The 144,179-nt window shown below is 42.1% G+C and overlaps 3 protein-coding genes, 1 long non-coding RNA gene, 1 other non-coding gene and 2 pseudogenes across 12 annotated transcripts in view; 2 read left to right on the top strand and 5 right to left on the bottom strand.

Moving 5' to 3' along the window:
* The window catches only part of Atp1b4 (ATPase, (Na+)/K+ transporting, beta 4 polypeptide), a 20,663-nt gene extending 4,564 nt beyond the window's left edge, over nucleotides 1–16,099 (bottom strand). The window contains exons 1-6 of one of the 3 annotated variants that reach the window (NM_133690.3): nucleotides 15,892–16,099; nucleotides 11,449–11,710; nucleotides 7,448–7,576; nucleotides 7,106–7,210; nucleotides 2,761–2,957; nucleotides 1,611–1,667 (exon numbers count right to left, since the gene is read on the bottom strand). In NM_133690.3, the coding sequence (NP_598451.1) occupies nucleotides 1,611–1,667; nucleotides 2,761–2,957; nucleotides 7,106–7,210; nucleotides 7,448–7,576; nucleotides 11,449–11,710; nucleotides 15,892–15,954 (813 nt within the window). In that variant the 5' untranslated portion in view covers nucleotides 15,955–16,099. Of the gene's footprint in view, nucleotides 1–1,610; nucleotides 1,668–2,760; nucleotides 2,958–7,105; nucleotides 7,211–7,447; nucleotides 7,577–11,448; nucleotides 11,711–15,891 lie in introns of those variants that run through there. The other 2 variants (NM_001290389.1, XM_006541533.1) reach the window with 2 other exon arrangements.
* Rhox7-ps1 (reproductive homeobox 7, pseudogene 1) lies at nucleotides 26,193–35,355 on the bottom strand (annotated as a pseudogene).
* Nucleotides 46,107–46,633, top strand: Gm17901 (predicted gene, 17901; annotated as a pseudogene).
* On the top strand, nucleotides 79,725–135,648 carry Tmem255a (transmembrane protein 255A). Of its 5 annotated transcripts, none has more exons than NM_001289727.1 (10): nucleotides 79,740–79,977; nucleotides 86,363–86,505; nucleotides 96,318–96,380; nucleotides 99,029–99,118; nucleotides 105,265–105,333; nucleotides 107,096–107,167; nucleotides 107,552–107,640; nucleotides 116,881–117,043; nucleotides 124,068–124,211; nucleotides 134,923–135,648. In NM_001289727.1, exons 1-10 carry the CDS (start codon nucleotides 79,920–79,922, stop codon nucleotides 135,025–135,027), a joined length of 996 nt encoding a protein of 331 aa, NP_001276656.1. In that variant the 5' UTR covers nucleotides 79,740–79,919; the 3' UTR covers nucleotides 135,028–135,648. The 5 variants fall into 5 exon arrangements, with proteins under 5 accessions (XP_006541557.1, XP_006541558.1, NP_001276656.1 ...); NM_172930.4 differs by having other exon boundaries at nucleotides 132,565–134,924; XM_006541494.4 differs by lacking the exons at nucleotides 107,096–107,167; nucleotides 134,923–135,648 and adding an exon at nucleotides 132,565–134,919 and having other exon boundaries at nucleotides 79,725–79,977.
* On the bottom strand, nucleotides 98,567–103,729 carry Gm39507. Its single transcript, XR_882295.2, has 2 exons — nucleotides 101,455–103,729; nucleotides 98,567–98,809 (listed from the first exon to the last, which is right to left on the bottom strand). It is a non-coding gene; the product is annotated as a predicted gene, 39507 (long non-coding RNA).
* On the bottom strand, nucleotides 121,701–121,780 carry Mir3110 (microRNA 3110). The gene has a single exon (NR_037297.1). It is a non-coding gene; the product is annotated as a microRNA 3110 (primary transcript).
* Nucleotides 135,175–142,428, bottom strand: Zbtb33 (zinc finger and BTB domain containing 33). Of its 2 annotated transcripts, none has more exons than NM_020256.2 (2): nucleotides 142,139–142,428; nucleotides 135,175–140,006 (listed from the first exon to the last, which is right to left on the bottom strand). In NM_020256.2, the coding sequence occupies exon 2, from the start codon at nucleotides 140,002–140,004 to the stop codon at nucleotides 137,989–137,991; it is 2,016 nt and encodes a 671-aa protein (NP_064652.2). In that variant the 5' UTR covers nucleotides 140,005–140,006; nucleotides 142,139–142,428; the 3' UTR covers nucleotides 135,175–137,988. The 2 variants fall into 2 exon arrangements, with proteins under 2 accessions (NP_064652.2, NP_001072981.1); NM_001079513.1 differs by having other exon boundaries at nucleotides 142,313–142,428.
* Nucleotides 142,429–144,179: the final 1,751 nt, after the last annotated feature.

Here is a 144,179-nt window from a genome sequence, read left to right as displayed (position 1 = left end):
ATGAACTATGGCTGTTATAAACAGGAGAGGTTTGGGGTCTCAAATGGACAAAGAATGCATCTGTATTAGCCAATTACTCCTTAGGGCCATAGGATCACTTCTGTCAGTATACTATATCCAATATAGTATAATTCTTTTTGGTATAAATTGAGCATCCTATAGTTCATTCTGATTATTAACCTATCCTACTTGATTGCTACTCTGATTATTAATCTATCCTACTTGATTGCTACAAATGGGTGTGGATTTGACCAGTATTGATTATTTTAAAAAAAGTATAGAGGCTGTTAATGTTTCTACTTTTTTAAACAACCATTCTCAGTAAGTATATAATAACTTGGAAAATGAACAGTTTACATTAGGGAAATGCAAATAGAAGCTGGCCCAATTAATATGTTAGATTAAGAGCTAGGGATGTGGCTCAGTGGCATAGCACTTGCTGCTACTTTAGACTTCATTGGTCTTTATGATTTATTCATATATTCAAAAACGAATGAATTTATCTTTAATGATGGCCTGTGGGATCAAGTCCATTAGTTTGTAGTCATATCCCACATGTGACTTTATGCACACACACGTACATCTGAACAGAATGGATGTTCTTCCTACCTTGTTCAGCTGGCAAATATTGCCTGACCTTATGAAGCTCATCTTCCTTATTACCACTTCTCACATGGAACTGACCTTTTTCTCTTCTGTGTCCCCATGGTACCTTTCATTGTGCCTGTTAATATTTCTTGACCTGGATTTCACAGTTATGTTTACCCTGATATATCCAGCAGCTAGTCAAATACATAGTATATGATAAGTGGTTAGTAAACACTTGCTGAGTATGTGAAAGTGGCTGAAAGAGTACTGTCTTTTTCTGTTTTCTGGTCTGAAGTCTAGAATTGTCTGCCTTATTCCTGGTCCTGACAAAGACTGCTTTTGCAATGTTTGCAAGACAACTGTCCAAGGCTAGAGGGTGGAGATGATGTCACTGAACAGAAGGAAGCTACTGCATGCTTAAGAAGCAATGCCAAGACCAAGGGCTTTTTTTGCCTACAAAGGAGCTAATTGGTGCAGATGAGATAGGAGTTAATGGCCCCTTGAAGGACAGTTAATTAGCATATTAATGGACTTCTGTTTACACTTCCCTTGTAGTCATTTGTTATTGCAACACCCAATGCCACTGGTCATTGCTGTAAAATGTGAAATTCAGTTTTAAAATCAGGGACTAATGACTCTAATGAAAGCTGCTTGCTTAGTTCAAAGAAACAAGCCATTACAGCTAAAAGCAAAAGTGTAAACAGAATCCCAATTAATGTCTTGGCACAGTGTTGTTCCTGGCTGTGGCCCCTAGCTGAGGTTCAGTCTCTGGCTTTCACAGGTATAAATAGCGCGCATGCGAACTCTCTCTCTCTCTCTCTCTCTCTCTCTCTCTCTCTCTCTCTCTCTCTCTCACGCATGCATGCAATGCTTTCTGGAAATAGGAAGTCCTTAATGTATTAAAAGGAGGTATAATTATGAAAAACACAAAAGCTTCCCCTATTCAGACCCTTGTAGAAGTTCTTGAAACAGATGAACTCTCTGTTTACCTGAGACAATACCTACTCAAAAGGATAGTTTACCTGAACTTTGCAGGACACCTTCACAGGATCTCCAAACTCAGGACGGAAGCCTACAATCTAATGAAAAACAAGAAAAGAAAAGGAAAGGAAAGGAAAGGAAAGGAAAGGAAAGGAAAGGAAAGGAAAGGAAAGGAAAGGAAAGGAAAGGAAAAGAAAAGAAAAGAAAAGAAAAGAAAAGAAAAGAAAAGGAAAAGAAAGGAAAGGAAAACAGTGCTTTATTTATTTATATAATTTAAGAAATCGGTTTCATAGCAAAAATGAATTTTTTTTCTCCCAGCTTTTGGTCACCACTCCTCACATATAAATTTCAACTATGCTCCTTTTCAGAAATGTTACAAACAACTTCAAAGTTGCATAGTTCAGTTTACTCACTGACACATTTGTATTTAGGGCCATACCCAGAAAAAAGAAAAAAGCCGCAAAATAGGCAAAAGGATATAAAGAACTTTCCACTTTCAGTAAGAGTATATCTGGCAAAAGGTTCTGACACTCCCTAAGGAAGGCATGATCAAAGACAGATGCATTAAAAATAAATTATTAATTTATGTGTATGGATGTTTGGCCTGCATGTATGCGTGTATATCATGGACATGCCTGGTGGTTGCAGAGGCCAGCAGAGGGCATTAGATCTTTTGACACTGGAATTACAGACAGTTGGGAGATGCCACGTGGATGTTGAGAATTAAACTCAAGTCTTCTGAAAGAGCAGCCAGTGCTCTTAACCACTGAGCCATCTCCAGGCTAGAGAGATGATATAAGAACATAGAATTGTTCTCCACTATGTTTCCATATCAGCTCCCTGTTCCAAACATCTCAAGACTCTCATTTTTATTTTTGAGATAGGGTCTGGCCTGGATCTTGCGATCCTCCTGCCTTTGCGTCCTAAGTGCTGAGATTAGAGACATACTCCATTACATTCAACTAGTGGCCATCAAGGGGCAGGTTTGGGTATGGGAAAGAAATATGATGCTAGAAAATGTTCAGGAAAAATGAATTGATCAATTTGTCTGGTTGTTTGCAGTTTTTGATGCTATAGATAAAAATGGCCAAACCTGCAGTGTGTTAATACCAAAGTCCAACAGAAATGTGTTTTACACACCCTCCAACCCTACTCATCACTATCACCAACAGATCCCAAGGGCTAAGATACCCGGTTCATCTTGAGGAGGATGCAAGGCTGTCCAGTAGAGTATCCAAAAGTGGGATCCTCCAACCCAGAGCAATTCTTCAGGAAGGAGCGCTTAAATTGGCAGGCCTTCTTGTCCTCATCTTCATCTCCATCTTGGATGAAGTACCGACCCGGAGGACAATCTATATTCATTTCCTCTTGAAGACTGTCATTATAGCCTGCAGCATGGCAAAGGGGTTATGTTAGAGAGGAGCTAAGGGAAGCCCATGCTTTTAGTGGTTTTCTATAATTTCTTTTCCTCATATATGCTTGTACTACTTCAAACGTTCACTTGTTCTACCTTAATCCCTGTGAACTGTTATTGTCTACCCAAGGGATATTCCTAGTATCATCCCCCTAGGACAGAGGTTCTTAATGAACTATAGAAATGATCCCTGAAATATAGTCTTGGTTCTCAACCTTCCTAATGCCATGACACTGATACAATTTCTCATGTGTTGGTGCTCCTCAACCATAAATTTATTTTTGTTGCTACTTCATAATTGTAATTTTGCTACTCTTATGAATCATAATGTAAACATCTGTGTTTTCCAATAGTCTTATGTGGCTCATGTTAAAGGGTCCTTTGACCTCCAACGGAGCCGTGGCCCCCATGTTGAGAACCACTCCTCTATGAAGCCTTCTTGTGTAATCACCTCAGCCCACCTGATGCTATAATCCTTTGCTTCTCATTCCCTCAGAACTTTCAGTGTCCATTTCAGGGTCATAGGTTGATAATTTTATAACTTTTCTCTATTTCCCATTATTTCTTTTTGGATATGGCAAACAACAAAGTTGGGTATCCATCCCTTCTGTTGTGAGAAAGGAATGGATACGAACCACTAGATTTTGGAAGAAGGGCTGTATCATATCAAGGCATACATAGTATATGCTAGGAGTCTGAATTTGTAGGTTACAAATCCTTAAGTTCATCTTAGGAAATGTCTCCTTTTGAGGTCAAGGCAGGCTGTGTTGGAGAGCATAAAGAATATGAAAGAAAGGGAGAAGAGAAGGGAGCAAGGAGGAGAAAAACCCAATAACTCTTCAAACTCTAATATAAAAGAACATAAACCCAAAGTATCTCAGAAAAAGAGAAGTGTGCATTGGAAATAGAGGCTTATGACAACTATAGTCTCCACTGATGGAGTCCGAGGGGGTGAAGTCTTCTCTAGTTCTGAGCTATTTTGAGTTCACATCCTTTTATATTGTTAGATGGAGTATAACATTTGTCCCAAGCACATATCTCAGAGAGAGAAATGGGGCTTTTTGTTTCACCTACACATCTCAGACAGAGAACTGGGACTATTTGCGTGTTCACTCTTCAAGTCATTGGATTCCATAAAACTGGGCTTTGCTGATTTTCTGCATCAGTCTAAATGGTGGAGCTCTTGGACTCAGACATGCAGTCATGTCCAAAGTCACTCACTTTTTCATAAAAGATTGTATATCTATGATCCACTGGAGGGAAAACTGAAAAAGTACTGAGAGATCCACATCTAGACAGGTTGTGACTTGGATACAATGTCATTGTTATATAATTGGTAGTTTTATTTCTTAAAACTCTTGTCTTTTGAATATAGAATTATAGTTAAGTTAGTATACAAAAATAGGTTTCACTGTAGTATTTTCACACATAGATACCATTTTGTCTTTATCTCCTTCTTCCAATGAGAATTTTGCTTGCAGTGCTGTGGATGAAACTACATAATAGGAAAATGCTGTACCACCATGCTGCTCCCAGCCCAGAAAAGTTTAGATGTACACCAAGCATGACAACATTTTTATTTTTTATTTTGACAAGGCTACATTTAATTCAAGGATTTATTTTAATCGTTTTCTTAGGGACTAAGAAGTATACTCAAGTAATAACTTTTAAAATAGAAACTGCACTCAAACACTCAGCATTTTTCTTGAGGTAGTTCCATTAAGAATGTGACATGGGCATGGCATTTACTGCAACATCCCCATCCTCCTGGGAATGAAACTGATGCTCTGTGATATATAGTTCAAATACTGTTACTTTTGGGAAGGAAATATTATCTGCTATTCTTTCTTACTTTCATGTGTATGTGTTATGAATATGTCATGTGTGTTTCCATGTTTGTGGGCACACCCATGTGCATTGTCTCGTGGAGAGGCCCAGGATTGATGCTAGATTACTCTTCCACCTTATCTTAAGCTAGGACATCTCAATCTAACACAAGGTTCAATGATATGGCTAGTCTCACTAGTCAGTCTTTCAAGTCTGCCTTCTGAGGTTGGGTTTACGGGTTGTTTACCATATTTATACAGCATTTATGTGGATTCTGGAGATCCTAACTCTGGTCTTCTTGCCTGCATGGCAAGTGGCAAGTGTTTTAACTGCCGAGCCACCTCCCCAGTCACATATTACCTACTCTTTAGAAGTAACCCAATGCCTTCCTGCTGTTCCCTGCCTTCACCATCAGGTCAAAATTGGTATTTCCCCATCCACTATCTTATTGCAGGGATTTCCTCAGCAGAGATTCTGACAATATGCATACTTGAAATAACTCATAAGCATTTTTATAGAAAGACGCTATGCTGACTAAGATGCCCAAAATACTTCTGTGGCCCAAAATAGAATGACACGGATCAGAAAGAACTCAGCTCCGTCATTCTACAGGTGCAGACTCTGAAGCTCAGTCTCACCCCAAATAGCAGTGAACCTTACCAGCACAAAGCTGGATTTGTAACATTAGCTTAAATGGCAACAGCACAGTTAGGAAACATAACATGTCTCAAGCTTAGAAGTTCATACAACATCTGAAAAAGAATGTAAATGAAGACTGATTCTATAGCTATGGGGTATGGTCTGAGGTTTTACCAACACCAGCATGTGACCTGTGCTGCAGCCCCTGGGCTAACACTTCTGAGTAACAAACAGCACTAAAACATGTGAGCTCCCAAACTGACTCTGCTACCAGGAGATGGGCATCAAGCTGCCCCCTCTTTCTGAGCCCCAATTCTCTCATTTCAAAACTGAGGACAAATAATTCTATTATGCTTGGTGAAAGTTGAATGACAAAATGTACATGTTATTTTTAATAATACTTCCTGGCTCATGCTAAGAGACTGTTCCCCTAAATCAGTGTATATTCTACTAGTTATTTTCATCCCACCATCCAACCCCCGCCCCCCCTTCAGCCTGGCCAGGCCAGGCCACCCAAAGCATTCTAGCTAAGTTTCTCTATTCATAAAATGTAGCTGCAGTAATATAAACTTTAACAGGGTATTTACTTAAATATCTATCTATCTATCTATCTATCTATCTATCTATCTATCTATCTATCTATCTCTATCTATCTACTTATCTATTTTGTGATGGCTGTCTCCCTAAATAGCTTGGGATAGTCTTGAACTCCTGAGAGTCCAAGTTATTTACCTCAAACTCATAAATGTTGGTTTAACAGTCATGTGCTATCATTTACAAGTTGGAGTTCTTAGTTACTTTTCTGTAGCTGTAATAAAAATACCCTGGGAGAAGCAAATTAAGGGGAGAAGGGTTTATTTTGGCTAACAGTTCTGAAAGGAGACATTCCATCATGCTTGAGACTATGCGGCAAAAAGAAAGGCGCAGCGGGAGAAGAAAGCTGGGAGGCCAGACTGCGTCCATACCCCGGAAGCAGAGATTGAATGGGAGTGAGGTCTGTCTATCACACCTCAAGATTTACTCCCAATGACTCTCTTTACAGCTGCTCTCTCTCCTAAAGGTTCCACAGCCTTCCCAAACTACTACTGCCTTAGCTCTCCCAGAGTGAAGCACACGCCATTCATTTGTCCCTGAAAGTGTACCTGATAACACTACAGATAAAGGAATTCTCGAAATATTTGAGCTCAACACGCTAGTCAGAGACCTAGTCCTCTGACTATTTTCTAAGTTGCTGTTACAAACAGACATTTTCTCTCAAGATAGCTAATACTCAGGATTCTCTTTTTGGGAACGTATGGGAGGCGGGACTCCTGCTGCTCGTGGAGAACATTCTCCTTTCCCCACTATTATCTTCCCCCAGAGTGATCTTTTATAAGAGATCACTTATAAAGATGATCATTTGGATGTGATCAGGGTTAACTAGGTGCTGTAAGGTGTTCATGAGGAGAAAACAAGTTCTGTGCCTTAAAGAGCTCACAGTGGGCAATACACCATCAGAACATTTTAAAAATATAATTTTATAAAGGGTGCTGGTAGGTATGCAAAACAACACAGGTAGGGGTGACTTAATCAGATTTCCGGGCCCCGTGGATTTTGACTTTTGGATTCCCACCCACTACTTTTCTAAAGAGCTTTCCACTCCTTAGGGGAACTTACCCTGGAGAAAGCCATTTAGGCTAATCACGTAACGCTGCCAAGTTTCAGGTTCAGAAACGTTGAAGTTGAAGTTAAGGCTATGAGCGAAGGGTCTGATCATAACTCCTGGCAAGGAAAACAGGTCTTGGATATATTAACCCATTCTTGGATATTTTTTTTTAAATATAGATTCCCATGGCACCATCTCCTCCCAGGCAATGAAGAACCATTTCACTTTTCCTCTTAATAATTGAATCTCTAAGTCATTACCGGGAAGAGCCAAAGTTAATTGAGGCTGAACATGCTGTACAAACGGATTTCTGCCCAGAGATCTGACAATGCAGGGCATTTGGGCACACTCACCAGGAGGTTTCACCTGCTCGGTGAAGGTCGGCATGTAAGGACTGATGGCTAGGAACAGCATGTATATGAACAGGGTGATCACGGCAGCCAGGGAGGCATAGAAGAAGAAGTAAATGACTAAAATAAGACCTGTAGAGCAATTGAAGATGACAGTGGTCAGTGCTCACCAAGAAGCCCCATTTCCCCACTAAACTCACGAACCAGAATCAACTCAGGCAGATTCAGAATCTCCTTGCTTATTCAGACTTTGTCAGTCTGGAATTGGTGAAGATTGACTGAGTCAGGGAACCTAAGTGCAGTTTTCCTTTCTAGTATCTCTGATGGAAAGTCTCGCTGAACACATGATGACTATGAACAAAGATGATAGGGCTTCAACTCAGAGCAGAGGGGAAATTGCTTGGGAGTCTTCTGCGCAGGCCATGGCTGATGTCCTGAATGCAGATCACTAATCGTTATGACAGATGTCTTGAAGAGACTTAGCCACTTTGGTTGGAGTGATTAGAGATATCTGCACGAGGTGAAAGCAGCATTTTTCTTGTCGTGATCTAGAATTCAAACCTTTGACTCATTTCCACTGTACATCCTTCTAATCAAGGCTTATCCTTGCCTACTCATTTCAAATCTTATTCTTCCTCAGCAAAGTTTAAGTGGCTCTTTCCAAAGGGAACAGTAATGAAGGATGGGAAAGACAGTTAGGGGAAATGATCATCACTGACACTTGCTGTACGTGAACTTGGGAAAGCTGTAGAATCTACAACATATATCTATCTGTATCCCTGACAATATATGAAATTCACTCTTTTTATACTCTTATTCTGATTCTACCACTTCTAGTTGTTTAACCTTGGACATGATGTTTGCCACTCTAGGCCTCGATGTCCTCATCTGGTAAAGAAGGACAGTAGCATAGTACTTGCTATATTAAATAAGCATTAAATAATGCATATCAACACTATGGCACAGAGCCTGGCAGATCCTAAGTGCTCTATAAATGGCATCCATCATTATTGCTATTATTAAAATTGTTATTATTGCTTTAGGCTCAGATGCACAGTTGTATGAATTGCCCTTCTGTGGGTTGTATTGGGATTATGTTTACCCCAGGACTATGGAACACAAGATGAGGCAAGTGAGCATGAGACAGCTGCCCAGGAGTTCTCTTCCAGTCTTCTGTGGAGACCTCTCAGGCAAACATACTTGGCTTCACTCATAGGGGTGACATAATGCTGGAACTACGGATTTGAACTGAATCACGAACCAGAAGCTAGGATAAACCACACAACTTTTCTGTACTCCCAAATGAGTTCAAATGTTAATTTTTAAATTGAACCATGAACCAAATAAAATTGGTGGGGACAGGGAGAGAGATTGACTGTAGTAATCTAGCTGAAAATGGAACTGGTCCTGTATGTTTGTATAAGATGAACTAAGGTGGAAGTGGGGCATTAGACTCATTGATTTAGTTAGCATCCCTAGAGAAGAAGCAACCATGACTGTGGCCTGTGGTTCTTGCCTGTTGCTCTCTAACTATCCTAAGGGGAATGTCCTGTGTTTCTGCCTCCTTTTCTCCACTCCCATTCCCATCCCGGAAATGGATGGACAGTCTAGAGCCATCCTAGGGGGCAAAGAGATCCAGTTTCATGCATGAAGGGGAATCAGTGGAACACAGGTTAATTTCCTTGGCAATATCTTCTTTCCTCCTTAAGCTATGTGGGCCATAAAAATGTAGATAAGATAATGGCACTAGTACTGAGTCCCCTAGGTTCCACACAGGGAAAGGTAGCCTTAAGACTGATAGCTTAGTATCTCACCTCTCCCCAGGCACCAGACCATTTAAACTAGCCAATCTCTCAAGTCCTTCCTGCCCCAGATAGATAGTTTTACCTTGGGCCCTTCTCTAGGCTTCTGTCCTGAATAACCCCCACCCAGGCTCATGCTCCCAGCTCTTCATCCAACAAATCAGCCAATCTCTTGAGGCCTAACAAATCAGGGATGGCCTTGTTCATTGTTCAAATTCATGAAACTAGTGAGGCATTCTAACAAGAGAATGAACTCTGGTCTTTGAATCCCAGCACTGTCACTTAGTTACTCTGTGACTTTAGGCAAGTCACTTACCCATTCTCAGCCTCAGTTTCTGCATTTGTAAAATGGGGTAATAATATCATGACCTCATATGATTCTTTTTGGTTGAATAAAATAGCATATATTTCCTAAAAATTGGTATTGCCCAGTTACCGAGGGAAAAAAGACGACTATATTAACAGTCTGGGTGAAGAGATTGGACATGCTGATGTCCAGATCGGAGCAGTATTAGTGCTCAAGTGGTCACTTAGGTGTCAGATAAGAGGGCAGCAATTTCTGTGTCTTACAAGGTAGGCATCATATGAATATTTGCCCTTTACCTTGGGGACAATCTAACAGGTTTGTGAATTGCTGGGCTAGCCCAAGACCTATGAACCGTTGGTCTGGCTGCAGCCTACAAGGAAGCATCGCTATGGCTGTGTCTTCCCCAAGTCCTTGTACCTGCCTACCTCATCCCTCTTTGCTGCCTCATGGCTTGTCATTCACCAGAGCAATTTAGATGGACGATATCTGGTGAAGTTCCAATGTCTGTTTAAGGGTTAAAAAGTATGGCTCCTCCCCTCCCAGAATTGTGCTTGCATTTCACAAGGCCTGGTTTTCCAGTCCCCTTTAGGCAAAGAAGAAACAGCTGTGACCCCTCTGGAGCTCCAGTGAGTGTCTAGCATTTGTCTGCAGCTTCCAGAACATTGGAATGTCCCTTAAATGGTATATTAGTTCCAGTTCCAGGGATGGGCATGGGTGGGGCTGGGAACTGAGGAGGAGCAATGGGAGATGGGTGTTGTTTAGATCCTCACACCTGCTATTCCTAATTCCAGGAAATAGAGCTGGCTACTTCATGCAAACTGAGCTGAATTAGCAATTAGCAGCATCGACTACAAAACCTGACGATTCTTAGCCAAAAGGGCCTTTGGAAGGAATGGCCATCAACTTCAACAACCTAGACCCTTGGCAGCAGGGGACTAGCCCTTTATTCATGGTATCTACTGTTTTTGTTTGTTTGTTTGTTTAAACATTCTCTCCTGTGGATTAACTGTGTTAGTAATCAGCAGCTGCTTTCCTTTTTTTTTTTTTTTTTTCTTTCCCCGGGCTGTATAGAACGTGGCAAGGATGGATATTACTATCCACAAAGTCTTCTGAGGAGGCTCGTCAGTAATAGTTGAAGAAGTGAGTAGAACCCTGGGAAGGGAGTTCTGGACAATTTGTAAAGTAGGAATGGGGGCAACGTGTGATACAAAGAGAAAGAGCTAAGCTATGCCATTCTATCATTGATCAGGCAACAAGGCAACTCAACCTTAGCCCCTAGCCATGAACTCTTTAAAGCAATTCTTCTGTGTCTACCATGGAAAGAAGTCAGAAGCTGGGGTCAGGATAGGTTTCTGGGCTCTTCTCTAACACAGGTAAGTGAACTAATAAGGCTTTATAAACCCTTGGTCATGTTAGCAGGGCTTTGGTGTTGTATCCTAAAAATAGTCTACACATTCCTTTCAACCTTATGGTTTCCAGCCTGTTTTAGAGTCTTATGATGATTTCTGTTAGAGAGGCAGAGAAGAGTCCCTCCATCATCCCATTTGGCATGTGGGGAGACCGAGGCTATGAGAGCACATAGTGACATGCATAAATGTGACAGGACTTGGGCATGAAAATCAAACCCTGTGCTCTTTCAACTCATTGTCACTGTTATTTTACACTGCATATGGAGACTAGTAGATTGCAGTCACACATTTGCTCTTGTACATTTATTGAGTGGCTTTTCTGATGAATCTGATCTGTCCAAGGATGGCATTAGCCATTGGTGTCTTTCTGTGAAATGTTAAGAGGAGTCTGTAACAAACCCATCCAGTGTATGTCCAAGGAGTTCTGGATACCATACCAAAAAACCAAGGATACCAGACTGAGGCATTGGGATGAATGGGACTTACTCCGACTCTGACCTGTTCGGGCCAGAGACATCCTTTTCTCCGGGTCCCACAGGTATTCATTCACGATCTGCAATTTCCGCCACCAGGCACTGCCTGTTGACTGACCCTGACCTTCTTCTTCCTCCCTTTCTTCCTCCTCCTCTTTTCCTTCCTCCTCTTCTTCCTCTTCCTCTAGACCAGGCACCATCATCACCTGAGCCTCCTCTTCAGCTTCCTCCTCTTCATCTGCTAAGTAGTTGTGATTCGCTTCATCCTGATCATCCTAGAGTGGTGACAAAACACAGACCTCTCTGTGAAAAAAAAAAAAAAAAAAAAAAAAGGATCCCAGTGGCATATCCCAGCAACCCAAATAATGGCAACAACTCAGCATTTGGAGGTGTTTCAAATTTTCACATCCCCAGGAAAATGCCCATTGTTGCAAGAGGCAGATTTTCTTTCTCTGTTCCCTCTATTGAAGGGTACATTCTTTCTAAGGCTCATCTTGAATCATGATTATTTCCACAGTGGTGCTAAAGTTTAGTTCAACATCAGGTATTTAGGTTCTTTCTCTAGGGTATGTCATGTCACTGCTTGGTCCAGGGCCTTGGCCTCCCATCTAATTTTGACCTATCAGGAGTGAGCTGAGCTCACACTGAAGGACTGAGTAGTCTTTGGCATTTATGTCTATGATGGTAACTTCTCAGGCAGAGCCAGCTTTGTCCTAATGCTCTGTACACTTCCAGCTGCTGGACCACACCATCTTAAGTTGTGCCTAAAAATAGGCTCAGGCAGATAATCAGGAGGAAAGGTCAACTGCTGTACCCCTCCTCAAAACTTCCACTGGCTTCCCAACACAAACAAGGACTCATTTCCTGCTTCCTGCCTTAGGCTATATGGACAGAACCCCCTGAGAGATGAGATCCCAACAGATACTTCCTTTGTTTCCCCCCTCTAGTTTAGTTTTAAAAGTTGGACACACCTTAATTGGTTATCCAAAGCCAAGTGGACAGCCCTGAAATCATACATATCTAAGTAACACCAAACAGACTGAGCAGATTGGATTTATATTTAGGCATATATATATATATATATATATATATTCAATTAAAGGAAGAGAGGTCATGAATTTGTCAGGGTGTAAAAAGGGGGTAAATAGGGTTTGAGGAAGGAAAAGGAAGCAGAGAAAGGATGTAGTTACGTTTTAATTTTTAAAATTAACGAAAAATATAAAAACAAAAGTTGGGCACAGTAAGTACTCAGCATATATTTGTTGATTTATTACAACTAGCACTTGAGATTTGAGACCATAATCTTTGATTGTTTTAAGAATGTTAAACAATGCAGAAAGAGAGGAAAAAAGAAAGAAAACAAAAAAACCCAGACGTCACCAGTGGTATTTCAAACGCCTCAGAGGTAAAGGCTGGAGGGCTGCAGCATTGTTCTTTGGGAGTTTGCCAAGGCTCAGTGCAACAGCAGAAAATCAGGCCACCCTCCCTTCCCTGTGCTGTCCAAGTTTGAAGAGTGGCAAGGCTGGTGCACCTGTTGGGGTTGGATGTGTCAAATGCTAGAGGCCATGGACTCTGTACTGCCCCCTTCCTGCCTGATTCCTCAAAGGCCACTTAGAGGGCACCCAGCTACCCATGCTGCCTCTAGCAGAGAGTTAAGGAAATTGGATTGTTCAGAGTCAGTAAAAATATTCCAGACAAGTCTCTGCTCTTTGCATTTAATCTTCCCAGAACTCCCTAGTTCTTGATAATGAGCACCCTTGAGTTCTCCAATTTGTTCAAACGTACAGCTCCATATCACATACCATATCAGAACTTACGGGGGCTTCCAAAATATGATTGTCCAACTGAGCTCCAGAGAGGGGAGAGGATCTGGCCAAAGCCACACAGCAAATCCATGACAGAGTTGACAGTCTCGGAACTTGTGTCTCTTGATACTCTGCACAGTTTCTCCTCCATCACACTGAACACAAGTGGCTAGAAGTGGCTTAGCAGATTTATGAACATGATCATGTCTTAGAGTCTGTGTTCCCAAATGGTAGGTGCTTATAATCAAGGAGTTCTGACTTTGACATGGATTCACAGTATAAGACTTAGGAAAATCAACCTTGCCTATCCTTCAATGCTAAATGAATTAATGCACATTCTTAAAACTTTTACTCGCGTGAGACCTTACATATATATTTTTCTCCCAAACCAGGTTTTGAACATATAGGTGCAAGGTCCGTCTTTCCTAATGTTTTGTGGTCTATTCATAGTGTGAAGCCCACCGAGAGGTAGTTAGTGGGTACTATCAGTGCTACTGCCTGGATGCTGGAGGAATATTTCCACAAATTTTGCCATCCTTAACCGCAGAAGTCATGTATACTAGATTGGCTAGTCCACATGAGCCCCAGAAAAGCCACGCGCCAGATTCTCATGGAATATGAAATGGGACATTTCATCAGGAAGGGCTTCAAATCTCTTTAGATTTCTGGAATGACTTTCTTTTGTTGCCCATGTCTGCCCTCCACATCTGCTTTACAGAGGAAGCAGCTGGACACGGCCTCAGCCTTATCTTATTTGTAGATATGTGCTCTCAAAATAATCTTATTAAGATGGCTGCCATTAAAGTCTTAGCCTCCCAGGAAGAATTAATCTTCTTGGAGCTTATTTTCCAGTCACAGATTCCTACCACCTGAGCCTTATTTCAGGAACCTCAAATAGCTTCTTTTCCCTTGCCTGCATCCAGGGACAGGGTAATGTCACACTGTGCCACACAGGCTTTTCCCAAAGGCTCCTTGTTAAGGAAATACTGTGTAAAATGCACTTCCATGCAATCATTTCAGTCTAGTAGGAAATGCTTTGGCAATGAGGGCGTTCATCTCCAAGGTTCTGTTTCTGTCAGTTTCCTAAAGTGGCACCACACTCATGTGATGGTGTATGTGAGCATGCTCAGATATGGTAGTGGGTGTGTGCTGGGGCCCTCATGTTTCCCTAAAAGGGAAGCCTGAAGGACAGACGGTAGCTCCGTTGCGAGCAATCTAAATATATAAACATATAAACAAACATACAAACAGTATGACCCAAAGGATAAATTTGTATCTTGTGCTGAGTAACATCGTGCAAACATCTAAATGGCATGTTAATTTAAAAGGAAAAAAATAACACATACAATTGCATCAAATGATTTATTTTTAACTTGATCAGATATTATAAAAAGCAAGATCCCCTGTGGCACTTAAAATTCAAACTCCTAAAATTCAAATTCCTGGACAAATTGTTGAAATTATACACAACAATTTTAGCAATTCAACATAGAAAAGAAGCCAAATAAGGTACAGTTATCTATACTCCATAGACTGTGACCGGTCTTAAGAGAAGAACCTGCAGGTATCAGAGTGCTAAGAAATTCCCCTAGTGGTTGACACGAGGATAGAAGAATTGTGGGTTTTATTTTCCAGCTTACTTTTGACAGTTTTCCCTTAATTGCCTAGGCGCATAAGTGGTCATATGCAAAGATAATTGGTTTATGCTTTGCTTCCTTGGGATTCATATTATAATCATTCTGAGAATGTTGTAGATGCCCACATTTATGGTTTAGAGCAAAGTAAATGTGAAGACACGTTTGAAATAAAAGGATTTTGTAAAGGAACCTGGAAGTAAACAGTGAGTGATACAGAAGATGTGTTCATTGTATATGCATGTGTGCGTGCGTGCGTGCGTGCGTGCGTGCGTGTGTGTGCGTGTGTGTGTGTGTGTGTGTGTGTGTGTGTGTGTGTTTGCTGAGGTGTCAGACAAGGTGGTGAAAGGTGTGACAGGGGATCGGAGCTTCGAGGGGTTGCATGCCGCAAACACAGTGGAAAGACCCCCAGTCAGAGACAAGATGCACAGTCTCATGTTGGGGTCCCCACTAACTTGCAAGTCAGTCTGGCATTCTGTCACCCAGCAGCCTCCTCCAACATGACGAGGGGTTCTGGAGAGGTGACGTCTAGGCTTCCTTCTAGTTCTTATCAAGGGCTCTGTGATTTTTAGCTATAGTTTGAAATTTATGCCTTAGAAAAAGAGCAGCTGGCTCCTAAAAGCCACCAGCCATAGGGACTGAGACAGCTGGGAGGACAGCGCCTTTCATTACCTCTTCTCTTTCCTTTTTCTCCTGGCCAAATTTCTCCCGTACTCCAAAGGTCTGTTCATATTTTAGACTCCTACAATAAAGCTTCAAAGGGCTCCTAATTCCCTGATAGCTTCCCATCCCTTTATCTTCGTTCCCCTGCAAAGAAAGAATCCCTACTTCCATCCAGTAATTTAGGGTACCCTGGAGTGCTGGAAGAAACTGCTCTTCTTCTGAAGTCTGGGATTGTTTTAAACTTCGTTTATTCCTGTTTATTCCAAGGCAAGGCAGCCATAATTCCAGGTCTACACAGTACCCAACCCAATCAATTAAAAAGGGCAGCAAAATATTCTGCTCCCCGAGACTCACAAGTCTGTAGCGATAACCGTAAGGAAAGGCGGGAGCCCTTCTGGAGCGGAGTTGCCGTCTCATGGCTGCTCAGTTGGCCAAGACGATGCAGAGGCAGGCGAGTAGGGCAGGCTTCTGGAGCTTCTGCTGGTACAGGAGACACTGGTTGCTGGGGACACTTGGCGCCTACTAAAAGTGAACCTTGCTGGCACGAGCCCTTCCCCAAAATAATCTAGCATGCTCTTCTCTCATTGGTTGGCTCCTTCCTGGAATCAAAGGAAAGCCCTTTTGGAAAAGCAAGCTCATCATTACAGGGAGGGGGAGATATTCTGGGTCACGAGGATGAGCAATTCACTGTCCCCTTCATGTGCCTTCCCACCCCTTGCCCTTCTCCAGGACCCGAGAGGTGATGGGCTCAATGGAAATCTTAAGTCATATTCTTCTCAATTGAGAATTGGTTATCAGTGTGTGTGGGTGCGCGTGCACACGCGTGCACGCACAAAGGGTGGGGCATGGGTGGGAGTTAGGGTGAGGGGAGATGGCCAAGAATAACTTGCTTTTTTCGTAAGGCTGATCTCATGCAAAAGGATCTAGGGTGTCAGGGAAGATTCCCTTTGCTCTCCCTACCCTCTTCTCCCTACACCCTCTAAGCCACCTATAAAATATTCCTTACTGGATCCTGAACTCCTGAAAATGTGTATTATGCCTTTTTAATTTTAGATGCAAAGCTTCTGCTTTAACCCTCCTTATCCCAAAGAGGGTCTTGGATAAAAAGACGCCTTTTTTCTAGGCCACATGTCACAGTGTCCCCATCCGTCACTGCCCCTCATACACACACCCTTGGAATCCTGGCCAAATTTCTGTAGTGGCCGAGATCTATATTTATCCCTTAGCATCAGGGCAGGGAACAAGGCAGAACTTTGCAGTGTCAGTTTCCCAGACATATATAACTCCTGAAGCCAAAATGGGATCCAGCAAAAGACAATGAAGAGAAACTGCTAGAAACATTGTATAGCACTTTGGGTTTGGTTTACCACTGTGGGGTCTGGGTAGAGTTTGTGGTTCTCCCTTGAAGCCACTCCCTACTTTCTGTTCTATCCAGGTGGCTGAGAAAATTGCAGAAACTAAGGTTCTTGGAAGAACCAAGGCAAACGATGCAATCACCTAGGCAAAATTAACCACAATTTGAAGTCTATGCTGTTCGGATGACAACTGTTTTAAAGACTTCATTTATTTTAATGTCAGGACTCTTCCTTAACAGAGCCTCTCCAAGATGCTGCTGCCCCATGTTTTAAGAGAAAGGAGCCACTTACAGGAAAGAGAAATCCATTCTTCTCTTTGAATTTCAATGAAATTAGGATATAGTTCAGGGAATGATCAGCACTGGACAGATGTCTCTCTGTGTGTCTTATACTTTCTCTACCCCATTGCTTTGTGTTATCCCTGGCATTGAATATGAGAAATCTTAGGCCTATGGACGCCTCAAAACTAAATGCAGGATCTATTCACTGGTCCTCTCTTCCTGGAGGTTAGAAGGATGACCCAGCAGTAAGAACATGTGCTGCCCTTGCTGAGAACCCGAGTTCTGTTCCCAACATCTATGCCAGGTTGCTCACAAGTGTCTGTAACCCCAGCTCCTGGGAAAGCAATGCCCTCTTCTGGGCTCCATGGACACCCACACTCGCTTTGCCCGAGTGCACATGCAAAATAAAATACATCTTAATAAAAGAGAATATGATAATTATAGTTACTTTTCAAGAATCAACAGTCGAGAGACAAGAGATTCATGTAACAAAACATTGAATTCTCCTGAATCTTTTCTCCCATAGCATTCTGGGTGATTAATACATACCTAATATATTTGCAATGTGTTTTGACTACAGTTCAGACTGTCTTCTGTAGTGCCAACTGCTGGTGGGGGTAAACAAACCCAGATCCCGTAGGATGTCAAAAACAAAACAAAACAAAAAAAAAGTGTATGTCCACGTTCAAGTCTAATTAAAAGACAAGCTGTCAGAGTTAGAGAGATGGCTTAGTGGTTGATAACATTGGCTCCTCTTCCAGAGGTAAGTCATTCAAGCTGAGAAGTGATAAGCCAAATTAGGGCTTGAGACTGCCTATAAACACTTCCTAACAAAGGCTGTCCTCCCTGAAGTGAATAGAAGAGGGAGAACTCTCTTGCGGCCATGAATATCAAGGGAGGGTTTCCAGAATAGGCAGGCCTCAGGCCAGCCCTTGAAGGGCAGTTCTTCAGACTAGAATAGTTACTGCCTGACTTTTATGGTGTCATCCTGGTTCCCGGTGTCCAATGTTCCCCCTCCTGAACAGCTAGCCTCTGAGTAATGGCCAGGAGCCATCGCCAGCAGGCTCACTGGCTAAGATCAGAGGGTTTCCTTGACCTAAATGGTCCAGATTATGGCCCCAGATCCCTATTTCACTGGGTTCCAGGAAAATCCCTTAGCACATCACATTCCAAAGCAGTTTCCATCTGTCGAGTACAGTTGTAAAGTAAGAGACGCTTTCATTTCGAGGGACTGAAGGCCATTGGTTTGCCACTATATAAGACTAGACCCCAGGGGAAATAAATGGAGACTTGGGAAATTGTGAAGTCCTTGTGGAAATTCAGTCCTATTTCTTCTGGTTAAAAGGCACTGATGAGCATAATGCAAGCAAGGGATGTTGGTTCAAACAAACAACTAATTGGAATTAAGAGAAGAAGTGTGCAGAGGCCTGTAATGGATGGATATGCTAATTGGTCTTCTTTGCTAGCCCCTTGGGCTTTGGCTGTGACATAGACTAGCCTATTAGATGCCTGCTCTGTAATAGCTGCTGAACGCTGGGGCCCTTTATTGCCATGGTAACATTGATGTCTAGAGTCTAGCTGAGCCCTGAATCTCTTAATTTACTACTCAGGCGGCTACAATTCTTTGGGTTTTATTATTCTTCGTGCCCCGGGTGACAGAATGGCAGTGAATCATGCTTATTCATCCTCTGCACCACCCACAGTGCCTTTGAATAAGTCAGGGTGTCTCTTACTGTGTATGAGGAGCAGATTATTAAGTTAGAGCCTATTTCTGCCTTTGCTAGGTTGGTACCTCTCAGCAACCCAATGTGCCTCTGTAAATGCTTACTTACCTGCTGCCTCAAATGGCTTTTGGCAAGCAGACTGATGGCACCGCAGTGGACCCACAGTGGCTCAGCCTCCAAGCAACCTTTGTTTGCTCGGTGAGCAAGGTGGAGTGGTGCAATCTAGGCGGGGGCAGCACTGATTGTGAAAATGAACTTCAGAAATACACAGGGAAGAAGGCATTTCAGAGTCTCCGCTGGGAGTCAATGCCAGAACTTTTACTATCTATGTGGGAAAGCACAGTCCTTGTACTGAATGTCTTCAAAGGAAGGCAGTGGCCTCTAAAAGCAAAATGCTACAGGGCTAACCGATTTTATTTTTGGAAGAGTTTTGTTAAACAAATCAGAGAGATCAGGCACCTCTGTATATTAGTAAGCAGCTTGTCACTGGGTCTGCTAAAACTTTGGTGTCATAGGACAGAGGTGTCCTGGGCATTCACTGTCCCACGGGTAAGAAGGAAGGCTTTGCTGCGTGACCTCTTAGTATTCGCCTAACCTTGAAATGTGCTGTGTCTACATCTGATGCTGGCTGCTTTCTTGGGACACATGCTAAACTTGGACGACACTTTATATGTACATGCATTTTATTCAACAGTACACAGATGCTAAAATTGGGGTGATATTCTATATGTGTGTGTCTGTGTCCAGCTGTAAGTGAGACTTTGCAACAGGTGCAGACATGCTTTCCTGACACCTCTACCACTAAAAAACGAGTGGTCCGGAATTAAATGTTCAATGAAATCCCACATCACAGACGGCCCTTTTGAGCAGAAGAGTCTTTGGATGGTTGGTGTGTTTGTGTGCACGTGTGTGGGTGCTGAGTATAATGTGTGTTGCTGTATATTTGTGTATGCATGTGTGTATTTGTGTGTATGCATGTGTGTTTGTGTTTTCATACATTTGTGCATGTGTGTTGGTGCACATTTGTGTGTATGTGTGTGCGTTGGTATGTATGTGTATCTGTGTGCATTTGTGTGTGTTTGGTGCTTATTTCTGCATATGTGTGTGCGTTTGTATCTGAGTTAATATATATTTGCATTTATGTGTGCGCTAGTGTCTATGTGTGTACATATGTATGCATGTGTGCATGTATGTATATGTCATGTGGGTCCCATTGCTGCATTTTCTGTGCATCCTCAAGCAGGGAGCCAACCATCAGACTGAGCCCAGGGAATCTGGGGGAGGGGGAGCCGGCAGAAGGACTGGAGGAGCGGAGGGGATGGCAGCCCCATTGGAAGAACAACATAAGCTGGCCTGGCTACCCAATTCTCCCAGAGACTAGACCACCAGCCAAGGGATCCATGGCTCCAGATACATATGTAGTTGAGAATGGCCTTGCCTGACAGTAATGGGAGGGGAGGCCCTTGGTCCTGGGGAGGTTTGATGCCCCAATGTAGGGGAATGCTGGAGCAGTGGGGCCAGAGAGGGTGGGTGGGAGCACTCTCATAGAGTCAGGGGAAGGGTGCGGGGTGAATGTTAGATGGGGGGTTGGTGGAGGGGGTAACCAGGAAGTGGGATATCATTTGAGATGTAAATGAATGGAATGATTAATAAAAAAAGAGAGAGAGAAGAGAAAAAAGAAGGAAACTGTGGACGACAATCACCTGGCAGAGGATGGAAGGTGTGGGTGAGTGTGAAAAATCTCCTGGAAACAGTTATATGTTAAGACGAGATTTTTCTATGTAACAGGCAGAAGAGAGAGCTGTAAGCCTTAGGGGAGCCAGAAGGGGCACTTAGGCAACACTGGGATTTCCTATGAAATCCTGTAAACCTGTTTATGACCAAGCACCTGCATTTCAGCAAGCTGAGGGCAGTGACATTCATCCAACATGAGCTCACTCTAGATTCAGCAAAGCACTAGTCAGAAATTGCAGAGGCTCTCAGCTGCCTCATTAATCAAAGCAAACTCATAAGCAAGATCGAAAGGTCTCTCCACCAACAGTCATGGTCGGTTATTCATTTGCTGTAAGACCACAGGCATGCCAGTTGATTTCTCAAAGGCATCACCTGCCAAAGCCCTCCTTGAAAGTCCAGTGGCCCTGCTTCCCCACTCTCAGGAATGTTGTCAACCTGGAACTCTTGAAAAGAAACTGGGAGGAGTTTTCTGAAGTCAGGTGGAATTATTTATTAAGGAGTATACTCTACTGTATAAACATGGATTCTAAAATTAAAACTGATCTTTAGTCTAGTATCCTTACTTATTTATCTATTTATTTATTTGGCAGTGCTGGGCATCAAATCCAGGCCACTGTATATGCTATAAAGTGCTCTACCTCTAAGCTCCATTCCTTTGAAGATGTGCTGGCTATGTAGCTGAGGATAGCCTGCAACTCATGATCTTCCTGTCTCTGTTTCATGAGTTCTAAGATTATTGGCAAGTGCCATTATGCCTGAACAGTTTCCTCTATCTCTCTCTCTCTCTCCATTCCCTCTGTGTTCTCATTCTCTGACTCTCTGTTGAGAGAGAGGTGTTATATTCACACATGAATGTGAGTGTGCATAGCTGTGCACACCTGTGCACAAGCACACGGATGCCTTCTCTATTGATGTCTTGAGGTACAGTTTCTCACTGACTTGGAGGGATCCACCTGCCTTTGCTCCTCAATGATGCGTTTACAGGCATGGACAGCCATGCATTCCTTTTTAAGAGGGCACTGGAGATTTGAATTTACATAGGTCCTATGCTTGCAGAGCAAACACACTTAACCAATGTTCCATTTCCCAAGCCTCATTCCTGCTCTTAATAAGTGAGTGAATATAATACATCTCTGATCCTCCCCGCCCCAGGCATGCAATCTTCAGATTGGTATAAAGATAAATGGTTTACCTACCTGTTTCTACCTTTCAAGTGCAAGAACTAAAAGTCAGTGCCATGGTATCAGTGCATGACTTCTTAGGGCTCTTTCTTGTTTTTATCAATATAGCAATCGAATTCACGGATTCTAAAACTATTGGTGAAAAATTTCAGGGCAAACCTGATTTCAGTTTTCAGGTTTTTTTTTTTTCTTTCAGGGCAAACTTACTCACATTTACTGCCTCTTTTTCTTCAATTATTGTTCTTAGCTGCATATGTAGCAGAGGATGGCCTAGTTGGCCATCATTGGGAAGAGAGGCCCCTTGGTATTGCAAACTTTATATGCCCCAGTACAGGGGAACAGGAGGGCCAAGAAGTGGGAGTGCGTGGGTAGGGTAGCAGGGCAGGGGGAGGGTATAGGGAACTTTCGCATTTGAAATCTAAATAAAGAAAATATCTAATAAAAAAAATCAAACTTAAAAAACAAAAAAAGAAAGTAACCTTGATACATACCAACATACCCTTCATCTGTAAATTATTAACATTTGATATTTGCATACATGTTTGCTTATAAACACATATAGATGATTCATACATACATATATTTGGTTACAGCATTAGAAATAAAATTACTGTCATACCAGTTCACAATTAAATGCTCCTAATATCTCTTAAGAATAAGACAATCAACTATCTCCTCTTGCACAGTCAGATATCATTATCATATCCAAGAAAGTTAACATTTTAATAGATGAAAAGAACAGATTCAATATTCTAAAATTCCCTTCAAATTATCCTCGTTGTTTGTACTGACAGGATTCAACCAAGAACTACGGATTTCATTTCCTTGTCTTCCCTAATCCAGATTCTGAAAAAAGGTTGTTTCCCTCTATTAGTGCTAATATTTTTGGAGAGCCCAGAAAAGTGTCTCATAAACCATCTGGATGGTTCTGATGTTTTCCTTACGATCACATTCAGTTAGGTATTTGGGGCAAGGATCCTAAGGAATTAATGTTATTTGATACCCTGCTTCTGCTGGCTCATTTTATGTCAAGTTGACACGGGCTAAAGTTATCTGAAAGGAGGAAAGCACAAAGGAGAAAATGCCTCCATAAGAGATCACAGTCAGCTATTGAATGGATCACAGGGCTACCATTGGAGGAGCTAGAGAAAGTATCCAAGGAGCTAAAGAGATCTGCAACCCCATAGGAGGAACAACATTATGAACTAACCAGTACCCCGGAGCTCGTGTCTCTAGCTGCACATATATCAGAAGATGGCCTAGTCGGCCATCACTGGAAAGAGAGGCCCATTGGACTTGCAAACTTTATATGCCCCAGTACAGGGGAACGCCAGGGCCAAAAAGGGGGAGTGGGGGGGGTAGGGGATTGGGGGGGTGGGTATGGGGGACCTTTGGGAAAGCATTGAAAATGTAAACGAGGAAAATACCTAATTAAAAAAAAGAAAAGAAAAGAAAACAAACAAACAAAAAAAGATCCAGCTCTAGGGCATTTTTTTCATTAGTGATTCATGGGGAACGGCCAACCCATTGTGGGCGGGGCCACCCCTGACCTAGTGGTCCTGGAAGTAAGCCATGGGGAATAAGCCAGTAAGTAGCATACCTCAGTAGTCTCTGTATCAGCTTGTACCTCCAGGTTCCTGGCCTGATTGAGCTCCTGTTCTGACTACAGATGTGGAAATGTAAGCCAAATAAACACTTTCCTCGCCAGCTTGCTTTTGGCCATGTGGTTTCTTCATAGCAATAGTAACCCTCACTAAGACACTACTACATCAGTTGAGTGTTCATTGTTATTAACAATGACCCTGTTTTTAATTGTGGTAAATTTGATGGCTTAGCTAAGATGTATGTTTTCTGAAATTCTTCATTAGAAAGGTACATTTTTCTTTGAAAATGAGAAGTGATCTTTGGAGTAATACTTAGTGAATATATATAATATTTATAAGCGCAGTGCTTGGAAGGTAGAGGCAGGCAGACCAGAAACCCAAGGCCATACTCAGCCTGTCTCCAAGAGACTCTATGTGCTAGGAATTTAGGCCTAGGTTATATTTTATTTCCAGTAGTTGATGCAGGATCTGACTCTTTAGCTGAGGCTCATGGAGCTGGCAGTGAGCTGCATGCCTCAGCCTATGTTCTCAGGCTAGGAATTCAGGACTCTGCAGCCAGCATTATGAGTTGAGATGTGTGTGTGTGTGTGTGTCCCTGTATTCTGTGCCCCAATTCGTTTTAGTATTTTATTTTCTGGTGTGGAGAGATGTTCTGTGGACAATGGCACTTGCCTGCAAGACAGATGACCCATATTCGAATCACAGGATTCATACAGGAAGGACAGAACCAAGTAACTATACAAGTTATCCCCTGACCTGCCCATGTGTGCACTCTAAAATGATTCACACAAAGAGAAAATAAATAAATACATAAATACACAAATACAAAATGAATAAATTTGTATTTGACCTCATAATGAAGAGTTTGGATGGCCTCACAGCGAACTGAATATTAGAAATATTTGGAGGGTTCTATCAGCCCATCTTCCATTGTGTGCATTAGTTATACCTTGCTTTCTGGTCTTGTGACAAAACATAATGATCAGAAGCAATCTGGGGATGAAAGGGTCTCTTCCCTTTTGGAGTTCACAGTCTATCACTTAGCAAGGGGAGGCAGGAACAGGAGGCAGGAGCCAAGGCAGAGGCCATGAATAGATGCTGCTCACCAGCTTGCCCCTCGTGGCTTATTCAGCCTGCATTTTTCATGCTCCGGAATGTCCTGCACATGGTTGGTCCTTCCCACAGTCGGAGAGACTTTCCCATATCAATCAGTAATCAAGAAAATGCCCACAGGATTGCTTACACAATTACACGGACATTGTTCAATGGAGAGTCCCTCTTTCCAGATGTCTCTAGCTTCTATGTAGTTAACAACAAAAGTCCTCATCAGCAACACTGACAGTTTGTCCAGTTCTAACATGCTAGGAAAACAAAACGCGCACACGAGCACACACACACAAAACAAGCAAACATACAAACATTCAAACAAACACCTCCCAAAAAGTTTCTCTCAGAGTCAGTGGTGGGCATGGAATCCTACCAGTGGCTGGAACCGACTCTGTCTGGATGGAGGCTGTCTTTGCTTGGGGATTTTCCATGTCACTTTTGCACATCTGGGGTACAATCTGACCAGGATGAGGAGGGAGAGGTCACAATAGAGGACAGAACAATGTATGGGGAATTGCAAGCTCACTGTGACATCTGACAACCTTCTGTGATATTAAATGGCTACTGACTGTCACTCAGTAACATCACCCCACAGAAGGAGACCTTGTTGTGAGGGATAGCCTCTGAGGGCCCCAAACACCAGAGAAACTTGAGGCTCCTGGGACCAATGGGACTGATTTTAGCCATAATGCACAGAGAAGGGGGGGTAGAACCTGTCTAGACCACTTCCAGTAGATAGGAACTGCCCCTGGTCGAGGGATGGGGCCACCCACACATCTCAAAGTTTTTAACCCAGAAATGTTCCTGTCCAAAGGAAGTGCAGGGACAAAAATGAAACAGAGACTGAAGGAAGGGCCAACAGGGAACGCACCACCTGGCGATACATCCATCATGTCTGCAGACACCAAACCCAACTCTGTTGCTGTGGTCAAGAGACACTTACTGACAGGAACCGGATATGACAGTTCCTGGGGATGTCCAGCCAGCAACTGACCAATGCAAATGAGGATGCATGGAGCCAAACATCAGGCTGAACTCAGGAAACCTGGTGAGGGAACTGGCAGAAAGAATGGAGGAACTGAAGGGAATTGCAACCCCATTGGAAGAACAACATAGGCTTGCCTGACTATCCCAGAAACTAGACCACCAACCAAGGACTGGACTGGGAGGGATCCACGGCTACAGATACATATGTGTCAGAGGATAGCCTTGCCTGGCAGCAATGGGAGGGTCCTGGGGAGGTTTAATGCTACAGAGTAAGGGGATGCTGGAGTGGTAGGGCAGGAGACTTGGGAGGGTGGGGGTGCACTCTCATACAGGCAAAGAGGGGGGGTTGGCAGATGTGAGATGGGGGATTGGTGGAGGGGTAAGTGGGAAGTGGGATATCCTGGTATGGGGGGAAAGGTTGGTGGAGGGGGTAACCGGGAATTAGGATAGCATCTGAGATGTAAACGAATGGAACAATTAATAAAAACAAATTAATTAGTTAATTATTAAATACACAAATACAGCTCCTTGACCAGGGCCACCCCTACCATACCAATCCAGAAGACACATGGGGCAAATAAACCTGAGAATCTATTTATTTCACATTCAAGTGCTTAGGGAATAAAGATGCAATAACACTTTGGTGGAAGAAAGCAAGTGGCTCCTGGTCAAGGGTGGTACACTAGGGCTCCTGCGCCATCTTCAGAGAGGTGGAGTGGGTCCTGGGTGGGGCATCATCATTCATCCTTGACTGACTGTGTTCTCTCCTGAACTGCACTCTCCTCTTCTTAAACCATCTCTACAATGAGAGGGAACAGGGATTAGTTCTGTATCATAATCAGGATTATACATCAGAAACCACATCATGTAATATTAGTTGCCCTCTATACTTTACATCAATAGAATTTATATTATTAATATTATCTTGCTCAGAAGACCCTGGTGTCACACTGCTGTAATTCTGTGAGGGGCTGAAGGCCTGGTACTGAGTGCAGGGCTTGCCTAGAATGTGGGAGCCCCAGGCTTCTTGCCCCAGCATTGCAAAATAGTTCCGGAACAATCAGCCAAGCACTGCACACCTGGTTTCTATCTCTACTCTGGAGCCCTCTGAAGTTTCTTATCAGCACTTTCGGGCAGATGCACCTGTGTGGTCACGAGAGTTATCTTGATGGGTGTCCTTATCTGCATGGTTTCAGTAGGCACTAGCCTGAGGACTAGCCTTTTAGAATGTGTCCTTCCTACATTCCCACACCCCAGGTCCCTGTTCAACTTCAGTTTTCTGGGTGCTGAGCTCTGCCTGGGAACTTCCATACATTAAAATTGTCCCTGCAAGGTACATTCCATGTGAATTGTGCCCAGTCTGCATAGTGAGCCTTCTGAACTTATTTTCTACCCACAAAGACCACAGGTCTGAAAAATTATTTTGAGGAACCTGCTGAAATGGCCCAAAATTTAAGAGCACTCATAGATTGGCAGGATTAATATAGTAAAAATGGCTATCCTGCCAAAAGCAATCTACACATTCAATGCAATCCCCATCAAAATCCCAACTCAATTCTTCACTGAGATAGAAAGGGCAATTTGCAAATTCATCTGGAAAAATAAAAAACCTAGGATAGCAAAAACTATTCTCAACAATAAAAGAACCTCTGGTGGAATCACCATGCCTGACATTAAGCTGTACTACAGAGCAATTGTGATAAAAACTGCGTGGTAGTGGTACAGTGACAGACAGGTAGATCAATGGAATAGAATTGAAGACCCAGAAATGAATCCACACACCTATGGTCACTTGATCTTTGACAAGGGAGCTAAAACCATCCAGTGGAAAAAAGACAGCATTTTCAACAAATGGTGCTGGCACAACTGGCGGTTATCATGTAGAAGAATGCGAATTGATCCATTCTTATCTCCTTGTACTAAGGTCAAATCTAAGTGGATTAAGGAACTCCACATAAAACCAGAGTCACTGAAACGTATAGAGGAGAAAGTGGGGGGAAGCCTCGAAGATATGGGTACAGGGGAAAAATTCCTGAACAGAACAGCAATGGCTTGTGCTGTAGGATCAAGAATCGACAAATGGGACCTCATAAAATTGCAAAGCTTCTGTAAGGCGAAAGGCACTGTCAACAAGACAAAAAGGCTACCAACAGATTGGGAAAGGATTTTTACCATTGCTAAATATGATAAGGGACTAATATCCAATATATACAAAGAACTCAAGAAGCTGGACTCCAGAAATTCAAATAACCCCATTAAAAATGGGGTTCAGAGCTAAACAAAGAGTTCTCAACTGAGGAATACTGAATGGCTGAGAAGCACCTGAAAAAATGTTCAACATCCTTAATCATCAGGGAAATGCAAATCAAAACAACCTTGAGATTCCACTTCACTCCAGTCAGAATGGCTAAGATCAAAAACTCAGGTGACAGCAGATGCTGGCGAGGATGTGGAGAAAGAGGAACACTCCTCCACTGCTGGTAGGATTGCAAGCTCGTACAACCACTCTGGAAGTCAGTCTGAAGGTTCCTCAGAAAATTGGACATAATACTCCTGGAAGATCCAGCAATACTTCTCCTGGGCATATACCCAGAAGCAGTTCTAACTGGTAATAAGGACACATGGTCCACTATGTTCATAGCAGCCTTATTTTTAATAGCCAGAAACTGGAAAGAACCCAGATGTCCCTCAACAGAGGAATGGATACAGAAAATGTGGTAATTTACACAATTTAGTACTACTCAGCTATTAAAAACAATGGATTTATGAAATTCTTGGACAAATGGATGTATCTGGAGGATATCATCCTTAGTGAGGTAACCCAATCACAAAGGAAGTCATTAAATATTTACTCACTGATAAGGGGATATTAGCCCAGAAACATAGAACACTCAAGATACAATTTGCAAAACACAAGAAAAGGGAAGACCAATGGGTGGATACTTCATTCCTCCTTAGAATAGGGAACAAAACACCCATGAAAGGAGTTAGAGAGACAAAGTTTGGAGCTAAGATGAAAGGATGAACTATCCAGAGAATACTCCACCTGGGGATCCATCCCATAATCAGTCACCAAACCCAGACACTATTGCATATGCCAGAAAGATTTTGCTGAAGGGACCCTGTTACAGCTGTCTCGTATGAGGCTATGCCAGTGCTTGGCAAATACAGAAGTGGATGCTCACAGTTATCTATAAGATGGAACACAGGGCCCCCAATGGAGAAGCTAGAGAAAGCACCCAAGGAGCTGAAGGGGTCTGCAACTCTGTAGGTGGAACAATATGAACTAACCAGTACCCCCAGAGCTCATATCTCTAGCTGCATATGTAACAGAAGATGGCCTAGTTGGCCATCACTGGGAAGAGAGGCCCCTTGGTATTGCAAACTTTATATGTCCCAGTACAGGGGAAAGCCAGGGCCAAGAAGTGCGAGTGGGTGGGTAGGGGAGCAGGGCGGAGAGAGGGTATAGGGAACTTTCGGGATAGCATTTGAAATGTATATAAAGAAAATGTCTATTAATAATAAAAAGGAAAAGAAAAAAATTTAAGAGCAGCCGGGGCTCCACAGAACCTGAATTCCATTCCCAGAAAGCATGGCTCCAGGCTCACAATGACTTGCAACTCCAATTATGGGCATCCAGAATCTTCTCATGACATCCATAGCTACACAAACATATGGCTGGCAAACACACACTCACACACACACACACACACACACACAGAGAGAGAGAGAGAGAGAGAGAGAGAGAGAGAGAAACAGAGACAGAGACAGTGAGAGAGACAGAAACAGAGACAGAGAGAGAGAGAGACTTTAAAAGAACTGTTTAAAACTAGTCATTGTGACATACAGTGACACAAAATGAACAGTGTAACTTCAGGAACAGAACAACCATATCTGAGCTCTGAAGGAAGTTCTCCAATGGCTGGGATGTCAAATGGCTTTTTGTTTCTTACTCACCTGCAACTTGGCCTCAGTCACACCCATTCCCCTTGCCAGCTGTTTTCTGAGACAAAAAATGACAGATATTCAATATTTGGCACCACAGATGAAGTGAAGCATAAAGGACAGTTTATATTTAAGAAAATATTTGTCTCAATCTCCTACCCTCTAGGACACTCAATTTGTACAAGTGAGTGTGATTCATTAGCAAGGTACTATCAAGAGACATAAAAACCTAAGTCCATATCTAATAACACACTTGAAAACCACTAATGTAGACAGAGAAAATGCTCTTAATACTGGCTGTGTTGGAGCTTAAAGCTGTCTCAAATTAACACAATACAAAGAAGGTCTACAGAAACAGGTACACCTGAGAAAAGCCTGTGTGAAGACCTCTGCAATGGTGAAAGGAGAATTGCAAAGAAAAGAGGATTATTTCATGGAGATCATATGAGGATTCCTAACATCCACTGAGCACATGATGATGTCCAGCATGCTGCTCATCAGGAAAACTACATGCTACATTGCTTCATTTACTGTGTGAGTGCATGAGTGCCTGTGCATTTGTGCAGCTTTGTGTGTGTGTGTGTTATAGAAGGCAATGTGGAGACAGGCAAGATTACTCAGCTGATAATCCTGCTTGCAGCAGAGCCTGATTTTGAGCCCAGGGCCCACACAGTGGAAGAAGAGGAGCAAGTCAGTTAACGCTGGCCCCTGACATCCAAACATGGGGCACATATCTTGCCTCCACCCCGGATTGAAAAAAAAAATAAACCTAGGCAATAAAAAACACTTAAAATGTAATTTAAAGTTTCTAATAAATGAAGACAAGAAGGACAGCTGCCAGAGGGTCAGAGGCCTCTGTACCAGCTTGCTCCCTCCTTAAAGCACTGACGTCTCACTATGCTTACCCTTCTTCAGCACGGAGACAGTGGTTTCTCTGGAAAACCTGTTCCAGCTCCTGCAGCTGTGGCTCTGTAAATCTGTCCCGGAGGGGGCGGTGGGGCACCAGCACTGGCACAGGCTGTACAGTGGACACCAAAACCGGCCGTATGCGGGGTACTGCAATTGGTATGGGCGGGACACAGGCCATCGGGACTGATGTAGGTAGTTCACCAGGCACTGGCATACGTGGTATGCTAGGCTCGTTAACTGCTCTATGTTGTGCACTGGACACAGGAGCTGGCATAGGCTGTGTTTGAGGTACGTCGATTTGCATAGGCTGCATGTGGGGCACAGTAACAGGCATAGACTGTGCCTGTGGCACAGTAACAGGCATAGACTGAGCCTGTGGCACAGGAACAGGCATAGGCTGTGTGAGAGGCACAGTGACTGGCACAGTTTGTATGTAGGGCACCCTAACTGGCACAGACTGGACCTGTGGCACAGGAAAAGGCAAAGGTTGTACATGGGGCACAGGAAGAGGTATAGGATGTGCGTGAGGCACAGTGATTGGCCCAGGCTGTACGTGGGGCACAGGAACAGGCATAGGAAGTGCCTGGGACACATGAGTTGGCAAAGACTGTACATGGTGCAAAGGAATGTGCACAGGTTGTACATGGGAAAGAGAATAGGCCACAGGCTGGACATGGGGCATCGAGATTGGCATAGGCTGTGATGGGGGCACAGTAACTGGCACACTCTGCACACGAGGCACAGGAATGGGCATGGGCTGCGCCCGGGGCACACTGATTGGTATAGGTTGCACATGGGGCCCAGGAATAGACTGGGGCTGCGGAACACTGATTGGCATACGCCGCTTATGGGACACAGTAATGGGCACAGGCTGTACACTGGGCACCTTTAGAGACACAGACTGTCCCCGGGATCGGGATACCACACGCTGCCTCCGCTGGGCACGAGGCACCAGCACTGGCACAGGGTGCACGTCCTCGGTGCCCCACCTACACAAAGGGACCCGCTTCTGAGGCCGACGCTCATTTTTCTGGCTACTGCTGCTGGCACCCTTTTGGGTCCAGTCACCCCTGACGCCAGAGGTGTCTACAGCAGAAGGACTGGCTCCATTCTTCTCCTTTCTCCCCAGTTCCCCTGGTCCTTCTACTCCGCCCCATTCTGCTGCCCAGGCTCCCAGCCCAGGGGACCACCAGTCATGCGAATCTTCCCCATTTCTTTCCTCACCAGCAGGGAAGACCAGGGGGGCTTTTGCACCTGAAAGTGAGGACACAGAAAGATCAGGTGACAGGAACTAGGGTGGGGCAAAGTCGCCATGAGGTCAAGTCAGGTGTACAGAGCCTCTCGAGGCAGCCCCGAGGGACACTCCTTCCCTCGGGGATGTGGCCAACCCACCACCCCTAACCTGCACTGACCCTTCTGCTTCTCCTCCTTAGGCGCCACATGGGGTGGGTAGGTGGGGTTTCCACGCTCCATGACGTGGAGTCTATCAAAGTCGCTGGACGTCCGCGGCCCCTCGAGCTTCCTCAGTCTCTGAGCTGGAGCCCCCTAGAGTTCCGGGAGGAGGGAGCTCCCATCTAGCCCAGGGGAAAGGACCCCGCTTGTCTCAGCCAATCAGGGCGCCCCTTGCTGACTTCCGGAACAGTTGCTATGGGTTGAGCCTCTGAAGAGGAAAACTGAGAGCTCTTTGGAGCTGCACTGAATATGATGTGATTGTAGGCCGGGGCGAGTGAGGTGTTGATGGAGCCTTCCAGGTTGCAACTTGGTGGGGTCTTTTGCCCTGCTGAGGTAACTTCCTCAGGAAGTGGACCGTTTAACCGGAAGTAATCATCGATCCCTCGGTTGCTTTTGAAGCCTGTGCAGAAAATATCTCTTGGTCTGGGAAGAGTGATTGAGTCCCTGGGACATGGCCCAGACCTGCTTTTCTGGGAGGTTCTTCCTTAGGGCTTTCACAGAAAGTGAAGCGCACATAGTGTATCGTGCTTCCATGTTGGCCTTTATGGGTGGCTTGGTAGAATTGCAGGCCCTGCTGGCTCAGCAGACAGAGCAGAGGACTCACCTTTGGAAGGGCTACTGGGCGCGGGATGGAGATGGGGTGTAGCAGAGAGGGGACTCCGGGATTTGAGTAATACTGTCAGGCTTTGATAAGTTCTGGTAAAAACTGTGAGAATTTTCATATGTGCGCTGAACTTCCTCACGGTTGTTTTGAGCACACACACACACACACACCACGCACACGCACACACACACAAGCATGCACATGCACACATACACACTGAAAGGTCAAAGTGTCAAGAGCTGGCTTTTGTGCCTTGGTCTCCATCCCAGAACTGTCAGTCATGTAGCCCCTTCACTGACCTGTGGCTAGTCTGATCCCGTGGCAGCCACCTTTTCCCAACATGCTCTGGTCACTATAAGACTAGAAAGGCATAAATATGTAGCATATGCACATCCAGTTCATTATTTGGTTTGGGAATATTTGGTAGCCCTAGTGCCGGAATAAGAGTTTGTCTCTCATCCATAGGCTAACCTCAGAGTTTTGGTAAACTCACTCAGGGGCAAATCTGCACACGTATGTTTCCTGTCCTTTCCTGTCTTTCTGTGGATAACGTGCAACTAATCTCGATAAGGTGTTCAAGAGCTGAAGATGTTTGTCTTTCTCATTGTGCCCAAGTTTGGGAAGACCCCCCATTTAGGGCTCAAGACTGTACCGCATAGGCAGCATGCTTGTCTAGCATGCATAAAGCCCTGCCTTAGATTCTTCTGACTGCGGAAAGACATTGGCTTTCCGTCTCAGTGATGCTGGTTACATGATGACCCAAGAATCAGAAGCAACTGTCGAGAGATGGGCTTAAGTTCCATGTCACTCACAACACACTTTCTCAAAGCAACTATAGCAACACCACATTCGTTTCTATCAATTGGCCCTGATGTCTCCATTTTTTTCTGTAACACAGTAAGTTACAGAGTTTATTCAATTCCTAAATTTCAGAGATAACTGATGAAAAATATATACAAATATATTGTGTCTGTTCAGGGTTAAGAGAATAGGAAAGGAAGCCTGCTCCCCTTTAGCCAACACAGGATAGAGTCTCCTGTTACTTTTGAGTTGACCATTTACCTGCCCGCTCTCCTGAATCCTGAGACTGGCCTTGAGGAAGTTGAGACCAACAGTCTTACTGAACGCATGAGCTAGGGAAGGGGCCGTACTGAATGGAAACTCACCATCAGCCTATGGGGACAACTGGGACTCCCATGAACTTGTATCTGCTCCCACATGGTCAGAACAGAACAGGGGTGTGGTCTGCAGTAGTGAGAGGTGCAACGATCCTTCCCTGCTAATAATGTGAGCCACAGAAACAGCTGTGATGTGCAGTGGCCACTGAAGGTGACACAGGCATGCTGCCTCCAGCAGGAAGACCTCTTTGTCAATCTGTTTGCATCGCATTTATGGATTGGTTTGCATCTACATGCCACAGTCAGAAGGAAATATACAGAAATTTTCCTCTTTATTGTTGCTGTGGTGGGAATGGAGACAGAGAAAGGTGGCTTTCCCTCATGAGTGGTTAAACTGTGACTGCACACAGCCCATCTCCTTGTGGCTCCTGGAGGTTTGGTCCCCTAGGGCTCCTCTGGGTCCATCATGCAAATGTGGTCCTGATTCCCACCTGCTGTGCTCCTGAGCATTGCTTTCTTCTCCCTGGCCCTCTGTTTGGCTCTCCTGTTGTTAAACCACATCTGAAAGCAGAGGAGAACAGGGAATGTCTCAGCATGCTGAGAGCTTTGCTGACAAGGACACATGCTACATCAGTCAGTGGCATTCAAACCTATGTAGCAGAAGCTATGTGGAGAAGCACAGACTCCTTGGACTGCCACAGGCAGGGTGGGTTCAGTGTTGGAGACCATGGCTTCAATCTATGTAACCCAGCCTTCTACACACAAACCTGAAAAACCTACAGCACCTATCACTAGTTTACACAGAGTCACAGCAAGCCTGCTCCTGCAGAACACACATGGACAGCAGCCGTTATGGGCTCAGTTCTGGAACAGACTGAGCAAGACATTAAATGGATTTCCAAGGTGTCCTTTTGCTGGTACCATATTCACCCATGTTGTTTGGCCTCTCATAAATTCAATATTGCTGGTTCTGTTTGTTTGGTTCATTAGACAATTTTTCCAGGGCATTTATTCTTGCCCTCTCCCCATGCCGTTGGGACAGACAACATCTGAACTTAAGTTGGTCCTCTAAGTTACACTGGAGTGCTGCCCTATGCAAACTCACAACGGAGGAGGAGCCACCACCACAAGAGCTGCTAAGCTCTATTCCAGGTCAGTCTGGCCTTACCAAACATCAGTCGCTCTTGGCCAGGGCTCTATGGCAGATTATTCACTTGCCCCAATAGTTAGCAATTATTCTTTATTTAGTTACGTGTGTGGGATGGATTGATTCTTAGGAACTTAATGCGGCTGAAGGCTTTCATGGCCCTGTTCCATCCTCCATCAACTTGATAATCTGCAAGAGCATCCTTGGTTTCAGCATGACTCTACTGAAGTTCACTGTAAAGGACCATGGTGCAGAAGCAATTTAACAGGAAGTACTGGGTAAACATACAGGCATGCACAGGCATGGATTCTGCATGTGCACAATTACAGAGTCTATGCTGTGTAAATACCTTGGTTCACAGAAAGAATGTAAGCAGCATATGATGGCTTTGCCTTTCTGTTTCCTCCAGGAAATCAGGTACCCTCGAGAACTGGTGAAGAGCACTAGCTGGGGAGGAGTAAGTCTGCCTTCTGATCATGAAGCCAGTGACTTCCATCAAAGGAAGAGAGAAAGCACACACCTACTGGAGAACACCCAAGACAACTCAGCCTAATACCCCAAGCAAGATCTAGATGGCCTGACTGTCCCCACCATGCTTTCTCAGATCTACTGACCTGCACCTTGGCTTCAGACCCATCCATGCTTCTGGCAAGCACCCCTCGGTGTAGAGAAAGCCACAAATCTTCTGCTATCAAGGTTACTTTCAATTGTAACATACTTTTCAAGTAAGAATTTGGGACTAAGTATTAATACCTCCCATACTTCATCTAATCCTTCCCATATCCCAAGAGATACCTATATCCCACTTTATATACCCATCGTATTGTTCACTTCTCTCATTTGAAGAGTATTGGAGTTAAGGAAACAGGAAATCAAGAAAAGCTTTATGAAGGCAGGTGTATCGGAGTTTAGCCTCTAAGGATGAAGTAAGCTTTTAACTCCTGAGCAGAAAATTGGGGAAAATTTTTCTAGAGATGGGCAATAACTCAGAGGAAGAATATAGCTGAGTCTCCACTTGAGCGAGCACAGAAATAAGTGGAGAGCATACTAACAAGGTTGTTTTCCCAACCCCAGTCCCCAAATTCTGATTCTGTAGCTCGGAAGTATAGGTACAAAAATCTGAAGGGTTAATGCACCCTAGGATGAAAGTGATTCAGGGGTCACGTGTCATGCTTTGGGAAACACTGGTATGCAGAGCTACTTATTCCACATGAAGAACTTGTTTTGTTTTTCTCCTGTTCAGTCGACTTTCTACCTGGTCAGTTTTCCCTAATGCTGGACTTCCAGAGGGGAGTGTTCGACTGTGCTGGGCCTGTCAGCTATGATGTCTAACATGTCCAGTACTTTACTCATTCTCACCTGGTCAGGAAGGCAGACTCAGCCAGTTATGGACATTAGTCCCAATTTTTTTTTTTTTGGAAAAATGCTACACATTGAAAGCAAATGGTGATAAACACCAGCATGCCCTTTATCTATAAATTGTTAACATTTGACATTTACTTATATGCTTTCTGTTATAGATATATACAGGTAACATACACACATATGTATTTAGCTGTAGAATTTGATTATGTCAGAAATGAGCCACACAATTTGATAATGGGCAAAGATACATGGAGGACCCCACCCAAATAGACAGATAGCAAGCTAAGAGAATCAGAGTAACACCCTGTGGAACTATTTCTATCTATTATGAATTTTTCCAGTCAATAGCGAGAAAAATATAAGAGGGGGTTAGCAGGCCAGAAATAAACTATTTTCTTTTCTCTTGCATCTTCAGGCAGACACACAAGTCAAGAAAAGGAACCTGGAGTCAACTTGCTCAGGACCCTCCTTACCATGTAGATCAGTAGTTCTTAAATTGTGGGTTGTGATCTTTTTAGGGTTGAATGACCCTTTCACAGGCCTAAGATCATTGGAAAACACAGATATTATGATTCATAGAGTAGCAAAATTATAGTTATGAAGTATCAATAAAAATAATTTTATGGTTGGAGGTCACCACAATATGGGGCACTGTATTAAAGCGTCACAGCATTAAAGAAGGCTGAGAGCCACTGGTTATAGATGCTTGTGACCCCCCAGAGCCCACCTTTTCTATCTCTAGTCCTCCTTGACTAGTTTGGTGTGGAGGAAACCCTATTCCCTTTCTGAACTTATTTTTTTCCCACCATCTCTGGCTTCAACTGAAGTAGACCCCAGCCTAGAGAATCTATTCTCCAATGACCCAAGTATCCTCTTTGCATGCAGTGTCAATAGCTGCTGAAGGAGCTCAAGGAGAAGATAGCAAAGGCTAGGGGAACTTCCGTAATCCCCACAATTTTGCAATACACCAGTCCTTAAACATCCCAAATGTTTCCTTGAGCCCCACCTTTCTGGATGGAAACATTACACAGAAGAGGACTGATTTATCTTGCTGTTTGCCCTTGACTTTCTGACTTCTTGGATATCCTGGGCAGACTCTGCCATAATCAAAGAGTCTTTGTGCTAAGGCTCTTATCAGCCACCTCCTTGGAACTCCCCTCCGAATTTGCCAGCATCCAGGGTATGGAAAGGAATTCTAGCACAGGACTGCTATAACTACAGTGTAATGTTGGCCCCGTCACTTAATCTCCTCAGGCCTCAGTGTCCTCAGAGGGCTATTTCGAGGGTGGCATGCAATCATTTTGATGAAAATCCTAAACAAATCATCAGGCCTTCTGGTGGAACAGTCCTTTGGGAACATGATAAATGAAAATGGCCTCATTTCTCCACGGTCTCCTGTTTCCTCTCTCTCCAGCCCCAGGATGGCAGCTGTTTCTCTAGCTCTAGTGAACAAAGAGATAAAAAGGATGTGTAAACAATGAGAGGAAGAGACCTAAATAAACAATGGGGAGGCTTGGAACACCTGAGATTAGAAATAGCAACTGAAACGTCTTACACAGCTAATTGAAGGATTAGAAATCGGTGGAAAATGTCATCTTGAGATCCTAACACTCAAGTGGCCCAGAACAGATGAATAAAGGCAAGTGTTTTTAATGTAGGATTTGGTCAGCATTCCTCAAATTGCTAAAAACTAGCTCTTTATTTATGAAGAAGTGTCTAAGGTGTTCCAGTCGTACCATCATATAACTCTACCTGGCACAATCCTGACTCTCACGAGAAACAGAGTTACAGAAAAGAGCATGATTAAACAGGAAAAGTGTTCCTGCTAACCTAGAATAAATAAAGTTGTTCTGTTTGTTCCGAATAGGTCACCCATTCCCCAAACTTGAAAACTGAGGTCAGGTCTAGTGGCCCATAGGTATGAAGGAAAGCCCAGGGTAGAATGTCATCAAATGTTAACCCCAGCAACTCCTGAAACAACACCACCCTGGGTAAAGGATGTGCATACCAGAGCTAAAGAGCTCTGGGTACGATTCTTAAACATTTCACCTTGTGACAGAGGGGAGGTGTGAAGATGTTGAGATTTAATATGACCTGCATGCTAACAAGGTAGTTTGTTACATCTTCCCAGATGCTAGCAGAAGACATGAAACTCCCGACTTAATATCCTGAGAGATAAGCAACTGTCTCATAGCAATAGTACTGGCCAGAATATAGATTAATATCTCTTGCCCTCAAGTCCTACCAAAGTTACTGAAAAAGGAAATATCTGAACACACTGATTTTTCACATCTCTCTCTCTCCCTCCCTCCTTCCCTCTCTCTTTTCTTTTCTCTTCTTTTTTCTCTTCTCTTCTTTTCTTTTCTCTTCTCTTCTCTTCTCTTCTCTTCTTTTCTTATCATTTCTTTGCTTTTTGACACTTTTTTTTTTCTGTGTAACAGCCCTGGCTGTCCTGGAGCTCAAGCTATAGACCAGGCTGGCCTCAAACTCACAGAGATCCATCTACCTCTGTCTCCTGAGTGCCAGGATTAAAGAAGTGTGGCCACCACTGCCCTGCCAGACAGAACATATTGGATGTTGTGTTACAGGATAGCAACACTGACCTTTAATAAATCTGAGTCTTTCACGAGGGACAGGAAGAATGTCTGACTTTTACTTGCTCCAGAGGGAAGGTATCTTCTAAAGCTATCCACATAGACCTGACAAGGTGGGCAGGAACAGTGTCAACTACTATGAGTTTTCCTAAGATGTCCAGAAACACAGGAAACCAGTAGAAGATGGACACAGGAGAATCATTGTGAGCTAACGCTCATCTATTGGCTCTCAGTTCTTCCTCATCTCTATAGCATGTATCATAATAGTACTTATCCATGGAATAATGAAGATGAAATGAATTTCTACATGTTAAAGGAAGTACTAGGCACTAAGAAGATGGTTGTTATAATTGTTTCATATTCCCATCCTCACACACTCTCTCTCCATAATTAGTAAAAGGTTGCACTTTTCCCTTTCTGGTCTTGCAGTCATGCCGACAGCCTTTCTTGGCTCCCAACAAAGACTTCAGCTTATTTTTCACCACCCTTTCTCATTTATTTGCTGCTTTTCATCTACACCCTGTCAGGACCAAAGTCTGGTTTAATTGGTTTCTTAAGTAACGAAGCTGTCCATTTGTAAACTAAACAGTCAATAGAGTACACGCGATCATCTCTCCTGAGATATTTACTCTTTAGTTTGGGGGGCAAACAAATGAACCACATGAAATTATTGTTCATCGAGAAAGTAGGCCGTTTAGAATAGAAGACAATCCTCATTTTGCTAATTTATATGTAGTGTTCCACCGAGAGAACATGGTCCGTATAGGGCCATGTCTCTCAGCACTTTTCCTTGAGGGAGTCAAACTTCACTCCTGGGCCTTAACTAGATGAAAGGTCAGTCTAAACTTGTAGGGCCTCTGAGATGTGGCACAGTGTCCAAGGAGCGGAGTCCTATTTCTTCTTAACACAGGCAGCAACACTGGTGAGCGAAATGAAGGTCAAGGAAATAAGGCTCGTGGAATCTGCTAACGTCTTTACAGAACAGATCCCTGTAGGCTTTAGCCAGCCATCCTTCCCCTTTCTCTTATTACCTTTTCTTTCTCTTCATTTCTTTCTCCTATCCTTTCTTTGACAAGATCTCACTATGTATCTCAGGGTGGCCTAAAATGTGTAATTTTCATGCCCTGCCTTAGTTGTTCAAGTGCTGGAATTTCAGGCCTGTGCTACCACACCTGGTTTAGCAGAGCCGTCTTTAAAACACCTATCGGAGGGATGTTTGAAAACAAATATTTTGTCTTTCATTCTTAAGGAACATATACAGTACCCCACTTTTTTTTAAAAGATAGATTTTCATGTAACCCAGGTTGGCCTTGAACTCGCAATCCTTCATCCTCATTCTATCAAGTGCTGGTTTTATAGGTGTGCTGCCATGCCTGGCTACTGTCCTCATTTCTCCAGTTTATTAGTCACACAATACTTCCTCTCATAAAAACTCAGCCTCACTCCTGATGAAAAGGACTATATACTGTCTGTTTCTATCCTTCCTTCTCTTCAGCGAACGTTTTCTCTCTCAAGTAAGAGTATACGGACTTGGAAGGCAAGAAGTACACCTTATAAATCTTTTATAACTTTTGCTCCTCCCATTTTCAGCCAAGCCTGTATTTATTGAATGATAAAAAAAATCTGTTTATATATATATATATATATATATATATATATATATATGGCTAAAAAAGGAAATGATGCCATGGAATGGCATGGTGTTTACAAGCAGAATCATGGTTATTTTATTTATAAAAATTCCCAGACTTCTTTAGTCAGTCACCCTTATGGTATCAACAAAAACACTTTCTCCCAAGTAATTTCTGAGCCCAGACAGATTGGTTTACCTGTTTTCACAGATATAAAGTCAAGTGTTAAATTGGGCCAATCACATGCTAGTACAGTACTGCTAGGAATAGTAGCAAAGAAACCGTATCCCTCACTCTCACTTTAATCATTAGCTTGTCTCCTTTCTTGGGCTAATCCCCTTGATCCCAAGTCAGGAAACTTTCCAAGCATGATGTCAAAATTCCTTCTGTGCTTCATCCTGGGAGATGGGTAGGAAGCAGGTGCGGATTGACTTCTAGCAAGGGGTTGCAGAGGGGCAGAGGGACCCCCCACACCTATTATGACTTTGAGGTATCAACGGGAGAACTTGACTCTTTAGCAAGATCAGAATCTGAAAGAGCCTTCAAATATAGTGAGAAAAGGACCTTTACAAGTAGAGAAAAGGAAGAAAGTTACGATAATTATAAAAATTTGCCTGCTTACTAAATCTTATTATTCAGTTGTAGGCATTAGAACTAAGAGTTTTGGGGAAGTCAGTACTTCCTAACTTGATTCTACATAAGGATGACATAATGGAGAAAGACATAGACTTGGAAAAGACATTGAACTTGGATGGAAACATCTCAGTATACATAACTACGTCCAAAATTAACCTTCTAACTCCTACTGAAAATAAAAGAACCTGGCCAGGAATGATGACACAGGCCTTTAATCTCAGCACTTGGAAGGCAGAGGCAGTCTGATCTTTATGATATTCAAGGCCAATCTGGTCTAAATCTGGTGCAAGTTCCAGGAAGTTAACGCTACAAAGAGAGACACTGTCTCAAAAATGAATGAATGTATCCATTCCTCTGTTGAGGGACATCTGGGTTCTTTCCAGCTTCTGGCTTTTATAAATAAGGCTGCTATGAACATAGTGGAGCATGTGTCCTTATTACCAGTTGGAACTTCTTCTGGGTATATGCCCAGGAGAGGTATTGCTGGATCTTCTGGTAGTACTATGTCCAATTTTCTGAGGAACCGCCAGAGTGATTTCCAGAGTGGTTGTACAAGCTTGCAATCACACCAGCAATGGAGGAGTGTTCCTCTTTCTCCACATCCTCACCAGCATCTGCTGTCACCTGAATTTTTTTTTCAAACATTTACTGAACACAACACTATTTTTCCTTTTACACAGCAAAGTTGTTAGTTTCAAATTAGCTGAGCCATTAGGACTGTCAATTGCCATGAAATCAAAGTGATTCTACATGTCAAACTCAAGTTGAAGACATCATGCAATATATAAGTCACTGATAGGCCCCGGTGCAGTCAGCAAAGTTACTAAGCTTATTAAAGTCACATAAATGGCTTGACAAGAGCGCACGATAGAATGACATCACTGGCTCACAGTAAACCACGGTCACCTGAATTTTTGATCTGAACCATTCTGACTGGAGTAAGGTGGAATCTCAAGGTTGTTTTGATTTGCATTTGCATTTACACAATGGAGTACTACTCAGCTATTAAAACAATGAATTTATGAAATTATTGGGCAAATGGATGTATCTGGAGGATATCATCCTTACTGAAGTAACCCAATCACAAAAGAAGTCATTAGATATGCACTCACTGATAAGTGGATATTAGCCCAGAAACTTAGAATATCCAAGATACAATTTGCAAAACACAAGAAAATCAAGAAGAACGAAGACCAAAGTGTAGATACTTCATTCCTCCTTAGAATAGTGAACAAAACACCCATGGAAGGAGTTACAGAGGCAAAGTTTGGAGCTAAGACAAAAGGATGGACCATCCAGAGACTACCCCACCTGGCGATCCATCCCATAATCAGCCACCAAACCCAGACATTATTGCATGTGCCAGCAAGACTTTGCTGAAAGCACCCTGATATAGCTATCTCGAGTGAGGCTATGCCAGTGCCTGGCAAATACATAAGTGGATGCTCACAGTCATTTATAGGATGGAACACAGGGCCCCCAATGGAGAAGCTAGAGAAAGTACCCAAGGAGCTAAAGGGGTCTGCAACCCTATAGGTGGAACAACAATATGAACTAACCAGTACCCCCAGAGCTCATTTCTCTAGCTGAAAATGTAGCAGAAGATGGCCTAGTCGGCCATCATTGGAAAGAGAGGCCCCTTGGTCTTGCAAACTTTAAATGCCCCAGTACAGGGGAATGCCAGGGCCAAGAAGTGGGAGTGAGTGGGTAGGGGAGCAAGGGGGGGGAGGGTATAGGGAATTTTCAGGACAGCATTTGAAATGTAAATAAAGAAAATATCTAATAAAAAAGAAAGAAAGAAAGAAAGAATGAATGAATGAATAAATAAATAAATAAATAAATAAAGGCCATGAAGCACTATAGCTACAATAACTTCTCAGACATTTATCCATTTCAAAAGTGTGAAAGAAACACATATAACCATTTTGTTTAGAGTGTTAGGGATGCCATGCAGGGTCACACACATACGATGCCAAAGTTCTGCTACTGAGCGGCACCTGCAGCCCTGATAACAATACATTTTAATTGGCTTTATTCAGAGCCTTTTTTTGGGTCACAGAAAAATGGGGCACCAAGTAAAGATAACTCTCAAATATTCCCCGCTCTCTTCCATATCTTCCCTCACTACAAATATCCTCCACTAGAGTGGTACACTTAGGACAGTTGATGGGTCCCCACTGACACATAGCTATCACCCAAAGCCTGTAGTTTACATTAGGATTTACTCTTTGACAAATGTATAATGACACATGTCCATTTTCCATATAGTCTCATTCAAAATAGTTTTATAGATGTCAAATCCTCTGTATTCTATAGTTCATTCATCTTTCTTTCCTAACACTTAGCAACCACTGACATTTTTATGGTATCTAGTTTAACCTTTTTTAAAAATGTTATATAATTAGAACCATACAGTATGTGACCTTTTCATATTATCCAAAAGATAGATATTTGTTAGTATACCTATATTGTTATGTCCATAGTTATAGGAGATATTGGTCAATATAGGACTATCGTTTATATTTCACTGTAAACAAATTGATACCCAAAAGTGATTTTGATAGTATGAATATACTAAACCTATGCTAGCATTTAGAAAATAAAAGTGCAAAGAAGTTTTAAAAATTAAAATGTTACAATTAAAATATACTTGATGCAAAAATACCAGCAAATGGATAATACAGAGACAAAGGTGAAAGATGTGGTACATACAAAAAAACAGACAGATAGACATGAATCCAAGTATACCAGTAATGCTATTGAAGCTGGGTGGGGTGGCACATGCCTGGAATCACAGCACTTGGGAGGCTGAAGCAGGACAGCTTGGGCTTCAAGCAGAGGCCTTATCCCCAAAACAGTGACATCTATGCTATTAAGCTATCCAACAGGCAGAGGTTTCAAGACGATTAAAAGACATAGCCAATAAATGCTTCTTCAAAAACAGTTTAGATTCAGAAATTAAAAAAAAAAACAAATTACAACTAAAAGAAAGGGAGAAGTATGCAAGAAGCAACCACTTCTTGCATAGAGGCAAAATATGGAAATAGGAGGGGGACATGCTGGAAAGAAGAAGGAGTAGGAACAGGAGGAGGAAGAGGAGGAGGAAGAAGAAGAGGAGGAGAAGAAAAGGAGGAGGAAGAGGACCACAGAGAGTGGGAGTGGGATAAAAGAGGGAACTAGGGATTCTTATTAGAAGAATATATTATATATGTGTATATAATTATTAAGGAATTAATATTTTTAAATAAAGTAGAACAAGGTAGATTTCAAGAAAAATACTAGAACATAAAAGACATTTATTTATTTTTTAATATTTATTTTTATTAGATATTTTCTTCATTTACATTTCAAATGCTATCCTGAAAGTCCACTGTACCCTCCCCCTCCCCTGCTCCCCAACCCACCCACTCCCACTTCCTGGCCTTGGCATTCCCCTGTACTGGGGCATATGATCTTTGCAAGACCAAGGGCCTCTCCTCCCATTGATGACCTACTAGGCCATCCTCTGCTCCATATGCAACTAGAGACATAGTTCTGGGGGGTACTGGTTAGTTCATATTGTTGTTCCACCTATAGGGTTGCAAACCGCTTTAGCTTCTTGGGTACTTTCTCTAGCTCCTTCATTGGGGGCCCTGTGTTCCATCCAATAGATGACTGTGAGCATCCACTTCTGTATACCTTTCCTGGGCATATACCCAGAAGATGTTCCAACTGGTAAGAAGGACACATGCTCCACTGTGTTCATAGCAGCCTTATTTATAATAACCAGAAGCTGGAAAGAACCTAGATGTCCCTCAACAGAGGAAAGGATACAGAAAATGTGGTACGTTTACACAATGGAGTACTACTCAGCAATTAAAAAGAATGAATTTATGAAATTCCTAGGCAAATGGATGGATCTGGAGGGCATCATCCTGAGTGAGGTAACCCAATCACAAAAGAACTCACATGATATGCACTCACTGATAAGTAGATATTAACCCAGGAACTTAGAATACCCAAGATACAATTTGCAAAACACATGAAACTCAAGAAGAAGGAAGACCAAAGTATGGATACTTCATTCCTTCTTAGAAGGGAGAATAAAATACCCATGGAAGGAGTTACAGAGACAAAGTTTGGAGCTGAGATGGAAAGAAGGACATTTATTTATTTATTTTACATCCCAATCACAGCAGTCCCCACTCCTCTCCCCCCTGCTCAACCCTCACATACCCCTCCCTTCATTATCCCCTCCCCTTCTCTGAGGAGAAGGACATGGGCACATCCTCTCCCACTGACACCAGACAAGGCAGCCCAGCTAGGGGAAAAGGATCCAAAGGCAGGTAACAGAGTCAGAGTCAGCCTCTGCTTCAATTGTTATGAGACCCACATGAAGACTAAGTTGCATATTTGCTACAAATGTGTAGGGGGGCTAGGTCCAGCCACTGCATGCTCTTTGGTTGGTGGTTTAATTTCTGTAAGCCCCCCATGGTCCCACATTAGTTGACTCTGTAGGTCTTCTTGTGGTGTTCATGACCCCTCTGGCTTGTTCAATTCTATCCCCCCACTTTTTCATAAGACTTCTGGGGCTTTGCTTTATGTTTGGCTGTTGGGCCAGTCACTGTTTGGCTGTTCCTTTAGTCTCTGCTCCATCTTTATCCCTGTATTTCTTGTAGGCAAGAGAAATTTTGGTGGCTACCTCAGTATCCATATCCATAGCTACTAGGAGTCTCAATTAGGCTCACCCCCCCATAGACTCCCTGGAGCCTCCAGCTCATCCCTGAGATGCCCCCCAACTGATTTCCATTCCCTCTGCCAGCACTCTCCTGCCCTCCACTCTCCCACACCTGATCCCTGCCCCTCATTCCCCTCCCCATCACTGTCTCTCCCAGTTCCCTCCTTCCTTCCACCTCCGATGTCTATTTTATACCCACTTCTGAATGAGATTCAAGCATTCACCCTATTACTTAGTTTCTTTGTGTCTGTGGATTATAGTATGGTTATCCCATACTTTATGGCTAATATCCACTCATAAGTGACTACATATCATGCATGAAAGACACATTTTTGTAATGTGAGAAGTTCAATTACTGTAGTATATGGAAACCAAACTAAATGTTCAAGGTTCTAGCCCTTCTCACCCTTGAAGACATCTCTGGACCACCTCTGTCTTCTATGAAGTTGTTATAAGTGTCAGTGCTTACAGCAATGGTCCAAAGGCACAAGGACAGAGAATGAGAGTGGTCAAGGCACCTGATGTGGTGCTGGTTGCCAATAACTTCTTTGATGGAAAATTAACATTTCATCCAAGAAGTTAGATAGTAAAACTTCCCTTCATCAATTTCATGAAAGTACACAGCACCTCCTTTCTGAATAACTATGTCAATTCCCATCTGTTGCCCATCACAGAAGCATGGAGTGGCTTCTTCAGGGTCTTGATCCAAATTATACAACATGGATGGATGTCATGGAGAAGCATAACCATCACACGCACACATTTAGGAAACTAGACTTTAGGCCATCACTGCATCAGTGCCTGTGTAGAAGCATGAACAAGAGATGTTGCATTCTGACTGAGACCAGAAGGCCAGCCTACAGTTAGTCTCATCCCCAATAAAAATAAAAAGGAGTGATGGAAGGTAATTGGCAAAATACTTACAAAGTGATTGATTGCCTAAGACAGGATGCAATTAGCTATACTAAACCATTTGTCCTTTACATGGGGTTGAATTGGCCACACACCCTTGTATCAAGAGCGGTTCAAAGAACCAAGGAAACATGAAAGCATAATCTACCAGTGGCTTAAAAGTCACTTTTTTCCAGTAGCAGTGGACACTAATCAAAATGGGTTCTCGAGCTGCATAAAAATATGCTCATGCATAATAAACTGCAACGACATTGGTAATTACTAATTTTATTTTACTTTTGAAAATACATACTGTGAACTTCATTCAACAGCTCAGTTAATAGTATAGAGGACTGTAGGTTGAGGGAGTAAAATATGTATTATATCTTGAGGCCAATGATTACACAAATACATATTTTCAAAAATGATTTCTACTAAGACTTTATTGTTGCAGAACTCTGACAGCTTAATAGTGGAGGTTTCTTTAGATAATATAGAATATGAAATATTTTAATAACTGTTGCTTATTATTCATGAACCATGATATTTCATTACTTATTGTATTTGATGGGACTATTTGGTTGTATTTGATGTATTAGAACTATTTAGTGGAACATAAACCCTAGATATTGCTGATTTTGCACATTAATAAAAATAGTATCTGGAGAAGGGAAAGCTTCAAAAGGTTCAAAGAGAATGTGAAGTCTTCTTCCTTTTCCAGTCAGGTCCCCTTCCAAAAGACAACTACTAACACTGTGGAACCCGGAAACTTTGGGTCTGGGAGGAGCAGGCCTGGAGCAAGTGTGGGGTCCAGGCATGTCCAAACCCAGGAAATCTTATTCTGTGGTCAGCAGGAGTAGGCTTGCTTCCCGCCCCCTGACCTGGGCCTGAATGTCCTGGGGAAGATAGCCCTGTGCCGCCCTCCTTTCCCTCACCAGAGAAGGTCACTTAGCCAGTAGCCAGGCTAACCTTCCTTTCCCCTTATAAGGTCATGCAAAAGAGGCACCCCCAGTACCCTGGCCCCAGGTCAATGATATACACTCACCCCAAGACCCCTGCCCACTCCCAAAGGGTTAAATAGCCTTTGTCCCTCCCTGCCCCTCAATTAAACTGGCTGTCTGGCTGAAGCCTCTCTCCTCAGAGTCTGTTCTCACCACCAAGCTCACTAGCTGTCTGAGGTCTCATCCCTGCCCCCATCCCCCCACATCCCCACCCCCAACCCCCCTCCCAAACCCCTTGTTCCCGCCTTGCTTTCTCTCTCAGGCCACCAGTTATGATTGCTGGCAATCACACAGCTACAGGTAGGGAGCAGAGTGAAAACTCCATTCAAACCACATTATGTGCATCCTTTTGTGGACAAGTAGACATACGCCACCAAATGGACATATTCTTTATACACAGATGCAAGCACACACAATCGGTAATACACTATGTTGTTTCTTCTTGCATATTTCATTCTGGTTTATCTATTTCCAATTAATAGTAGACACTGAGAAGTGAAATTGCTGAATCAAGAATAGCTATACATTTTTTGTAGATTTTACCAAGTTACTTCTAAAGTAGTTTGGGTAGTCAGTGTTGTCACCAGCCTGATAGCAAATATTTTACTTTTAGTTATTGTGACTATCGTAGACCCAACAGCCATTAGAATTTGAAATATGGGCCAGGTGTGGTGCCGTACCCCCTTTAATCCCAGCACTCGGGAGGCAGAGGCAGGCAGATTTCTGAGCTCGAGGCCAGCCTGGTCTACAGAGTGAGTTCCAGGACAGCCAGGGCTACACAGAGAAACCCTGTCTCGGAAAACCAAACCAAACAAACAAACAAACAAGCAAACAAACAAACAAATAAATTAACGCAGGAAGGAAGGAAGGAAAGAAGGAAGGAAGGAAGGAAGGAAGGAAGGAAGGAAGGAAGAAATATGATTAACATTCCCTGTTTGTATTTTTAGCTAATCTCTCTGTTGATTGTTAGCATTGTTTTTCTATATAATGTATGCTTTAGGTATTATCTTTTGTCAGGGAAAGAGGGAAGGGGACTGGAGAGATAGGTCAGTGATAAAGAACACTAGCTGCTTTTCCAGAGGACTCAGGCCAATTCCCAGCACCCACACAGTGGCTCCCAACTGCTGGTAATTCTAGTTTCCATGGAACAATAACCCTTTCTGGCCTCCAATGTTACCTAATACCTTGCAGTACACAGACATACATGCAGGCAAAACACTCATCTGATAACATAGAAAGTAGTAACAAACAAATGCATACATATTTAAAAATACTGGAAATAATATTTTCTTTCAAGATTGTATTTTGATACTGACCTGAATTTTTTGACATGTAGAAATTTGTATTTTCTTGTAACATCCTTACAAATCTTTGTACTAAATACTTATTTTGAGTTTTTAAATTAAATATTCTTTAAAATGTTTAAAAAGACAGCTTAACCCTTCTGAAAAACATATCAAATATATTTTCCCTTAACAAAAGTTCACACAAATGCATAAAGCGAAGTTAGACAAGTAAATGGAAAAAATAGACAAATTAACCAATATTCTGTTCTCAGGAATAAATAGGACTACAGAAAGATTCATGTGAAAATGATGGAATTGGCCAGTAATAGAAGTCAAACAGCTCGAACAATTATTTGTAGAACATTATCTTAGTTTAGGTTTCCATTACTGTGAAGAGACACCATGACCAAGGCAAACTCTTATAAAGAACAATGTTTAATTGGGGCTTGCAGATTCAGAGGTTCAGTCCATTATCATCATGGCAGGAAGCATGGCAGTGTGCAAGCAGACACAGTGTTGGAGAAGGAGCCAAGAGTTCTACATCTTGATCCAAGGCAGCCAGGAAGAGACTATCTCTTCCAGGCAGCTAGGGGGAGGGTCTCAAAGCCCACCTCCACAGTAACACACTTCCTCCAACAAGGCCACATCAACTCCAACAAGACCACACCTCCTAATATTGTCACTCCCTGGGTAAAGCATATTCAAACCACCACATTTCACTCCCTGACCTCCATAGGGTTGCTCAAACACATAAGTCTATGGGGACCATACATAGCCATGGCATAATACAAAATACATTTAATCCCATAGTCTATAGCAGTCTCAACAATGTTAAAAGTCCAAAGCTCAAAGTCTCTTCTGAGATTCATCCAGTCACTTAACTGTAATCCTTATAAAAGCAAAAGAAAAAAACAAATCACATGTCTCCAACATCACAGGATATACATTGCCATTCTAAAACATCATAGTGGGAAATACTGGACCAAAGCAAGACCAAAGCCAGCTGGGCAAACTCTGCATCTCCATGTCTGATATCAAAGCACTCTTCAGATCTCCATCTCCTTTCTGCTTTGTTGAGTGCAGCAGAATTCTTTTTCTTTGGCAGGTTCAAGTCCCTGTTAGCAGCTTTCCTCAGCAGGTATCCCACAGGTCTGGTATCTTATACATCATGGGGTCTCCAAGGCGACTTCAACATTGCAGGTTCTTGTTTCAATGTCTGGGATCCACACATGATTTCCTGGACTTCTCCAAAAGCTTTGAGTCACATCGTCAACTCTGCCTTCTGTAGCATTCCAGGCTCTGGTTGACTCCACTCCACTGCTGCTGCTGTTCTTGGTGATCATGCCATGGTACTGGTATCTCCAACTCTCTTGAGTCTAACTAACTGCAATTCAGCTTCAGCAATAGTGTCTCATAGGCTCCCTTCATGGTGCCAAGTCTCAACTTCTTTGCATGACTCCTTTAGTTCTGGGCCATCAACTGCAACTGAGGTTGCACCTACACCAATGGCCTTCCATGGCTCTCACAGTGCCAAGCCTCAGCTGCTCTCCATGACCCCTCATGTCTTCAACACCAGCACCACCTGAATGATTCTCATACATTACCAAGTCCAGCTGCAGCTTCACCAAAAAAAAAAAAAAAAGTCTCTAGGCCACATATTAACCTCCTTCTCCTTTGAAACCTCTTGACCCAGTCCCCCATAGTTCAAATCACCCTCAATAAACCTTTCTTTCTTTAAAAGAGCACTGGCTACTCTTTCAGCGGACCCAGGTTCAATTCCCAGTACTCAGACGACTCAGGTTCAATTCCCAGCAGCCACACAGTGGCTTACAACTGTCTATAAAATTTGACGCTTATTTATTTTTATCTTATGTGTATTGGTGTTTTGCCTGCATGTATGTCTGTACACCATGGGCATGAGTGCTCTCCATGGAGGACAGAGAAGGTGTTGGTTTTCCTCATTGAAACTGCCATTATGGGCAATTCTTAGTCACCTTTGGTGCTAGGAATTCTGAACTCAGGTCCTCTAGAAGAGCCATCAATGTTTTAACACGTGAGCCATCTCTCTACCCTACCATTGGCTTTAGAATGACATGCCATTTCCCCTCCATTTTGCATAGTGCCAAACCTGTCATGATGTATTATAAATCTCCATATTATAGGAATTTGTTTGGAGCTATTCTTCTTTGCTCCTTCTCTCTTTCTAATTCTGCCAATATTATACTGTTTTGATTGCTGTGGCTTTACAGTAAGTCTCATATCTTGAGCTGAGGAGATGGCTTAGCCAGAAAGTACCTGCTACGCAAGCATGAGGACCAGAGTCGGGACTGTAGGATGCTGGGTAAGGTGGTACACATATGCTGTTCTAGTGATGGGTGGCAGGGAGTGGGTGGTGGTGGTGGAAGGAGATAGGAAGAGCCTAAAGCTCATTGGCCAGCCAGAATAGCCAGTTAGTGATCTCCAGGTTCAGTGAAAGCCCCTGCTTTCACACACATGCACACACACACTCACACATACACATATACATATGTACACATACACTTATGCATACTTTCTCACACACATGTACATGCATACATACACATGCATAGATAAATAAGACTCATATTTGGGAAAGCAAATCTTTTATTTTCGGTTTCATCAAACAGGTCTCAGTTAAACCTTGCCTTTTTAAATTGCAATATTAGTTTTTTAGTCAAAACACCTGTATATGATGTACATTGAAAGTGACTGGATGGAAATAATAAAATTATCAGTAGTAGTTTTCAGTTAATGTGCAAGATGAATAACTTATTCCTTCAAGTTGTGAATGTGAGCTTATTTGGTAGTCTGAAACTAAATTTAAATGCTTTTGTTTTGTGGTGCTGAGGGTGAAACCCAGATCGTCCACAATGCTGAGCAAACATGCAACCACTGAACTACATCCCAATTGGAATGTGACCAATTTATGAAAATGTTGTCTGTACATACTGGTGTCCTTTGAGGAGGTCCCCGAGGAGAGCAGCATTGTTACAGTGAAAGCAAATACAAGGATTAAAATCAATGCTAGGGTCAAAATGCTGAGAGCTTAAGCACTTGGGGAGGAAAATAAGGCTTGATAGTTAAGCTGAACAGATAAGAGAAAGGCCAAAGCTCTGGGCAAAACAACAAAGCTGTTCTGGGCAAGCTCTGACCAGCTCCCAAGTACTGCTGCCTGGGGAGGATGTGGGAGGCATTTGTTGCCTTTCCCCCTTGTAAATTCAGCTTTGTGTGCAGTTACACCTTACATCTAACAGACTGAATACATTGTAACAGATTGAATTGTGGGGAAAGATGCCTTCTAAGAAAGCCTCTGCCTATTCCAGGAAGGAAAGCACTCCAGCCTGCCCCAGGGGTGGGCAAGGGGAGGAGAAAATGGTAGGTTACCTCTAATGAATCCAGCCCTTTGCCATTGCGCCTGTTTGGTGCTCCCTCTACCCTGGAGAGTGTGTTTACTTTCTGCTTTTATTTTCAATTGCCTGCTGCAATAAGCCTTGGTTACTTGATTGCTTTACCCGATCTGATCTCCAGCACTAATTCTTCTTTAGAAGCAGGAATACTGAGAGTGCTACCATTGGGATGAGAGGGAATCTGAGAGGAGGAATTTCTCCACCTCTTCTATTCTGGCTGCATCTTTCCTCCCAGTTTCCATTGTCACACTCCTGGGATCTCCAGCATTGCTTTCCAGCCACCTCAAACTACTCCCCTCCCCATTCTCTTCACATGACAGGGCTTTCCTGACTCTCAGGCATTCACATGCCATTTCCAATGTCCTCTGCCATGTTCCATTACTGTTCTTCCAAATCACTCACAATGCTACTTGAAGTTCCCCATACTCTTCAAAAGAGATTCATCCGTTTTAATTTGTGGGCATGAATGTTTTGCTTGCAAGTATTTCTGTGCATCTGAGGAGGCCAGAAGAAGGTGATGGATGCCTTAGAAGTTGAGGTACAGATGGTTGTGAGCTGCCGTGTGGCTGCTGGGAATCAAACCTGCATCCTCTGGAAGAGCAGTCTGTGCTCTTAGCCACTGAGCCATTTATATAGCCCCTTCTCAAGATTCTTGAAGGCACAACTGGTTAGTCTCTCTGAGGCTTTGTACTCTGGAATTCTTTGTTTCGCATGTGTTACAGGATTTGCTTATTCATTAACAAGTTTGTGGTCCGTACTAAGCTGTGAGCCTACTGGTGATAAAAAACAAAAGTTAATACCCCATAGGTAACTAGCACATACTATCTACTCATGGAACTGGAGAGATGGCTCAGTGGTTAAGAGCATATGCTGTTCTTCCAAGGGACCTGAATTAAAGTCCCAGTAACAACATGAGTTGACTCACAACCACCTGTATAACTCCACCTCCTCGGAGACCCAACACCTCTGTCATCTTTGGGCACCTTGCACTTATGTGCATACACCCACACAGATACATAATTAAATAAGATTTTAAAAAATTAAGTAGACTATTCAATAGATACTTAATCAAATTTAAATTGATCTCTCATCCAAAAATAGAATCAAGGGGGGGGGACAATCAAATATTTGAGTCAATAAATACTCCAGTGGTAAGAACAAAATCTGTGGTCTTTAGCACCTACACCCCCAAAATGAATGGATGATGTACAGGAAACTTGAAAATGCTACAACTTTATAAGCACCAGTGAAAGACTGCTCCAAAATTGTGCATCTGGGATTCAGAATCCTGTGCATTGCTGCATAGCAACAGCTAAGACTTCCCCTTACTCTATTTACCAAAGTTAACAAGCTGGGCCATATGATTGTTCTTGTTGATTTGTGGTATTGCATAGGTATTAAAAATACAGAGACATTCTCTCAATGTCAGAACAATTATCAAACTCAGAAACGAATACTGATACAATAATATTATTAGATGTGCCGAAATCTTATTTAAAATTTGGTTTCATCAGTGTTGAACTAGTGGCATTTGTAACAAAAGAAAAAAAAATCTAGTCTAGAATCCAATCTAGGACTATACACAGTATTTAATTACTATAACCTTTTAGATTCCTTTAAATCTTTCACAGTTCCTCACTCTCTGTCTGGATGTGACTTTTTCAACAATTAAAGGTCTGCTATTTTTAGAATGTCTCTTAATTTGGGCTTCTGCTGATTCCTCATTATTAGATTTAGTTGTCGCACTTGGGGCAGAAGTGTCACAGAGCTGCTGTTTTTTCTGTTTTTAAAGAGTGATATATTTCTTTATTTTTCTGCACACAGATGTCTTTTCAGCACTTATGTCTCTGTACCACTTGCATACCTAGTGCCTGTGGGTGCCAGAAGAGGGTATTGGAACCCCTGAAACTGTAGTTACAGATAGCTGTGAGTCTTCTTGCTTGCTGCTGGGAACTGAACCCAGGTCCTTCATAAGAATAGCAAGTGCTTAGTACTGCTGAGCCACCTTGCCAGCACTGATGTTTCAGTAGAGTGCATCATACTGAAGACACATAATACTGTGTTGTCCTTTGGTTCATAATTTTAACTTTGTTTATTTCCTTCATGTAGGAAAGGACTCCTTTCCTTCACTGTAACATTATATACACACTGCAATCAATGCACATAATTGCATAAAATAACTATTATATTGAATAATGCATATTTATGGATTCTTTGAAGCTTCTTTTTTTATTATTAGATATTTTCTTCATTTACATTTCAAATGCTATCCCGAAAGTCTCTTATACCTCCCTTCCGCCCTGCTCCCCAACCTACTCACTCCTGCTTCCTGGCCCTGGCATTCCCCTGTACTGGGACATATAAGACCAAGGGCTTCTCCTCCCAATGATGACCAACTAGGCCATCCTCTGCTACATATGCAGCTAGAGACACGAGCTCTGGGGGGTACTGGTTAGTTCATATTGTTGTTCCTCCTATAGGGTTGCTCCTTGGGTACTTTCTCTAGCTCCCCCATTGGGGGCCCTGTGTTCCATCCAGTAGATGACTGTGAGCATCCACTTCTGTGTTTGCTAGGCCCCGGCATAGTCTCACTAGAGACAGCTATATCTGGGTCCTGTCGGCAAAATCTTGCTGGCATATGCAATAGTGTCTGGGTTTGGGGGCTGATTATGGGATGGATCCCCAGGTGGGGAATTCTCTGGATGGTCCTTCCTTCCATCTCAGCTCCAAACTCTACACTTTATCTCTGTAACTCCTTCCATGGATATTTTGTTCCCCCTTCTAAGAAGGAGCAAAGTATCCACACTTTGGTCTTCCTTCTTCGTGAGTTTCATGTGTTTTGCAAATTGTATCTTGAGTATTCTAAGTTTCTGGGTTAATATCCACTTATCAGTGAGTGCACATCATGTGTGTTCTTTTGTGATTGGGTTACCTCACTCAGGATGGTATCCTTCAGATCCATCCATTTGCCTAGGAATTTCATAAATTCATTTTTTAAATAGTTAAGTAGTACTCCATTGTGTAAATGTACCACATTTTCTGAATCCATTCCTCTGTTGAGGGACATCTAGGTTCTTTCCAGCTTCTGGTTATTATAAATAAGGCTGCTATGAACATAGTGGAACATGTGTCCTTATTACCAGTTGGAACTTCTTCTGGGTATATGCCCAGGAGAGGTATTGCTGGATCTTCTGGTAGTACTATGTCCAATTTTCTGAGGAACTGCCAAACTGATTTCCAGAGTGGTTGTACAAGCTTGCAATCCCACCAGCAATGGAGGAGTGTTCCTCTTTCTCTACATCCTCGCCAGTATCTGCTGTCACCTGAATTTTTTATCTTAGCCATTCTGACTGGTGTGAGGTGGAATCTCAGGGTTGTTTTAATTTGTATTTCCCTAAAGATTAAGGATGTTGAACATGTTTTCAGGTGCTTCTCAGCCGTTCAGTATTCCTCAGTTGAGAATTATTTGTTTAGCTCTGTACCCCATTTTTAATGGGGTTATTTGAGTTTCTGGAGTCCAGCTTCTTGAGTTTTTATCTTTGAGACTTCTAATGGTACCTATTTCCCCCCAAAATTTTACCTGCTGGTTTTAGCAACTGTTCATAATTCTTGCCCCTAAAAATATTAATATGGTGGTTGCCAAATGGTAATTTTTAAATTTCATCATTTATCTCTTAAATTTATCAATTGATATTTTACAGTATGAAAGTGTTTATTTCAGTATGCATTTGTAAACATTTGTTACATATGTATTATAATTTATTACTATTCTCTATGCTGTTCATGAATTTGTCACATATTTGGCCAGTTGGTATTATTTCAGGTCAGTTTCTGTGTCCCTTTGACATTTATCTATCATGTTTTCCATATTTCATTATTTTCCAGCAGTTCAAGGCATTTGCTTTTGTTCTATCCTGGATCCAGACATTTCTCTAAGTTTTCTGTTCCTTTATTCAAGGATGATTATCTAGATACCAAATTGCAGGCATGAGATGTGCTTGTTACTATAAGGGCTCCTTCCTTCCTTCCTTCCTTCCTTCCTTCCTTCCTTCCTTCCTTCCTTCTCTTTCTTCCTTCCTTCCTTCCTTCCTTCCTTCCTTCCTTCCTTCCTTCCTTCCTTCCTTTCTTTCTTTCTTTCTTTCTTTCTTTCTTTCTTTCTTTCTTTCTTTCTTTCTTCTTTTCTTCCTTTCTTCCTTTCTTCCTTTCTTGCTATTGGTCCTTATTAGTTGTAGCAGTCACAAATATCAATAATCATGAATTCACATTAACTACAGTGCTTCAGATCCTAAACAAAAGGCTACCTCCTAAGCATCCTTTCTATTTTGTGATTCCATCCTCTGACACCAAGAAGCCTGATATACCAGGGCAGTGGTGGTGCATGCCTTTAATCCCAGCACTCGGGAGGCAGAGGCAGGTGGATTTCTAAGTTTGAGGCCAGTCTGGTCTACAGAGTGAGTTCCAGGACAGCCAGGACTACACAGAGAAACCCTGTCTCGAAAACAAAAACAAAAACAAACAAACAAACAAACAAACAAAAAAGAAGCCTGGTATTTGTTATTTTCCAGTGCATTTACAGTAACTTCCAGAGCTGTTGAACTACACCATTGCATAAAATTATACTTCATAAGTACTATTTCTTATAATTTCTTTCTTTTTTAACTTGATGACATTCAGTTAAAATGGTGTGTTAAAACCCTTCTTTGTGTGTTTCCCCTCTATGTATAATCCCTCAAACAATTATGCTATGTATATGAAATATTGCTAGGTTTGTTTGTTTCTGCTTATAGTCCACTTTAGTTTCCCATTTCAACCTCTTAATTTTGGAATGTATTTAGTGAAACAATGTTTTATATTCAGCAAATTTTCGTGCAAATATTGCCTTGTATTTTCATTGTACTGCTTCTGTACAGCACCAAAATACAGTGTTTCTTTAGTTTGCTTTTTCAGCCTCCCTAACTATTCAACATCATTTGTTCACTGTTTCTCTCTTACTTTTTAAAGTTTATTTTTATGGATATTATTTTAGGTTTATATGTTGTGAAAATAATGCGAAGATATACCTTATCTAGAATTGACAACTTTTGAATATATATATATATTCTATATATATATTCTACATGGTTCCAGAATGTCAATTTTGAAACAACCTCAGAACTGGAGAGACAGAGGTGGTCATGCCACACATTAAAACACCAAAGAGCTTATTTATTCTTTTCAGTTTTTTTCCTTGTATGTTTTCTGAGTGTTCAGCCTATATATATGTATTTGCACCACAGCTGTGTCTGGGGCCTACAGAGTTCAGAAGAGGGGTGTTGGATCCCCTGGAACTAGAGTTATAGAGAGTTGTGAGTCACCATGTTAGTGGTGGGACTGAACTTGGATCCCCTACAAGTGGGACAAGTGTTCTTTAACCTCAGGAGCATCTCCCCATTCCCAGTGCTCATTCTTATCACAATCTAGATCTCAGGGTGGAAAAAGCCCCGATTCCTACCATTATGGCCACAGCTCTGTTCCTTCCATAAAGCATTTTTTCTTCCTCACAACACCATTATTTCTGATATCACTCTGACACCATTTTTGAACTTGTATTTCATGGATCTGTAGGTATACAGATATGCAGGCATAACCTCTGTGAAGCTGTGTATTAGTATTTGAACCTTACTATAAAGAGAAAAATGTAGAAGATGCCATTGGCGTGATTGGCCACTCAATGAGAATTTGAAGGATTTTAAGACCCTAAGATAGAACTCTAAGGAACAGAAATATTTAAAAGTTAGAGAGAAACTGGAGATAAAGAAGGCATGATCAAAACGGCAAGACGAACAAGAAAACCTAGGCTTTTGAAATGAGCTTCCTATTGATAGCCATCCATAGTTTGAAAACCAGGATAGTGCCCATCTTTCTTCTTGCTGATGTGGAGTCACTAATGTGTCTATCTAGCCTAGCAGCTGCTCTATTGTTCATGCAATGATAGAGACTTCATAACATTTGTTACATCCACCAGACAAAAGTTTGTCTATTTCACTAATCTTTTCAACTCTTGCTCAAATCCAGGCTTCTCTTGGAAGCCTTCTGATATGAATTAAAACAGAATCAGACTGTATCCATAATTCTGGATTCCTGGATCTCTTTTTATCTTTCTGCCAGTATATATATATATATATATATATATATATATATACATGTATATACATCTAGATTGTGATAAGAATGAGCACTGGGAATGGGGAGATGCTCCTGAGGTTAAAGAACACTTGTCCCACTTGTAGGGGATCCAAGTTCAGTCCCACCACTAACATGGTGACTCACAACTCTCTATAACTCTAGTTCCAGGGGATCCAACACCCCTCTTCTGAACTCTGTAGGCCCCAGACACAGCTGTGGTGCAAATACATATATATAGGCTGAACACTCAGAAAACATACAAGGAAAAAAACTGAAAAGAATAAGCTCTTTGGTGTTTTAATGTGTGGCATGACCACCTCTGTCTCTCCAGTTCTGAGGTTGTTTCAAAATTGACATTCTGGAACCATGTAGAAATATAGGAGCTAGCAGCGATTAGAGGAGGCAGAACAGAGCTGCAGCTCCTATGACGTCCTATGATCTTATTTATTACCATTAATTGGCTTGTCTCATCATTTCTTGGAAGACCCCATTCAAAAATCTGTCCTTAATTGTCCTAATGCAGTCTGTCTTTTTCACTGAGTTGAAAATAACAAATGGGAATTGTTTGAAAGCAAGGCCATTGGATAAAGACTGGAACAAACAATGTAGGATGACAAAACAAAACAAAAAAAACCAACTCAAAATGAAACATTTGAAAATAAAGGTCCATGGGGTGCTGGCAAAGTTCCGGAGGAGCTGGAGAAGCTAGAAAGCCACACGCAGGAATAAGGCTGGATGTTCGCAAGAAATGCTGCAGAGAGTCCAAAGCCTCTCCTCAAGCTGATACAGAGCCTCTCCAGAAACAGACGGGAAGAATAATACAAAGTCAAGCATTGTGAAGCTGAGTGTTGCACGCCTCTGAGTGAATGCAGGACCCCCAAAGAAGACACCCTGTCTTAGTCAGGGTTTCTATTTCTGCACAAACATCATGACCAAGAAGCAAGTTGGGGAGGAAAGGGTTTATTCAGCTTACACTTCCATACTGCTGTTCATCACCAAGGAAGTCAGTACTAGAACTCAAGCAGGTCAGGGAGCAGGAGCTGATGCAGAGGCCATGGAGGGATGTTCCTTACTGGCTTGCTTCCCCTGGCTTGCTCAGCCTGCTCTCTTATAAAACCCAAGACTACCAGCTCAGGGATGGTCCCACCCACAAGGGTCCCCACCCTTGATCACTAATTGAGAAAATGCCGTACAGCTGGATCTCATGGAGGCATTTCCTCAAGGGAGGCTCCTTTCTCTGGGATAACTCCAGCTTGTGTCGAGTTGACACACATAAACCAGCCAGTACACATATAAACTCATTAGTGCCAGGAATTTTTAAAAGCTCTATTAAGACTTCAGTGATCACACATGGCAAGGAGTATAAACATTACAGAATCACTTCAGTAAGCCATACAACAAAGCAACAGAAATAATATCAAAATAATTAGTGATTAAAGTATAACCCAGAATTTAAAAATAAACTAATTTCCATGATTGCCATATCATATGACTTAAAATATCACTAAAATTGTGGATAAATTTAAAAAGCAAAGAATGGGTGATATGTTGATAGAGGAAAATAATAAATAAAAACTGTCCTTGAGAAAGCCCAGGCATAGCCCTTAATATTCTAAGTTTATAAGTGAGTTCTTCTTTAGAATAGAAGAACTCAAATCTACAGATGGATTCTATGATTTTACCAAGCAATCAGTAATGAGATAACAATTATAAATAGAAAGTGAGGAGTTGAGTCACGTATGGTAGTCTACACATTTTTTATTAGATATTTTCTTCATTTACATTTCAAATGCTATCCCGAAAGTCCACTATACCCTCCTCCTGCCCTGCTCCCCAACCCACCCACTCCCGCTTCCTGGCCCTGGCATTCCCCTGTACTGGGGCATATAAGACCAAGGGCTTCTCCTCCCAATGATGACCAACTAGGCCATCTTTTGATACATATGCAGCTAGAGACACGAGCTCTGGGGGTACTGGTTAGTTCATATTGTTGTTCCACCTATAGGGTTGCAGACCCCTTCAGCTCTTTGGGTGCTTTTTCTAGCTCCTCCATTGGAGGCCCTGTGTTCCATCCAATAGATGACTGTGAGCATCCACTTCTGTATTTGACAGGCACTGGCATAGCCTCACAAGAGACAGCTGTATCAGGGTCCTGTCGGCAAAATCTTGCTGGCATATGCAATAGTGTCTGGGTTTGGTGGCTGATTATGGGATGGATCCCCAGGTGGGGCAGTATCTGGATGGTCCTTCCTTCTGTCTCAGCTCCGAACTTTGTTTCTGTAAGTCCTTGCATGGGTATTTTGTTCCCCCTTCTATGAAGGAATGAAGTATTCACACGTTGGTCTTCCTTCTTCTTGAGTTTGCACCTTTAATCTCAGCACACAGAAGGCAAAAGCAGACCAATTTCTGTTTGAGGCCAACCTGGTCTAGAGCGGGAGTTCCAGGACAGCAAGAACTGCATAAAAGAGAGGCTTTGTCTCAAAAAAAAAGATAAAAAGAAGAGAAAAGAATAAGGAAAAGAAAGTGTGAACTTTAAAAATAAAGTAACTGATGCAAGTGAGCCACTACGTGAACAGACGGGAAATAATCAGTAAGCTCAACGCTAAGTCCGTTAATATTATTAAGCACAATGGATAGAAAGAAAGAAATGTCAAAATGAACAGGCTCATAGTCGGGTTGCACACGACCCAGCATTACAACATGAGCATAATGGGAGGCTGAAAATGAGAAGGGAGAAAATGTGGGGAGAAATTTATTTGGGAGACTGTAAATTCAAATCCTGAATTTCATTATAGATGCATGATAACATGAATCTACACATCCAAGAAATGAAATGAACTCCAAATAGTAAAAACTCAAGAGCTCCATGCCTAATTCTATAATAACTAAACCACTGACAGACAGCAATGTTTGCAAGCCAAAAGGGAAAAGTAACTCATTGCACATAAGAGATATTCACCAAAATTAAGTTATATTTCTTATGAAAACTATAGAGGCTAGAAGGTAGCAAGGTGGCATTAAATATATTCAAATACAAAGACTGTCACCTAAGAGTTCTATATCTATCTTTAAAGAAGTTGTACATCCCTAAAATCCCAGCTACTTGGAGTCTGAAGCAGGAAGGTCACTAGTCCACGGCCAGTCTGGGCAACAGATTGAAAATTTGTCTTACAAAATGAATTAGCCGGGCGGTGGTGGCGCATGCCTTTAATCCCAGCACTTGAGAGGCATAGGCAGGTGGATTTCTGAGTTCGAGGCCAGCCTGGTCTACAGAGTGAGTTCCAGGACAGCCAGGGCTATATAGAGAAACCCTGTCTCAAAAAAACAAAAACAAAACAAAATCAAACCAAAACAAAAAACCAAAATGAATTATACACACACAGTAAGACATCTCATTGAAATGAAAAGGAAGAAGCCAAGTGTGGTGGCACATGGTTATGGTTCCAGCACTTGAAGAGCTGAGGTATAAGAATCACAAATCTAAGGCCATCCTGAGCTAAAGGAAGATATTATCTCAAAGAAAAAAGTAAAAGAAATTAAGACATTTTCAGATTGTGATAGTTTGTATATGCTTGGCCCAGGGAGTGGCACTATTAGGAGGTGTGGCCTTGCTGGAAGAACTGTGTCACTGTGGAAGTGGTCAATGATGTCCTCCTCGTAACCACATGGGAGCCACTTTTCTCTTAGTGGTCATTGGATAAAGATGTAGAATTCTCAGCTTCTCCAGCTCCATGCCTGCCTGGATGCTGCCATGTTCTTGCTTTGATAATAGACTGAACCTCTGAACCTATAAGCCAGCCCCAATTAAATGCTGTCCTTTATAAGAGTTGCCTTGATCATGCTGTCTTTTCACAGCAGTAAAACCCTAAGACACGCATTAACAAATAGTCATATTTCTGGTACATTTGCCTCATAAGTAATGAAAAATGGGAATATTCATGTGGAAATGAAAGGACACTGCTAACTTAGATCCCCATGAAAGGAACAAAAAGCCAGTAACTATGTAAGTAAATGTAAAAGACTTTGTTTTCTCCTTTGAATTTCCTGATTTGGGTCAAATCTTCAATTCATTGGTGAAGGACAGATTGTCATAGGTTTATGGAAATAGTTGAAAATGTAACTCTTGATATTGCTCACATGAGACTGACAGTCAAAAATACAGACAGCCTAAAAAAGGAGGGCACTTTGTACCATGCAAATCCACAAGAAGTTGGGTTGTACTTCACAATGGAGTGAACAGTAGGGTTCAGGTCTTGTAGGTTTTTATGTGCCCCTTCCACAGAAGGTTGTGATTAGCTTCTTTGAATAATTCCATGGGCTCTTCAGGAACTGATGCCTCCCACATAGGGATAAGCAAGAAGGATGCTAAGTTTGTATATATATTAAAGATTGGGGGTTGGCTAAGGATTTTATTTACAGGAGTTTAGTGGAGAACGGAATTTATGGTTAAGCTATTTTCTATCTTTGTGATTTTTTCCCCAGATGTCAAAGAAGTGCTTAATTTCAGGGCTTCTGCCATGATTGACCCTCTGGCATCATCACACCAATTTAAACTGGTGACAGTTGAGACTTATGGAGGAGTAGAAGTGTCTTCCTGAGAGGTGAAGCAGCCACCTAATTAGGAGTATGAGGGTCACATGGTCATAAAAAAAACATGAGCATTACAGTTTTCCCCATATATAGCTAATAATGGCACTTGAAGGACCTATATGGCCCTGATGTAGAAGATGCTGGCCCCTATACATGAATTTAGATTAATCAGTGCTGTTGGCAAAAGTGACATTCAGTGGAGTCCATTTGTCACTTTTCAACTGAAGAGTTCTCTGAAGAGCCCATTAAGGCTTGCAATCAAAGCAGCTGCCCATGGAGTGGGAGTTATACTGGATGCCTTCCTTAAGAGCATGGTATTTTGTTCTCGGAAAAGCAAATCGGTATTTTTCAGGCACTGCTAACAGGGCCTGAAACTGCAAAACAGTTAAGTCCATTTACTGTTAACTTAGTATATGCAGAGACATGCTACATTGATTTATAGTTTGAATATCTACAAAATAGAGTCCTTTATTCTAAAAGAGACAATTTTAAGGCAACAGTTCAAGAGCAAACTATATATAGGATCATTTGTTGGCCAGGACATTCAGTTAACTGTCTAAAACAACCAATTATGCTAACTCTTGGTCACGTTCTTTTCAGGGACATTCTGGCAAAGGGAAGAAAAACAATAACGTTCTATTGAACTTCTATTATGGTGAGATACCATCCATAAAGTGGATTAATTCATACCTAGCTGAGAACCTATGGAAAGTGTAACTTCTCTCCGTACTATGGCATCTAGCAAATGATGGAGGACAGAGAAGTTCAGCATCTTTGGTAGATAGGACTCAGTAGAGGGCCCAGACTTAGGTTTGTTGTGAAGAAAGGAAGCCTCAGTAGCTTTGCCTGCACAAAGTCAGGGCCTTGTAATGGCATAGTATGTTCTTTAGGAGATGATGGTAAACTACATTGAGAGGTTGTTTAAATAGACATCAAATAGAACATCCAAACCTATATTAACATGGTATTTACTGCTTGCTAGTTGGATAGAGTCCTCAATTCCAGTAATGGTGGCTATTGGGCATAAGACCTTTAATGGAGGTGACTTATAATGAAGTGCAGTTATCTACCTAGGCACTATTTTTTCAGGTTTAAAACCAGGCACATTTGGAACATTAAATAGAAAAGCAGTTGGGATAGTTACCCCTTTTGCTGCTTAAGTCTTATACTTTTTCATTATAGAAGGCCCTGTTATAAGTCACACTGTGCCATTATTCATTATTTTAATGAAACTATTGCATCTCATTTAACTGAGCCAAGTTTAACGTGCCAAAAATTTAATTATTTATTACTCAGAGTATCCATGCACACTTAGAGGATTTTTTTTTAGCATAATGAGTACAATGACCATAGTGTCTTTAGGTCAAATAATGATACTGATAGTTGGGTTGGGGTACACATATGTGTCCTTCATACTTAATAACTCCCTTACCATCGTCGGGAGTACTTTGTTTAAAGTTTGTGGGCCTCTCTATATAGCTATAATTTTATCCTCTATACTGATTCAATCTATAAAGCTTTACTAATAGGTACATTGCAGCAAAGGAGTTCAGAATCTATATTGCAATAGAGAGGCACAAAAGCTACTTTGCCTCATTTTGTGTTTCACCGTATACATTATCTTAATTAGTTGTGGGTTTCCAGTTTTGCCATATTCTGCAATCATGTTTCAATTCCCTTTCTGTACCCTAGAGTGTTTTGTTGCAGTGACAGCATATGTAACAGGGTAGGAGACTAAGAGAGCACTAGGCCTACCATCCTGCTGCACTACATCTGGAGACTCCCTCTTGGCTCCATAAAACTTTTCTCACAATAACTTAGTGAGCGTCATCTTTTTACACAAATCACACCATATTCTCTTTTTTCATGATTTAAGAGACAAGTACAGCTGGGCATAGTGGCACACGCCTTTAATCCCAGCACAGGAGGCAGAGGCAGGCGGATTTCTGAGTTCAAGGCCAGCCTAGTCTACAAAGTGAGTTCCAGGACAGCCAGGACTATACAGAGAAACCCTGTCTCGAAAAACAAAACAAAACAAAACAAAACAAAACAAAACAAAACAAAACAAAACAAAAAAGAGACAGGTACAGAAAGCTATCCTAACAAATCTGCATCGCTACACACTGATTTGTAATTTCTGGGACAGCATGAAGGAAGAGGAAGTGAATGGAGTGAGACTGAAATAAAGTTCTTTTTTCCCCTTTGTCCTTGTGTTTTCTTTTATTAATTAATGTTTAAGTTAGCATACTTTTACTTGAAAGGAAAATGTCTGATAAAAAGGATCCAAATGATCTTATTCAGGTGTGAACCGTATAAACATCAGTGTCAGCCATCTAGGCAAGATTTGTCTACTGTGCCTCAGCTATATGGTGATAATTAGTTAACTACCCTTTGACTGGACTCACAGCTGTGCAGAGTGCCGAGTTCTCAGCCATAAGTAAGATATCTATAACAAACCCTCTGATACCCAGGGGACAGCATGGAAGAAGAGGCAGAAAGATTGTAAGTTTCTGGCAGTCAGCATGTAGAAGAATACAAATTGATCCATTCTTATCTCCTTGTACAAAGCTCAAGTCTAAGTGGATCAAGGAACTCCACATAAAACCAGAGACACTAAAACGTATAGAGGAGAAAGTGGGAGAAAGCCTCGAAGATATGGGCACAGGGGAAAAATTCCTGATCAGAACACCAATGGCTTGTGCTGTAAGATCATGAATCGACAAATGGGACCTCATAAAATTGCAAAGCTTCTGTAAGGCAAAAGACACTGTCAATAAGACAAAAAGGCCACCAACAGATTGGAAAAAGATCTTTACCAATCCTACATCCAATAGAGGGCTAATATCCAATATATACAAATAACTCAAAAAGTTAGACTCCAGAAAAACCTATCAAAAAATGGGGAACAGAGCTAAACAGAGAATTCTCAAGTGAGGAATACCGAATGGCTGAGAAGCACCTAAAGAAATGTTCAACATCCTTAGTCATCAGGGAAATGCAAATCAAAACAACCCTGAGATTCCACCTCACACCAGTCAGAATGGCTAAGATCAAAAATTCAGGTGACAGCAGATGCTGGCAAGGATGTGGAGAAAGAGGAACACTCCTCCATTGCTGGTGGGATTGCAAGCTGGTACAACCACTCTGGAAATCAGTTTGCAGGTTCCTCAGAAAATTAGACATAGTACTACCTGGGGACCCAGCTATACCACTCCTGGTCATATACCCAGGAGATGCTCCAACATGCAATAAAGACACATGCTCCACTATGTTCATAGCAGCCATATTTATAATAGCCAGAAGCTGGAAACAACCCAGATGTCCCTCAACAGAGGAATGGATACAGAAAACATGGTATATTTACACAATGGAATACTACTCAGCTATTAAAAACAATGACTTCATGAAATTTGCAGGCAAATGAACGGAACTTGAAAATATCGCCCTGAGTGAGGTAACTCAGTCACAAAAGAACACACATGGTATGTACTCACTGATAAGTGGATATTAGCCCAAAAGTTCAGAATACCCAAGATACAATTCACAGACCATATGAAGCCTAAGAAGAAGAAAGACCGAAGTGTAGATGCTTCAGTGCTTCTTAGAAAGGGGAACAAAATACTCATAGGAGGAAAATATGGAGACAAAGTGTGGAGCAGAGACTGAAGGACAGGCCATCCACAGGCTGCCCCATTTGGGGATCCATCCCATACACAGCCACCAAACCTGGACACTATTGTGGATGCCGGGAAGTGCTTGCTGATGGAAGCCTGATATAGCTGTCTCCTGTGAGGCTATGCCAGTGCCTGATTAATACAGAAGTGGATGCTCACAGTCATCCATTAGACTGAGCACAGGGTCCCCAATGAATGAGCTAGAGAAAGGACCCTAGGAGCTGAAGGGGTCTGCAGCCCCAGGGGAGAAGCAACAATATGAACTAACCAGGACCCTCAGAACTCCCAGGGACTAAACCACCAACCAAAGAGCACACATGGTGGGACTCATGGCTCCAGCCGCATATGTAGCAGAGATTGGCCTAGTCGGACATCAATGGGAGGAGAGGCCCTTGGTCCTGTGAAGGTTCTATGCCCAAGTATAGGGGAATGCCAGAGAGGGAAGATGGGAGTAGGTGGGAGGTTGGAGGGGTAGAGGAGCACCCTCATAGAGGCAGGGGAAGGGGGGATGTGATAGGAGATTTCTGAAGGGGAGACCTGGAAAGAGGAAAATATTTGAAATGTAAATAAAGAAAAAATATATAAAAGAATGTGGATATTGTGAAGGGATGTGGAAAGCCCTTCTGGCAATTTTGGGCAATCATGAGCTCACAGAAGTTCTTCAGTTACCTGTACTGTGTCTGCACACTGCTGGCCCTGTCAGTTAAAAGAAATGTGGTGAATGGAGTTGTAGAGAAGAAGGAGGGATTGACAGGCATGGGAAACAGATAAGAGGGGATGGGGTGAGAGTAGTTAGAATGCATTACATACATGCATGATATCATCAAAGAACAAATTTAATTAACACATTTTAAAAATGATCCAACTATGTGCTATCTGCAAGAGACAAGGATTTAGATTAAAACAACACAATTACGTTACAATAAAAAGAGAGATCAAAGTAGACCATTCAGTCTAACCAAAGGAGAGTTGAAGCAGATACACTGTAGACAAAATGAACTTTGAGATAAAAACATGTTAATAGACACAAGGTGGTACATTTCATAGTTTAAAATGGTCATTAATTCATAATCTATAAGAGTAATAAATGTCCACCTAAAACTACACCAGATTTCCACACTACCAGGATCTCCTGGTTGTCATGTCTCATAGCTACTGTCTCAGCTAGAACCATGAAGGGAAAGAAATGATTCAATACCCTACTTTAATACAATTACATAGTAGTAGATTAAAAAAGAAATAAAGAATCTGAATTATCTAAACCTGTTCATCTTTTAACAATTGATTGATTTGTGTGTGTGTGTGTGTGTGTGTGTGTGTGTGTGTCTAGGCCTGGAGGCCAGAAACGAGAATTGGATTGGGGTTCTTGAAGTCAGAGTTACAGGTGTTTGTAGGATACCCAGCTTTTTGTGTGGGTTTTGGGATCTGAGTTGGGGTTCTCTTGATGGCATAGCAAGTATTATTATCCGCTGAGACATCTCTCCAACCTCTAAACTATATAGCCTTGACAGAAAACTATATACTCTTCCTCATGTATCTCAAGTGCTTAGCATGTGGATTGTCACATATATTCATATATTCATTTGTTCACTGAGCACTTATTGAGTTTCTATAATATTCCTGCTACTATCCTCAGCTTTAGGCATACAATAAAGAACAAAACTAGTCCCTGACTACATTCATCAAGAATCAATAAATATTTTAATAATTAACTCATGTGCATCTCCAGCCTGTGGACCTCTTCTTAGTCCTCTCTGAGTAGTCAGAGCACACATTTATCACATCCTTAAGTGTCTGTATTGAAAAAAAAATGAAAATTGAAACAGAGTCTTGCCATGTAGCTCAGACTAGCTTGCAACCTGTGGTCCTCCTGCTTTGTGTTGTCCAGGTGCTAGAATTACAGATACGTGCTATTAACCCTGGCTGAAATAATTGTTTCAAAAATTTGTGTTGCATGCATTTGTCTGTCTACTCCTGGGTAACAGGACACGAATTTTCCTTATTTCTAGTCCCTGGAAAATACCAAGTGCTCACTTGAGGATCTGTTCCATATTAATTGCTATGCCTTTTAACAGGGAGCTGTTCATCTTTCTAGCTACGACTAACATTTTTCACATTTCAGTCCTCCCTATTTCCTCTCTATAGCCCTCCTCCACCACAAATACAAGTTAATATGGCTAGGAACACTAATGTACCTCCTGTTTTTCCTGGATTCCACATTAATTTCAGACACTGGGCCCCCAGAAGACATGTGTAAATCTTGAAGTATTCTCAATGACCCACAGACAATAGACTGTTCATCCTTTGATGTTAGATAAATCTATGGTTCTATTCACTTTGACCCTTCAAAGCTCTCTTCCTACTGTGGACTGTGGGCTTCATGGTTTCAAGTACTGCACTTATTCTGAATCGCACACTTGTGATTCTGGAGAAACTCTGAGATTCAATGAAAAAAAGATAAAAAGGCCAACTAGGGCAACAAAGTCCAGCAAAGAAATTGTGGCTAGTTCAACTATGTTTATTATCTCTTTTAGTAGGAAAAATATCTCATGCCACAGATCCACACATCCTGGCAAGGAATGACCCCATGTAATCAGTTTGCATGCAGAGCACACCATTTGAGTGCTAGGAGATGTCAGGCACATAAGCCTGTGCTGAATTTTCTACATATTATAGAGTAGAATGCTGAGCACAGAATCTCTGATGGGAAAACAGGGCAAGAAGGGTTAATTAGATCTGAACATTCCCACCATTTTATGTGAGGCGAGGCCATTTTTTGTGTCATTTAAACCTTGAGAATATCTGGGAGGGGAGGGAAAGGGAGGAAAGGGGAGGGGGTGCGTTTGTGTGTATATGCAAGTGTGTTGTGAGGAAGCTGTCAGTGAAAGCCTTGGAACCGCAGTGGGAGGGAGGTGCTGAGAATGATGAATCTGAGGACACCCTGGGAATGGATAATGATAGGAGGTGGGTAAAAAGAGCTGACAAGGAGGACCCCAGGGGTGGCAAGGAGGCTGACAGCAAAGGTCCTTGGAGTGAGGAGGAACTGACAGTCTGACAGTGATGACCCTATGCAGAGCCATGGAAGGACCAATGGTATTTGCTGGATTTCCCTACTAGTTGATCTAGTGTCCTAGTTGGGGCCCCTTGGGTTGAACTAATAATGTACGTGCCCTACTACGATGCCAACACATCAAACAAGCCACCATTAGAACAGGATCATTTTCCTCCAGGCAGCTGCTTGCTGCAATCATTCTGCTGATTAAATTTCATTCTGGAAAGTACTGCACAGACATTAATCAGGTGTCACAGCCACTCCATCCTATAGAGCCAAAGCCTCTCTGACCTTTAAAAATACACCGAACAGTTGCTAGAACACATCTTCCCAGGGAAGACAGAGCCTTGGGCCAACCCATGGAAATCTCTGCTATGCTATCCCCTTCCTAATTTCCTGTACTTTGGTGAGACTAAAGACTAACAGATCGTTCTAACAATTCCACTTAGGGATCTCTGGTCAGTTCTTATGATAACATCATCTTGCACATATGTGTATTTGAAGGTCTGGAAAGGCTTCTCCATTTTAATGTGGTTTTACTCTTTGATGTTTTTACTGTAGTAAGAAGTCTTCTCAGCTGGGTGGTGGTGGTGCATGCCTTTAGTCCCAGCACTTGGGGGCAGAGGCAAGCGGATTTCTGAGTTCAAGGCCAGCCTGGTCTACAAAGTGAGTTCCAGGACAGCCAGGGCTATACAGAGAAACCCTGTCTCGAAAAAACAACCAAGCAAACAAGCAAAAAGAAGAAGAAGAAGAAGAAGAAGAAGAAGAAGAAGAAGAAGAAGAAGAAGAAGAAGAAGAAGAAGAAGAAGAAGAAGAAGAAGAAGAGGAGAAGAAGAAGAAGAAGAAGAAGAAGAAGAAGAAGAAGAAGAAGAAGAAGAAGAAGAAGAAGAAGAAGAAGAAGAAGAAGAGGAAGGGGAAGGGGAAGGGGAAGGGGAAGGGGAAGGGGAAGGGGAAGGGGAAGGGGAAGGGGAAGGGGAAGGGGAAGGGGAAGGGGAAGGGGAAGGGGAAGGGGAAGGGGAAGGGGAAGGGGAAGGGGAAGGGGAAGGGGAAGGGGAAGAAGACGAAGGGGAAGGGGAAGACGAAGACGAAGACGAAGATGAAGACGAAGACGAAGACGAAGACGAAGAAAGTCTTCTCATACCTTGCTATCCAGAAACCCTACTGAAATGATGGGAGATGAAACTAGTTTATCTGGAACAAATAATTCATAAGGATCATATGATCAAAGAGCTCTTGCTTACACCCAATGTAGTTTCATTTTTATATTAACCTCATGAGAAAAGATATTATGAAATACTGAAAACAGAGATCTGCATGCTTCCCATTTCACAGGCATTAACATAGATTCAGAGAGATTTGCTAATTTGGTCAAATACATATAGATGGAAAGTGGTCTTCTGACCCCAAGATTTAAGCATACTTAGCCATGCCAATACAAATGAATACTAGTAGATAGACTTTCTAAAAAGAATAACTTTTAATGGAGGTGTCACACAATGGCTAAAGAGTTCACCTCCAAGTAGGATATCAAGATAAATGCTTGTAGACAGCCAGAGAGCGTATTTGAAACAATGAGTGATTGTTTCAGTTTGGGTAAGGGGAGGCAGATAGGGTGGGAGATAGCAGAAAGCAGGCTTCCTTTATTGGTTTAGATGTTCATATAGGTGCTTCTCCCCTTCTTTCCTGTCAAACAATAGGTGTCAGATAAATGCCTTATCTGAAATTAGGCCTTGTGCCAGACGCTGGAGAGATGCTGGGTGCGATTGGAGGAGCAACAATTATGCATCTGTATTTGTGCTACCCTGAGTTGGGCTGCCCTTGGTCATAGGTACCAGCAGCCTCTGGCTGCCCACACTCTTTAGACAGTGCTCATTCAAGTTGAGGATATTAATATCAAGATAGGACATTATAACAGTATCAATAATGTAAGACAGCTCCGTGTCCTTAAAGCACAATGTAATTTAAAATGCAGTGTGTAGTAGACTGCAACTTAATTGGAAAGGATGCCTTGGACTATTCGGGATGCTACAGAACATTTGGCATACCCATTAAAAACTGTTCTCCAGAGCCCAGGAAACTAATTGCAAATGGTTAGGTAATGCATATCTGATGGAAGGAAGATTTTCTCTTAAATTGATTCTGTGGTGTGCACACAGGCATGTTCACCACATTGCTTATAGGTATAAAAAAAACCTGGAACTAAATTAAATATCCAATCGTGGAGGTTTTTTTTTAATCTAAAACCCTATGGAATAATATGCAGCATCTTTAAAAATGAGGTAAATTTATATATAGTGACATGGAAAATAGATTCATAAAATGTGTTGGGTTTCCTTAAGTATGTTATAGAATAATGTTTACAGTATGGTTCAATTTTTGTTCACTATTACAAATATGTGTGTACTCATCTGCTTATTGTATATTCAGAGGAAAAGTAGAAATGTCTCCAATAAGATTCCTTATAAGTTCAGTTCTATTCCCTTTAAACAGTAATACACTAAAAACACAGGCTTAGGGAAATCCTTTCTAGTGAACATAGTTGCTGCCTGTATCACTCTCTGTATTATGTTTTGCCCCCAAATTTCTGTCCCCCTTCCCCAAGTGTCTGTACAAAGTTCCTTTTATTTTCCCAGTGAGGCCAGTGTTCTACCAAACTGTTCCTTCTGGGCAATCCACAGAGTAGACAGCCCTCTACTGGTGTACTTTCAGGGGCATAAACAGCTGTACCAGGATAAGTACTTGCCCACCTGCCAGCGAGAACAGGCATTAATCACACCAGTGAGAACTACAAATTCCCTTGAAAGAGGTGTCACATTTTCTGAAACTTGTACAAAGGCAAATGAAACTGAAATAGGTGAGTGTGTGTGCGTGTGTGTATGAGAGAGAGAGAGAGAGAGAGAGAGAGAGAGAGAGAGAGAGAGAGAGAGAGAGAGAGAGAGAGAGTAGGAGAGGGAGGGAGGGAGAGAGAGAAAGAGAGAGAGGGGGGATGGAGGGAGGGAGGGAGGGAGGGAGAGAGAGAGAGAGAAAGAGAGAGAGAGAGAGAGAGAGAGAGAGAGAGAGAGAACTCAAAAAGTCCCTGCACATCCTGAGTGACTTCAGGCATACACGGCAGGGATTATTCACTGAGAATATAATTAACACCCACCCATTTATTTAATTTGTTTATTGAACGGAATTGGTTGACTGACACTAATTTTAGTAGGACAATTTTTAAATATATTTTAAAAATACAGGAAAGTATAGAATAATTTTCTACTTTCCTACTCAGATATAATTAACGTTTCAAATGTCCTTTGACTCATTTTGTCTGTATATGTATGAAATATTAAACAAAACTGGGATCAAAGCATACGTGTAGATATTATCCCACCCCTTCACTTATTGTTATGTATATTTCTAGGTTCTTAAATATTTAAAGATACAATTTTTACTAGGTGTATTCAAAATTCATTATGTGGCTATGGCATCATCTCCTTAATCATTCTCCTAATTTTGAGCATTTTTCACTACAAATTTTAGGCTGTAAATAACATTGCTATTGCTGTCCTTCCACATAAATCTTAGTCCAGACTTCTCTTTCCCTAGTACAAATTCCCAGAAGTGGAATTACTGGGTCACAGAGTGTAAACATTTTTAAAGGTTCTGCGGAGCAGTTTTAACTGGTAGCAGATCTATTGATTCCCAGAAACTACTGAACACAGAAATCCTCTCCAGGCTAAACCTGAAAGCAGTTGGACACACACACACACACACAAACACACACACACACACACACACACACACACACACACACACACACACACATCTGCCTGTGACAATGCACATGTAATTAGGTGTTTAATGATTTTTTTATGAAAAAAAGGAAAAAGGATGTACTGAGCTCAGTAATTAGAGGAAGGAAACAGGGCAGCTATGCTGTAACTGAATTCTATTGTATATACTAATCTCACCAACTGCCACCAGCCATCAGGCAAACCAGAGCATTTAAATGATGGTATACCCTTGAATGTTCCCCCCAAATAGTTCCCATGGGCTTAAAGCCCTCCCTCCATCACCTTCCCTTGTTTCCCGATGAAAGAGTAATAAGTATGGTGAGGTTTTCAGAATAGTTATTTTCTTTAATAAATATTTACTCTGCAAAATATTTTACTCCTTGACTGTTCTCATTCTGATTTGGGTCTTTAAAAAATTATTAGAATCTGTTCCATTCATTCTAAAACTTAGGCATGTATTCCAAACTGCAAGCATTGCCTAGCTGCTTTAGTGTCACACTGTTCTCAGTGTAACCATTGTCTTGCGCATTATTGTTCTCTGTTGCACGTTTGTGCTTTCACGTTAGGGAGACGTGAAATTCTGTGGGAAAACAAATGCTTTGACCTTAAGAAGAAATCATCTCCTTCCTGTAGTAGGAAACAGATTGCTCGTTCTTCAGAACATTCCCGTCCAGAATCCAGTAGAAGTGTGTATCCTTGTATCCTTGTGATGTTCTCTTAATGTTTCCAAACAAAGTCATTTGAAATAGAAATGTTTTTGTTCTACTCGTTTTCACAGAACTCTCTTGATGCTCATTACCACACATTAGTGATAAGAATGGAGATGGCATTTCTACTCCCTTCCTGTACCAACTCATTATGTATCATAAAGTTGGAGGAGGTCTTATGACCTAAGAATGAACTCCTGTTGGAGATAGACTTTGAAGTAAAACATTTGTGAACTCTTAAATATATCATAATGGTTAGTAAAAGATTTACTGCTTTGTTATTTCCAAAATTTACTTTTAAAGGGGGCATTTAATTCTCAAAATTGATGAGCAAAAGTAAGAATATTCATAGAGAAAAATTCTGGACAAATGGAAACCAACTTATAGACCTTTATTTTTATTGTACAGAAGAATTGTGATGAGCTAATAATCTGCTACTGTGTAACTCAGCAGCTAAGGAAGGTTTTACAACATCACCATATATTTTAATTAAGCAGAAAAACATAACTACAAAGTGTTATATGTTCAACAAGTATTTAAATGTCAGCTCCAAACCAGATATAGCTAAATGATTAGTGTAGAAAAATGCAAAGCCACTTGTAAAGACTAGGTCTGTGCAAAGGAGGACAAAAGAGACTACAACAAGGGGACCTGGGTTCAAGTCCCAGCACCCACATGGTGGCTCATAACTGACTATAACTCTAGCCCCAGGGAATCTGATAGCCTGTTCTGGCTTCTTTGGGAACCAGGCACACACAGACATATACTTGGGCAAAACATCAAGCACATAAAAGATTTAAAAAAAAAATAAAAAGAATGCAATGATGAAAACATGTGAGTAGTTGGAGGATTTTAAGATATGTACGGACTGTGACTGTGCTTCCTGTCTTCTGGGACTGATTTCAGCCTCTATATCTGGTGCCTTTTGCTCAGTGGAACCCCAATTCAGCTTCCCAACTCTCTCTGCATATTGATGACTTTATCTTGGTGTATCTTCAGCTAAGTATCTCCTTTTCTTTGGCAAACCCAAAGGGTATGGGAACTGAGACATTTTCCTTGTCTTTTCTACCAGTGTTTTGGAAGGCAATCTGATGATACATACTAAAAACCTTAAGGGCTTCAGGAGTCCTCAACCCTACAGAAAGAACTACAGGCAACTGAGGAAAGTTGGGAGCAGAAGAGGTGGCCCTCCTTAGGGACAACAGCACCGATTAACTATCCTGTGCCAAATGGTCAGCTCAGAAAACATACATACAAGTAACATTGTATGGACTTGATAGGTCATATTTAGAAATATATGTATAAACCAATGCATATATGCAAGCAATAACAGTAGACAGCAAAGCCATGACTTTGAAGAAGATAGAGGAGGGCTATATAGGAGGCTTTAGAGGGAGGAAAAGAAAGGGAAGGGAAATGTAATTAAAATACACAAAAAAGTATATGGTCTTGATGATAAACATCAGAGTACTGGTAACTGAGAAAGAGCATCCATGTTGGAAAGGTTCATCTGGACGTCTGGTTGGTGTGTTTCTGTGTGTTTCTGTGTGTGTGTGTGTGTGTGTGTGTGTGTGTGTGAGAGAGAGAGAGAGAGAGAGAGAGAGAGAGAGAGAGAGAAGGGGGAGGGAGGAATGAGGAGAGAAAATGTGTCAGCATTTGCATTTTATGTATGGGGATAAAATTCATTTAACAATATACACCTTGGAACTCTTTATTAATAATTCCACTGTAGAGCTGTAGCTTCTGCTTAAAATGAAAAAAAGGATGCAAGATTCATTTCAAGTTTGAAAATTGGAAACTTCTAAAATGTCTAGCAACAGTAGAGTGGTAGGTAAATGATGGCCCATCCACTTAAATGTCACATTATGATAAATTTCTTCCTGCTATTGGAAAATGGTGTTTGATAATCAAAGAACATCATAAAATAGAAAACAACAACAAAGCAAAGACAACTGCCATTGTTGATCCCTGGTGATATAGTTATTTTCCTGGTACCAAAAGAAAATGGCCAACTGACGATGGGAACTATTCAAGTTTCATGGATGAAATAAAACCTTGAATTATGGGTCTCTTGAGTAAAGACTCATTTTGTGGTGTATACACCCAGCACTAGTCATTAACCTAAAGGACCTGGGTAGATACAATGCCTAACCTTAATTAGGAATGTGTGAACTCTGAGGTGCTTGCTCCATTTTTCTGAAGCTCCTCTGTGTCTTGGGTCAACAGAAATATGAAAGCTGAGAAGTAGGTGGTAATCATCAGTGAGTAGAGATAATGATTTGAATGTTCATACATATATGCATATATGTATAAATATGTGCACATTATGTTTTTGATACTAATATGTATATGACCACCACTTTAAATATACATACATAGTGTGTGTGTGTGTGTGTGTGTGTGTGTGTGTGTGTGTGTGTGTGTGTAGACATGATCCTTCTGGTCTACAGTCCCGAATTTGGAATCTGGAAGGTACTACAGTAATTTAACTAAGTCAAATTGATCATCAAAATAAGGTGATTGTTCTGAGTATTCCCAAGGTGAATGTGTTAGAGACAGAGCGCCATCTGGCATTTTTCTAGTCTGAAGGCTTCTGGGAAGAGTCTTCATTATTGGCTTCAAGAAGATAGAGAGAATTAGGCTGCAGATCCATTGGCAAAGTTTCCTGATGCTGTAAAAGAGTTTGCAACCCAGGGCAGCACTGTATGCTTGATTAAGCATGCAATGAAAAGGATTTATTTTAAGCTACTTTAGTAATTTCTTTTTTTTTTAATCAGACGCTAACCAAGTAATTTTACAGTAGTCTCCATTTGCATGAAATACCTGTTCCTACCTCTAGATGGTTTGACTATTTGTAAAAGTTATTAAGAGTCCATTTATGCATAAAATCTGTACATGTTTGGACAGGAAGGAAATTGGGATGAATTCCATGAAAAATTCCCCTTTGCTTTTTAGTTGTCCAGCTCATTGTGAATTCAGATAGACTTTCTTTGGATGAAAAGAAGTTTAGGGACCTGAAGTAAGTCCCTCACCATGTCCCCTGACCCCACCCACCAGTTCTCATGATAGCCCCCTCCTCCAGATCCAAACAAGAACAGGATTTCAGGGCAGGAGGCTGCTACTACTCCTTGCCTCGCCACAGCCACTGGGGCTGTCTATGCTGCTCATCTCAAAGTCATTTTTAACTTAAGTGTTTGCTGCATTCCAAGTCCCAAAAGTCCCCACCCCCCTACAAGATACAGCACAAAAGACACATACAGCACACCACTCTTTTAAACAGCTAACTCCCCTAGCTCTTTTAGAAATGATGTTCAATTGCCACAGATACTGCAGAAGGCAAGGCTTTTCCCTTCCTTCATTAAGGAGTCCTCACTGGTTTGTGGTTCTTTTCATAAAGGTCCAATACCATATGCTCTCTGCTTCACTGGATGGGTAGTGCATTTCTTTCTAAACTGAAAAAAGCTTAGTTGAATCCACTTAAAGCAGCATGCTCCGGTAAACAAGTTTGTATTTGGCATTTTGGGGCTCTCTCGCTGTATGGTTGCTATAGGAGAGCCACGTATCGCTGAAGAGGATGGTGGTAAACATTTTTCTCTAGCCTGTATAAATACTTCTTCTCTTCAAGGCTACTCTCGCAGAAGCGAAAATAAGCTAACGACAAAGCACCCCTGAGACATCAGTACTGTTCACAGGGGTTCTTCACATTAAGTATGAGATATTCAAAGTGGTAGAAAGAAGGGCTAAACAAACAGGACCGAAAGACTATCTTTGCAACAGCAAAAATCCAAGTTTTCCTTGGGCCTTTGTGCAGCTCCTGAAGAACGACCTACACGCCAAGCTTGATTAAGACACACATCTTTACAAGAGTGGCCATCTTGCCTCTATCTAGGACATGTGCCACAGATCTTTAGACCACATCTGTAGTGTAGAACTGCTAATAATACGTGACAAAGCATTCAACCTGGCCCCTGGGGTATCCAAGTTCTTTACAAAAGCCTTCCTTTTAACCTTCAGGAAGAATCTTTTCTTCCTTTGGAAGGTGGAAAAGGGCAAGGGTCTTTGGTTACATTTCCTGGGTAAGGAAACAATGTTTCGCAGCAGATTAGCAAGGCAGATCTGGGAGGAACACAGTACTTTCCTTCACCCGGTTGGTTCACGGTCAAGTCAGGAGGGGTGTGTGTGTGTGTGTGCGCGCGCGCGCGCCGCTCCCGGGTGCGCACATGTATGAACATGTGTGTTTGTCGAGATGAGAGGTAGATGTCAGGGGTGGTCCTTAACCACTCTCTCCACCTTATTTTGTGAGACAGCATCTCCGCATTGGACCTGGAACTGGCCAGCACCCCTGGGGAATCCTCCTGTGTTTGCCTCCCCAAGGCTGGGATTACAAATAAGTGCTGTTGCACCTGATTTTTCACTTGGGTGCAGGGGCATGGGACTCAGACCTCGGGCTTGCCAAACAGATGCTTTGTATATTGACCCCCTCCCCCTAGCCTGTCTGGACAATTTTACACTTAGCTTGGATTGAGTTGTGGAAGCAGGGCTGGAGAGATGTCTCAGCCCTTAAAGGCTAGGCCTTCACAACCTAAATTAGGAGTTGTGCAAGCAGGGCCACAGAGCCTGCCTCCTTAGCAAGAGCATTTGATATCCAGGTTTGCATCTCACCTCTGTAATTTAGTAGCTGCAAAGGCATGGAGAGTTTCAACTGATACTCAGTTTCTTCATCTGCAAAATGGGTCTATGGATCATTCCTTTTTCTCCCTTACACGGCTGCTATGGTCTAAAAAAGCCTATCTTGATATAAAATCTCCTGGAACAAAAATACAAACTGGGGTACTGATAGAGTGTCATGTTTTCTTTAGCTGAACCTCCTTATAACTCTTGGGGGGGGTTGTTGCTTTTCAAATTATCAGTTGTGATGAATAAGGCTGTGTTCTCTGTCTCTAACTGTATAATTTTATACACTCCGGTCACATCCCTTCTCAGCCTTCATCGTTCTAGACTAAAGAGTGCGCATTTGTTTAATCTATCTTCATAAGGCATTCTGCCCCCCCTCCAACCACTACCATCCTTTTGATTATAGAGTGGCCCTTTTCTGGACTGTCTCCAGCTCCATTATGTTATTCTGGAAGCTGTAAGATCAGACCTGAACAAGTGTGTGTGTGTGTGTGTGTGTGTGTGTGTGTGTGTGTGTGTGCCTGTCTGTCTGTGTCACTGTGTGCATTCTCCAGCTCCGAACCTCTAACTCTGTCCCCCTCCCCAATTATGAATCTTGTAAAAGAAAAGATGATCGCCCAAGACCTTCTGTTCAAACTGGGAGAAGGCCCCTTGGCCTCAGGCTGAAGCCTCCTTTTTCTCTCTGCGCAGCTTTGGCCCCAAGGGGCGAAACGGTCTCCCTGTCTGGCAGGCTGGGAGGTGGATAACTAGGATGGGGAGGCCGAGGGGGGAGGAAGAAAGGGGGGGTCTTGCGCAAGCGCACGCTGCTGCATGGACGCCAATGCTGCTGCCTCCCGGAGCAGAGGGAGGCAGAAGAGGAGGGAGGGAGAAGAGGGGGAGGGAGGGGGAGGCGGCACTTGGGCTGCAGCTCTCAACCCGAGGCAGTCAGTCCCTCTCAGCGCTAGGGAAGACCGAGAGAGGCAGCGGCAGAGTAGGATGCTCTGCGGGGCGCCCTGAGCCAGGGGCTCTTGAAGCAGCTTCGGGGACAGGGGCAACTGGACAGCTTTCACCATGCATCAGTCCCTGACTCAGCAGCGGTCCAGCGACATGTCCCTTCCCGATTCCATGGGTAAGTCCTGTCCTCTGGGAGGCAGCAGTAAGGGGGTAAGTGCGTTGTCCCCAGGACAGCCAGCTCCTGCCTGCCCCAGTGCCAGCCAGAGAGAGGGCAACCGGGATGGGGGTCCACAAACTCGAGTATCTGGAAGGTGGACCAGAGCCCCAAGGGAGCGGCCCAGCTGTGACAAGTGTGACGCGCTTGAGATTGGAGCGCCAAGCTAGGGTTGGAGTAGCCTTACCTAGCCCGGAGTGCATGTGAGTGTGTGTGTGTGTGTGTGTGTGTGTGTGTGTGTGTGTGTGTGTACAGACTTGCAGCTGTGGTAAATCTCAGCTGTCTGGGCATCAAAACACTTCCTCCAAACCTGTGCCTTTGCTTTCGATTCGACGCTCCTTCTTTGCAAAGTCCACATCACTTCTAAGATCACGACTAATGATAATTAGAAGAAGCAGGATCTTACCCCCCCCCAACACTCACACACACACACACACACACACACACACACACACACACACACACTCACTCACTCTAGGTGATATCTTGAAATTCAGACCTGCAGTGGTCCGGGAGCTGATTTACACTTCGCAGACCCGGTGTGTGGGGTGGGGTGGTGGTGGTGGGGTGCTACTCAAGGGAATGGGGGTAGAAGAAAGGGTATGCTGGCAGGACGGGAAATCCTGGGGAATCACTCAAGACAGCACAGCCTGGACATACGTAGCAGAATGATCAGTCCTTGAATTTGATTTCTATTCTACTCCAAACGCAGAGAGAGAGAGAGAGAGAGAGAGAGAGAGAGAGAGAGAGAGAGAGAGAGAGAGAGAGAGAGAGAGAGAGAGAGAGAGAGGTGGGGGGTGGTGGTGGTGAGAGCACTAGAAAAATAGGATCCAGCGCAAGCCCGCGCATCTTCTGAAGTCGCGCTTTCCTCTTCAGCGGAATGAAGGGGGAGGGGCACCTTTCAACACCTTCCTAAAATCTAGAGGTCCGCTACCGTCTTGCACCAACTTGGAGGCCCCTCGAGGGTGCTTTTCGGTAGCTACAAACGAATTTTAAGAAATAAAAAACAAAACGAAACAAAACAAAACAATTGCCTTTCGCTGTTAGGCACCTTCCTAAGTCTTCGCTGGGAGAAGAAATTAATTTGGAGCCTTGGGTAAGAGTGAAGGGATTGTGGAGCCATAATTCCACCTAAACTTAAAAATTGTCACTTTAATCTAGCCCAATTCGTCGTTTCTATCATATTTCACATTCTGCAAAACTCCTCTGTCCCGAATCTCTGCCATTCAGTCTTCTCAGCTCTTCTCCGATGAATTTGCTGGAACATGCACAGGGGAGGGGCAAGGAGATTGAGCCCAGTGTGAGCTCTCCGCTGCCTGCAAAAGACTCAGTCGCAACAAATTTCGTTCAAGGGCCCCCGAAAGTGTTATCATCTGAACGGTGGAAGGCCTGTCAGTAGAAGCCCTGCACTTTTCATTTTTAAGGTCGTAGTTATCTGGTGCTGGATGCAAAATGAGGCCAAGGTCTGGGGTCCAAATCCGAACCCAGCAGTACCAGACTTTCCAGTACCCTCCCCGCCCCCCACTCCACCCCTCGCATACACAGGCACACAGAACTCCAAAAGCACTCCTTGCCTTGGCCAGCTGCGGCGCTACCATGGCTCAGGCGCTACAGCATGAAAGAGCTGGGCGCGAGAGGGCGAGGGTTCTGCAGAGCCCATCCCAACTGTGTGCGGCAACCACCTGCAAACCAAACCCTCCCCACCCAGAACCCCGTCTGCGGGGACTGAGCAGACTGGAGGCACAGGGCTGAAAGGCTTGCTACCTGACACTGCTTTGTGGGTTTCAGAACAAGATGAAGAGAGTTCTCTCTTGTATTCCCAGGGCCCCCAGCCTGTCTTGCATTTTTCTAAATGTCTGGGCAACAAGAAGCTGAGCTCGGCAGTGCAGGGAAGGGACTCATAGATCTCAAAAGACAAGGAACGAACAATCATCACAAATAGCGTTTGGTAAAGAATCCACAGGCCAAACTCAGTAGAAAATTCTTGAGTAGAGTAATAGATAATTCTAGGTTCCCACAGTGTGGACAGGGGAGTCTCCCCGGAGTTCCCTGGCGCTGGGCCCACAGCCTAGGCCTGAATCAGCATCTAGCATCTAGGATACTCCACTTAACTAAGCTCTGGGTTAGTGTTCTGCCTCGAAGGGCAGCATTTCTGAGGGGATTCCTTTTACGGGCAAGACACAATCGTAGTCCCCAAAATTAAATGTCACACACACACACACACACACACACACACACACACACACACACACACCACCGCCCGCACCAGGGTGCCTGCACTACTTTTGCGGGCTGCTCTGAAGGAAGCAGACAGGGAATTGTGAAGATAGTAATTTGACTCCTGCGCACCTCCAACAGCTCCCAGCAACCCCCTCCTCCACTTTGGCAACAGCGCCCCCAAGCGCTGATACACCGCTACTACATCAGAGCATCCTCTTCACTTCCAACAGCACATTTGTAATTTACTGAGCCTTTTTTTTTTTTGATATCTCCATGTCCTGAGTAATTTACTAAAAAGGTGAAGGTAGTAGATTTCAGCACCTTTAGGTAAACGTTTGTGAGACCTGCAGAGCATTAAGGTTCTTGTGTGGGCAGCCACCTGTTTCCAGGGATGCTCGAGGCTGGGACTTGCTGAGATCCACTCTGCGGCAAAGCTGACCCAGGTAAGCAAATCCAAATCCATTCAAACCTTCGAACCTGAGAATTAATACGTCACCAACATCGCAGCGTGCCAAGCATTTTTGCAACATTCCAATAAACATTGCACACTCTCTTTTAGGAAGGGGCTATCAAGAAATACGTACAAGGTAAAGCACAAGCGCGCAGAGGCAGCATCCTATCTTATAGCAACTCCCAGCTTGGCTCCTTTCAGATACGAAATCCTGGAAATGGTGGACACCGTATGGGTTGTGGAAGAAACCTGCTGTCACAGTTTATATACTTATTGAGTAAGGCTTCTAGGCCATTAGAAACCAAGCTAATGGGTGGTTAGAGTAGCTGGAGCTTGATTAAGATAAACTTTGTGGTGAAGGAAGTTTTGAGCTTGCTTCAAATGAGGGGAGGAATTCAGATTCAAATAGAGATGAGGGTTTTGATTAGGGGGACCAAGGGAGGGGCAAGACGATCCTATCTGGAAGGGTGAAGCACACCTCCAGAGCTCCATCACATACCTCCTCTGGTATCTGGCATGGAGGTGGGGCACTGCAGAGAGGGAGGGTTGCAGCGGTTCTGCAGAGAGGCTACTGGGGGGTGCAGGCAGTGCCAATGATGAGATTTTGGACTCTCACTGCTATTGCTTGCAATAATAGTAGTTTAAATACTAGGTACCACGTAGACAGGGTGGTGAAGCGCTTGCGGTTTTGACACATTAGCCACCGAGTTTTCAGTTCTGGGGAGCATTCAGAGTGTGCTCTATTTCCAAAAGTTAATCCTATGAGCATAGCCACATCCATTTGCACGATTCCTCCAACCGACTCTTTCTACTAGAAGGAAAGCAATTATGAGGTGTCGCCACTTGTTTGTGTTGTTTTTCAATAACCATCAGCTCCTTCTTTGCTGTGTATGTGATACGGCAAAAAGCACTGTGTTCCAGCTCTTGAGGGCATTTTTAAGTAGCTCATTGTGTCTGAGCTCTTTGTTTGTTAAAAAATTAGTCTACTAAATAAAACCCAAATAAGATGGTCCTGTGCTCACAAAGTCATCATCTAAGGGCAGTCCCAAATTGTACCTGAGTAAGAACAAGGTTCTTCTCCTGCCTTCTGAAATCGAGCAACAAGCAGGTCAATGACATGAGTCCATACAATCATCTGCCTTTCAGGATCCTTGGCCACACCTTCAGAGTACTTTAGGTATGCCTTATTCCAAGCAGACATGGACTTTATTAAATCAAACTGAAACCACAGGCAAATGGGGAGGGGTGCCTCTTTATTTCAAAAAGAATTTACCCAAGAGTTCTTGAAAATAGTCAACTCTCCAAGTGCAGCTAGAAACATTTGACTTGCAATTAAAGTCTTTGTAATATAAAATAAAGGGTGGCTGGCAGAACAGAGAATAGTTTATCTAGTGCCCTAAGAGGTTTCCTAGCAGTTTGATCCAATATAAATCTTATCTGGAGACAAGCCCCCTGCAAGGTAGCAAGATCTTTTGTTTTTTTTTTTTTTTTGTTTTTGTTTTTTTTTCAACAGAATGAATTTCAATCCAGATTCTAAAGCAAATGAGAAAAAAAAAAAAAGATTTTCAAATGACACCATGTGGTTTGCTGAGTCACTTTTCTGACCTGGCTCCTGGGCTTTTAAGAGTTAGAGTGATGTTTGCAAAGCAGACTCAAGGACTGTGGAGAAGATGAAAGGTCAGTGGATAGGAATCAGCAGGTCAGCGAGGCAATAAATTAGAAAGATCATGCCGACAACATTCCTGCTCCTCCAACCTAGTCTCTAAGGTTACACAGTCTCTATGTGAGCCGGTCTTGCTGTATTGGGGGCGAGAAGGGCTGTGTGTATGGCAAGCAGAAGGCAAGAAATGAATGGGAGGCTGTGTTGGTAAACTGATTTTAGAGCGCCACAGTGAAGCTAACTGGGAGACTCACCAGGTAGCTACCATGAGATGGAATTAGGAACCCTTCTTTACAGACTCCTTTGGGTGTCATGAAAAAAACAAGAGGGATAAGGAACTTGCAGGTAGATGAAATAAATCCTGTCTGTCCTAACCCTACCCTTCTCTCCCCTTCCCCAAACCAGGCAATCATGCTCTGCAGTGAGCAGACTCATTTGCAACTCCCCTTACCTCCCCTCCCACGGTGACACAGGAGCCTTGGTGCTAGGGGCCTGTACCTGCTGGAACTGCTTCCACAGTTTGGTGTAAAACAGTCTTAGAATAGTATTGTATTAGACTTGTACCTGATGAGTCACATCTCTTAGTTTCAAGGATGACGTCAGGGGAGGCCGCCAGCCCCTTCTACCCCTCCTCCCTCAGAGCCTTCAGCAATGATTACACTGGGAAAGCCAGGGTGGCATTTTTGACACTGCTCTTCTATATGGAGGGAGGTTTCAGCAGGAGGCTGTGAGAACAGACATCGCCCCTGCTCCCCGTGAGCTCTCGTGGGCCTCTCTGAACTGGTTTTCAGCTCTCCTTCTACCTTCCTCTTTTCTTTCCCTCCCCATCACCCCACAAGAGTGCAGTCTGGTCAGCTTCTCTGCTCCACAGCTTGCACAGGGTGCAGCAAGGCCTCTCAGAGTGCTATGTCTTGGGAACGAGCAGAACCAAAGGTTCTCTTCAGTCCCAGTCACGATATTTAAAGCATATATGATACACCACCTACTGCTTCTTTGTCCATATCCTCTTTATGGCTTCAAGGGAACTGAATCCTAATAGTCTTGCCCACTTCTGTGTGTGTGTGTGTGTGTGTGTGTGTGTGTGTGTGTGTGTGTGTGTGTGTGTTTTCTTGAGACCTCCTAGGTGGTTAATTTTCCCGTTGTATTTCCTGTGGAGAACCCCTTGCTTGTGCTAGAAAAAAAAGCCTATATAGAGTAAGATAGTGCTTAGTTCCTAGTATAGAGCATTGCTTGGTTCTTTAAAAATTGTAAATTGAAGTGAGCCTAGATACCATTTTTTTCTATCTGATTTAATAAGCTTGGTTTTGAAAAAAAAAATTGCTTGGTGCTATCATGTCTGATAAGCCCTGAGCAGGAACAGGGGCTCCTTGCCATTTTCATTGATGCCATCCTCACATACGCATAAATGTATGTAAGTTATATCTTTCTAGTCTACTTCCCCTGATACAAATCTTTGTGGACTAATAGCCTTCAACTATTTACTTTATTGCGTACATTTGTTGTGACACATCTGGCCAACACACCATTTTTAAGTTTATGCACAAGGCAGCAAATGTCAGATACAAATGAAAAAATAAGATGCTGGTACCTGGCTCAGTTCTGATATTTACACTAAAAATGAAATTTCATATGTTCTTAGTTACCTACTGGCTTTACAATATTTTCATTTAATACCCTCATACAAACACTTCCCATTTGTCATATGCTTTTATAACCTATCCTAAAAACACTCCACTGAGTGGGAATGACACATCTTTTCTAGAATGTCAAAACCACAAAATTGTCTTGCTGTTGTATACTGGTTGTTTATTTTCAAAAAAGCAATTAATTTTTTTTTTATTAGGAAAGTGTCACCTAATGACTGCAGAACGGAAAGCTCAATTCTTTCACCATAATTCCGCTCCCTAGAGATATCCCAGTTACCAATAGGGGGAAGAAAGAAAAATCCTATGAGTAAATTTTCTCTTCTTTTTCCAGATGAAATGAGCAATTTCAATGTCTCTCTATTCTTGCAGGAGCCTTCAATAGGAGGAAGCGGAACTCCATCTACGTCACCGTTACTTTGCTTATTGTGTCCATGTTAATTCTCACGGTGGGCCTTGCTGCGACTACCAGGACCCAGAATGTGACCGTGGGAGGTTATTACCCAGGAGTTATTGTAAGTACAGAGAGCATAGGAGCATAGGAGCATAGAGAGCCTCTGGAGCTTGCTTCCCACAGCGTACGATGGTTTTCAATTCTGTTAGCATTTCCAGTGTTTGCTCTGCTTCCCTCTCTCTGTGTCTTTGTAAGGACACAGAAAGGCAGCTCTCCTTGGGAAAAACACAACTTGACTGAGGCTTAGAAGCGTCCCAGTGTCCCCCTCAACTGAGACTGGGAAGCTAAGAAAGTCATCTTACTGTCTAGGGCTTTGGTTTTCTGGTTTTAAGAGATGCCTTTTTTTCTAGCAGCATTAACTTTAGCTCAGTGTTTGTTTTCCTGATCTTTCCGGGAATCTGACACCTCTACTTTCTGTGACCAGTGACATTCATTTGCAAAGGGGTCCTGCCAGGGAAAGGTGTGGAAGACATAGTCTTAATACATGCATATTTATTCATTTGTAAATCACATACACACATATATATACACACACACACAATTTATGTAAAATGGAAATTCAAACATTAGATGAAAATGAAATTCCAATTTTAATATCTTTTTATATAAACAGCAAAATGTTGTAGGATGTTATATACTTAGTGTGAAGTTTGTCATCAAAGATAATGCCTAGAAACCCTTATTTCAAATGACCAATGAACTATTTGTGAATATTTTTGACTGGCTTCTTATCAGACATGTTCAAGTCATCATCAGAGCCACTGGTCTTTTAAGTATCTTTAAAAGGTGGCTCTCACAGCATGTCTGACTAAAAGCTCCTACGGGAAGCAGAAATATCAACTCTGCCATTTTTCTCTGGTCATTTGTTATCAAGGTCAACTTCAATTTACAATTTTTCAATAGGATTTCCAAATCTCTCATCCAAATGCTAGTGATAATTTGGTTAAAAGTAGACGAAATATCTGCACATACAGAAAGCCCCCTATCATTAACCCTTCACTGCTTGGAACTTGCCTCTTCACAAAGGAAGCTCTCATGATGGTCTGGCCTTCATACCCATAGAGGAATACCAGCGACAGTCCATTTTTGGAACATCAGTAATAGCTTCTGTTTTCTCATTTCAGATTGTAACTAGGAATCAAGGTTCTAATGACTTCTCTTCATAGTCCAGTTGATAGTTTACCCTCCCTTGCAGTGTAGGCAATCTATTTTTTTCAACATGGAATTTGCTACATAAAAAAACAAAACAAAACAAAAACAAAAACAAAAAAAAAACAAAAACAAAAAACTTGTTTCCTAGCTTGGTAAGATAGTGAGAGTCTGCCAAGGCAAACAAATACCCCTCGTTTGGGTCTATGAATAGTGCTGTTTAACCCCAAGTCTTAAGTCTAATGATTGAATCTTATTTTAATAACAATTAAATGATTCCTGCTGTTTAACCCCAAGTCTTAAGTCTAATGATTGAATCTTATTTTAATAACAATTAAATGATTCCTGAATTGCGATTGCTAGAGAGTAGAAAGATGTTAAGAATGGCACTTTAAAAAATAATTAACACAGCAAAGTGATCAGACATGGTTTTAGTCTTCTGTCTGTCTTTCTCACTCTCAATCAAAAGAGAAAAGGTTAAAGATGATGCCTTTAACAATCTGTTGCTATGAGTGACCAGCTTGGAGCCTGTTGCCTAGGTCACCGATTCGATTCCACAGTCTCACTACTCAAGAGTTCTATCAAAGACTGGGCTCGATGTGGGGTCTGATGTAAACTGAACCTTCGTCGAGCCTAAGTTCTGCAGTTTGGAGGAAGGTAGAGATGCCAACCCACCAGTTTAGGGCAGGTGTCTCACAGATACCAATTTGTGCCCAGGGCCCTCTGTTAAACATGTGATATGAGAACTCACCCTGTCCACTTCCTGTGGTGAGGCAAGAAAATCACCTGTCAGCAGAATTGGGTTTTATTTTTAAAAGCAAGCAAAGGGGTGGGGAAGAAAGGAGAGGGGGGTGAGAACATTTTGGTGGCTTGGAAAGGAATTTACAGGGTCTGTGTGACTTTGTGTGCTTCAGGTAGCTGCATTAGTGAACTATTGCCAACTGAAGAGAGAATGCTCAAGCCAAGATCCAGAGTGGCTGTGGGTGAAGGGAGGGCATTGTTCATGCTATTACAAACCTCTGTAGAGTATCTGACTGTGGGAGGCTAGGTTGGAATACATTAACAAAGGAATAAGGACTCATGATTGCTGTAATTCAAGTACTTCATGATCAGCTAGCACTGGGAATGGAAGCAGTGGGGGCATATCTCTCTCCCTCCCTTCCTTCTTCCCTCCCTCCCCTCCTCCCCCAACCCGTGTGTGTGTGTGTGTGTGTGTGTGTGTGTGTGTGTGTGTGTGCGCGCGCGCGCGTGTGGATGTGCGTGTGCGTGTGTGTGTGCCTGCGCACATGCGCTAGAGCACGCATGAGTGAGTGTTTCACTAAAAACAAACTTACTAAGAGAACTACCTTGAGAGGATGCTGTATTTTTCCTTCAAACCACCCCAACACACACACTACACACACACACACACACACACACACACACACACACAGGTTTAACTTTTACAAATTTGCTCTCTGAATGCATGTAGATAATTTCTTTAAAATGGGTTTTAATTATACAGAGCAAAGCAGAGAAGATAGCAGATTGAACAGTCGAAAAATCCATTTGCGTTTATAGGTCAGATCGTGTTATAGCAAATACAATTAGGACTCCTACCTCTGCAGAAGTAAATGCCTGAGAACCCAGATTTGGCTGGGAACAGAGTGCTTTTGCTAATTGAACAGTTTGGTTATTAGGGAGTAACTATATAAACTCTTAAACCGGCCATTTTCCCACCCAGGTATGAGTAAGAATGACGTGAAAACTGCAGATCTCTGCTCAATAGCCCCGGAGATTCTGACTCTGATGGACCCTACGAACATGAATTCTTCTCATAAGCTAATCTTTGACTGAAAAAGTAATGCAGGCTAAATATACATTTTACCAGTCACCCCAGGGAAATATAATTTAGGTGGACCAGCAGCCAGGTGGAGAACTAAAACACAATATAACATACTTAGCAGTAAAACCAGAAAGAGTATTCTAAGATTCTGCACTGTCAAACTGGTTTATGAATCTGTGAAAACATTTCAAGTTATCCTGAACTCAACTATTTTTTCTTGACTCTGACTAAATGTATTCACAATACATGAGAATTTGAATATTTAAAACAGATAAATTATGGAGAAAGTATTAGATTAGAAAACTTGACAAACATTTCATTTTAAATACTAAGATGTTTGGCATTTCAAATACAATGAGGTGTTTAATACGCACGGAGGTATATTGTAATAGCATAGTAGCTAGTCTACCTGAGCTACAATGTAGTATTATCATTCTAAAATATGTGCACACACATGCCTCTTTAAGGATGAACTAACCTGTCTGTACAGGCTGAAAGGTAACGATTTTAAACATTAAGACTGATAATGACAAACTGGCTTATGGGTTTTTACTGTCTTTGAATGTTTAAGGCATATTCCATTTCAGAAGTGTTCCAAGGTGCCTTCTACTTGGAAAGCCTAAAAATAAATAAGTAAATAAAATAGAAAACAAATCCACTATTTATTTTGGCTATTGAATAAAGCTGAAAAAGGGCCTGGGGTTGCTCCTTTCCTCTGAATCTTTGCTTACTGGGAGGAGAAGGAAGACTCTAAATGTGTTTCCCAGGCAACCCACAAGATGGAGTTTGTCCATCAGTGAGGAAAACCTTCCTGGAGCTCTCTGGTCTCAGTGTTCTTATACTTTAGGGCTCAGTGGACTGAAAACCATATAGAGTCACAATGGGATATTTGGAGACAGGGCCCATAGGAACATTCACCAGTCTAGATACCTTCTCCAGGCCCATGTGGCTTTCTTTATCTGCACATGTAACGACTATGTAAAGAGATGTAAGGACATGTGAAGTCTGACAACATTTTGAATGCCTAGGGCATAATCAGGAGCCATGCAGAGCTGGGGTTTGTGATTACGGTAAATTAAACAGACATCCAGAATGGTCAAGCTTGTTATAAAACATCAATTTGAATCCTGATGCACTGAACAAAACTTGTATAACCCCACAAGTATCTAACCTCCACGGTCATCTTGTTAACCCCTTAGCATGCCATTCAAAGCTCCCTGAAGCCACTATCCTGGCCACCCTCTGTTTCTGTTTCCCAACACCACCTGTTTTGGTGTTTTGGGCTTTTCTGCCTTGATGGTGCCAGTTAATCAATCTTCCATTAAAAAAATTTTTTTTTTATTGTCACCACTAAATCCTCTCTATCTACTTAATGGGAACATTTCTTTTTTCTATCTATCTATCTATCTATCTATCTATCTATCTATCTATCTATCTATCTATCTATCTATTTATCTATCTATCTTAAAATGGGTTTAATTATACAGAGCGAAGCAGAGAAGGTAGCGGATTGAACAGTCAAAAAATCCATTTACGTTTATAGGTCAGATCGCAAATACAGTTAGGACTCCTACCTCAGCAGAAGTAAATGCCTGAGAACCCAGATTTGGTAGGGAACAGAGTGCTTTTGCTAATTGAACAGTTTGGTTACTAGGGAATAACTATATAAACTCTTAAAATGGCCATGTTTTTCCAGCTCGGGTAATAGTAACATCCTAAATGCAATTCCCCTCCGTCCCTCCCTCTGGCAACTCTTCCTCTCATCCCTCCCTCTGTCCTCAGCGGGAGAATTTCTAAGCTATGGGGTCCACAGTGTAGTCTACCATCTTTGAACCTTTGTTTATATGGGTCCATGATTACTTAGGCTTTCATTTTGCAGAAAATTACAGTGATATACCATCTAGTATTTCACCAGGGCTCTGAGAAGCACGAACAGTCAAGTTCCTTTATAGCTGTATCATAAAATATGAATTCTAATATAAAGTAAGGTAAAGATTATAAAAAAAATCCTCACATAAGTTCAAGATCAAGCTTTACCACTAAATTGGGTATCAGAAAATTCTTTCAGTTTTCAGAGATTTTCAAATTTCAAGATTGAAGAAATAGTTTGTGGACTGTTTCAGCCAACTGTAGCACGGATTCCCTGACCCCAAATCTCACTGCCCTTGCCACCACATCCCACTGCAATCCCCAACTCCAAATCATAGATCAAATGCAAGCTGTGCCCCAAGGTATGTACCCAATTAATGTTTATCGAGCCTGTCTTGGGTGTCTGGGGCAGTGGGTGGGAATACAAAAAGGTCCTAGGATCCATTCCCCAGAGTCCTTCAGCTGGGGGTGATGGGCCATTCCTGTAACCCCAGCACACAAGAGCATGAAGCAGGAGGCATAACACAAGCTTGAGGCCACCCAAGTTACTCAATGCGGCTTTGTCTAATAAAACAAACAATAAACTCCTCAAACCATTAAAAAAAAACCTTTAATCTGACTGTCAGTTCTAGTAATTTGTCATTTTACTTGACAAATGGAGGGCAGCCAAAACAAAGAAAACAAGTTATTCTTTTAGGTAGTTGGAAATAGCACTGGAAGGACAAAGACATTAGGTCGTGTAAGGTATCATTACCGTATTTTTTCTTAAACTTCCCTTTGTTTTATGTATACAGGAGTTTCTTGCATGTATGTCTGTGTACCATGGCAGAAGGGTCCTCTGGAATTGGAGGTAGAGGTGGCTATTAGCCGCCACACAGGTGCTAGTGACCGAACTCAGATCCGCTGGAAGAGCAGCCAGTGTGCATAACCACCGAGGGGTCTCCCTGGTTCCCTAGGAGCTGGCATTCGATTAGAAGCAGCTGCCCATTTTCAGGGAACTGCTGGCTCCTTTCTTACTTTTCACTCCAAGCTCTTGGTGTCAAACAGGACTTCTCATTCCCAGAAGAGAACACTTTCTATAAACAGGGGCCTGGATGTGGTAGGCCATACTTTTAATTCCAGCATCCGGGAGACAGAGGTGGGGGTGGGGTGGGGTGAGGAAGGATCTCTGTGAGTTCAAGACTAGCTTGATCTACAGAGTGAGGTCCAGGACAGCCAGGGTCCGTACAAAAAGCCCTAGAGTATGTATTCATATTCATTGAACTGAGTTTTCATTGCTGGGGCATATTTGGGTTGGAGAATTACTACAACAAAAACGTATTTACTGTGGGTGAGCGTATGCCATGGCACTTTCGAGGAGGTCAGAGAGAAGGTCACTCTTATACAGTGAGACCCTGTTATAAGAGACAACACTAACAAAAACCCACACAAAGCTACTTCTTAGGCCTCAGGATGTGGATGTTGCTCATTAGAGACTCTGAGGGCGAGTCCTGGCTTTGAGATTAAGGTGCTGTAAGAGGAAATGAATTCTTAGAGTTCTCTAGGCTTCTGCTCTCCCTTCTGTCAAACTGGAATGATAGCAACACTACCAAACTCTGCATCATTCCTATGGTCAAAGCTGGGAGGGGTGGGGCACAAGAACACTTGTGAATGGAAGGCTCTTTAAATGTAAGGTCTTTCAACAATATTGGTGAGTTTATCTACCTACCATCTAGGTAAGTGATTGCTTCTGCTCATCACTCATTAGATGTTAGTTCCTTTTCCATTGAGCCCCACCCATCCTATGAGCCCAAATAAAATGCCTCCTCTTCTATGGAAATTTAGTTAGCTACTTAAATTGTGCCAGTGCCACATACTTTATCTTTATACTTGATCCTTACAACAACACTGACTCTCACTTTTAAAATGCTTTCAGATTTCATTATTTATTTGTTTGTTAATTTTTTTCTGGAGGGTGGGTGGGGAACATGAACAGATCCTGTCTCGATGTGTGTGTGTGGGAAGTCTGAGGACAACTTGTAGAGATTGGCTTTGTTTCTACAGAATATGGATCCCAGAGATGGAACTCAGGTTATCAGGCTTGGCATCAAGGGCCCTTCCCTGCTAAGTTATCTTAAGTACCCCATTTTAGAGATGAGAAAGCTGAAGCAGAAAGTCTTTAACGGACTGTCCCAAGGTCCCATGATTAATGAGTAGCAGCGACAGGGATATGGTCTGGAATGAATTCCTCTTAGCTCACGTAGTGCTTTGTTTTTATAGCCTGTGCTCTTTAACTTATAGTCTGTGTTTTTCACTAGACTATGAGATCTTGGGGGTCAGGTGTGATGTCTCCTTATAGACTGGACTAAATGACACTGAGATGAGATGGGATGAGAAAGAATAGAATGGGAGGCACAGATAATGTAATAGATAGGCCAGAGATGTCCAGTTCTGGAGTGTCATGTCTTTCCAGCTAGTTCCACAAGGGTTCCGACTGTCTTTTCCAGGAACCACCATCAAAGAGTTGTTTGGAAATGTCAGGAATAGCCAGTTGCTTTGTTTCTGATATCTACTAATTACTTGTCCCATTGCTGCGACAAAATCCTCACAACAGTAATTTAAGAGAGGTAGGATTTCGTATAGCTCACAGTTGCAGGTGACACAGTTTCATTATGCAGGGGAAGGTATGGCAGCAGGTGCAAGAGGCAGCTGCTCACATTGTACTCAGAGGCCAGAAGCAGAGAGTGGTGGATGCTCATGCTCGGGTAGCTGCCTCCTTCATACGTAGTCTGTAACCCAGTCCATGAAATGGTCCTGCCCACACTCAAAAGTGGGTCAGCCTCTTCTTAGTTAAATGTCTTTGTAAACACCCACCCAGACATATCTAATGGTGTATTTCCATGATGGTTATAAGGTGTTTTGTTGTAGTTACTTGCTCTATCTATCCATCTATCTATCTCTATCAGCTCACAACCATCTGTAACTCCAGTTTCAGAGGATCTTGCGCCCTCTTCTGGCCACTAATGGCATTGCACATGCATGATGCACAGACAGAATTTTTCAGCTTAAATCACATGAGAGTGGTTCAAAAGTTAAATGTCTTTTGGGTCAGTGAGATGGCTCAGCAGGTAAAGGCACCTGCCACAAGCTCAGTAGCCAGAGTTCCATTGCTAGGACCCAGGTGGCGAAAGGAAAGAAATGATTCTTTCAAGTTGTCTTCTGACTTCCACTCACACACCATAGCACTCATGTGTGAGAGTGTGAATAAATAAATAAATAAACAAACAAACAAATAAATACTAAATAGCTCAGTGCTTAAGAGCAGTGACTGCATTTCTAGGGTTTGATTATTCCCAGTACCTATTTGGCAGCTCACAACCATCTGTTAATCTAGTTTCAAGGGATCTTGCACCCTCTTCTGACCTCTGAGGGCTTTGCACATGCATGGTGCATAGACATACATGCAGGCAAGAATTAATATACATAAAATAATACATATTTTTAAATTTAAAAAGTATGATTCAAATCTCTAGAACAAAACAGTAAATTTTCTCAGTATGCACTGAATAGCAGGTGATATGCCAAGCTATTCGACTGTATTATTTCCATTAAAAGTCATTTGAATGTATTGCTTCTGTTAATCTTTGCAAAGCTATGTAAGATAACATTTCTGTGGTTCCTTCTATTTCATACACAAGAAAAGAGGCTGAGTGGTTAGTCAGTTCTAGATTACACAGACATTAGTAGAAGATCTGTGTTTGCAAGCCAGACTAGTGTGATGACTGTGTTTACATTGGTATATTTTGCAGCAACACATCTTAGTTGTATTTTAAAGAAGATTGGGTGGGAGAAAGTATATGTCCCCTCTTGTATCTCAGCATCCTGGGATGGAGTAGTCTATGCATTCAGACACAGAAGCTTTGCTTTCCCAAGAATGGTTACTGGTCCTGCAGAAGGAATGTCTGCTTCCCTTCAGTCTCTTCCATTCTTGAGGTCTTGAGGCAAACCGTTAGTTTCTGGACAGGGGCCCATCAGACCCAATCCAATCCTTGGGTTCATTAGGTTTCCCAGCCGAGATGTAAAACTTGGGAGTCTTGTGTTAAAGCAGAAGCCTCTGCAAGTCAAGGTAAGGCTGCGGGTGCAAAGTGTACCTACATCACTGAACATGTATTAAGATTTATTGGTCCATTCTTACCGCTTTTTACTTCTTCTCTTTCCATCTCCATCAATAGCTATTGGTTAGTGATCATTCTCAGCTGAGACCTGCAGCCTTCAGTTCACTAATGGCAGAGCTGAGAGGGCAGTGGGATCTTCTACACTGAGCCATAATCCTGGCCACTTAGACAAGAGAAATTGGTTTTCAGGGTTTTACACTGCCATTTCTGTTCACTCTTTAATGAATGCTTTCTGTCCATAAATGAAGCAGAGATGGAAAAAGAGGCGAGTAAGTGCTAACATAAATTGCAGCAGGTCAACCACAAATATAGGCTTTCAAAAAAAGTTCTTTTCTATTTCTTTGTGTGTGTATGTGTGTGTGTGTGTGTGTGTGTGTGTGTGGGTTAAGGTGCTTGCTGATTTCTAAAGTACTTCCTGAGCTTAATTAGTATGCCCGATGCATCAAAAATTGCCTTTGCAAACCTTTATTCTGTAATCCATGCTTCAGTATAGAAGGCCCTTTTCAAAACTAGATAGAGATCTGACAGTAATGTGTACTTTTCACCATTATATGTCTCTTACTGAGTCACCAGTCATATGCTAAGTAGCGGGTATTAAAATTGAAACAGGCAGGCACTAAGAAGCTGTAGTTGACCTTTACTTTTGATCTGGGGGCACATGAGCTGCCTTTTCAGTGTGAGTCATTGCTCCAGGAGAAAACTGCAAAGAATGGGGAGAATATACTCTCATTGTACATGGCGTGTTTGTGTAAGAAGCTCCACGTGGCTTTGACATTTACACTCCAGTTCTTTTCCACTGTCCTGCACCATGGCCAAGGACTGGAATGACTGTGTGGGAAGGTTGACTGTCTTCCTAAATGCTGTGTTGTCTTACAGCTTGGCTTTGGATCATTCCTTGGGATCATCGGGTCAAACCTGATTGAGAACAAGCGGCAGATGGTAAGTTTTCCTCCTTTAGGGAGCTCAGTGATTACATGGATAAGGAACACATTGCCTAAGCTTGTGTACATTTGGCCCCAAAGGAAGCTATTATTTCACCCCCCCCCCCGCCCCCACTAAGCCTCCAGAGAACTTATCTCCCAGTATTTTCAAGCTGGTGTGCATCTCTTTAAGCTTTCTCCTTCATTCTCAAAAGAATACTTCTGGCTTTTCAATCAGGCTGCTAGTCTGGCCTAGAATGCCGGGTTTCTGTTGTATATCTTACTGTAGCTCTGAATATTACTGACTTTCGTAGCTTCCTTTCGGTTACATAATCTTTTGGAAAAGTTTTCGCAAAATTTCTTTGTATTCTTTTAGGAGATTATAATCTAGGGAACTCCCATTAAGAAAGTAAAGGGAAACTGGGCCTGGTGATTTCTGTCTCTAGTCCCGATACTTGGGAGGTCGAGAAGGGGGGACCTGGAACTCAGTTCATGATCACCTTTGAGTGATCTTGACTTCAAGACCTTCCTGAGCTACTTGAGACCTTGTCTTAAAACCAAAACACAAACTAAAATTAAAAAGAGGAAGCCAGGTAGTGGTGGCGCACGCCTTTAAATCCCAACACTTGGGAGGCAGAGGCAGGTGGATCTCTTGTGAGTTTGAGGCCAGTCTGGGCTACAGAGTGAGTTCCACCCTGTCTCAAAAAAAAAAAAAACAAAACTAAACAAAACAAAAACCCAAACCAAAACCAAAACCAAACCAAAACAAAAAAAAAATTACAGAGGAAGAAAGTCAATGTACCTGAAACATAGATCAAGCTAAAATTATGAAGTCAACTTCACAACAATATCTCTGTGTCTTTGCTGTCCGTAGTTCAAAGTCAAGTATGCAGTAAAGTGGAAAGGAAGGATCAGCATTTGACAGAAGCTGAAGCTTAGAAAGTTCACTGCTCGAATATGATCTCCTAAAGGCGAGCTGCTGTGTTTTCCTGGTTTAATTTTGAGAAGGTTTCCTTGAGGGCAAGGGGTAGAATGGATAGGCTGAATGCAATTGCAACAGTTCAGGAAGTCTGGTGAGTGGTCAGACACTGGACTAAGGTTAGAGTCCCCTTGAACAACTCTTAACCGCATCCAAATTTTGGCAATGGGGTCTGTTTAACATCAAGCTTAATCAAATAATGTAATAGCTCTAGGGACACAGAACTCTAACCATATGCTTCCCCCAGCAATATGGGAATCACTGCCAGGGGACTTCTAATAGTTTCTTCTTCCATTTCACCTGGACTCCGTCCCTTGCCAGTTTCGTTTTCACTTTGGGCTTAAATTATTCAAAATAATGGGGGAGTTTTAATTGTAGAGCTGATCATAGCATAGCTAATAATGCCAATTTCATGACATCGTTCATCCATTATTTACTGATTATCTGCAGTGCTGTGAAGTGAGATTTATGGAGAGAGGTTTCTGAACAACTCCCAAAGGAGATAAGTATTTCCTCTCAGCCTGCTGAAGTGGGTGAACCCTAGGGCAGCCTTGGCTTTGATCTTTTTTTCTTCTCCCTGGGGAATAGCTCGATGCCATGTTATTTCCTCCTCTTTCTCACCAAAAGCATCAAGAAAGAAAAATGCTGATTCCAGGTAGTTCACAAGGTCAACCATAGCAGATTGTGGGCTCATGTATCATATTTCCTTGTCCTCGAAGACATTCTGAAATTGTGATTCTGCCATACCTTAATATGTAGCATCATCTTGGTACTAGAAGATGAACAGTAGGAAAATTTATGTTATCTAACATGATCAATAAATTTGGCAATCTGGTTTTATTATTTTAAAATTTCTAGCTAGGCATGGTGGTACATGCCAGCATTCTTAACCTTTGGGTGGCTGGATTAGAAGTTTAAGATGATACTTAGCCACAAAATAAACTTGAGACCAGCCTGGACTACATGAGGCCATGCCCCCCCCCAAAAAAAGAGTAAGAAAGAAAATTTTTATATAGACCACACAAAAGTTTACCCATTTCAGAGACATCAATTCTTGCAAAATCTCTCTGGCATTTAACTGGTAGTGCATTGAATATCCCTTTTCTTCAATCATGCATAACATGATACAGAGTTATGTAGGACCCAAGAATCACTCTTGTTATTTTCAGTGTCCACTATGTTATCAAGCTGCAGAGTTAGGGGTATAGAAATCAAAGGCCAGGAACTGGTGGGCATCATCAGTTCTTTCATAGACTCATAGTAGAGACACTGGGGACACTGTTCCCCTCACCGTGCCTCCGTTTCCACAAAAGTAAAATACAGGGTTGGATTACATGATGTCCAAGGTCCAACATTTTTCTGAATCTGAGGATGGAAGGGCTATGCAGTCGAATTCCTCCATGGACAGCATACTCGATACCAGCAAGCTTCTTCATTCGGTTCTCACAGAATGAATTTCTGAGCTTACCCTGAAATATATTTTTAAAAATGCTTCAGTTTCCCCTTCTCTTCCTCCCTGCCTAACCCCATATCCACTCACCCTGCATGACTGAAAAAAAAAAAGAGCATCCTTGTCAGCGACAGAGTAGAGTTCTGCTTTGGCTGGCAGTCTCTTGGGGATTACCTAGTCTTCAAAAGCAGCAAGAGTGGAAGCCTAACAGACATGTTCCTTTTGTTCCCTCCTGCAGCTGGTGGCTTCTATCGTGTTTATCAGCTTTGGTGTGATTGCAGCATTTTGTTGTGCTATAGTTGATGGGGTCTTTGCCGCCAGACACATTGTGAGTATTGTTAACCTTGAGTTGAATTGTGCAATGCTATAATCCTGTCTTGAATGTGCACTGAGTGCTTTGAGGGGCACACGTATACAAGGGAGAAGGAAACTCCTCCTCTGTCTTCAATAGCTGGTAGTCAAGGGGAACACCGGTGAACAATGTAAGCATCTAGAAAAATGGACCTAAACTGCCAGTACAGGCTTCAGGGTGCCATAGTGGTTCATTTCCGGCTCCAGAGAGCAGGGAAGACTTCCCTTCCCAGTGGCAGTAGGGATGGCGTAGCCCTTTGGTGTGTAAAATTTGGGGTTAGGGGATGTCTTGAAGGTAGGGAAAGAGCAGCAAGATAGTATCATGGCCTTAGACAGCCATGATGGGGTACTGTAGAGACACAGACCATTTGATTCTGTAGCAGGAAGCCACATGGTCCAAACTAAGCTCCCCTTCGACAGCTACCAGAACAGACCATGAGGACAGAGGTACCCAAATACTGCTGTTCTTATGACAGTGGTTGAGGTGTAATAATGAAGTTGGATGTCTGGAGAAAGTTTAGAGCTAAACCTCCCACCCTGAGTTCAGTCCTTCAGTCCAGGTGTCACATGTTTCCCATTCTGCAGAAACTGCACTGGATACGGGCCGTTTTCACTCCTGGACTCTAGAGCTCTATGACTAAGAGCACATCTGTATAGAGGACCTTGCTCCCCACTTTTAAGTTTAGTTCTTTGACAATTCCATGCATGCATATAAATGCATCTTGATTGCTGCATTCATCCCTCTTCTTTTTATCTCCCACTCCATCAACAGCCACTCCTCCCTCCCTGTCCCTTTCCCAGATACGTAATTTTTGCTTTTGTGTCGGACTCCTCTGATTTGTTCAGAGACATCAGGGGGACCATTTGATTGGGACTATCCATTGCAACCTGGTGGCATCACGAGTGGATACATAACACAAGGCAATGACACCCTCTTTTAACTGAATTTACCAGTAGGAAATCATTCAGCAATATGGGTTAGGGTCTCCTGGGCTCTTCTTACATTCGTGCCTAGCTGCTAATGGGCTCGTTCTTGTACATATCCAGAAAACGCATTCGTAATTGTTGAAAAAAATGTGTATTTCCCTCTGAAGGAGGCATGTTTTCCGTGCCTCTCCATAGCATCTAGCCCTTACATTCTTTCTGCCCGTCTTCTACAGTATTTCCTGAGCCTTGAGGGTGTGGTATATAAATGTTATGTTTAGGACTGAGCACTCCACTGTCAGCGATCTTCCACACCTTTTGCAACTGTAAATCTCTGCATTTATCACAGTTCACTAGAAAGGCAGGCTTCGGTGATTAAGGCTGAGAGTGATAATTGCCTATTTGTATAAACATATATATTTAGAAGGTGGTTCAATACTGTGTCAATTTAGTTAACAATGGAATTAAGGTCTCCCTTAGGGCCTGTGACTTCCGTCACCATGGTCTTTGCAGCAGAGTTCCAATATAGATTCCCTCCTATGGGATGGGCTTCAAATCCAGTTATAGAGTGCTTGATTACCAACCACACTAGTTGTCAAAGTGGGTGCATTTTGCTTGGAAGCTTGGTTTTATACTTCAGAGTGTTCAAAGCTGGCAGTAAGTCTCTTGATGCCTTCTCCCTACTAGCAGCCTAGGTAGCACCTCCTGCTCCCGCCCTCATTTACCACGTTGTGTTTCACACTGTTCCAGACTTCTGGCCCAGGAACAACTTTTCCATTAATCACAGTAAGCATAGTGCCTAGAACTCATACTAATTTTAGAGTGCCACAAAAATGGTAGTATTTCTTCTCAAATAAGAAGGAAAATGGTGAACTTTTAGCTTGAGACAAAAATTTGGCACATAACAGATATATTTGTTTTTATACCAATGTGGTCATAACGCTTATTTTAAAAAAAAATGCCTTTCGGGGCTGGTGAGATGGCTCAGCGGTTAAGAGCACTGACTGCTATTCCAAAGGTCTTGAGTTCAAATCCCAGCAACCACATGGTGGCTCACAACCACCCATAATGAGATCTGACGCCCTCTTCTGGTGTGTCTGGAGACAGCTACAGTGTGCTTATTTATAATAATAAATAAATCTTTAAAAAATGATTTTCAATGGGAGAAGGGGATGAGAAAAACAACAACAAAAAGAGCCTTGAGCTTAGGAAATCATTAAGTAGCCCTGATGGTCTCCAAAGACCAAAATCAAGAGCAGGAGATAGCAGCTAAGCACTGGAGTAAACTCAGTCTTTCAACTGAACTAAACTTTTGAAAATGAAGATGTTTTGTGAACCGTTGGAAACTGTATTTTTGAAAATAGTTGAATTAGAGAAAATTTAGCTTACCAAATTTTTCTGTGGGTCACAAGGCATGTTGTTGCACTTTAGTCATGGGCTCGTTGTTAATTTAAGGTCATTTGGAGCGGGGTCAAGGATGTGAGTAGATGTGCATCAGGAAGACATTATTTTTAGTGAAGCTCCTTCTTGGAGTCCTCTTCCAGACAGAAGAGTCAGCCCCTTATTTGGCAAGATCAAAGGAGATCATAGCGTTAGTATTATCATCTAACCTACCTCTGAAATAGTAGCTTAGGAAATAATCTAGGTAGGGAGAAAAATAAGGTATGGGAGAGAGATGCCCTTTCTCTTATTTATTTTTTCTGAAATATACATTTTATCCCATTCATCAGATTTCTATATTCTGACTTCAGCTGAGCGGTGCCATCTTTTATCCACCTGGTTTTTGTTTTGTTTTTTATTCCTAAATGATATATCAGTAACTTACAATGGTTACAATTCTGTCCCCTAACATAGCAATTATTGTGGTCCTGGCATATTACTTTCCGAATATATACATGTTTTTTTTGTAGTGTGCATGCTATTTTGCATTCAATAGGAAACATGCTAGTAACACTAATTGTTTTTATGTATTACATTTAGCTTTTCAGTGTGTCCTCACATCTATTACCTCATGTGAGACCTATAACAATCCTGTGAGATAACTAGGGCAGGCATCATTATCCCCATTTGACAAGCAGTACTCACTCTGAGAGTTTCCATGGTAACATAGGCCTAGTGGCTCTGAAGCCTGCCATAGATTTTGATGGCATCATGAGCTAAAATGACTTCTTTTTCTTCTTTTTTCTTCCACTCATAATGTTTAATTTTTTTTAGTATATTCACAGTTGCATGGAGACAACAGTTTTAGATTTTTTTCATATCAAAAAGAATCCTTATATCCTTTGTCTGTTATAGCCTGTCTCTTCATCCTCCCCAACTCTAAGCAACATCTAATATACTTTCACCATCATACATATTCCTATATTAAACATTTCATACTAAAGGAACTCTAAATGTGGAACCTATGATTGACTCCTTTTATTTAGTATAATGTTTTTGTGGATCAGTGCTTCATTCCTTTTTCTGGTGTACTAATGCTACACTATATAAATATACCACATTTTGTTTGTCCATTCACCAGTTGATGGACATTTGGGTTGTTTCTTCCATTTTACAATTGTATACAATGATGCAGTTCACATTTGAGCACATGTTTCTGAATGGGCATATTTACATTCTCATTTCTTTTCTGCTTGGGAGTGGAACTGCTAGGATATATGATAACTGTGTTTAATTGTTTGAAGAACTGCCTGACTGTTTTCCAAAATGGCTGCGCTGTGTTATACTCACCATCCGTGTGTTAGGATTCTGATTTCTTCACTGCTTCACCAATTTCCATTATTATCTGATTGTGCTCCTGAGCGTGAGGCAGTACCGTATTATGGTTTTGACTTGTATTTCTCTTATGGGCCCAATATTTTAGATCATTGGCTTCAATCGAAGGCAATGGTGAATAAATTCCCAGCCTCTATTTATTGGGAAGTTCTCTGTGATGATCACAGTTTTAGCTACTTTTCCTGTTGCTGTAGTAATGCTGTGACAATTGCAACTTATGGATGGGTTTAGTTTTGCTCACAGTTTGAGGGCACAGGTAGGGTACATGGCAGGGAAGTCATGGTGGCAGGAACCTGAAGCTATGGTGATATTGCATCTGTAGTAAGAAAGCAGGAAGGAGAAATGCTGGTTCTCTGCTTCCTTTCTACTTTTTTTTTCAGTGCAGGACCCAGCACAGGAGATGCTGCTGCCTCTGGTCCTTCAGGGTGGGTCTTCTTGCACCATTTAACCTAACCAAGATCATCACTCACAGGCATGATCATATGCTACCCTAAATGATTTCTCACAGATATGCCTGGAGGCTTATCTCAGGGGTGACCCCAGATCTTGTCAAGTTAGTAATCATTATTAACTACCACAACAACCTAGTCACCCCTAAGCCCCTTTGTGAATTTTATAGTTGGTGAGTTGTACTTGTGATAGTATATTTTGTAGATTTTGATGGTATCATGTTGCTGTTAAATCACAGATCCACTAGCTGTCTTGGAAGTCAGGCCACACTCCCCTGCAGCCTTGGTTTCTCTCTGTCTCTCTGTCTCTGTCATTTTTACTCTGTTGTGTCATAACTTCTCTCTCCCCCAAGTGTCTATAATAGAAATTTACCTTTCAGGGTTAGAAATAAAGTGAAACTAATAGGCAAGAACATATCCTAAAAGGGCTTGGTGCACAGCAGTCATCTAATATATAGCAGTGCCCTTTTCCATTCCTTCTTGCCAAGGTTGGCAGTCCTTCAAGCTAAAGAGGTTGCAAACTCAGGTTCAGGGACCTCTGCTCACCCCTGAGTTGCCTGTTCTTGCCCTTCTTCTGGGGATTATGTGTAGAATAGCAGCCAGACATAGTAAGTGGGCAATCAACCTGCATCCCTGTCTTCGTTTAAGCTGAATGGGAAAACCAGGTCATAAAGGGCTATGACCTGCACTTTGGTCAAACCTTGAGCACAGTAATAACAAATATATTGTTACTCCAACGTAGAAACTAAGTCCTCCCAGTTATGAGCACGAGAGTCCTCCTTCCTTTCTAGTCTGACTCCAGCCCGAGTTAACAGCAATGCACTTTTGTAACACTGAACAGCGAAGAAAATTATGGAGCATGAGCTAATGGAAAGTCCAAGGTCATTGATGGGGTCACAGAATGGAAGGCAAGAGGCACTCAATGCCAAGTATGGGGATCCTATATCACAGGTACAGGGGAAGTAACCATCAGGATTGGAAATGAGGCAGAAGGGGAAAGGCAAAAGATAAATCCTTTCTGCCTGGGCACTTTGAACTAAGCCCCTAAGGCCATTTTGCATAAACCAGTGTCTTAGGCTAATGTGACTTTGACCCAAGACCCCCTACTACACAGGGATGCTTAGTGTCAGTTGTGCAAATGACAGCATTTTTTTGGTTACGAGTTACAAGTTTCCAGGCATATCTGACTTGTCTCTTCTTTCTTACACTCATGCCTGAGAGAGAGTTTCATTCGAAAGTGAGCAGAGTAAATCAACTGTCCTTGATCTCCACATTAATTTTTTCCCCTCTCTTTTGCTCTAGAAGTACCTTTTTGAGTTTTCTGGCTTTACCTATCTGTGTAGGAGAGTGAAAATGGCTTGTAGTCGAGTTGAGCTAAAATCTACAGCCAATTAAGTAGCTGCCCATCCTCTAGCCACTGATTTCTTTGCCTCTTCCTTTTGAAAAGGCATGGAAATAACAGCAGGGAGCACAAATCAGCCAGCCCTTATCTAGTCCCCAGGTGATAATGAGACTTCATAGTTAAAGCCATGCTCTCTCTATTTAGAAGTGCAATATTGCAATAACCTGGAGTTTTGGATCTTGCTCCCTAGGGACTGTCTGCAAGGAGACAAAGCCTAGAAGGAAATAAAAAACAAGGAGGAAATTTTAAGAGACTCATTTTTCAATCAATCTTCCTGGTTTCTCATTAACTGAAGTAGTTCAACAGAAAGCAGTTATTAGAATTATCTTGCCTGATCCATATATTCTCAGGCCCCCAGTAGATAGGTTTTAGAATTTAGCCTAAACTACTTCTCTCTCTCTCTCTCTCTCTCTCTCTCTCTCTCTCTCTCTCTCTGTGTGTGTGTGTGTGTGTGTGTGTGTGTGTGTGTGTGTGTGTGTGTGTGTGTTTTCAAATCTTATATTAGCAAACAGGGTTCTTGATGTTTTACTTTACAAAGCCAAAACCCTTTTGGTTTGGTGTTTCCCTTTATAGGATTTGAAACCACTCTATGCTAACCGGTGCCACTATGTTCCCAAGACATCACAGAGGGAAGCTGAGGAGGTGAGCCACAACGATGCTGCATGTCTTTACCCCATGGGAAAGTCCCTTGTTTCATCTGAAACAGCCTTCCTTTACCAAAAAAATAGATTTATGTATTACTTTAAGCATATGAGTGTCTTACCTGCATGTACGTATGTGCACCACATGTGTACTGAAGTTACACATAGTTATGAGACACCATGTGGATGCTGGGAATCGAACCCTGTCCTCTGCGAAAGCAACAAGTGCTCTTAACTGCTAAGACAACTCTTAAGCCACGAAACACTCTTTCTATATTATTTCTTTCCACAGACACAAGGTTCGCTAGTAGGTGTTTTGAGCTATTTGTTCAGTGGGTCAAAGCACAGTGTTTCTGAGGACATGTCATAGATTGGAGCCTTGTGAGGCCTAATCAGATTACTTTTGTTCTATGGACATAGGCTGGCCCTCTGACCCTAGCCAATAGTCTCTTATTGTGTGTCCCTCCCCCATTTCTGCCAAAACTGATTCAGTTGCCTGGACTTGGGGTTCAGCTGGAAGAAGATATGAATCCCACCAAGACACTGTGCTAAGAAGGCAGAGCCTGAATGCCATCCATGGAATGCTCTGGAGTTCAGATCAGGATAACTGAGCAATCTGGTCTATCTCAAGGTTCTAAGGAGGCCCAGCTTTTTAGTCTAAGAGGCCAGCCTAGTGACCCTGAGTAGGCTCAGGAGAGTATTTCTTTCTTGCCCCACACATGCCCTGTGTTCCCTGTTGCTTCAGCTAGAGGCAATAGCGGTGGCAACCTTGGGGTGGGGGCAGAGGGGGCATGCACTTTCATTTCAGCAAATCACAAACCCCTCCCAACCAGTGGATTCCAGCATATGAAATTCTACCTATGTTTCTGGGAACACTGACAAGTTGGTACTCTGCTAACATCAAAATGAAAGGCGTTCACTGTGCGGATCAGACCAAGAGTGCATTCGCAACACAGATCTCAGCCTTGACACAGAGGGGAGGAGACAAAGTCGGGTGGGTAGGGAAGTAGGAAATGGGCATAGGATGAGTTAGGAAAGAGGACAAATAGGAAATTCTTTGTACAAACTTCTCAAAGAATGAAGAAAGATTACAAAAATAACACTAAAAGATAGCACACCTGTGACTGGAAAGGAAAAAAGAAAGGTGGAGGCAAAATGGCTACTATATCCCACAACCTCCCGGGGAGCCACTTTACATAAAATTTAACAGGAGTGAGTGGTGTCCTTGGAGTTAGACAAAGCCGTAGTCTTGCTCCCAAGGCATGGATGTTAAATGCTTTTATTATGATAGTACCATCCAGTTCCCACCATTTTTGGCCAGCAATCACAAAGTTACCATTTTTCTAATTGTTCCTGGGTTAGAAGGAGGAATAAAATGTGTGTGTGTGTGTGTGCTATCAGCATATCAAAAGGCAACAAACACTTGGATGAAAGACCCAATATGAAGAAGAGTGCCTATTTACTATGAATATTTCTGCAACAAAGCCAAACAAATGTGAAAGTACTTTGCTGTACCCTTATTGCGAAGGGAACTTGAAAAAATTCTTGCAAGCGAGAGAAGGTAAATGCAGACCATGCCTTACATTTTTAGTTTTGAAAAATGTTTCTGCAAACTCAGACCATGGAACCCTATTACAGCAATTCTCTTGATTTCACTGTGATAGCTTTCTTGTGTTAAGTTGCCAACTGCACAAATATTAATAACAGTTTCCACAAGTTTGCTTATAATCCTGTCTCTCTTAACTCGATTTTTCCTGTATAAGGTCATAACTTCCTCATCCAAAATTACTCCTTCTACGAGGGCTTTGAGGAACCTTACCCAGGCAGTTAAAGAGGTACTATTGTACTTCAGTGTGCATGTAATGGCCTCTCTATATGCCTTTGTACCAGATCCTCTTTCTTCTTGTGTCCTGATTTTCTCATCCCTCATATCCTCATTCCCTAATACCCATTTAATATATTGTTCCATCTGTCCTTCCTCTCCTCTACGTTGTATGAGTGGGGTATGAAGGACTGTGGGTGGGGCTAACCAGAATCTCACACACACAGGTGCTTGCTTTATGCACAAGCACAGGTACCTTTCTGCTTAGCTCCATCTTTCGTTTGCATGGGTATGTGCGTATCATTTATGTCTCCATTGGTCACTAACTCGTATTTCAATTCCAGAGGACCAATCCTTTCCAGTGCTAGCTTCTCCCACTGTCGTTTTGTGTCCTCAGGTGAACTGCCCTCAACTTAGCCGTGGACTTTGCACACCTCGCATCCGGGGCAACACCTGCTTCTGCTGTGACCTCTACAACTGTGGCAAGTGAGTCTGGTGCTATGGGCACAGAAGCCATTGTTTGACCCTATTGGGTGCTAAGAGAGCCAAGACTGGTGAGGGGGTTATGGTAGGGATTAGAGATGCAGTGGCTATTGGTCTGTCATAGATTCTACCTCACAGGCACTACCTGCTTTCTCTGTGCAAGGCACCACACTGGCTACTTTCACAAGTGGTATCTCATTTAATTTTCCTTATAGTTCATTCTTTTTTTTTTTTCCTTTCAAGACAGGGTTTCTCTGTATAGCCCTGGCTGTCCTGGAACTTACTCTGTAGACCAGGCTGGCCTCAAACTAAGAAATCGCCTGCCTCTGCCTCCCAAGGGCTGGGATTAAAGGCATGCACCACCAACGCCCGGCCTTATAATTCATTCTTATTTATAAAGTCTGGAGAGTCGTCATGACGTGAAAGAAAAGTGAAGCTCAGAGGGAAGACACAATTGGCTAAAGGTCATATAGGACTTGAATATACAAGTAGTAATTGAATCCAGCACTTTTTGTACATTCAACAAATATTCTCGGACACCTTCTCCATGCCTGGCCGTGTTCTATACACTAAGGATTCAGCAGTGATGAAAGCAAAGGTCTTTGTCCCATGGGGCTTATATTCTAGCAGAGGAGAGAATATAAGCACATATAATACATAATGTAATGTTAGGTGTGAATAGAGTTTCAAAGGAAAGTGAAGCAGGAAGACATCAATGAGGGAGAAACTGTGTACACAAAGTAGGCATGGGATGTCTCTTTAAGAAGGTTTCATGTGTGAAGGGACCTGAAGAAACCTGGAAAGCCTATCAAGAAGATAACCAAGAAAAGAGTTTATAAGCCAAGGGGACAGCAAATTATAAAGGCTCTGAAGCAGGGTTGGTGCCAGTTATACTAAACAATCCAAACTCTTTGCCTTCCAATTAGGATTGCAGCAGTTATTCTTTCAAAGCATTAGGTGCTAAGAATACGGATGTCAGACTAGTAGGAAAGGCAAATAGATGAACAACTGATATGTGAACATAATAGCACAGGGAGCATCAGTGGATATAGCAAGGACTCTGATGGCATAATGAAGGACAAAGGATAAGGAAAAGTTTAGGATATGAACTAAAAGCATGTGGAGGTGGGGAAGATATGCTTGCAAGTTGTCAGGACTTAAGAAGTGGAGGGAACCATAGAAAATATCAGAGGAGGTGAACACAAAGCAAGAACCAGGGTCAGATGTCAAAGAACCTATTGTCTACAGGAAAGACTTTGGCCTTGACCATGTAGGCAATTGGGAGCTATGGAGGTATACAACATGGAAAATGAATAGGTAGACACTGTAGATGACTGGGATGCAATAAAAGTAGGAGGTTTTTTTTTTTTTTTTAAAGGCTTACTTAGAATTATAAGAGAGGTGTGACAATGTGATGCAGATTATGAGGGAATAGCCCTTCATATAACATATTGTTAGCCAATGCTTTCCTATGCATGACTGTTTTCAGACTTTGTGTAGGAGAGCTGAAGGCCAAGGGAGGGAGGGAAGAACTAGGCCAGGAGGGCTGGATGGATATAGATGGATATAGGCCTGAAGGGAAGCAGTGTACACACTCTCTTCCTGTCGGTGGTTCTTTGGGACCAGTTTTTCTGGTTTGAGGATTAAAAACTTGAGAGGCTGGAAGCAGAGTGCAGCAAGGGGGAGAGCTCACCAGGCCTTTCACTTTTTTTTTTTTTTTTTTGCTAATACCAATCTCATTTCCTTGGACTGTCTGACAGTAGAGGAAGAGAAATTCAAAGACTCAAAGGAGGTATAAGGATTATCTAGGTGGAAGGTCGATATATAATTATTCATGTCGGCCTCCTTGGCTGACTTCCTCCATTCATGTCCTCTCTCTTTCTTTCTCTCTCCCTCCCTTTTCCTGTTTATTCCCTTGCTGTCTTCCCCCTTTCCTTGCTGCTCTCTTTCCCTCTCTCCCCCTTCCTGCCTGACTCATGACCTCAAGGGGTAGGGGCTGGGAGCTGCCATGAATTGAATAGAATCTGAGATCTGGAAGTTCATGGAGAGATCTAAAAAGTGATCTATTACACACATACACACACACGCACACACACACACACACACACACACACACACACACACACACACCACACACACACACACACACACACACACACACCTTTGCTTCCACAATAGTCATGTTTCAGAAAAAGGATTAGAAAATAATAAAAAGTTACTGAAATCTCATTTATCTGAGCCACAGGTGAATATTTTCTATTTTTAGCCTCAGTGGAGGTTCAAACTCAATTTATCTTTTTTGTTAATCTAAATTTCACAATAACTGACTTTCATAAAGCAACTCTTACCAGTATTATTTTTAAGGAAGGATTTTTTCTAGTTTATGAAATACTTTTTAAATATTTTTGTTTTTTTTAACTCTTACAAGCCCTCCCCTCATTCCTCCTTCCCCTTCTCCTCAGAGAAGGGGAGGCTCCCATTGGGTACCCACCCACCCTGGTAAGTCATCTCATAACAGGACTAAGCACATTCTCTTTCACTAAGGCCAGACAATGTAGCCCAGCTAGGGGTGTTGTGTTTTATAAAAAGCAAGAAAGAGCGAGGAATATGTTTGGTAGCTGTATGGGGAAAGGGGGTGCCTCTGTGGGTCTATGCTGAGGCATCTCTTCCCTCTGAGGTACCAGCCATATGACAGGTATAGTATGTAATAGAGTTTATTTAGGGCATGGGGAGGGGAGTTGAGGGAGACAGAAAGGCAGACAGAGATGGGGGAGGGGAATGGGGAGAGAAGGGACAGAGAGGAAAGAGGGGAAAAGGGGAAAAGAATAAGAGAGAGTAAGGAGGGGGCAAACAGCTCCTTTTATACGGAGTCAGGCATATCTGGCTGTTGCCAGGTAACTGTGGGGTGGAGCCTAAAAGAAATGCTAACAAGGGAAGGAGATCCAAAGGTAGGCAACACTCAAGAGAAATCACTTGCTCCAATTTTTGGGGAACTCACATGAAGACCAAGCTACACACCTACTACAAATGTGTAAGAGGCTTAAGTCCAGCCCCTGGTTGGAGCAGAGCATCACTGAATCCTCTTTGGTTGATGGTTTAGTCTCTGTGAGCTCACATGGGCCCAAGTTAGTTGACTCTGAGTTTTCTTGAAATGTCCTTGTCCATGCCAATTTGCTCAGTGCTATCCTCGACTCTTGCATAAGACTTCCCAAGCTCCACCTATTGTTTGGCTGTGGGTCTCTGCATCTGTTTCTGTCTCCTCCTGGATGAAGCCTTTTAGGAGACTGTTATGCTAGGTTCCTGTCTGCAAGCAGAGCATCACTGATAGTGTCAGGGATTGGCTCTCTCCTATGGGATTGGTCTAGTCATTGTTTGGATATCTGTCATTCTCTGCTCCATCTTTGTCCCTGAACAACTTGTAGGCAGGACAAATTTTGGGTGCAAGGTTTAGTGGGTAGGTTGGTGTCCCCCTCCTTCCACTGGAAGTCCCCTCTAGCTTTAGGAGTTGGACACTTCAGTCTCCATATCCACAACTGCTAGGAGTCTCAGCTAAGGGTCATGCCCATGAGTCTCTCCTGTCCCAGAGCTTCTCCCCCCCTCCAATTTCTGTTCTCTCACCCAACCTTCCTCCTTTACCCACACTTGACCCCCCCCACCTCCTCCCCCTCCCCACCCTCTCTCCCACCAAATTTTCTCCCTCCATCCACTTCTGATATCTATTTTATTCCCCCTTCTGAGTGACATTCAAGCATCCTCCCTTGGGTCTTCCTTACTATTTGACTTCTTTGGCTCTGTGGATTATATCCTGGGTATTCTATACTTTTTTTTTTTTTTTTTTTGGCTAATAGCCACTTAATAGTGAATGCATGCCATACATGTCCTTTTGTGTCTGGGTTACCTCACTAAGGACGGTATTTTCTAGTTCCATCCATTTGCCTGCAAAGTTCAGGATGTCCTTGTTTTTAGTATCTGTGTAGTATTCCATTATGTAAATGAACCACATAAGAAAGGAATTTGTTAAGAAGTTGTACTAAACTGTGGACTTGCACAGGGCAGAGGACATGCTTCCATTTTGTCAGCATAGGGTTAGGCATGACTAAAGAGCTGATGAAAATAGAGGGGCATTTGTTGAAAATCAAAAACAAAATCTTTTCACCAGGAAAAGAAAATATTAGACAAGGCAACGGATATGGGCCATGCTGTTTCTAAAGATCTATAAGCTCCAGAGTAGCTTTAACCTGCCCTGTACCTAGAAGCCCAAGCATCTGTCAATCTACTTTCTCAAGTCTGGGTGGCCAAGATCCCAAGGGCAAAACCAATAGAAAAGGACTTGCTTATGTTTCCATCAGTTCAGAAAACAGCCATAAGACTAAATAGGGGACAGACTTGCAATGAAGAGAAAGCTTTTTCCTTGACCCAGGGGTTTTTGCAGCCAGAGCCAATGGGACTTAAATTGAAGACCTAAATATAGCTGGCAACCAGCATTCTGAGGCTTGGAGACTTTAATTTTGCCGAATGTGTATTTGTTTTCCTCACACGAAGCCTATTTTTAATCAATTGCCAGCTCCTCCAGTCCATTTCCTGGAAAGGAGGCCAAGAAAAAAAAAGTGGGAACAGAAACCATCAGGCAGTCATTTGTACATCGCTACAGAAACAGAGTGTCTACTGTCCCCTCGAACCCGCAGACCTTCACTGACGTCATGGGTGGTGAGGTTTAATACCAAACATAGATTATTCCATTTAGCCTTGTGCAGGAAGATGGCTTTCTCTAGGACACAGCTTCTCTGCGGCAGCCTCTTAGAGCATCTCTGCCTCCCATCTAACTCACTCATCTTTGGAGAGGTCAAGTCAATATCATTGGTTTTTAGCAAGTAACCTAAAGGAAATGGAGTGGTTTGTTTCCTCCGCTGGGAACACAGTGATAGAGGCCAGCTTACTTCCACTCCTCAGCAATTCTAGCAAACCTTTATGACATTCCTACTATGTGCCAGGGGCTATTGTGCTCTTCAGAAACTAAGTGTACCAGAAGGGGAATTTAAAAATAAGGAGAATTGGGGGTAGGGAGAAGGAGGGAGGGAGAGAGGAAAGAGAGGGAGAGACAGAGATAGAGATAGAGAGACAAGACAGAGACAGAGGGGGAGGGGGAAAAAGAGAAGACAAGAGGAGAAGTAATATTGAAGAGCAGAAAGATGCCTTCCTGTTTTCCCCAAGATCAACTGCCATTTCCTGTGTTTAGGCAGTGATTTGAACCCAGGTTTTCTGCTTCATTGGGCCAACCCAGGAAGTGGAGTGCAAGAAGAAACAAGCCTAGTCAATGCCCTGGTTACTCATTCACTGTGTATTAATCTGTGTTCTTCAATCTTTCTAATGCTGTTCTAGGCAGTAAGAGAGACACAAAGAGATGTCCTGTAAGAGATGCCCCTTGCTTTTGAGACGTTACAAGTTGGACAGAGACATCGTAGTGGCCTTGGGCTTGACTGTAGCACAGCACTCAGAGCCGAGCAACCTCTCAATATATATTAGCTTAAATGAAAAACTAACAACAACCAACTGAAAAGGAAAGTCTGTCTGAGGCTGTGAGTGTTTCGGGAAAGTCTAGCGGGTGGGCACTGCGGCCCTTGAGAAGGCCGCGTCAAAGCTTTGAGCCAAAGGCAGGATTTAGACAGGCAGGAAACTGAAGACAGTACCTTCTCGAATCAAAAAAGTAGAACAGTCTTTGAGTAAGCTCCCAGCATTTCTAGTCTGGGCCTGCTAAGAAAAGCAGCCTAGCAAGAATATAGACTCCATTTTTAACCAAAATTATGGCAGATGGAACTTTGGACACATCAGATGGCAGCTTGTGGAAGCTGTTCTGGGATTTGAACTTGGGTCATCAGGTCCGGCAGCAAGTGCCTTTCCCCACTGAACGTTTTCATCAGCTCCGGATCGTTTTGTGTCTCACCTTGCTGATTGTGAAAAGCAGTGAAAAAAATTGAGAAAAATGAATGGCTTTAAGTTTTCAGAAATATTTTAGGAAGCTGAACTGAGCACTGGCAGGGTCTGCCGGGAGGGCCTTGCAGTCTTGGGGGCACAAGGGAAATTTTTTAGGGATTTTTTTTCACAGAAAATGGACCAAATGAAATCATGACTCTTAACCAGAAGCAAACCACATTAATTTGCTAAAAAAGCATACTATAATTAATCATTAACTTTCTTTTGTTTCATGGGTCAGATTTTAAAAATGAAATAGCTGCTGAACCCACTCAAACTGAAACCAACTATACCCTCTGGAAAACTGACTACTTTTTCTTTTTTAAGGTGACTAACTTGTGTATGTGACTTGTTACATGTTAGGCAAATGCTCTACCACTGAGCACAAATCAAGTCACAAATTATTATATACTCTTAAAGGAACGTCTCACGGTTCCTTATTGGGGCATGTGTCCTTACAGCACTAGTGTCTTTAAGCATGTAATTCAAAGGTCTGAAATTATGTTTCCAGATAGTGGCTTTCTTTTTGTTATGGGCTAAAGTACTGCTTTGTACACAGTCTTTTAAATTTTAATGTGTGTGTGTGTGTGTGTGTGTGTGTGTGTGTGTAGAGAGAGAGAGCGAGAGCAAGAGCGAGAGAGTGAGAGATTCTCACCTTCTATCTTAACAAAACAGGACCTCTCTTGTTTCTGCCTCTGCTAGCTGGTCCACAGCTTCTGGACAGTTCTGGCTCCACCTTCCATCTTGGTATAGGAGAGCTGGGATTGCAGCTGCCACCACATCTGGCTTTTTAAATGTGCATTCTGAGGCTATAATTCAGGTCATTAAGCCTACAAGAGAAGCCTTTTGTACACTAAGCCCTCCGGCCCTATCATGCACATTCTTATTAAATCTCCCAGGCTCAGAGAAGTTAAGAATGTTTCTGTCAGGCAGCAAATAAATTATAGCTAGGGTTGTTATGCAGCCAGACTCCAGGGTTTGCTAGAGCATAATGCCTTTCTACACACACTATCCACTTACTCGCAGTAGACTAGGAGGTAGGTAAAGATAATTGGAAGGATGTGTCAGAAGGCAATCCCAAGTCACTAGTATATTCCTACAACCCCACACTCACCCTTAGACACATAGCTGCCCTTTTCAAAGGGATTGAACCTGTACAGTTGCATCTTTTGGGGGTAGTAAAAAATGTGTACACTCTCCTTCCCCATCATCAGTGCCAACTCATAGGAGAAACTCAAAGTATGCTTATGAATGGGATCTCCTGATAGATTCATTAAAAATACTAAAATTCAATTCAACTTCAGATGAATTGAATTACCCTTAAAATTCGACCATGAGGGCCTGCTGGAGACACAGTTTAATGGTTAACTGCAGTTACAGGCAGTTGTGAACTGCTTGATATGGTTGCCAGGGAAACCAAGGTCAGGTGGTTTTTTTTTTTTTGCCTGTAACTCCAGTTTCAGGAATCCAGTGTTCTCTGGTGCTCCTGTAAGCGCGTGCGCGCGCGTGTGTATGTGTGTGTGTGTGTGTGTGTGTGTGTGTGTGTGTGTGTGTATGAGCGCATGATACACACACACACACACACACACACACAATGTTTTAGGTTACCTGCTTTGCAATATCCCAGAGGAGAGGGATTTCTATTGAATTCATTTACCGAGTATTTATGCAGCACCAAATGTGTGTCATGCATGGTAGTTGCATGAGCTTTTTTTTTTTTTTAATGAGATATGAACTCATGTTTGTTCAGCCCAGAAAGAGCAGAGATAGACTAAAGAAATTATTGCACCTAAGTTCAGCTTACTGAACTAGTGAGTTTATTATCTTGTCATCCATCTCTTGACATGAGGAAAGGATTGATTCTAGGCCCTCTCCTTTACTGATACAAAAAGCCATAGATGCCGAAGTCCTTTGTATGAAATGGATACTGTGTGCACATAACCTACACAAGCCTTCTGTATATTATAAATTGCTTTTAAATTACTTATAATTCCTAGTTGTAAATGTCATGAGGCATTATACTGTATTATTTATGGAATAATGGCAGAAAATGGTCTATGTATATTCAGTACAGATCCACGTTTTAAATATTCAATCCATGGCAGATTGAATTGGCAGATGCAGAACCTGCAGGGATTATGTCTTTCACATAGGTATTTGTAGAGGGAGAGTATAAATCAGTCTGGATCAAGTGATGTGACTCAGACTAATTAGGCTGACTGTAGGCATCTTTAGACAAAGTGGCCAAGGTGGACCCCTCCAAGGATGTGGTATTCTGAGTTCTGTGTTACATCTCAGTTTTAGTAGCATATTAGCACACAGGGTTTTTGCGGGGTGGTGGTGGTAGTGGTGGTGGAATTATTTGGTTGGTTTTAATTGGGGAGATACTGAAATCTTTGAAGCCTGAAACAGATTTCAGCTTTACCACTTATGATTTAGCCAAGGTCCTTACCCTCCCTGTGCTTTAGTTTCATCATTTGAAATGTGAGAGTCTAACATTATCTACCTCAGTGTTTTCAACCTTCCTAATGCTGCGACCCTTTAATATACTTCCTCATGTTGTGGTGACCCCCAACCATAAAATTATGTTCATTGCTACTTCATAACTAATTTTGCTGCCGTGACGAATCATAATGTAAATACCTGTTTTCCAATGGTCTTAGGTGACCCTGTGAAAGGGTCATTCAACTCTCAAGAGGGAAGTGACCCACAGGTTTAGAACTGCTGATTGACCTTGTAGACCACTGTGAGGATTTGCAGTGTTGACAGGCATTGCTGTGATAATAGGAGTGGTTTATGATATGTTCTGTCTAGTCCAATAGACACTATCTACATATGGCTATGAAGCACTTGAAACACGAGGAGACTAAATGCTTGAACTTTAAAATGTACTTAATAAAAAAGGCCACATGTAACTAGTAGCTACCATATTGGACAGGCGAGATTTACTGAACTGACATATGTGTAATGCTATACCTAGTAGATGGTACGAGTCAATAAATGCTATCTGGGATTAGTGTTAGTGATGATTACAAGAGTCTCTCTGACAAGCAACACTTGGTTTTGTGTTTTAGATAAACACTAGCCACACTTCCATTTATTACTGTGTTATACTCTAAGCAAACTGCAATGACGCCCTTTACAACAGCTCCCCATCTGCCTAGGTAGCTTTTTCCCCTGAGCTACACAGTAGTCAAGTCCTAGTGGTGGGGGTAAGGGAAGAAGATTTTCTGCTTCTAGGAGACTGACTGTACTATGCTTCTCCCCATGCAGCAGGGTGGAAATCACCGGCGGCTACTATGAGTACATTGATGTCAGCAGCTGCCAGGACATCATCCACCTGTACCACCTACTCTGGTCTGCCACCATCCTCAACATCGTTGGCCTGTTCCTGGGTATCATTACTGCTGCGGTCCTTGGGGGATTTAAGGATATGGTAAGGAAGAAAATGACGTCCCACGTCCCACTTCACAGTGACTTCTGTTTGGTGATGGCAAACAAGGCTAGGATGTTTGGGGCAATGGAGATCCGTAATTTGAAGGGAGGAATCAGAATGTAGCCTATGCAGCTACCTTCAAATATGTCAAATTCAAGTGAGAAGTGCCATCAATCTGTATAGATTTCTTGTGAGTGTGAACTTCCTGGTACCTTGAGGAAACAGTGGGAGGGATTTTTCCAGTTGTCCTGTTCACTCCGCCTGTGTAAACAATCCGTCATACCTCCCTACAACACTTTTAGTAGAAACTTGGCTAGTTTTCTCCTTACTGATCTTTGGGAGACAATGAAGGAAAGGTATTTATGTTTAGCTGTAGGCAGGATTAATGCTAGTCTCCTACAGGAACTCCATCCAGAGTTGCTACACTAAATGCATCTAGGCTCCCCCCCCCCTTGTACCTGAAGACTCAGCCCCAGGCTAAGCTGCTTGCTAGGTCTTATCTTCAACCTCACCTACCCACATTCCGATTCCTCTCTTTGGAATCTTCTCCATATTTGTGCGCATGACTGCAGATGCACAGCTGCACTCAGAACCCTCAGTAATGCATGCTCCCTCCATAACAGTACATACCCTCTTTCGTTGCTTTCAAAACATTTCTCCTAAGTTACTTGCTTATGTTGGTAAACTTTAATCTCCAATTATGGAGCTGTTAGTTTTGAGACATGGTTATTAACCTAGCTTCATATTAGAATTACCTGGAGTATCAAAAACAAAGCAAACCGAAGTAAAATAAATCCACACGCTTGCATCCTTTCCCCAGACATGCTTCCTCAGCTGGTCCAAATGGTAACCTATCTAGCAATGGATTCCTGGGATCACTCCAGGTGATTCAGGTCTGTAGGACCACTGCTTCACATATCCTTAGAAAATGATTTTGTGCCTAGAAGGGATTTTCTTTTTTTTTTAATTTATTTATTATTCTATCTAAGTACATTGTGGCTGTCTTCAGACTCACCAGAAGAGGGCGTCAGGTGTCATTACGGATGGTTGTGAGCCACCATGTGGTTGCTGGGGATTGAGGGGACTGAACACAGGACCTTCGGAAGAGCACTCAGTGCTCTTAACAGCTGAGCCATCTCTAAGCAACTCCTAGACCCTTGGATGTTCATGTCCCCTTTCGGGTCCCCAAGGAACAGGATCCTGAATAACTTTCTAGATAGACAGTCAAAAGGTGGTGATGGTAAAATGAAGGGCCCTTCAGGTAAAGGAAACAATGGAGTTTGGGTTATAGAGTCCCTTGAAAAATTGAGCTGCTTAGGATTATTGGGTGTTCCTGCTGGTGACTCTGTCATGAAAACCTTTCTGTGTCCACCCCTAGTCTATCTATCAGTCTCTCTTCTCTCCCTTTCCCTTGTACATATTTGTCATTTCTTCTCTTGTTACTTCAGAAAACCCAAGCACTAAGGAGTCTGTATGGTAAGCATTGACAAGGTGGTCACCCTAGGAACAAGAAGGATTTCCTGTTGGGGGTGTGTGTGTAGGGGGCTGACGGGAAAGAATTAAGGAAGGTTTTAGGAGACATAGGTGTTTCCAGGTTTAGGCTTTATTGGAGGCTTTTCCCAGAAAAGTCTCATAAGCAGGTGGGGATTTCCTGAATAGGAAGAGCTTTCCAGACCCAGTGGAGGGGCGGCCTTGACAAATGAATGCCTCTTTGCAGGACTTACCGGCAAGCTGACCCTCTGATCTTACCCCGCAAAGTCACAGTGCTAAAAATTCCACAGCTTTTTCTTCCATTTCTTCCTCTTACTCCTCCTCCTCTTCTTTTTTTCCCATATTTTCTGATAGAATTTGCCCCCTTTTGTTTATTTTCAAAATTAAGATAATTAAAAAAATAAGGTAATTTAGGATTTTATCTATTTTATTTATTTATTTATTTATTTATTTATTTATTTATGTGTATGTATATGTGTCTGAGGTTTGGGGGTCTCTTCTGGAGCTGGAGTTAGAAGCAGTTAAATGTAAGCTTCCTGTTGTGGGGGCTAGGAATTGAACTAGGGTCCTCAGCAAAAACAATACATGTTCTTAACCACTGAGCAACCTCTCTAGCCCCAGTTAGTAACATTTTAAATATGCTGGCTAATATGCCACATAAGTGTTAAAACCTTGTATTATGTAGCCTCCCTGAGTTAATGATTTGGTAAGCTTCCATTATCATTTTATATTCTTTCTAATAGTATACAAGAATTCTAACTTCTCTATTAACTCATTAGCAAAAGATCTTAGTAGGAACAACATTATAATTTTGACTTGCCTTTCTATAATAGCCAATTATGTCAGGCCTATTTCATGTGCATGTGGACAATTTGTATACCTTCTTTGGAAAATTGTACATCTTAGCTTTTGACATCTATCTATCTATCTATCTATCTATCTATCTATCTATCTATCTATCTATCTATCTATCTATCTGTCATTTATGTTTTTTTGAAATAGGGTTTCTCTGTGTAGCCCTGGCTGTCCTGGAACTCTCTCTGTAGACCAGGCTGGCCTCGAACTCAGAAATCAACCTGCCTGCCTCTGCCTCCCAAGTGCTGGGATTAAAGGCATGTGCCGCCACCACCCGGCTACAACACATATGTTTAAGAAACTGATATTTGCTCATTTGGCTTTTAGTTCTCCTGTCCAAAAAATCAATAAAGCTCACATGTATAGATTTATCTTTGAATTCTTCACTTCAGTTTTTTTTTTTTTTATGTACAAAGGATAGAGGATACTATTGATAGTTCTGATAGTGGCCATGTTTTCTTTAAAAAGGGCTTTGTGCATGTATTTTTGTTCAGTCTTTGTTAGCTGGCTTAACTCCTCACCTCAGGTAGATTATTAAGTACTCAAACCATTTAATATATGAGAAAACAGATCAAGCAGGCTCAAGAGATTTGCCCAGAACTAAGTAGCAGAACTTGAAGTATAGCCCAGATCAACTCTTGTGCCTTCCACCCATCCCTCCTACCTCACACTGACATTTGCCGAGTCTGTTCTGCTTCTTCAAGTTTTGTAACAAACACTACCTGCTATTTGCTCAGGAGCTTCCTTAACCGTAAGGGTGGAGAGCCAAGGAAATACTGACTATTATTAAACCATAAGCCCGGGAGCTCTGTCAAACACTCACAGGAGAAAAGGAAAAAACAAAGAAAGCAAAGATCATGGCAAAAGATAGTCACTTCATGGAATAAGAGAATTCTAGTGGGGGTAGAGATGAGGCCACCAAAGAGATGATGTCATCAAAATGAGAACATGATGTAGAAAGTTCTAGAATATAAATGTGTGAGCCAAAACAAAACCCTTGGCTTAGGTCCAAATGGAGTTGGTGCCTGGCAGGTTTGTTCCTTCATTTCAGTGCTCTGTAGTCTGTAGGGAGGCTCAAGGCTGATGGAAAGATAGGAGCACGGTGCTGGCAGCACTTCCATACAATGGACTAGGAGCCACTTTTTTTTTAAGAGTTGTTGCAGAGTTCTGATGTGAAAAAGGATGTCTTCACACCTTAACCAGAAGTGCTCAAGAGTGGTCCTGAGGAAATGGCCAATGAAGTGTTGCTTGATCAAAGACATAAAGATTAAGATGAATCTTGAAAAAGCCATCATATATCCATGCATTTGGTACCTAAGTGGCGTCTCTGGTGGTTTAGGATAAGTCAGAGAATAAAAGAGGCATTTTTTTTTTGCAAAGTCCATGACCATTGTCTCAGTAGACCCAGTTTGGTCCAGGCAAGAGTGCTTTCACCATTTCCTGTGCCTCCTAGGAACCTTTTGTGTGACTAGAGCTCAGAAAGTTTGTGATCAATAATGGGGAGGGGAATTTTACAATTGGAGCTCCAGAATCTCAAGTTGCATCATGCCAGCCCATCTCTTTGACCCTAAGTGCTCCCCTGCCCTGGCCATTTTCTCTATCCCCTCTAGCTTGCACTCTCCAACAGCTTTCCAACACTCACTCACTTGGTCTTCCTTTGATGTTTCTTCTGTACTTCTTTCCCTGTAACAGTTAACTTTCTTTCAGAAAAGATCCTGGTCCCGTGACCTACTAAAGACACAGGAATTTTTTTTTTTTTACACATACAGTTTACATTGTTGGGTTGCTTTTCTGTGGTTAGACTTGATTTATTTAGACAAATAGTTTTGTTTTATAACAGCCGGTAGGATCTGTTTCAGATGGATAGGAGACCAAAGAATCATACTTTCTGGTACTTACTTCCCCAGGGAAGAACTGTCTTCTTGGAATTTTGGTGGAGAGATAATGGGACTTCTCACTCAGAGCTCTTCCTCTGTAAAGTAAGGCAAGATCTCAGGCCTTTCCCATACCCGAGGTGTCTGTGAGATGCATTGTAATGGCTGTAGATCTCACACCCTTAGGGAACCCACTCCAAGCAACAGAGCAACAGAACTGTGCGGAATCTAATGGAGTTTCCAGGTCAATACACTGATGCACGCTCACCTGTGCTGCTGCCAAAACCTACCCACATTTTCACTGCTGCAGAAGTAGCTCCCGCTCTGGGTTAACGTGGTGTCGATACATACAGGAAGGAAGACATCCATCTTTCAGACAGTTCTTGGCTCTCCACACAAATGGAAGACAGTGCTCTAGGACATGGAAGATGGCAAAGTGTGGGGTTGAGTGTCTGCCTCCGATGGAGTGCCCAGAGTGACAACAGAGCCTTCAGGGGAGGCAGAACACAGCCCCACAGTCCATAATGGGGTCCTCAGGCTGTGCTTTCCCAGGTGTTAAACAGGGGAGTCTGGGATGATTGCTGTGGTTACCAGTCTGTGTATCCCTGTAGCACAGGAATGGGTTCTGGGTCGAGCTTACTCTTAGGGCAGCCACATGCTTGGCAGGAAGAGTAAGGCGGCGCCTAGATGACAGCAGAACCCAGTTTGGTTTTGAGTGAGTGCCAAGAATACAGAGAGAAGCCGGGCGGTGGTGGCGCAGGCCTTTAATCCCAACACTTGGGAGGCAGAGGCAGGCGGATTTCTGAGTTCAAGGCCAGCCTGGTCTACAGAATGAGTTCCAGGACAGCCAGGGCTATACAGAGAAAACCTGTCTTAAAAACAAACAAACAAAAAAGAATACAGAGAGAAGGACTGGAAGAGAGAAGGCCTTCTCCCCGAGATTTAGGCTCTGCTCTTTACATTGAAACACCCCTCCCCCTACTTGATGAAGAGATGATCCTTGCTTGTTTAAACTGCTTTATTTGATGGTTAATTGAATGCATATATCTTACTCAGGGTGAACTAAGGATTAAATACCTGTTTTGGGAAGGAATGCCCAGGAAGGGAAGCTCATTGGCTGAACACTCTGGGCCTATCTAGATACCTCATTAGCATGGAGAACTCCAGGTTTTTATGCTATGTGACTGACTGCCATGGTCCTTTCAGTGGGGTGTCGTGGTTGTGTGTTCCAGATCATGTAGAGTTTGGCAGGGAGCTGGCCCCACCCCTACTGTTCTCAATTTTGAGTTTCATGGGGTTTGGGTTCACTCAACCCTACCAGTTCTTCTGTCTGGTGGCATGGTCCACTTGCCCCATAAAAAAGGAAAACATTTACCCTGTGCTTACATCTATGTGGTACAAAGCATGGTTTGACTTGGGATCTAATGAGCAGGCCTCTAACCTGAACAACAGTGGCATTGACTCTGAAAGGGCTACACCTGCCATCAGGTTATAATGGGGACAGAAAATCATTCACACACTGTTTTATTTGCAAAAAGAATGAAAGTGTTTCCAAAATGATTGCAATATTTCTGTAGATTTGGATTTCTCAAGATAGAAAGTCGTCGGGTGGGAGAGTAGATAAATGGCTCAGAGTTTAACGGCACTTGCTCTTGCAGAAGGTGCAAGCTTAGTTCTTAGCACCTACATGATAGCTCACAACTATCTGTAATTTCAGACAGTTCTTGGCTCTTCACACAAGTGGAAGAGAGAGTTCTAGGACATGGAAGATGGCAAAGTGTGGGGTTGAGTGTCATCATCTGACCTCCATAGGCATGTCCTCACATGTTCATATGCAGACACATGCACACATACACACCCAAAAAAATATCAATTTTTTTAAGGTAGAGGGGGTTGGAGAGATTTCTCAGTAGTTAAGAGCACTTGTTACTCTTGCAGAGGACCAAGGATGGGTCCCCAGTCCCCACATGGTGAGACACAATCATGAGTAATTCTAGTTCCGGACCATCTGACATGCCCAGGGCATGCTCATGGATGTGGTGCACGTGCATACATGCAGGCAAAACACTCATATACATACCATAAATTACCTACATCTAAAACAAATTTAAAGCTTGAGGAAAATGACATATAATGTATTAATTGCAAAAATATTGGCTCATATATTAAAAAAATAAGTTTCCATCTTCTTCCTAATATTACTTCCCTCTGCAGAGGTAACTACAAATAACAGTTTGCAGTGAATCTTTCCAGAGTGATGTCTTTGTATTTCCACACCTGAGATTTTTTAGAACATGAACTAGAGCACACTATATTAATTTATCAGAGGCCTTTCTTTTTGTAGCATTGGGAACTGAACCCAAGGCCTTGCACATGCCAGGCAAATGTTCTATGCTGAACTGTATCTCTAGCTCCATGGTAGTTAAAAGATAACAATAGGGGCTGGGGAGATGGCTCAGTGTTTAAAGGGACTAGCTTCTCTTCCAGAGGACCTGTAATTTCCAACATCCACATGGCAGCTCACAATCATCTATAATTCCAGTTCCAGGGAATCTGAAATCTTCTTCCAGCCACGGCAGGGACCAGGCACACATGTGGATGCACAGACAAAAGGCAAAAGGCTCATACATATAAAAAATAACAGTATACTCTGGAAAGCTTTGCCACTAAATATGGGTCTGAATATTTGTTTATGGATAGCTGGGTGATGTGCTGGCTGTTACATATCTGTGCTATGGTTTATTTAACCATTCACGTAATGATGATGGTGTATAAGATATTGTTTATAACTTGTTTTTCTGCAGAACCCTACTCTTCCGGCACTGAACTGCTCTGTTGAAAATGCCCATCCAACTGTTTCTTACTATGCGCGTCCCCAAGTGGCATCGTACAATACCTACTACCATAGCCCTCCTCATCTGCCACCGTATTCTGCTTATGACTTTCAGGTATGTTTGAAGAGAGAGGGGGAGGGGTGACCCTCTTTATTCCCTGAGGTGTAGCTTAGCCCTTTTTATTGTCTTGACTTATTTATAGAATCTTCCCTTTGCTTTTTGAATTGATAGGAATTAACCCAGGCTCTCTACCCCTGATAGCCTTTATCAGAGTGTTGGAACCAGTGACTAGATTAAGGATCAGATGGGATGGAAGACACAGGAAAGTGGGCAGAGCATGAGAGAATAGAAATGGGAGGAAACAGAGGAGGAGTAAGGTATCCCAAATTATATTTAAATACACTAAGGGAAGATAATTTGACTGGGAGATGGCAGCTTGAATAAGTTACTATGGACTCCTGTTCAACACTGGGTTTTGCTATAGGGAGAGGCATAGCCCTGTAGCTTGACATAAGGAAGCTCTAAGCCACAAAGAGGGCTGAATCAAACCTCCAAAGAGGAAGTCCCTCTGGTTTTTTTTTTTTCAAGCATCCTAATAGAACAACATAGAGAAAACACTTTTACAACTCTCCTGTTTTCTGTTTTGTTTCATTTGTTTGTTGGTTTGCCTTATCATATAGGTCAGTACTAGCGTTAGCAGATTTGCACTTTCAACCTTTATCTTTTGATCTGCGCCTAAGTCAGAGAAATGGAAGCATGAAAGGGATTCATTGTGTTCAGAGCGCAGACTGAGGAGGCCCTTTGGAAAAACACATCAAATGGATCTTTAGATATAAAGGGTGATTGTACTCGCAGCTTTCCTTCACTGTGGCAAAACCCACAAGGTCAAAATAAACTTCGAAACAGGAGAGAGCTACACACTCTCACAGTTTTGGAGGCTTCAGTCTTGTGACCAACTGGTTACACTGTACTTGTATACATGGCATCACCTCTCGAGAGTGCTGGGGACCAAATCAGCCCTATCTGAACAAAGACCAGGTCTGTGTTTTAGGGAAACCTCTGAAAACCATTCACCAAATAAGAATCAAGTTGCACTAAACTCTGGTCAACCCCAAACTCAAAGACCATGGGACAATTCTTTTTTTTTTTTAAATCGAATTTCAAATTTTTAAAAAATTTATTTATTTATTTATTGTGTATAAGTAAATTGTAGCTGTCTTCAAACACACCAGAAGAGGACATCAGATCTCATTACAGATGGTTGTGAGCCACCATGTGGTTGCTGGGATTTGAACTCAGGACCTCTGGAAGAACAGTCAGTGTTCTTAACCTCTGAGCCATCTCTCCAGCCCGGGACAATTCTTTTAAAGGAACGAAACTTAAAATGATTTTTGCTTCAATTGATTAGAGCCCATAAACGATGAAAGGGGACATAAACTTTCTGGGGATATTTGTAGCTAGTGTTTGAGAAGTAGACATCTTTGGGGAACTTGATTTCAGCTTTAGTTTGCCAAAATAGCTGAAACTTTAAAGCTGTTAGTTGCATGTGGTTTGGAGAGGTCTATAGCTTCACAGCAGGGTAAGATAAACATAGACTTGTTCACTCCCATCAAACACAGCATTACTATCAGGAGAGAGAGCATTAAGGCTTAGAAAACTTGCCGGACAGTTTTTATCCCAGACCTTGGGAGGCAGAGGCAGGCAGATCTCTGAGTTCAAGGCCAGCCTGGTCTACAGAGTGAGTTTCAGGACAGCCTGCACTACACAGAGAAACCCTGTCTTGGAAAAAAAAGGCTTAGAAAAATTATGTTGGAACTTGCACTAAAGCCTTGTAGCTACAGAAAGACAGCTCTAGTATTTTTTTTTTTAACCCAGTTAGGTGGGTTAAAAAAATACTAGGTAACTATGTTCAGGAAGAACACAATGTCAGTACTAACAGAGACAACAAGTTTACAGAGACAACATGTTTATCTTTTAAGAGAATTCAACTATGTTGATACTTATCCAGGGATAGCACCATTCTCTTGGGGCCTACATAGTAAAATAAACACTCCTCAGATAGAGAGGTTGTAAGCCGAAAACAAGAGAATTCTTCTTTTATTCTTTTTCTTTCCTTTCCTTTTTTTCTTTTTAAACTAAGTATGTGTGTGTTGCCTGTAAGGGTACATGTCTGTGCCACAGCACGTGTGTGTGGAGGTTAGAGGACAACTTGTTCTCTCCTTCCACCACGAGGATCCCAGGGATTGAACTATACAGAAAGGTGAGTCTTGAATTTGTAGCAGTACTTCTGAGTCATCCTAACTGCTGGCAATATAGGTGTGAACCTCCATCATGAGCTATTTTCATTTTCATATCAAAGTAAATTGTATTGATTTTAGGAAGTTAGGCTTTGTGGTGCACCTTCTAATGAGGGATAATAATATCTAGTGTGACAGACAGTTAACACAAACTTTCAGGAGGAAACCTCCCTCTAAGTTATTCAGACATGTATTTGTCCATTATTTTCTGCTAAAATCCTACCCCAGAATCAAAATAAGATTGGCAAATAATTCAGTGATGATTGGATTGTTGTTTCAGCTCAAACAATGCCTGGTCATATACTGGGGCTGGGGATGTGACTATAGAAGTTGAGTAAGACAGTCCTTGTATTAAATGATTTGTCTAGAGACTTAAGGGATGCGTCAGAGGACAGCAGTCATGACAAAAAAGTAGATAAGTGATGGGAGAAAAGGACACTTAACCCAAGTAACCCAGAGAAGGGGCTATAATTTAGTCACCCCGTGGAGAAGCAGTTTCCACAAGTGCTAATCTGCATACCCATTGCATACCTGTGTGCATGCACACTCACAAATAAAATGTGTATGCATACATGTGTGTAAATATGGACATATATGTATATATTTAAAAATTAAAGAGCATCTATGTTTTTACTTTCAAAATAAACCCCACTCCATTCTGGGCTTGTAATAAGAATATCAATGATTATAGAAGCCTCTTTTTTTCTCTCTTTTCATTTGTTTGTTTGAGGCATGGTCTCACGTTATAGTCAGGCTGGCCTTGAACTCATGACCCTCCTGCCTTAGCCTCCCAAGTGCTGAGATTATAAGCCTGTCTGTCTACTTTTCAATAACTACCATTATTTTCTGAGCACTTATACATCAATAAAACACTCTTGCCACTGCAATTTGTCAAGTTGTGATGACAAAATAATGGCGAGGTTAAGTGACTTTAAGTTCAGATAAGTCAGAAGAGGAGGAGAAACACTTTTACTCATAACTGCTGGTTCCAGACAGGAGTTTGGAGAATTCTTTGGAGAAGCTATGAATCTGAGTGCCTATAGATTCTTTTCCCTGGTTAAATTAAAGATATCTATACTTCTTACTGTTGTTGGTTTTTTGTTTGTTTGTTTGTTTGTTTTGTTTTGTTTCTCATGGGTTTTCTAAATGTGACTTCAGTAAAGTCTCGTTTACTCTTTTTCATTAGATTATCAAGTTGGTCTCCCCTGAAAAGAGGTTCCCTTGCTCCATCCATTTCCCAATTTAGCGGCCATTCAGATGCTTGCTTCCTATACATTTCTGGTTCTTTCCTTAGGCTCATGTTGTCTTTTGTATTTCCTATTTGGAGCTTTTGAGTTTTATGGCATAGGTCTTGGAGGGAATATTTTTATTTTTATTTTTCTAGAACTTAGTATATAAGTTGAGGAGTCTTTTATTCCCAAATGTACAATCACTTATATTTTCAAAGAAGGAAATCACTTATAATTTCAAAGAAGGAAATACCAGTCTTCCAATAAAACACCCAACAGGCTGGGTTATTGTGTTATGTTTGCATATGATCCTAGATAAATAGAAAAGCTGTCAAAAAATGCACACCAGCTCTGCAAGTCAAACTGCTAGGAGAGTGAGTCTGAAAAGAAGGAGGAGGAGGAGGAGGAGGAAGGAAGGAAGGAGGAAGGAAGGAGGAAGGAAGGAGGAGGAAGGAAGGAGGAAGGAAGGAGGAGGAAGGAAGAGGAAGGAAGGAGGAAGGAAGGAGGAAGGAAGGAGGAGGAAGGAGGAGGAAGGAAGAGGAAGGAAGGAGGAAGGAAGGAGGAAAGAAGGAGGAAGGAAGGAGGAGGGAGGAGGAGGAAGGAGGAGGAAGGAGGAGGAAGGAAGGAGGAGGAAGGAAGAAGAAGGAAGAAGAAGAAAAGAAGCAGCAGCAGCAGCCAGAGCTTCGCTTCCTCCTGCTCTTCTCGGGTTGAAAATGACCTTCATTATAGTTAGACTTTGAAAGACTTTCTTCTGAAAGACTTCTTTCTTCATTTTGTTCATTTCTAAATAGGGTTATCTCTGTGACTCTGATCTGTGACTCTGATTTGATCATTTCTATTCCCTTTTTACTCTGAAGTTAACAGAAGAAGGAGGGCAAAGATTCATGGTTTTAATTAGTGAATTGTGTGTGAGTGTGTGCATGTATGTGTGTGTGTATGTGTGTAAATTGAGCTTGGTGGCAAATGCTTCTACAGAATGAGTCATCTCACCACCCCCCCTCACAGGGTTTTGTTTTAGTCCTTTAAAATCATGCCTTCATGTTTATCATCTTGCTTGTTCCTCAACCTAGAACTGACCTTATTACCCGCATGTAATTAAAATGGTATAAAGGCAGAGTGGGAAAAAAAAACTAAACCCACCCTAGCCTCAGAACTGGCTGGAGTCATGCAAAACAAAACAAAACAAAACCAAATAAAAACAAACAACAAAAGCAAAACAAACCATGCCTTCGTTGTGTAATGATCCAGTTAAGAAGGCTGGGAAACCTTTCTTGTGGTCAGAAATGGGCAAGGATTTGTTTTGGGTCAGTTGGCCGTGAGGAAGTTGTGAGACCCAAGTGTGAGACAAGAGGCTATTTCAGCTTTACATTCTGATGTGTCCTTACACTTAATGAACTTCCCATACTTCAAAATAGGGAGGCTATATGCTGAGATGGCTTCGGCCTCCTTATACATCTTCCCAGCACTACCCTTGCCTTTTGAAGTCGTTTCCCCTGGACCCCTTCCATTTCAGCTAAGCCCAAATTCTATAGGGCATTAGCAGTTCCGACTGTTTCCTACAGAAATTGAACTCAGCGTAGTTTTATCTAAAACCTCGAAGGGTCACAGTCATATGCCTCAGTCTGGATGTTAGGTTAGTTCCTCTCCTTTCCTCACCAACTTGTCCTTTTTCTTGTCCATTTGGTGAATTGCCAAGTTTAAGTTCAAAAGTCTCAGTCTATGAAAGATGCAAATGGCGCTGCTTATATTCTTTATTCAGCACCTGAAAGTACATGATGTTTCACTGAAGCCATTAAAAATGACTCATATAAATTGAGCTCACTTAAAAGGAGGAGTTGACGGTACAGGGTGCTTTGAAGCTCAGAAAGCCATTTCTGCCTTTTCTTGATTTTCTCCTCCCCCTTCAACGTTTCCCTTTATTATCCTTTTATTTTCTATTCTGCGATTTTCTTCTTCCTTTTATCTGCTCTTCTTTCCATATCCTTAGCCTTTTATTTCAAGGGCAGAATGTAGGGGAAATGTTTTCAAAAACCAACAAATCCTGGAGTGTTCCCTGCTTTGAGATACAATTTCTTGAACTAGTCATTGTCACTAGGCAGTGCCAGGGAACCTTTTGGAGTAAAACTGTTCATGGACCTCCTAAAGAGAGGTGTGTTTATCTTCCCAGAGATGGGCACAGACATTGAAGGATGTGGACAGGCACGGGGGCAGGTGAGGGGCTATGGAGAGATACCTGTGTTCATGAATGGTGGCTTCCCACTTAGCACCATTGGAGCACATTCAGTACCCTCTTATGTATATTAGAGGGTAGTCTGTAGGTCACCCAGGCATTAGAGGCATCTCAGAAAGCCAGAGCTGGCTAGGCCAGTAGTGGGCTGGCTACTTAGATGTTCCTTGTGCTTTGTGGTGTTCAGAGATTCAAAGCATCAGTAAAATTCAACTCATCCAAGAACCAAAACACACCAAGCCAGTTCTTTAGCTACAGCAAAGCCAAGTATTTCCCAAGGTGCTTGCCTGTTGCTAGGAAACTACACACTGGTAACTGTAGGCCTTTTTCTTCTCCAACCCCCAAGGGTATGTGGACTGCAGCCAGTTAGCTCCCTAGCTCTGCCAGGAACCTTTAAATTTCTCCTCCAGATTTCCACTTTTGATCTCAGAGGGAAGAGGATCACCTCTAGTCTGCTGCCCACCCCTCTGATAGTTGTCAGCAGGAAACTGAGGCGTGAGGACTCAGACGAGCCAGAAGCTGTTGGACTAGCTTCTTTATTATCAGTACACAACTGCCACCCACGGCAGCTGCCACCCACTGGAACCTTTGAATGGCTCTCAGAAAGCAACCGACTTCAGCTGTATTGCAGGGACATGTCCTTCCCTTCTGTGGCCATGAACACCTAAAACTACCCTGCTGCCTCTTGCCATCTCTATAGTAGGATTTAGGACAGAGTGGCACATACATGCGACATTCTTGTCTTTGTAGGTTTTACTTTCCTCTCTGATTAAGAGGAACATTCTTACTAGAAGAAAACAACAAGAGAAAAGAAAAGGAGGATGTAGTATTATTCACTTTTGTTGTTGTTGTTGTTGTTGCTGTGATAAAGTACCTGACAAAAGCAATTTAAGGAAGAAAGGAGTTAGTTAATTAGTTGGTTAGTTTTTTTGAGACCTGGTGTCACTATGCAGACTTGGCTGACCTGGAACTCTATATAGACCAGACTGACCTTTAACTCACACAGATCCACCTGCCTCTGCCATCTGGATTAAAGGCCTTTGTCACTACAGCCTAGGAAGGGGCTATTTTGACTCACATTTCATTGTGTTGAAGGCAGGATAGTGACAGGATTGACACCACAGTCACCTTACTTTAAGTGAACAAGTTTGCCTGATGATCTAGCAATGTGTGTGTGTGTGTGTGTTTTTAAAGAACATATCTGTTATTAAATAACATAAGCTGGACTATTTTAGTAAAGGATATCTTCTTGGAGGGAGGGGCAGTTTAAGCTTAGGAAGACATCTTGCTTCTCTTGGTCTAGTCTTTGAAGTTGTACTGCTTTTAAAGTTTCTCTAGATTCTCTAGGCCAGTTATTTAGTCATTATTCAGAAAATTGGTAGCATGAGGGAGGGAGAGGAGGGTGGCGACTCTCTTCACTCCTAACATTATGTGATGCAGATGTTGCAGTGTCTCATACAGGACCTAGGAATCTCTAGTCATTGTCTTCTCAAGAGTATAGACGTCTGGCCTGGGGATGAGCCTCTGTGAACTAGTCTCATGCTCTGGAAGCCTCATGTCAGGGTTGGTCTAAGATTGTTACAAGCATGGAAGGATGATATGATCCAAAGTGTGATCCCCTTCCACCTCACCTCCGTGCTGAAGTAGTACTTGAACTCTTGAGAAAAATCTAGTGTAAGTGGCTCTAAAAACAAACAAACAAACAAACAAATAAACAAACAAACAAACAGATACTCACGGAGCCCAGATGCACTACAACACCTGCAGGTCTCCTATTCTGTGTGTTGACTAGGAGACTCTGAACTGGTTTCCTAACTAGTATTGCCCTTGTAATTCCCTCCAATCATACTAGAGTGAGGCTATGGTGAGGTTTTACTCACACTTTAACTGCCCCCTCCATTCCTTACAGGTTAGTATCCCCATATGAGAGAGAATATGGAGTTTTTGTCTTTCTGAGTTTGGGACACCATGCTTAGTATTATACTTTGAATATCTCAATAGATTGATTTTTTTAAAAAAATCCATATAGTGGCTCTTTTCCCAAAGTTAGACAAACAAAAAATAAAATTGAGTTCTCAGTCTCTTTGGAAAACTGACAAATTGTTCCTCATTCTTATCATTGGTTTTCTCACCCCCATGCCTTTGTTAAGCCTTGTTTTCTGATCTATGGCGTGTATGGGTAATGAAAGGAATGGTAGTTTATATGGAACAGGACTTCACACCCCGGGACCCAAGGAAGCCAACTGATTTGTCTAACCTTGGACCCCTGATCCCTAGACATCCCAATGACATATTCTTACAGAAAAGTTTTTTTTTTTCCCTAGGGATCAGTTACTTACCTCATCAAACATTCTTAAACCCAGACATTTTGAAAGACTAGTCATAAGGCTTAAATCATAGCGTAGGAGAGAAGAACTCATGGGCTGAATGACACACAGAAAATGGAGTGATGTCTTCAAGAGGCCACACAGCAGAACAGGATCGAGTAACTGTCTAGATGCAGAGTTGAAGGGGCAAGGGAGGAAAATTCCCAGTGTTTTCAGTCCGAATAACTTGATGTGGGGCTGTTTTATGTCCTTTACCGATACCATAAGATTTAAGGGCTATTTTCCTAAACAGGAGCACATTTGGTGTATATTCATTTTAAATAGTAATGGCTGTGGAAGGAACTGCACTCAACTCACTGCCTGAGCTGTTTTCTCTTTGTTACACAGCATTCCGGTGTCTTTCCATCCTCTCCTCCTTCTGGACTCTCCGATGAGCAGGAGCCCCAATCGCCCTCTCCTTCACCCAGCTACATGTGGTCCTCCAGTGCGCCACCCCGTTATTCTCCACCCTACTACCCACCTTTTGAAAAGCCACCACCTTACAGTCCTTAAAGAGGAATACCTGTCGGCTATTGAGATTATTGTGGCTTTTGTATTTCTGCTCTAGTGGAAGTGTGTAGGTTACATCTAAAGTGTGACTCTTCTACATCAAGTTTTACAACAGCTTGCCAAGCTAGGGAAAGATAGGGATGAAGCTTACTCATTATCAAGGAAGGACAGGATTGGCTAGGCCAAACCTAGTACTTCGAAGAAAGCAAGTTCACTAAGCAGGGCTGGGGAGCCAGTCCAGCAAGAAGCATGGCTTCTTCAGATACGCATTTCCTGATGCTCCGCCTCTATACAGTACAAGTGTGGTTGCCATCTGTTTCACTTTAAGTAAACGACAGCAGTCCTCGGGCCCTTGGTAGATGACTATGATAGCACCTTGGTTGAATCACCTGGTCTATAGGCTCTATCTTTCCCTACAATTGATGTCACTCTTAGGAAAATTTCGTAGCTGATTGGGCTACACAGTAGTTCCAATACAGAAAGTTGTGGCTTTTTGTTTGCTCGTGTCTGGATATTGAAAAAAAAAAGCTGCCAATCTCTTTACTCTGTTCTCCAAGTCGTGTAAAAATGGCTGTTGTGATCATTCAGCTTTTGTGGCTGGTACCTCCTAAGGGGAAAAGTGCAAGAGTCCCTTCTCCTGAGTGGTGAGAGACCATGACCGGCTGATGGAGAAGCACGGAAATACAGAGCAACATGTGTGCTGTTTTCGGTAGATCTCAGCATACATCTGGCAACTTAGGAGACAGTGTTCCTACTATATGTTGCATTATTACAAAACACATTTGCTACTGGAGATAGACATCTTACAGTTGAAATTCAGAGTTTAAAAATGCTAGATTAGATTGGATCGTGGTATGAATTGTTACTTATCTTTGTGACTATTTAATCTTCAGCTATTGTGCTTTCACCCCAGCAAACCGCACGGTCCTGCACCCCACCACTGAAAACTCATCTGTATTTTAATGCCACTGCTCTTATTGGTCCCTTTTTTCTGTTGAGATCAATTGTGACAGCATTCAATTCAAGATTATGAAAATGCTACAATGCCATTTCAAGTCTTCAAGACCTCAAATATAGCCAACTTGACAAACTCTTAAGTGTTACGCATTTAAAAGTCCACCGGGCATAGTGTGGTAGTTATATAGTTGTTTTAATGATACAGAGCTTTAAACCATCAAACTGTTGAGACTCTAGCACCCATGCCTTCACTCCAGCATGAACACATTCACTGGGATTTTATTTTAACCTGAGAAATGGTTTAAAAGAAGATTGATAATCCTACACTTGTATTATGTAAAAGTACAGGAGCTACAGAGGACGCCTAATTAGACAGTTCTGCAAACACAAGAACACACACTGGAAACATTTCCAGCCCATTTCGCTGCCTCCCTTCTTTGATGGTTGGAGGCAGCAGACCAATGCTGGTGCTCCCATCTACCTTGTAGACACCTGGTCATCAAGAATCACCAAGGCACAACAAGTGCACTCACTGTTACGGTAAATGTTTGCAAAACATTCAGTTTAACTTTCAATGTCTCTTATCCAGTCTTCAAATCCAAAAGACTACAATCCTTTTATGTTACACAAAATTACTGTTATTTTTTCAGTTCTGAACATATTAAAATTCTATTGGGCTTCAAAAAGGACTAATAATCAATTGACTTATAGAGATACCTAAGGGTTTTTTCTTCTCACTTACACTTTACCCCTTGCTGTAGGGAATGTGTGTATTTTAAAGGCACCATTACAAAGTATATCTTTTATGATCACATTTCTTAAAGTGTTAAGATTCTATGACTCATTTCTATGTATTTTTTTTACTTTACAAAATAACTTGAAACAGTATAGATTTTGTAACACTTAATTTGAGCAGCTTTTTTTTTAATCACATTGAATTATATCAAGTGCATGCTACCTTAGGAAAAATTATATTTGCTGCTTCACTCTTCTGCAAAACATTTGCTGTAATGAAGGAATTTGTATTTCCAATGTATCTTGACGGCATTTTATAACATTTACTGCTTTCTTCCTAATTCTGCTCTAAAGTATTGAACTTGGCATGAAATATTAAAATATTAATTCAAAACCTGTATAAAATAGATGTTGCTTAAAATTTGTATCACTGCCACGTTGGAAACCCAGACAGCTTTTGTGATGTTTCAAATTAATAAAATTATCTTCCCTATCCACTTACAGGTATTCTCGTGGTGTGTTGAAAAGTACAGCAGGCACTCTAAAACAACTGGCAATGCCAACTTACTTTTAACTGCAATGGTTCAAGAAACAATGGGACGTGCTTAACCAAAACACAGAACCTAATGACAATTTCTGCCATGCTGTCATCACAAATACAGCTTCTCTCCTGCTATGGAAAAAACCATGAAACAATAGGATTGAAAGACTATTCAATTCATTTACCACAATCTTGCAAAAAAAATCACTCAGAAATTAGAATGAATATGTTTTATTTTGTGATAAACTCTATGAACTAATATCAGGTAACAGTTAATGAAAAGCAGAACTTATGATAAGGAAGATTGTACAAATATGAAAATGTACAGTAATTGGGGAAATGAACAAGGTTTCATATGACTAACAGAGGTAAAGAAGCCAGTGCTATTGAATTTACATTTAATTCCTCAAAATGCACACACTATAACATTTTAAATGCCTACAGCAGGGTTCATTTGTTTTTATCTTTTTAGCCCAATTGAACAAATTCTTCAGTGACTCTGAGTGGAGGATAGTGACCACCAAAATGATAACAAAATTATCCCTATTTAATCTTGCAAGAATGCTATAACCTTTTTAAAATGTTGGCTTATACTTTGAACAAATTTACTATTTCAAATAGATTCTACCAAAAATAACTACAGATAATTTAGAAGTTGAGTGAAATTGAAGCCAACTTGAAAGAACAGTAAAAAAAAAAAAAATCAGTAGTCAGAAAGCTAAGTAGAAAAATATTCACAGTAGATTTTAAATAGCATTTTGCTACAAAATTCCAATCTAATAATGGCTAGGAGTAAAGAGTTATTGTCCAGAGGAGTATTCCACAAAAACCTCTCAAGGTTGGATATATAAAGCTATTTAAAAAATCCCCGAACACATGGAAGAGTCTTCCTGGCAAAATTACAATTTAACTTTCTAGTTCTTGTCCTCCCTGCAAACTCTAGAAGCTGCTTTTCAGTAGGCACAAAGTTTAAAAGTTCTTATTAGAGACTTGACAGAGCAGAGCACAGCAGTAGTAGTGAATCATTTGACCAATGTTATTCAGAACAGATAGTTTTTCATTATAAAATTCCCAGTTTGTTGTAATAGGCTTGTAGGAATTAGCAAGTCTTATTATGACAAACTGATTTTACCTAGCAGTTGACACCAAAACATCCTTATCACCGACACTGGTAGAAGCAATTATGTCTAACTGCTGAGACTGCATTCATGAAACACATTTTTCAATTGAGAGCTGCTTTTGAGCAGACCCTATATTCAAAAGGTAGTGCCATCAATAGCTACAGAGAAAGGAAATGAATATTGTGAGAGAAATCAGAGTCTTGAGCTATAAAGTGATTTTAAGTTTTCTAAGAGTTAGCTTATGATGGTAGGCTTAAGCTTACCAAAAACCAAAACATAAATGTACAGCATTCTACCTCTTGGTAAGCCGGGACTATCCTCTTCCTTTGTATTCCTGCAAATACTGATTCTTGATACCCTCAGCTACCAACTTAAGAAACACTGAAAACTTCATCTTCACACCTAGTTTAACCAGAAGAATGACCTATATATAAAAGAGCATGATTAAAGCTTTACGTTCAATGTCAAGAAATAGACAAAAATACACAGAGAATGAAAATACCTTATGCTGAACTAAGAAATATATAAGCAAGATCACAAATGACTAACAACTATCCAACAACAACCATTTTCAGTATCTATTATTTTTTCCATTGCAAAACATTAATTTTTTTACAGAGTTGTATTAAATCTGTTATAAATGCTAAACTATATATCTGTTCCAACCTGCTTTCTTTTATTACTAGCTTTTGGGTAAATTTTAAATTCTTCTAAGTGTTTAAATATGTGTCATCTTAAAAGGAGGAAAGCTGGCATTATTGTCAAAATAAACAAGAAGCCATTTGCCTCCAGTATTCCAGTTATGGTTTCTGCTATAATATAGCAGCAGTTTGCACACAGATTGGAACTTATTTTAAGGGGTTAAAAAAACTCAAAAGACCTTGTTGAAATGACAATTCTAGATTGCCATTTAAATTACTTAAAATGAAAACTTCCCACTGGAGATTCTAACATGAGCATTTAAAAAGCTGTGCCAGCAGCCTCCCTCCCCCTCCTCGCCGCCCCCCCCCCCGCCCCCCGCCCCCAAACCACAAGTCTCATCTATGGAATCGCAACATTTACTAGCATTACATATAAAGATGCATTTGGTGGCTTTCAGATAATAAATTCACAGCATTTTGTGGGAACGTTTTCATAATTAACAAAAGGAGCTCTCCATTCAACTTGACTGCTGCTAGCATATAAAGGCAGAAGAGCAATGATAAGCACAAAGGAATCCCCCGGCTACACCACATGCATGTTTGCTAGCTCCCTGTAACCCCAGGACCATAGTTTAAAGGCATATAGTGGCCTTGCCATCAAAAGCAGACTATGGTTAATCCTAGTTAGCTAAAACGAACTCAGTCTTCATAGGAGAGACTTGTTTGCATGGCTATTTCACAGTGGGAGAGAAGCAGAAGGCTGATCTCCATTTGGACTGACAGAATAAACCAAGTGAGGACTTACTCTGGTATTTACTAGCACAACTTTTGGACATTTATTACTTCTTATGCCATATAAAACACAACACACTTAGACTTAACATTAAGAAAATTGAAAAATCAGCAGTAGAGTGTTAACCTGGAAGGGGAACATTATCAGCTGTACTAGGGTATATATTAGTAACTCCAGTAATTCTCAAAGAACAGTTAGATTTCTTCAAAGTCTACTCAGAAAACTATGTCCCTGCACCTTTAAAAATTTACCTTTTCAAATGAGCGGAAAGCTAAACTATACAGATACTTCAGGGGTGTTCAATCTCTACTCAAACTTTTAAGGAAAACTGTTTCTAAAAATTAACAATGCAACTAGTCTACTTTCAGAGGACATGGTAGATCAAATTAACACGTTTCTACCTTGACTTGTTTTACAGGTCTTCTGAAATCCACACCCCTTAATTCAACCCAAACTTTCTGATATTCCAAGAGTTCAGTAAGATTCTGGTATTATAAATTCAAACTCAGTACTGCCATCGGTTACATTCTGTTTAAAAATGGAATCATTTTCTTGCTGAATAAAAATATCTTCCCAGAACGTTGACTTGTTCTGAGGAGGAGTAGATGTGGTCCCTACTGGAGGCTCTTTTCCAGCATCAACCTTGTATCCAACAGCATCATCCTTCATGACAGGCATAGCACTTGACTTATTAGAAAGGTATGCATACTGTCTGATCTGTAAAGACTTGCATGGATGTAAGCGATAAAGCTTTGAGTCCCCAGAAGGATCTTGACTATGAACTGACTTTATGTGTGAAGACATAAACTGATAGTTGATGAAAGATTTGCCACACGTTAAACACTGATACCTTCGCTCCCCTGTGTGATGGATTTCATGCTTGGTGCGGTATTCTGCAAGAGGAAATACTTTATCACAGTAACGGCACTGATACTTCTTCTCCCAAGAATGAATGTTAAAATGTCTTCGCAAGCTTGTCAGACAGACATAGGACCTTTTGCATACAATGCAAATATAATAGACCCTTCCATCTACTATTAACTCATAGTGATCATCATGTTTTACTTTCATACGCTTGTTTGGTGGCTCACTGCCAGATGTTTTTGGTAGCTCATTATCAAGTTTGGCCTCCCCTCCATCAGGGTCATCTTTGACAGGGATCACTATATCGTAAGTATCTTCACCGATATTTGCATAAACCTTGCAACCAGTTGACAAGCCTTCGATTTCAGTAGCTGTATCTAATGTAATGATCTTCTGACCCTCCATTACATGTTTTGACCTTAAGCCTGGATCATTAGTGTTTCTAGTAATGACATCTGAAATTTTTAAAGAATTAGAAGGTGGCTCTTGAGGAAGTACAGGAATCTGCATCTTCTGTGTCAATGATCCATCTAAAGTGGTACTTTTGGAGTTATCAGCCTGAGGGACCAGAGATGTATTACTGACTGCTGAGTCTGGACTGGAGCTAATGATGTCATCATCATCATCTATAATTTCTTCCTCTTCCTCAGCCTTGTTTCCTGTTAAAACAGCACTGTTAGGCGTCTGCTGATTCTGTACAAGGACATTGACTGAAGAGGACATATGATTTGGGAGTGAAGAACTGGCACTCGGTGGTGCAGTAAGTGGAGCCTGATTTAACAAAATAATGTTAGGAGTCAGATGTGTTGAAGCTGAAGACACTAGCAATTCTTCACTTCCTTGTGTTTGGCTTAGAGTTGCCTGATTCACAGGAGTGGGAAGTTGAGTAGGTGTGATGTTTGTTACAGGGGGCGAGTTATTGCTAGCGCAAGGTGTCACTTCCGAAATAGCAACAGAGGCTGGGTTAGGCTGGACCTGTGTTGCTGTGTTGTTACTTGGCAAATCCTCCTTTGCAGGCAAAATTTCAGAGCAGAAAATGACATCGTCATCATCATCATCATCTGAGTCAGTAACAATGATCTTTTTCATTTCATTATCTTCAGCAGATAGTGAAAAAGACTCAGTTATAATGGGCATTACTGTAGCCCCATTATCTTGGGCTTCATCTTTTGATTTTTCCATGTCAAGGCTTTTGTCACTAGAACTAGAAGGTAAGGTCTCAGCAGTACCATCCTGTTCTGTACCTGATATGCTTTTAACCTGTGACAGTGGGACACCAAGCTCTGCTATAAATTTCACGCCTAGTAACTGCCCTGATTTAATTAACTCGTCAAGCAAATCTGCTCTAACACGGACAACTTTGGAACTGTAGATATAGTTCAGAATTTCTGCAAAAATCTCAGCTCTTATAAAGCTTAGTTCAACAACTTGCCCAGCAACTGAGAAGAGCTGATGGAAGTATGTACTCGAGGCTGAAAGGATGTTCCTATGGGCCCGGAATTTTCGGTCTTCCACAATAACAGTAACATCACAAAAGAGACCATGGCCACGCTGTTCATTCAAGGAGTTCAGCAGACTGGCAGAGTACTGAATGTCTGTAGCAGAAATCAGTTTTCTACTCTCCATGCCTATAAGGGAAAGAGAAGAGGGAAAGAGGGGAGGATTAGGGAGGGAAAAACCCCAAAGTACCTGACTATTCGAAATGTGAGGCATAGGTATGGTAAACAGTTTACATTTTAGTCAATATTTGGTGTAAATCTTGACCTTTAAACATGCTCTTACATACACTAGCTTTTGACTGTGTGTCAAATCTTAGGACTTACTCTGAGAAATGTCAAGAAACTTTGAAATTGCCATGCAGATCTGAACAATAATCTCCTTGGTCGCCTTCCTTTGAAATTCAGGAAAATGCATTTCCACTAATCACCCTTTTAAACTTAGAATTCACTTTCCTAGTCCCAACTTTACTTCATTTTTCCTCAAGAGATAAGAATTTTTCATTTTAAGAAAAATCTTCACCATTAAGCATATGAATTACTTCTTCAAATGCCAGAAAAGTTTAGTGTGTTTAATATTTAGTCTGAAATTTATACCCTTCAACTTCACCTCTAATCTTATTAGTTACATCCTATTCAAAAGTTCACCCTCACAGCCAAGGCCAATTACGGACACTGACAATTAGCGCCTCACAATTTCCCATTATTTCTACCTACCCCTTATCCTTCTATTCTGCCTTGCACTTTGTAGAGATGCAGCGTTAGACAGAGTGCCAAGTGAAGTCAACACATACTCTAGTGAAGAAACAAACAGAAAGGGAGAGCGCCCCTCCTCGGTGCCTATTTACATAAAAACTGCAAACATATGTTGTTGGTAAAGAATGATGTTCACTTGTAGAAGACCCAGTTCTCTTCAAAGGAGTCAGTGCAAGCAAAAACAGTAACTAGTTACAACAGAGAAGCAGGCAACTGTTGCTGCTGTGGGACACTCCAAACACTTTCTTTTGGCATTTCACGGAAGCTATTGAGTTCAGAGTGCATCTGAAGTGCAAAGGACCCATATGCATATTAAAATACTTATAAGCACAAAACACATGTTATACAAATATTATATATTAACCATTCCTTGCTAAGTACATTTGGTAGAGAATTATTTTATTAATAAGTTACTAAAGAATGTCACTGTCACCTGGTACTTACACACACACACACAAACACACACACACACACACACACACACACACACACATGCTCACATATAAACACACAAGGGAGGCATGAGTATCTCTGTATTTAAAACATCATAACTTTAAAAGTCTAAAAGCCAAAAATTAAAACCATGTTAGCTACTCCATTTTAACAGCACCAAGGAATTACAGGCAATCACAAAGGCATTCATCACAAAGTGTGACCTTTAGACAATCTGCCAACAATCCAAAACATGAAGGTTTCAACAGAAACCACTTTCAAGTGGAGAGATTTCTGTATATGGCCACATGATTTTTATAATTGGAAAATAAGGGTTTTTTTTTTCCAACATGGGAATGATTCAAATGTAGGTGTCTAGGTGATACTGGGACCTGGTTTCATTTTGATTAGGTATCCAGCTGGTCAGGGTTAGCCCAGGATCACCCCAAGTGGGTCTCAAACCTTTCCTCCCCAGAGATTTGCGACCTGCCTACGGAAAAGGCATCTCATAGCATTGTGTAACACATCTTTGGTTGTTGGCTGGTTTAGAAGGCTGGTGACAGTAGGGAAGAGAAAAATGCCACGGGCCAGAGGGGGGGAAACAAACCAACACTACAGGGCTCCCTGCAGCTGTTGTCCATCTCTCCCTCTTCCACCATCTCCCTCTTCTTCCTTTGAACTTTGGTGCAACTGAGCTTTTAAACGTCAATTCACGTGAAAACACAAACAGGGATGGCGATGCAAACAGCAGAACGAAGGCAGGGGGGTTGAGGGGTGTTGAAGAAAGTAGGCCTAGCTCCTAAGGGTACTCTGTTGGGGGTAGCGGGCCATGCGAAGCCGGAAGCATTGTTGTGTCCAAAGAAGGATCTAAAGAGGAGGATGGGCCCCATAGTAAAGCTCAATCAAACTAGTAGGGAGGTGGGAAAAGAGCCCCCTTCCCCGCCCCCCAAAGCGGACGAATGGAGAGGGAGAAAGCCAAGTGGGTACTTGGCGGCGTCCCCCACGCCCTAAGGCTTATGCAAGGGTACCGGGTGCCTCTGGCACTGGACAGAGAAGGGGACCACGCCGCGCCTTACCGGTTCTCTTGGTAGAGCTCCGGGACCCACACAAAGAAAGAGCAGAGGAGCCAAGGCCTCGGGCTCCGCTGCTTCCTGGTTCAAGCGAGGCGGCCGCAAGCGTAGGCGCGGCCAGGGCATGGAAGGCGTAGGCGGGCTCCGTCTCCCGGGCCCGGTGCCCAGCCCACTCCTCACCTGCTCCGCGGCGGCCGCTTTCTCCTCCTCGGGGCCGAGGCAGGGTCAGAGTCCTACCCCAAGCAGCCGGACTCCGCAGCGCCGCTGCTGCCGCTTTAAATGTCGCTCCAGTTTCCGCCGACGTCAAAGCGGCTTCCACGGACGCGGCTCGGGCGCCGGGCTCCGCCGACAGAGGGCGCAGCGTGGGAGGCGTGGCTTCCTCGCCTTCCTCTTCCGAGAGCAGCCCGGGGTTGTCCGGAAGAGCGCGAAGCCCGCCTTCGGCTCTTTCCGTGACTGCGAAGCATTTTTCTAAGTGTTCTGTGATTCTCTTAAGAGCTCGGCTCCGTGAGACAGACAAAGATCCGATGACACTGTTAGGAGTGGCAGGGAGGCTAGTCTTGTTTGTTCAAACTCCCTTAAGTCCCGAGGGCTTAAAAATGTTCAGAGGTTGTATAAATTCCAGTTCTTTTGCATGTTTGAAGTCTGCCCTGTTAGCCTGTTGCTTGGATAACAAGCCACCTTGAATACAATCTGCATACTAAAATTTAACTCATACTAATTCAAATTGTAGGATAACAAGAAAACCACATTACACTGTCTACTTTTAAGAAGAAACCTGTGTTCTGATAACTCTTGTTAATCGAATGTTAAATGGTGCATGCAATATCTTGTTAACTGCATATCTATTAACATAGAGATCACATTTGATCTGCAGCAAATATACTCCAGGCCCTGTGGGATAGAAAAGCAGATAAGACAAGTTTCTCTCATTTCAGAGGGCTCGGCAGGTACATACACACGAATAAAAGTATTTTAAAAGTATAGAACTACAGAGAAGGAATAACAAACCAAATAGTGTCAAATGAGCCCTACCTTGAAAGGCAATAATATTTGTATTGTTTATCATTATTTTTTAAAATATTTTTTATTATGTATTTTCCTCAATTACATTTCCAATGCTAGCCCAAAAGTCCCACACACACCCCCCCACTCCCCTACCCACCCAGTCCCACTTTTTGGCCCTGGCGTTCCCCTGTACTGGGGCATATAAAGTTTGCATGTCCAATGGGCCTCTCTTTCTAGTGACGGCGACTAGGCCATCTTTTGATACATATGCAGCTAGAGTCAAGAGCTCCAGGGTACTGGTTAGTTCATAATGTTGTTGCACCTACAGGGTTGCAGATCTCTTTAGCTCCTTGGATACTTTCTCTAGCTCCTCCATTGGGGGCCCTGTGATCCATCCAATAGCTGACTGTGAGCATCCACTTCCGTGTTTGCTAGGCCCCGGCATAGTCTCACAAGGGACAGCTATATGAGGGTCCTTTCAGCAAACTCTTGCTAGTGTATGCAATGGTGTCATCGTTTGGAGGCTGATTATGGGATGGATCCCTGGATATGGCAGTCTCTAGATGGTCCATCCTTTTGTCTCAGCTCCAAACTTCGTCTATATAACTCCTTCCATGGGTGATTGTTCCCAATTCTAAGGGGCAAAGTGTCCACACTTTGGTCTTCATTCTTCTTCAGTTTCATGTGTTTTGCAAATTGTATCTTATATCTTGGGTATACTAAGTTTCTGGGCTAATATCTACTTATCAGTGAGTACATATCATTTGAGTTCTTTTGTGATTGTGTTACCTCACTCAGGATGATGCCCTCCAGGTCCATCCATTTGGCTAGGAATTTCATAAATTCATTCTTTTTAATAGCTGAGTAGTATTCCATTGTGTAAATGTACCACATTTTCTGTATCCATTCCTCTGTCGAGGGGCATCTGGGTTCTTTCCAGCTTCTGGCTATTATAAATAAGGCTGCTATGAACATAGTGGAGCATGTGTCTTTCTTACCAGTTGGAACATCTTCTGGATATATGCCCAGAAGAGGTATTGTG

Source organism: Mus musculus, chromosome X (assembly GCF_000001635.26).
Source record: "Mus musculus strain C57BL/6J chromosome X, GRCm38.p6 C57BL/6J".
Taxonomy (NCBI): domain Eukaryota; kingdom Metazoa; phylum Chordata; class Mammalia; order Rodentia; family Muridae; genus Mus; species Mus musculus.
This window is presented reverse-complemented; position numbering and strand designations above follow the sequence as displayed.

Coding starts and splice junctions, on each gene's coding strand:
- Zbtb33 (NM_020256.2), bottom strand. CDS start 140,004: ATGGAGAGTAGAAAACTGATTTCTGCTACAGACATTCAGTACTCTGCC.
- Tmem255a (NM_172930.4), top strand. CDS start 79,920: ATGCATCAGTCCCTGACTCAGCAGCGGTCCAGCGACATGTCCCTTCCC. Junction 99,119..105,264: donor TCTTTGCCGCCAGACACATT/GTGAGTATTGTT, acceptor TTCCCTTTATAG/GATTTGAAACCACTCTATGC. Junction 107,168..107,551: donor TTACCCAGGCAGTTAAAGAG/GTACTATTGTAC, acceptor TTGTGTCCTCAG/GTGAACTGCCCTCAACTTAG.